The sequence below is a fragment of the Symphalangus syndactylus genome, chromosome X, assembly GCF_028878055.3.
Source record: "Symphalangus syndactylus isolate Jambi chromosome X, NHGRI_mSymSyn1-v2.1_pri, whole genome shotgun sequence".
In the NCBI taxonomy this organism is placed as follows: domain Eukaryota; kingdom Metazoa; phylum Chordata; class Mammalia; order Primates; family Hylobatidae; genus Symphalangus; species Symphalangus syndactylus.
In genome coordinates this window covers 137,288,112-137,410,007 of record NC_072447.2, presented here as the reverse complement: position 1 = coordinate 137,410,007, position 121,896 = coordinate 137,288,112, and the positions used below count along the sequence as shown (strand labels likewise).

General features: G+C 38.6%; 2 protein-coding genes and 1 long non-coding RNA gene across 12 annotated transcripts; 2 read left to right on the top strand and 1 right to left on the bottom strand.

The window, feature by feature from the left end:
* Nucleotides 1-2,771: 2,771 nt before the first annotated feature.
* Nucleotides 2,772-72,130, top strand: LOC129475480 (uncharacterized). The gene is made up of 3 exons (XR_008654802.2): nt 2,772-3,113; nt 67,523-67,620; nt 72,008-72,130. It is a non-coding gene; the product is annotated as an uncharacterized lncRNA (long non-coding RNA).
* Nucleotides 7,880-64,946, bottom strand: PHF6 (PHD finger protein 6). Of its 10 annotated transcripts, none has more exons than XM_063635026.1 (11): nt 64,736-64,935; nt 60,448-60,631; nt 60,100-60,201; nt 44,304-44,437; nt 43,990-44,033; nt 24,051-24,217; nt 23,741-23,884; nt 22,587-22,691; nt 20,416-20,549; nt 12,375-12,504; nt 7,880-8,135 (listed from the first exon to the last, which is right to left on the bottom strand). In XM_063635026.1, exons 2-10 carry the CDS (start codon nt 60,583-60,585, stop codon nt 12,375-12,377), a joined length of 1,098 nt encoding a protein of 365 aa, XP_063491096.1. In that variant the 5' UTR covers nt 60,586-60,631; nt 64,736-64,935; the 3' UTR covers nt 7,880-8,135. The 10 variants fall into 10 exon arrangements, with proteins under 10 accessions (XP_063491096.1, XP_055123525.1, XP_063491095.1 ...); XM_055267550.2 differs by having other exon boundaries at nt 24,051-24,220; nt 64,736-64,933; XM_063635025.1 differs by having other exon boundaries at nt 64,525-64,907.
* Nucleotides 72,131-109,459: 37,329 nt separating the features above from the next.
* Nucleotides 109,460-111,084, top strand: LOC129475603 (ubiquitin-like protein 7). The gene has a single exon (XM_055267761.2). The coding sequence runs from the start codon at nt 109,698-109,700 to the stop codon at nt 110,958-110,960; it is 1,263 nt and encodes a 420-aa protein (XP_055123736.1). The 5' UTR covers nt 109,460-109,697; the 3' UTR covers nt 110,961-111,084.
* The last annotated feature ends 10,812 nt before the right edge of the window (nt 111,085-121,896 follow it).

The following is a 121,896-nucleotide window of genomic DNA, read 5'->3' as shown; positions in this document are numbered from 1 at the left end:
TTCTCGACTAAGTTTTTCTTTTTTTGAGATAGGGTCTTGCTTTGTTTTCCAGGCTGGAATGCAGTGGCATGGTCTCGGCTTACTGCAGCCTCACTCCTAGGCTTAAGCAATCCTCCCACCTCAGCCTCCCGAGTAGCTGGGGCCACAGGTGCATGCCACCACGCCTTGCTAATTTTTGTATTTCTTGTAGAGACATGGTTTTGCCATGTTGCCCAGACTAATTTTTTGATTTTTTGTAGAGATGAGGCCTCACTATGTTGCCCATGTTGGTCTCAAATTCCTGGGCTCAAATGATCCTCCTGCCTCAGCCTCCCAAAGTGCTGGGATTACAGGCATAAGAAGTGATTTTTTGAACAGCAGAATTGAAGAATTGTGAAATGGGCTGAACTCTCTGTACCTAGAAATGCTGCAGTAGAAGGCAGATGTCATTGAGGGATGTGGCAGAAAGAGCTCCTGGAGAAGAAGAGCAGCACCATTTGTCAGCTGTCTGCTGCCTGACTCCATCTGGATATGGGGCTTGGAATCTTGACTAGAATTCTCCATATTTTGGTCTCACAACCTTTCATCTGGTGATTTTCACAGTTTCATAAGAAGGTATGTGTTTCAACTGTTCTTTTCTTGACTAGACAGGAATTATATATGTCTACATATGTACACAAATGCATTTTGGTTTCCCAATGCGCTTCAAGCTTTGAGTTGTCTCTGCCATGTGGCATTTTTCATAAGCAAATTAGTTAATCACCTCCATTACCCCTGGATATTATTGGCCCCCACCTCCCATTTTTCTCAATTCTCTTCTACCCTTTCACCTCCCTGTATAGTTCACCCCACCCTTCATCTAGACATTTTACCTTGGCCAAGGAAATAGCAGAATTTATGTAGATTCCTATTAAATCTCTGCGAGCAGGGAAGGGGGTGGGTAGATAATTCATGGAGGGTCCCAGCCAGTGGACTTTGAAATGTTGGTTTTATTATTAAATGTGTTACTTCTATTCTTGGGTCACCTGCAAGTGCAGATTAGCAGAGGACCAAGCAACAGCACTTGGATTGTCTGCGACATCAAGTAGAGTCAAGATGTAAGATAACTGGCTGGGCGCAGTAGCTCATGCCTGTAAACCCAGCACTTTGGGAGGCCGAGGTGAGAGGATTGCTTGAACTCAAGAGTTTGAGACCAGTCTGGGCAACATACCAGAACCTCATCTCTACAAAAATTAAAAGAAAAAAAAAAAGCAGGCTGGGTGCGGTGGCTCACGCCTGTAATCCCAGCACTTTGGGAGGCTGAGGCGGGAGGATCACAAGGTCAGGTTTTAAGACTAGCCTGGCCAATATAGTGAAACCTCGCCTCTACTAAAAATACAAAAATTAGCCAGGTGTGGTGGCATGCGCCTGTAATCCTAGCTACTCAGGAGGCTGAGGCAGGAGAATCACTTGAACCCAGGACATAGAGGTTGCAGTGAGCCAAGATCACACTATTAAACTCCAGCCTGGACGACAAGAGCGAGACTTCATCTCAAAAAAAAAAAAAAAAAAAAAAAAAAAGGCTAGGCATGGTGGTACATGCCTGTAGTCCTAGCTACTTGGGAGGCTGAATCAAGAGGATTGCTTGGGCCCAGGAAGTTGAGACTGCAGTGAGCTGTGATTGTACACTGCACTCCAGCCTGGGTGACAAGGCAAAACCCTGTCTCAAAAAAAAAAAAAAAAAAAAAAAAAAGAACTGGAAAAACACCTATTGGTTTTCGCAACAGTCATTGGTAAACTTTGCTGGGGCAGTTTTTGTGTAGTTGAGAGAAGAAGTGAAGGTAGGGAGACAGAAGCGAGTGCAGTGGGTTGATGAACAAATAATAAAAATACAGAAACGGAAATATCAAGTGGTAACTTGGCTTTCAAGAAAATTATATGAGAAGAGCAGAGAAATGGGAATTATATGAGAAGAGGAGAAAAGCTAGACTTGGGAACACAGGTACAAGGGCCAATGTATTGGGGGATGGAAGAGTCTTGGGTCTATGCTCACTCTGTTAATCCTCACAAGTCTATGAGTGAAGTATGATTTCTATCTGCATTTTATTTATTTATTTAGAGTTATTTATTTATTATTTTGAGCTCTGTCACCCAGGTTGGAGTGCAGTGGTGCAGCGTCCACCTCCCTGGTTCAAGCAATTCTCCTGCCTCTGCCTCCCGAGTAGCTGGGATAACAGGCACTCACCACCACGCCTGGCTAATTTTTGTATTTTTAGTAGAGACAGGGTTTCACCACGTTGCCCCGGCTGGTCTCAAACTCCTGACCTCAAGTGATCCGCCCACCTCAGCCTCCCAAAGTGCTGGGATTACAGGCGTGAGCCACTGCGCCTGGCCCCCTGAATTATTTTCAAGGAAATCTCAGCTATCCCACCACTTTACAGTAAGTATTTCAGTATGTATATCTAAAAGATAGACTCTTATTTCTAGTGTTTTCCTCATGATCTTTAAAATCTCTACTACATCTATAGTAATGTTGTTTTATTTTTAATATGGTTTATGCCTTCTCTTATTTCCTTTTTAAACTTTAAATTTTGATGTCAGGTCAAACTTACAGAAATGTTGCAACAATAGTACAAAGAATTCCTGAATACCCTTTGCTCAGATTCACCAGTTTTAAAAAATCTTGTCCCACTTGCTTTATCATTTGCCTTCTCGCTCTGTCTCTCCATCTGTATGTGTCTGTATATATATTTTTTCAGAACCGTTTTTAAATTGGAGCTATTGTTCTCCTTGACCTATATTTCAGTGTGTATTTTCTAACAAAGACATTCTTTTACACACCACAGTACAATCAGAAAATTTAGCCTTGATGTTACTACTCTACTCCAATCTTGACAACTGTTTCAATACCATCCTTTATAGTTACTTTTTTCACAGTCCAGGATCACACATTAAATTGTCTCCTGAATCAGGAAGAGTTCCCCAGACTTTGCCTTTCGTGACATTGGCATTTTTGACGCATATAGGCCAGTTGTTTTGTTGAATGTCCCTCAATTTGGGTTTGTCTGATGCTTCCCCATGAACAGACTCAGGTTATGCATTTTTGGAGGACTACCACAGAAATTATACTTGTTCTCAGAGCAGCATAGCAGGAGGTAAGTAGCATCATTTTTTTCCCATTATTGTTGATGCTCTTTCATTATCCATTTACAGTGGTGTCTTGCCATTGTAAAATTACTACTTTCCACTTTGTAATTAACAATTTGTGGCTTAGTTTGGGGGTATGTAAGTATCCTATTCCTCATCGAGCCTTCACCCACTACTTTTAGCACCCATTGATGACTCTTGCCCAAATCAGTTATTACTACGATTACATGTGTGAGCCACCGTGCCTTGTCTCTATCTGCATTTTAAAGATGAGATCATGGAAGTGGAGAGAGGCTTAATAAATCAAGCAAGCTTACATGGAATTTGAACCCGGGCCACCAAAATCTAGAGTCTGCAAGCTTATGTTTGTAATAGTTTCTAGGCAATATAATGGGAAAGACAAGTAGGTAAAAAAAGACAGAAGACTGATGTGGAGAACCTGAGACCAAATGCCAAATATCTGCGGCGGCATCAGTCTGCATTGTTGTGGTTTTCTTTAGCGGGTCATCTTCCCCAGATATGAGTGGGGTGAATTCTAGGCATGGGGAGGTAAAATGAGAGAAGTGGGGAAGCTGAGGTCAGTGGTATCAAGAGGTAATGGACGGCCGGGCGCGGTGGCTCACGTCTGTAATCCCAGCACTTTGGGAGGCCGAGGTGGGTGGATCACCTGAGGTCAGGAGTTTGAGACCAGCCTGGCCAACATGGTGAAACCCTGCCTCGACTAAAAATACAAAATTAGCCGAGCGTGGTGGCACATGCCTGTAATCTCAGCTACTCGGGAGGCTGAGGGAGGAGAATGGCTTGAACCTGGGAGGTGGAGGTTGCAGTGAGCTGAGATGGCACCATTGCACTGCAGCCTCGGCACCAAGAGTGAGACGCCGTCTCAAAAAAAAAAAAAAAAAAAAAAAAAAAAAAAAAAAACCGTAGAAATCACACTAGCTTATCAGCAATAAGAATGGAGAGGATGGATCCAAAAGGCAGAGTGGTAGATTTTGTGGAACTTAGCAAGTGGATGTGGAAATCCAAGTAGACCAATTGTAACCCTACTGACAACTTAGTTTGGGACTCACATTTGGGTAGCCACCAGATTGGGTAGACATGTCCAGAAGAAGTGTTGAGACTTAGCATGAAGCTGCAGTGAGTGGAGGATAATCATGTGGAACACACAGGTGGCACCTGTAAGCAGATCGTGGTGATAGGGAAGAATAATCCAAGATGGCAAAGACCAGAACCAGATGACACTTACGTTAGGGGTAGGGAGAAGAGTCAGAAAAGGAGTGGTCTTGAAGGGGTGGTACAGAAACAGGAACTAAGGAAAGAGGGTTTCCCGGAAGGCATCAAAGGAAAAAAAGAATAAAGTTGTGACTGTTTTAAGTTTTGCATCAATCTTTCTAGGAAGTGGCCTATAAACTGTAGGGTGCATTTCCAAGTTCCATGCAATGGTGTGTCCCTAGTTATTGAATGCTCCAAAGACCACAGTAAAGGCTGCCTGAAGTTTTTCTCTCCTACCCTGCCTCTTTGCTAAGCAACATATGTTTTCTTTAAAGCTTTTCTTCCCCCCGCATCCCCAGCACACTGGCTAGCTGCCCTAAGCTGTTTGGGCACATGGAATAGGTTGAAGCACTTAATAACAATTCTTCTAAGGGACGTCCAGAAAGAATGCTGTATTTAAGGATAATGCCAAAATTCCAGCTCTTTGATCTGGAACTTTCAGAAACTGCTTATCTTTTGTGCTTGCTCTCTAACCAGGAACATATGAGAACAGGGTCCAAAGAATTATTGCTTCCTGGTAATACTAAATCAATACTAAATATAGAACATAAGCCTATTGGGCTTAAGGATCAGGAACGTTTGAAAATAAGCCTTTGTGTTAAATTGTCTGGCTAGCCTCTGAAATAAAAATAACAGCAGTCTCCATGATTGCTACAGTTCTAAGTTACAAATCTTTTTCAATAAAATTGTTGTCTGGCTAATGTTATAAATACTAATTAGTGCCAAATGTGATTTTAAGAATTAGAAAAAACTAATTTTCATGTAGCATTAATTCATCCTTCACTACATTCAATTTATTCTTTATTTTAAAACTTCCATGCTGACTGACCAGCATAATTCAGTACCCATGTTATTTTTACCAATTTATTTTCAGACATGCAGGTAACTGTTGCTTGAAATTGCTAAATGACAAAAGTAATAGCTCATTTTTGGCAAATGAGCTGAAAGCATTTTGACAATTTTCCTGATTAGGCTTAGATTTTATTCACAAAAGGACAAAACAACTACTTGAAGTGAAAACTTCAGATGATTTCATCTTGTTTCATGTAACTGACCACTTGTTAGGCACAGTCATAATTTTGGGAATAAGAACCATCATATGACAGATAAAGGTCATAGGAGTTCTTCAACAAAACAGTACACAGCCCCTTCAGGTGTCCTGAACTGAGCTACATATGACTCTGGACACCGGGCAGGTCCATCAGGAAACAATAGACAGTGATGAGCAATCTGTTACTTTTCAGAAAGCAGGAAGGGAAGTGATTCACCAGCTACTGCTGTTAATACATACGAAATAAACCTTTCAATTTAGCCTTTTCACAAATGAAATGTAGTGCCCCATTTCCCAATGATGATTCATATGTCACTTTCAGATATAGTCTATATGGGTTTTACAATACAATCAAACCCCATACAATTTTCTGGAGTGTGTGTGTTTTTTTTTAAAGGCACCACACTTAAAAGCACTCTTCTGGAATGGAGAAGCGGGCAAGCTTAATCCCTGGAATGGATGGGTAATTTTTTTTTTTTTTTTTGAGGTAGAGTCTTGCTCTGTTGCCCAGGCTGGAATGCCGTGGAGCCAACACGGCTCACTGCAACTTTGACTTCCCAGGCTTAAGCGATCCTCCCACCTCAGCCTCCTGAACAGCTGGGACTATAAGCACATGCCGCCATGCATGGCTATTTTTTCTTTCTTTTTTTTTTGTAGAGATGGGGTTCTCACTATGTTGCCCAGGCTGGTCTTGAACTCCTGGGCAATCCTCTCGCCTCAGCCTCCCAAAGTGCTGGGATTACAGATGTGAGTCAAAAATGGCTGGCTGGCAATTTTTATCAAAACTTTAAATGTACATACCCTTGACTTAGCAGTTCTACTTCTGGAAGTTTATCCTAAGAAATTACTTGCATAAAGGATATATGTAAGGCTGGAGAGAACAATTCCAGTTCATCCATACACTGAAATACCAAGGAGCTACTAAAAAAAAAAAAAAAAAAATTGAGAAATCTAAATGTACTGACACCTCATAATGTTGTTCAAGTAAAAAAGACGAGGTGCAGAACTGTATGTATGATTCTATTTATGGTAAAAATATTCTATTTTTTATGCATGATTCTATTTATGTTATGCATGATTCTGTTTATGTAGAAAAGTGTTTATGTTATATATGTACAGAAGCATTTAGAAGAATATGTATCAAATACTTCTAGGGAGTAGACTTGTACAGAAGGGGGGGTTTCACATTTTGCTTTGTATACCTTTGTATTTTAATTTTGTAAAATGGCTACATAGCAATTTAAAAATTGAGATAAAATTCACATAAAATCCACTCTTGCCAGATGTGGTGGCTCACGACTGTAATCCCAGCACTTTGGGAGGCCGAGGCAGGTGGATCACTTGAGGTCGGGAGTTCGAGACCAGCCTGACCAACATGGAGAAACCCCCGTCTCTACTAAAAAAAATAGAAAATTTGGCGGGCATGTAATCTCAGCTGCCTGTAATCCCAGCTACCTGGGAGGCTGAGGTAGGAGAATCGCTTGAACCTGGGAGGCAGAGGTTGTGGTGAGCGGAGATCGGGCCATTGCACTCCAGCCTGGGCAACAAGAGCGAAACTCCATCTCAAAAAAAAAAAAAAAATTAAAAAAAAATCCACTCTTTTAAAGGGTATAATTTATGGTTTTTAGTATATTCACAAAGTCATGCAACCATCAACCAGTACCTAATTCCAGACATTTCACCACCCCCAAAAAGAAACAGTATACCCAATAAAAGTCATTTCTCATTCCCCCATGTTTGCAGTCCCTGGGAACCACTAATCTGTATTCCATCTCTATAGATTTGCCTCTCTGAACAATTCATATAAATGGAATCATACAATATGTGACCTCTGTGCCTGGCTTCGTAGCATAATGTTTTCAAGGCTCATACACACTGGCATATGTATCAGTAATTCATTCCTTTTTATGACCATATATTACTTTAATACAAAATCTGTAAACAGGTCTGATTTTTAAAATACTCAGAAACAACTTACCCTTCTGTACCAATTACTTTATAGAAACTCAACAACAACTCTAAATCCAGTCTCCATATAAAAGCGTAGTTTCTGTCTCCCAACTCCTAATACTGTCTTCAATATCTAGTCTCTCAGGTTCCATTTAAAAGGTTACCCCCTCAAACAGTACTCTTGTTTTCATTGGAATATTATCGTTTACACAGTAGAGCTAGCTAGCTCTTTGCCCAGCTACATTTTATTTTCCCTATCTCCCCACCACCAGCATAAAAACCCACTTATAGCCACTGAGAGGCATAGGCAAAGGTATAATTTGGATGTTTACGGATCTGCTGACTTTGACAAGGATGCAGGTCTGGTTGACTGACTTCAGTACACTGACCATATGTAGATCATGTCTGCTACCGTGTAACACTTTCTAAATGCCACCATTAACTTGTAGAGTAATTGGTTATTTTATAGTTTTCATCTTCTGAATAAAAATCACAAATGCATTTTTGCTTTACATCATATTTAATATTCAGTTACCTCATTATCTGAACAAGGCAGTATTATGTAACATTGGTTGATGTATAAAGCAGCATTTTGCCTACACAACTGAGGACTTAGTCTAATATATAAATATAAAAGGGATTGGGTTTTTCTCTTAAAAAGATAAACTAGCTATCTGCTGGCCATAGAATTTTCCTAAGAAATTCTTCTACCGGGTCCATCCTTTGGAGTAACCTTAGCAATTGCTGGTGACTGCAGCTGGAAAAAAAAAAAACACAAAAACCAGCTTAAATAGTTTCAATTAGCTAAAGAATAGCACACAACTCCCCATCTCCATATTTTTAGGGCAATTAAAATGAGACTTAATAATGGATTTTAAACACACACAGGCACATATGCGCCAGGCACTACTAGGTAACATTTGCAGTGAAGTACACCATCCTATGTTCCGGAGTTAATTAGAACATGCTATTTGATTTTTTCCCCCACTCTGCAGGTTAGGAATTGTGTGTATGGAATGAGCATATCCTACTAATTACAACTTTGATTTCTGCCCTGGATGTGACAAACCTCAATATATGAGCACTGTACTAGAAGCACACTGTCCATGGTAATGGGAGTACATTTAAAGATATAAGGTAAAATCCCTTTATAGGATATTAATCCTGCACCCATATTACCAATCTGATAAATTGTACTAGGAGTTTTGGTTTATTTTCAAAATAACCTTCTAACTAGGTTTCAGAGGATCTGATTTAAACCATGGGTATCTGAACCATGTAATAAAAAAACCAAGATGTAATGCAGTTCGATTGTACTTACAAGATTGCAGTTTCTCTCCATGATAAAACTTTTATATTGTGAAACTTTGAACTGAATTCAAATTCACACTTTTTTTCCTCCCATACTTGTTTAATGAAAAGTTATTAAGGCATTTTACTCTGAAATAAAGCAAGACTAAAAGGAACACAATACTATTGCTATTATCAAATAAGCTTCAGTATACGCTTTCACAAAAAAGACAAACAAATATGAAAGTCATAAGTCATTTATTGAATGAATAGTATATGCAAGAATACCAATAAAAGGAAACTAATACTACAAACTACAATTTTGAAAATAAAGCCAATATAACAGGAACAAAATATACATAACATGAGAGGAATGTTTGATTTTTGACCCATAATGCATTCCTTATCTTTACAATTAACCTAAATGTCTGTTAGAACAAAACTGTATACCTTGGTCTAACTTCAGCGCTTTTTTTAAAAAGCAACAACACTCTAGAACACTTTTTCTTTTTCTTTGAGATATTTGAGATTCACACATTTGTTCAAGTACACAGATTCTGATTCAATAGCAGATCTACAGATCTTGTTATCTCTTAATATCTTGAGTAGCATGTACTTCTGAGCAAGTACTATCTGAAATTCTAAAACTGCTGATCCTTGAAATAAAATTTACTTCAGTTGTGGGTTTTTAATAACTTGAGATGAAAGTAAAATTCACCCCCTGCCCCCCTCCCCCCAGGAACAAAGAGCTCTTATTAAAAGTATAGAAACTCAAGTCTATCTTTCTACTCTAAAGAACATTTCCTACTAACATTTCTGGTAAGGCAATAAATGCTCCAGAATAATCTTCAATATACGCTTGCAAAGATTACACTGTTTAATATCAATAACAAAAAAAACAAAACAAAAAAAGAAAGAAAAAAGACGCTTCAAAATTTCAGGCTAAAATATGCATAAAAGACAGTAACGGCAGTATTTTTTGAAATGATGTAAATGTTATATACTTATCAAATAATGTCATGCTTATTAAAACTACAGTTAAGGACTTAAGAGATGTACAGTAAATACACTGCTGAGGTCCATTTTTCTAAATATTAATACCACAATGTAATTACTACCCAGAAGATGATGATGCTACTTGGGAACATAAGTACTGTACAATTTTTACATTGTAAGGCACTTTTACTCAGCATGTGACGAAAACATGATTAGAGAATCAAAACATTGGAGGTTTACAACCAAACATCATTTTTCATGTGAATTCAATTTACATTTGAATTTTTAATGCAAGATTGTTTAGCCAATCACACCACAGTGAGAAAAACAGGTAGTCAGCCACTTATCTAGCCAACCAAAAGGTAAAGTGCTATTCTGGTTGCTAGTGGCAGAAAAAGGGCTGAAGAAACCCATACAAAGTCATACATTTTACTACATAACAAATTCATCAACTGACAGCTATAGTATTTGAACTCCTTTATATAATTATTGACTGGCCATGATTACCCCTGGCACCTTCCATTTTTCCCAAAAAAAAAAAAAATGATTACAGTAGTTGTCCAAAAATGAAGGAGCTCTGTTATCCCATGGGTAAGTCTATGGCACACAATGTAAAAAATGATCTAGACACAGTGATTTAAGGATTTTAAAATAATGATTTTCAAGCTGTTGTAAGGAAAGAAAGTACAGATCCTTTGGGAGAAGTCACATAGCTTGGTAAACAAACATCTAGATCTGTCCTTGCACTTCAAGTCATGAATTGTGAAAATCACGTACACACAAAAACCCAATGGCATAGTAAGAGCAAAAAGAGAAAACATATAGGGCAACCCACTACTAAAGCTAGTTTCCTTCTAAAAATAGTAAAAGATGGTTAAAATAAAAGCAAGCATTGAGTCCCTTGATTTAAGTAAATGTGTGAATACACACTTGACAAACGTGACCTTAAGGGACTCGCAGTTTTAAAAAAAAATCAGTCATTAAGCACAGTGTAATTTTCCACCTGTTACATTTTAAAAATGCTGCTCTATCAGCTGCACAATATCTCAATGTACAGTCAAGTTAACATGATTATTTCTTATTTAAAAATCTGCTTTATTGTGGTGGCTTAATAATTCAACTAGTCAAAATCCCTCCCCTTGGTATTGAGGTGCTATGGTAGTATCAGGCAGACCACAACTAAAGTTATTTGGTTTTGCCATAAAGAAATGCATAAATGTGCTTCAGCAGGTAAGTGGAAGAAAATATCACTACCTAGAAATGCCAGTGTGAAAATCCTTTCTAAAAAGCTGGGTTCTTAGGCTTTCAAAAACAATTCTGACAATCGATAAAACACCACCAAGCCCTACAAGAAGAAAAGTAGGGCACAAAAGCCTATTTTATAGATAACCAAAGCAATGACTGAAAACATTAAAATATTAAATAAAGTTTCTAAAATAGTGGTCACAAAAGTAAAAATAAATACTGTTTTATGCAAAGACTTTTTTTACTCCTACAGCACATGAGACCTCCTTACGTACTTTGCGCCAATATGTGAAGTGTTCCACACAACAGGGCACTTGAGAGGAACAGGTTTCGGACATGGTGTCTGAAGTCCTTAGCAAGCAGTAACCCTTTCTTTACATCTTAAAAACGTTTAATTTGCTGTTGCCAAATGTTAGTTTAAACTTGAAGGACTCAATCATTTTGCCAGAAGTCCTTTGCATAACATGGAAAGAGAGGAGGTGTGCTGTCAAGAGAATTTTGGCAAAAGCACTGGAGCTCATAGCTTATAATTACCAGTTGCCTGAGTCCATGCTGGTCAGTGAGAACAACTTTAACAGGAACCAAATGAAAAGCTTTAGCGTACTTCTTGGAAGAGATTTTTAGCATGTGCTGTCAAAGTCAAGAGAAAAAGAAGGTTCTCTTCATTTCTAGCCTCCATTGCTTGAGTATGAAAAAAAAATCCACAAATTACCATGTGCTGCCACCAGTGGCATGTTTGCATTGTAAAGGAAAATTTGCTTATGCTTTCCTTTGAGTATGGATCCACTAAACAAACTTAAATGCTCTAAACAGCAGAACTTTGTTCAGTCCAGAAATATAGCTTACTTCGTTTCGTCTGCTTTAACTGTTGACACTATACACAGGGTTAATAGTGTTTCAATTGCTTCCCGGAAACTGCAAACTATAGCTACGTAATATCAACATGTCAAACTCAGCCTTCTAGTGAAGGCTCATAAAACAAACAAGACATTTTTAGGCAGTTCAATGAAGGATCTAAGAGTTGGGCAGTAAAAAGTTACAAACCCTTTTTGATTTTAGAAAACAGTGAAAAAAGAATAGTAGTTATGGATGTCTTATTCATTCCCAGTTTTCTAACTCTGTCCCATGAACCTGTTTAAAAGATGATAAAAAAATGTAAAATACGATGCTTGAGGGGAACACAATCAATATAATGTTATTGAGGAGTGTGAATATCTTATTGATTTGACATTACAACTACACTTATTGATAAAGCAGATAGCTTGTTTTTATGGTTACAAAATCAGCTAGTTAAAAAAAAAAACAACTACTATGCAAGCCTACAAAATCCTCAGCATTTTAGTAACATGCTCTTAACTAAACATAATAGGATTAAAAAAATCTTACTGCATACCATTACTTCAACATGTATATATCAGTGTGTATTGTATCCTGACAACAGATCCCATATAATTAACTTTCATACCTAGTTTCCATTAAGTTGCTGCTGAGTTAGTTGTTGCTGATCAATTTCTACTTTTCCTCGGCTTTTACTCTCTCGTTCCTCATCTTCTTCATCTCTCTCATCATTTCCGCTATGATTTTTACAGTATAGTCTACAATGATGAAAGATAAAAAATCTCAAAATGCTTTGTCACTGTTGATGAACATTCCTGCCAACATTAGTGGATGAGGCTAGTGCCCATTTAAAACATGGGTTTCCTCATCCACACTTTAAAAAACACTCCCCAATTAGTTACAGACCCATTTTTATCTAACAGATAGGAAAACACACTATTATTGAGATAATAAAAGTTCATCTGAAACAAAATCTCTGGTTTAGGATGACAGTTATCATCAAGCAATTCCTCATTTTGCCCAATGAGATTAAAAGCAAAGTTTTGGCCAACTTAAAAATACCAACCTTCAGGTATATTGATAAAATAATCAAATTCTATAAATTTGTTTCATATATTTAATTTAAAATCACATTTCAGGAAATATATATTCTATCTATACTGCTGCCTTCTGCTCACATTTGATGAAACAATTTTACTCAAACTCTTCAAATGGTTTTTCATTATTAGCATCCTAGCCTTCACTGGAATACCTACATGAGCCATCCAACGGTTTTCCGGCACTGCATTTGGCTATGTCTCTTTTAATCTAGACTGGTCCCTCCAACTTCTTGTTTTTACACAACACTGACTTTTTAGGATGAGATCAGACCAGACAGTCTGTCAACTGTAGCAAATTCTGGACTTGTCTAATTGTGTTACTGTTTTATTTGGTTCTCTCTCGCCCTGTATTTCCTATACACTGGGAATAAGGTCTAAGGGCTTGGTTAGCTTCAGGTTCAGCTTTTCTTTTTCAGTCAAGACACTCTGTAGGTAATCCTGCATATTTCAGGAGGCATCTAATTTCAAAATGTCCTGCTACTGGGTGACACTATGTTTGATCATTTGGTTAAAGTAGTGGTGATGACCAGCTATCTCCATTGTAAAGGTAGGTTTTCCCCTTTAAATCTGGAAAGTTATCTCTGGAGTCCTAATTTGATATCATGCTTGGTTCTAACCTTTTATTTGGGTATACAGACTGTATGTTTAAAATTCATTAGGTTTTTAATAAAAATCGTAATATAGGTGATTTGGACAATCAAACAAGGGCAGGCTGATTTGAGCTCAGTTTTTTTTTTTTTTTTTTATTATACTTTAATTTCTAGGGTACATGTGCACAACGTGCAGGTTTGTTACATATGTATACATGTGCCATGTTGGTGTGCTGCACCCGTTAACTCATCATTTACATTAGGTATATCTCCTAATGCTATCCCTCCCCCCTCCCCCCATCCCATGACAGGCCCCGGTATGTGATGTTCCCCACCCTGTGTCCAAGTGTTCTCATTGTTCAATTCCCACCTATGAGTGGAAGGCGATTCCTCAGTTTTATGTCTATCATACATAAGATGACAATGGAAGAATGCTTAGAACATGTTCACTGGATGCCCTCTTGTGGTCAGCAATAGATAAAAGAAATCATCTAGGAATTCACATGTTACAAATAGATTATCTAAACTAGGTCTAATATTCAAGTAGAATAAAAGGCAGGGGTGGGGTTCAGGACACAGTGGACAACAGTAACAACTGACTTTAATCCAGTTTTGTTCATTACTTCTCTTTTTAGTCTTAAAACATTTTCAATAACTTTCAAAAAGCTGGAGAGAATTTGTACACTTCAAATACCACACATTGGGAACTACCTCTTTTTAAATTTTTAAATCATGAGGTTAAACATCAAGAGTGAGATTCCTACACAATGGCACCTACGAAGAATCTTCCCATAAAATATAACCTGAATCTAATTAAACTTCTGAACCAACTTCTAGTTTACAAGAAATAGGAGAGAGGGATAGAAACACAAGTTAAATGGCATCATGAAATGGCAGAGACAAATCTAGAATGTGGGACTTAGGACAATTTATCAAAGCTCTTCAATAAGTAAAGGGACAAGTGTGTCCGTATTTAGACTTAAGAGACATATCAAATGCAATGGATGGACCTTGCGTGTATCCAGATTTGAACAAATTAAGTCTAAAATGAGATTTTTCTATACAACTGGGCAAATGTGAAAATAGATTGGGTATAAGATGATGCTAAGAAATAATTGTTAATTTTACAAAGTGTGATAATGGAATAGTAATTATATAATGACAAGAGATCTGGGATTTTGCTTTATATATATACTTCAGGAAAACAAACAATATACTTCAGGAAAATAAACAATAGATAAAGCAACTGTGGCAACGACTTGCTAACTGCTGATATGAGGACTTGTTATACTATTCTGTTTTTGTTTACATTTGAAAATCATCTTTTTAATAGAAAGTTTCCTCTAACAGGACAAGTGCTTTGTTGTTGGAGCAACTTTTAATCATTTTACGGGATTATTTTTTACTTGCAGAATATTTCCCATAGGCCCTTATGTGGCCTTCACTAGTCTAGGTGCTAAGGTCACAGGTGTCAACTGGTCAAACAAGGTCTCTGCTGTTACAGAACTCCATTTTTTATGGTGGGAGGCTGACATTTTTAAAAAATCCATATTGAAATAGTTAAAAATACAATAAAGACAATAAGACAGGATAAACATAAATAACAATTATTATCTATCCCTCCCTCGTCTTTTGAATAGGAATACAGTCAGGACCCAGAAAGGGCTGGTAAGGAAGAAAAGCCATAGTTAGGAGACAGGGAAGCCACTTCATTCAGAAATATTCCTCCCTGCATTTCCTCTTATTTATCCCTTCTTCTCTCCCCAAACTACCCACCTATGGGCTCTCATTTGAACTCAATGGTCTCTATCTGGAATCCACATTACAAATGGATTGCAGAAACACATCTCAATGGGAGAAAAGAAAAAGAGCAATTCAAATCATTATGGATCCAAGTACAAATATTTTTGTTTTGAGATGGTCACTGAAATATGGTTGTTTAATAGCTAAAAAGCAAAAACAACCTAGATGTCTGAAAAAGGAACCAATAGAATAAACTGATATACCTATATGATGGAATAGTATGCAATCATTAAAACAGATGTAGGCTTGGCACAATGGCTCATGCTGTAATCCCAGCATTTTGGGAGGCCGGGGCGGGTGGATCGCTTGAGCCCAGGAGTTTGAGACCAGACTGGGCAACATGGTGAAATCTCGTCTGTACAAAAAAAATTAGCCGGGTATAATGGGGTGCCCCTGAGGTCCCAGCTACTTGGGAGGCTGAGGTGAGAGGATCACACGAGCCTGGGAGGTTGAGGCTGCAATGGGTTGTGATCGCACCATTGCACTCCAGTCTAGGCAACAGAGTGAGACTGTCTCAAAACAAACAAACAAACAAAAAACAAGATGTAAAATTGTTTAATGTCACACAAAAATGTCTCAGATCTAGTAAGTGGAAAAGAGATTATAAAATGGCCTAGATAAGAAAATCTTTTTTTTTTAAAGAAAGCAAACAAATAAAAGAATGGCTACCCCACAGGCAGAGCAGCAGAAAATCTTGTTTTTATAAATACACACACATAATCACATAAATGTCTAAGAGAAAACATTCCAAAAGATTTAAAATTATTACCTCTGCGTGGTAGAATTAAAGTTGACATTAATTATTTTTTCTCATCTATATTTCCATTTTTCTTCCAAAATGAAAATGGAAATATTTTCCATTTAGAACTATTATAATAAAATCATCGAAAAGTTACATTTTTAAATACAATAATTCTCCATACAATCTGATTTTGGATATTTAAAATCAGCCTGTTATTTTAAAATGTTAATGGCTACTTTAATAATAATATACTTCTCATGAAGACATTCAAACACCACAGAATCCTATCATGGAGAATATAAACTTGCCTCTTCTCCTCCATCCTTATGCAACTAATGAGAAGTAATATAACCATTAAGCTTGTTGAATATGTTTCTAGAGATTTTTCTACATATACAAAAACATACACACACATATGTGGAAGGAGACCTACACACACATATGTGGAAGGAGACCTACACACACATATGTGGAAGGAGACCTACACACACATATGTGGAAGGAGACCTTAAGGAGGGGTGAGCAGGATGGTGATGTGGGTCTTTGATGACACTGAAAAATTGCCTACCACATCTGTATTGCTTTCTTCTGCATGTCTTTTAGGTGAGAAAGCAACCCTCTATCCTGTTAAGCTCCTATTATTTTTTCTGTTATATAAGGTAAACACAACCATTAAAAGTGAAAATTATATCACATTTAGCCTTCTAAATAAAACTGCCAAAACATTTGGATTTGATCAAAATTATACTAAATTTATACGTTTGGTGAGAATAGATGTCTTTTGATGCTGAGTTTTCTATCAAGGAACATAATATATTTCACCACTCATTTCAGTCCTTTGTAAAATATAATTTTTGGCCAGGCATGGTGGCTCACAGCTGTAATCCCAGCTCTTTGGGAGGCTCAGTGGGTGGATCACTTGTGTCCAGGAGTTTGAGACCAGCCTGGACAACATGGCGAAATCTTGTCTCTACAAAAAATAGCAAAAATTAGCCAGGCATGGTCATGTGTGCCTGTAGTCCCAGCTACTTGGGAGGCTGAGGTGGGAAGATCACCTGAGCCCAGGAGGTCGAGGCTGCAGTGAGACGTGATCATGCCACTGCACTCCAGCCTGGGTGACAGAGTGAGACCCTGTCTCCCCACCCACACCCCAAAACAAAGCTTTGTGTGTGTGTGTTTTTTTTTAAATGGAAAAAATTCATCTTTAGTGTATGTGTGTTTGGCGGCGTATGGCAGGCGGTTTTCCTTTATATTTTCTAACTAGTTATTACTGGAATTGTTTTTTAAAAGTCATCTCATATTCAGCAATCTTACTGAGCTCTTACTAATTTTAATAAATTCAAAGTTGATTCCTTTGAATTTTCTTGGTAGACAATGATATAAATAACAAATATTGATCATTTCATTATACACTTTTATTTCTTTTCTTTCTTTTTTTTTTTTGAGACGGAGTTTCGCTCTGTTGCCCAAGCTGGAGTGCAGTGGGGCGATCTCAAAGCTGGTCTCAAACTCCTGACCTCGTGATCTGCCAGCCTCGGCCTCCCAAAGTGTTGGGATTATAGGCGTGAGCCACTGCACCCGGCCTTCTTTTATTTTTTAAATTGAGACAAGTTCTCACTATGTTGCCCAGGCTGGTCTCCACCTCCAGGGCTCAGGCAATCCTCCAATCTGGGCCTCCTGTATAGCTGGGGCTACAGGCGTGTGCCACTTTGCCTGGCTAATTTTTAAATGTTGTGTAGAGATGGGGTCTCATTATGTTGCCCAGGTTGGTCTCGAATTCCTGGCCTCAAGCAATCCTCTTGCTTTGGCCTGCCAAAGTGTGGGATTATAGACGTGAGCCACTGCACTAGGCCTCTTTCTTTTTGTCTTGCATCAGCTTAACCCTCTAGAAGAATGTTAAAAGTCATGCTAGTAGTTGGCATCCTTGTCTTCTTCCTAATCTGAATTAAAGTATAGTCTAATGGTTCTCAATTAGAGATGAACATAAGAATCACCTGGGGAGTCATAAAAGTGCATGGTTTGGGCCCCAACCCAGACCTACTAAATTTAAATCTCTACAGGTAGGGCTCAGGCTTCACCATTTCAAAAGAGGGCCTTATCCACCCCACAGTGATTCTGAGGCTCACTCCTGGTTAAGAACCATTGCTCCTTTACTTTAACGATAAATAAGTTATTTGCTGTTGTTTTTCTCATAAACACCTATTAAGATTCCTAGCTTACCAAGAGCACTCGCTACTTTAAAATTCAGAAATTGATGTTGAATGTTATCAAATGTCTTTTCACCATCTACAAGGAAGGTGATAAGATTATTTACTCTACTAATTCTAATATATTAATATATTTCTTAATTTTTAACAGTCTTTTTTCTTTCTATTTTTAAAATTATACAGAGACGAGAGTCTCGCTTTGTTGCCCACACTGATCTGGAACTCCTGGCCTCAAGCAATCCTCCCACCTAAGCCTCCCAAAGTGTTGAGATTCTAAGTGTGAGCCACTGTGCCCAGCCTCAACAGTCTTTCAAGTCTTAGAATACAGAGCTGGATTTGATTTACTAACATTTTATTTAGAATTTTTGTATATTTATAAAAGTGAGATTGTGGCTGGGCATGGCTCATGCCTGTAATCCTAGCACTTTGGGAGACTGAGGCAGGGAGATCGCTTGAGCCCAGGAGTTTGAGACCAGTCTGGGCAACATAACAAAACCCCTCCTCCTCAAAAAACAAAACAAAAAAAATTAGCTGGGCACGATGGCATGCACCTATAGTCCCAGCTACTCGGGAGGCTGAGGTGGGAGGATCACGTGAGGGCAGAAGGTCAAGGCTGCAGTGAGTCATGATCACACTACTGCACTCCAGCCTGGACAACAGAGTCAGATCCTGTCTCAAAGCAAAAAAAAGGGAGAATGGCCTACAGTTTTTTTGTTTTTCTTTTAACGTATCTTTGTTAGGTTTGGTACCACAGTTATGTAAGCTTTACAGAATGAACCAATAAGTTTTCCATCTCTTGCTATGTGCTGGATCTCTTAAATAACATTGGGATTATTTGTTCCTTAAAGGCTTTATAGAACTCACTTGAAAACATTTGTGCCTTTATTATTAAACAGAATTTGGCAAATTTTATTATACAGCATAGCGCCTTATGTAGGCACCCAAATGACTTGGTGACTGCTTGTGTACATTGTCTTTTACACAGAATACTAGACCCGGAAGTCATTGGTTTATTGCATTCTAGGCATGTGAGAGTAAGGAAGTGCTTTACAACTCTGGACGGCAAATAAAAACTTCGAGAGTCCCTACCAACTTATACTCCAGTCGATTAAACAAATGGAACCATTATAGATATACATTAACACCACCTAGCCCAAGGCAGCACAGGTTAAGTGGAAGACCCATAAAAAAGAGGGTGACCCCCAATCCCAAATCTTCAAACTTTACTTTTTCACCATCTTCTCAAGACAATCTTTTGCCTTCTGTCTACTGTATCCTATTCTAAGCTACCAATAATTCTCACCTGGACCACCAGCACTAGCCTAACACATCTCCCCATTTCCACCTCTGCTTCTGTCTCACTCGGGGCTCTTGCATATGCTGTTCTCTCTGCCCAGAATACCTCCCCCCACCAAGGCTCACCTTTGTCCTTAATATCTCAGCTTAAAGCTGAGCACTATTTCCTTCAGAACATTCTTAAATACTCCCCACTACAGACTAGGTTAGCTCTTCCTTCTTATATGCTCTCATAACACTTTGTAACTTCTTTAGAACACTTACGCTGCTATGTTGTAATTGCATATTTGGCCACTTAAATAATAGGTCTCTCCCAATAGACTGTAAGCTTCATGAGGGCAGTATATGTAGTGTTTTTTTTTTTTTTTTTTTTTGAGACGGAATTTCACTCTTGTTGCTCAAGCTGGAGTGCAATGGCGCAATCTTGGCTCACTGCAACCTCTGCCTCCTGGGTTCAAGCGATTCTCCTGCCTCAGCCTCCCGAGTAGCCAGGATTACAGGTGCCTGCCACCACACCTGGGTAATTTTTGTATTTTAGTAGAGATGGGGTTTCACCATGTTGGTCAGGCTGGTCTCGAACTTCTGACCTCAGGTGATTCACCCGCCTCGGCCTCCCAAAGTGCTGGCATTACAGATGTGAGCCACCGCACCCGGCCCAGTGTATGTAGTTTTGATCAGTGGCATGTGCCCAGCTTCAAGCACAATGGCTGGCACATAGGAAGCCTAACTAATATTGGATGGATGAATGCTAATCCAGGGATATGCAGTCAGAGGAAAATGCCAACTGTAGTACTCATTCCTTATATAATGTGCTCAGTATTCTATATTTAACTAAACACCACTTAAGAATAGAGATTGAGTAAACTAATGTCATCTATTTAAGGATGGTTACTAACATGTTTAGGGAAATAGACAATTGTTGTTTTCTTACTTGTAAATTCCTCGTGACATATTTTCAATGTATTTAGCTTTGTCTTGTACTCCACAGTGGTAATGGTAAGTCTTAACACAGGCTTTTATTTCACATCCAATAGTAGCACCAGGCTGACTGCAAAGTGTACATTTCTGTATAAGGAAAGAGAAATAATCGTAAGCAGTATTTCAAGAAAACAGTAGCTATTTTCTATTGAAAAAGAGTACACTGAAATTATCACATAGCATATAACTGAAATAATGCTGCAACTTAAACCATACTTTGGTAAGCCCTCTAATATTGTCATCCCCTGATGTTTCCCTTATTTAACATTTATAAACTGCCGGCTTATTAGAAAAACTACTGACCATCTCAGGTCTGACATCTAAATGTAGATAAGATTCTCCTCAATGCTGCCAAATACACAAAAAGAATGATGTTGTATATCTTAGTGGTTGGCTTCTTTTCCTCCCTAAGATCAGATCCTTTCCTATTATGATTAGGGGAAAGAATAAGAAACCAGAAAAGCAATCCCCCCACAGAGGAATCGCTACCAGTAGACAAAAGTACAGAGGGAGACTAAAGGGGCTGAAATCTTTTCAAGACTTCTCAGTGTGGCCTGAAGAGTGTTCGGAGATTAAAAGGTACCTGTTGAAAAAGAGGTTTCAAGTCAAATAAGTTTAAGAAAGGATAGGTTAAGCAGATCACTTTACTGCAGGACTTCTCACAGCCTTTTCTCCAAGGGAGAGGGCACAGAGTAAACAGTTTTCAAGTTTATTGAAATCTAGATGCCCTTTTATCTCTGGAGGGGTTGGGGGAATATCTTGATGGACTAACTTCCTTTGGAGCACATTTGGGGGAAATGCTAGGTTAGTGTTTACCCCAATCCTCAACGGTACAGAGGTAAACAGTAAGTTGGCAAGATAATTGAATTGTTATCTTAGTCACCTGTTTGGACTTTAGCTGTATTATACAACACCGCTCTGAATAATATGATAAAGAGGTTTTTCCTTTTTTCAGTACTACAGGCTCTGTTACGGAAGTTTCATTTTTAGCCGGGTGCTCACGCCTGTAATCCCAGCACTTTGGGAAGCCGAGGCGGGTGGATCACATGAGGTCAGGAGTTCATCACAAGCCTGGCCAACATAATGAAACCCTGTCTCTACTAAAAATACAAAAATTACCCAGGCATGTTGGTGCATGTCTGTAATCCCAGCTACTTTGGAAACTGAGGCACAGGAATCACTTGAACCCAGGAGGCAGAGGTTACAGTGAGCTGAGATCGTGCCACTGCACCCCAGCCTGGGCGACAGAGTGAGACTCTGTCTCAAAAAAATAAAAAAATAAAAAATAAATAAAAAAATTGTAAGGTATAATGACATTGTGGTTAGGTAAGAAAATGTCCAATTATTAAGAGATACATACTCAACTACGTGGAGGTATAGTGATACGAAGTCTGAGGTCTGCTTTAAAATACTTCAAGCAACAAGAATAAAAGGCCTGTATGAAACAAGTGCCACAAACTTAGGTAACTGATGAAGCAAAATGATGGATAGATACGTATTACTAGGCTTTCCAATTGTGGTATGTTTGAAAATTTTCCCAACAAAAAAATTTAAAAATTAACTTCTAGAGACAACCGACATAGCATTCATAAGTGTTAAAGGAGTAAACGATCAATAAAGATGCCAACATTTCTTAGAGCTACTTGTTGGTAATTCAGTATGTTTAACAACATGAGACTAAGGTGTATTTTATATTATTTTATTAAAAAAAACTTAAAGCTATGACAAACATTTTAAGAGGCAGCCCTGTGTATGTGTACTTTAAACAGAAAGCCCTGAAAAAAATTTCCTTTAAGCAAGCTTACACAATGTAACATTTTAAACTTAATAAAGTTTGTCACATTCATATCTTCATTTATTTTATTAAACGGCTTGCAAATGCCTTGAAATGTATATAAATCTTCTCAGTATAATTCTCTTAAGTAATGAAGTTACATAGAAAGAGAAATAAGTTTCAGTAACATCAGCATCCTTTATTATATTACAAATAAGTCAAATATATACTTTGCTTTAACACATGAACTACTTTAAATTTTCTGATGACTGGATAAATTTGGGATGTACTCTAAATTTAAAGCAGCAAGTCAAGTGTAATGTTGCACAACAAATATAAAAACTACAGACCATTCTTTTTCCTCGTTTAATCTCCTGAAGTACAGTTTTAATATCAAAGTCTCCAAATTCTGCTCTTGATGTTGTTGTGAGCTGGACTGTGCCAGAAGAAAACAACTAGAGAAGAAAAATGCAGGAACATTAACATTCAGAATCCTTATGAGAGAAACATTAAATGTGGTAACAAGTGTGTTATATTTAATTTCTGAAGAAAGATAATCTTTCCTTAATAATCAAGTATCTGCTCAAATATCTTTAATATATTTACATGTCTGATTAAAATATAACCAATTATGGACATTGAAATAAAATGAGGACTGCCAGTGTGGAGCCAAGATTAAATAGCCTGCTTTAAGCAATGAAAATTTCAACAATGTCACTCTATTCTCAACTATTTTACATTTCCACAAAGTTTTAAAAAATAGTTTAAATTGGCAAATTTCAACCATAGATGCAGATCACAATCACTCACGGATTTTTCTTTTCAAACTAGACATATATGAGATCTACTCCACAGGGTTCCTAGATGTACATATTTTGGAAAAAGCTCACCAGGTAAATCTGACATGCACTCTGGTTAAGAACCTCTGAAATAAATAATGTAATTTTAAAAATCTTATCAATGGGATGAGTCATTCAATACAATCTAAGTCAAAGATATTTATGTGTACTGTAAGTCAGGCATGGATCTAAGGATGTCAAGATAAAAACTTATTCTTATCTTCAAGGAATTTAAGAGTCTGTTAGGGAAGATAAGTTCATAAATGAATAATTGTAATATAGTGTGTTAAGTACAACAGAGATAATTATTAGGTTATAGTGAAAGTCTAAAATATATTTCATGACATGCTTATAAAGACAAAATTTTTATAGCTATGAAATAATTAATTACAGATTATCCCAACTACAGTAACTATAATTAGAATTACTTCAAATCCTACTAAAACATAAAGGCTACAATTTAACAACATCTAAACTTTATTAAGATCTGGGATTACAAGATATACTATTTATAACTCTAAAATACTAATGCTGGTGGGGGGAAGTTTTTTGGTTACTAGCTAACTGATTTAAAAAAAAAATCATTTGGGCTTTTAGATCACAGGGGAAACAAAGAAAAACAAACAACAAAAAAACAAAATTGGGCTTAAAAGAACCATGCTTACCATGCACTTATAATGGGCAGCTGCCTTCTTGGCATTAAATATATGCAGTTTTCCTCGTGCTTCATTTTCTTCCTCCCCTACATGGCAAAATCCACATTTAGGCCTGGTGTCACTAGGGCTGCTTCTGTGTGGAGACCTATCTCTCTGCAAATGTAAAAGAAAAAAAGAACTTAAAAAAAATCATGAAAATATGCTACCGGTATTTCAAGCTTATTTAACATTTCAAATGATGAACTTTACCTATAGATAGTTTAAATGAAATATTCATGGTGCAACAAAAAGTAAGAATCCAACAGTTTTTTTTACTTACATAGGAACTACTTTCCATTTCATCTGTTCCATGGGAGGATGTGGACCTGGTATCTTCTGACAGCCCTTTAAAATTAGTTTTTCTTGGCCTTCCTTTGCGACTTTTCTTTTTACTTTTAGGTGATGAGGGCTCCAGTTCATGTTCATTAAAACTTTCTTCTAAATCAGCTGCTTAAAAATGAACAAAAACTTTTTATAGACCAATCTCAAAATAAGTATTAGTTCATGGGTCTTAGGACATATGTTTCTCCTTAGAATGAAACTGCCTCCAGAAATGAGGAGAAATGGCCTGTGGTATGCTCAATATAGCCACCCAATGTTTCAGATAAATGCAATAAAAATCAAATACAAATAGTTTAGTAAATTAATTTTTAGAGTTTGCTTTTGCATTATTATTTTTTTTACCATAGGTTTCAAAGAGTTTGTAAAATTAGAACACTTACCTAGAAAATACACTTACTGTAACTTGGAAAACTAAATGAAAATAAAGTAGATATATCTGTGCTATTCAATGTAGTAGCCACTAGCAACATGTGGCTTTAAAAAATTTAAGTCAGTTATAATTAAATAAAATTGAAACTTCAGTTTCTTAGTCACACTGACCGCACTGCAAGAGCTTATTGGCTACATGTGGCTAGTTGCAACTGTATTAGACAGCACATATACAGGACTGTTGCCACTGTCACAGAAAAGTTCTATTGGATAACACTGGTCTAGATTGCTCTTCAAACTATCATGAAAACTAAATGAACAAATTCAACAAGGAAGTCATTTACAGCTGAACTAATGGATCAAGTAATTAAACAAATATTAAGTACAAAAAGAATTTCTAATACAAGCAGTAAAAAAAGTATGTTGCAAGTTAGTTGCATATGCTTTAATGAATTAAGCAAAACTTATGCAGAAATTTGAGAACTGCATTTCTCAGTAATCTGAAAAGAATTTCTACCATAATGAAAGGTGTTTTGTCAGTAGTTTACTATAAATATTTTATTTATTGAGGGCCTCTGTATAAGATGATGTATTAATATTTAGTGTTTAAAAGGGTAATAAAAACCAAATGTTCACTTGCCATAGGGTCAAACTGTGGAAAGTTTTAGGCACAGCTCTAATATTTTCGCCATTTTTTCCTTTACCATGTTATTGATTATAATTCTAGAGACTAATTTCTCAATGAGAAAGCATATCAACTCCTATGCTCAGATGTTAATATCTTTCCTACTACTTTGAAGGTTATTAGAAATTAAAGCACATTTATAAGGGCAATTCAGTTGGTATACTTGAATATATATAAACTAAGGGAACTACAAGTATTAGGTTGTTTGCAAAACAGTTAATAACAATTTACATGAGTGCAACTTCACATAGCTCTGGTAGGACTTGAAGGAGTTAAGGGGAAAAGGTAGAAGTTATTGGATAGTGTTTTATAGGCAACAAAATAAATTCATGTGAATAACTTCCTGTGAAGACAGAGAAGTCAATTAAAGATGTTTATTCTCTTTAACACGATAGCAAATTTCATGTCAGAATATACTACTTAATTTAAATATTCAAACTGACAATTTTTAAGACATGGAATTTCACTAAAAGCTGTTAGAATTACTTGCAGTTGGCTGGGCACGGTGGCTCACGCCTGTAATCCCAGCACTTTGGGAGGCCGAGGTGGACAGATCACGAGGTCAGGAGTTCGAGACCAGCCTGGCCAATATGGTGAAACTCCATCTCTACTAAAAATACAAAAAATTAGGCCGGGCGCGGTGGCTCACGCTTGTAATCCCAGCACTTTGGGAGGCCGAGGCGGGTGGATCACGAGGTCAGGAGATCGAGACCACAGTGAAACCCCGTCTCTACTAAAAATACAAAAAATTAGCCGGGCGTGGTGGCGGGCGCCTGTAGTCCCAGCTACTCGGAGAGGCTGAGGCAGGAGAATGGCGTGAACCCGGGAGGCGGAGCTTGCAGTGAGCCGAGATTGCGCCACTGCACTCCAGCCTGGGCGACAGAGCGAGACTCCGTCTCAAAAAAAAAAAAAAAAAAAAAAATTAGCTGGGCATGGTGGCGCGCACCTGTAGTCCCAGCTAATCGGGAGGCTGAGGCAGAAGAATCGCTTGAACCCAGGAGGTGGAGGTTGCAGAGAGCCGAGATTGTGCCACTGCACTCCAGCATGGGCAACAGAGCAAGATTCCATCTCAAAAAAGAATTACTTGCACTTGCCAAATATTAAAAATTCTCAAAATGAAAAATCATAACTGTTTCAATCATTCTAAGACATCTATGTGTATGTATATATAAAACATTCAGTTTTATACATATGTATACACATATAATATATTCAGTTATCTATTATGAAAATAAGCATCACTAACACCATACATAACACTATTAAATAACATTTAATAGTTGTTTAATAACAATAAACAAATAAGATGTTTAATAAATAACATTATTAAACATCTATAAAAATTACTTAAGAACTGATTCCATTATCAAGCCAACATGATTAGTTTCCCCCATGGCATATTTGTTCTAAATATGAAATCATTCCACAAAAATTTTTAACAACTTTAACATCAATAGTAAAAGTCACGAAAGATTCATATATTTAACTATATTAGACTTTCAAACTTCTGAAAAGTATAAATTAAAAAGTGGTAAATTTGGGCCGGGTGCGGTGGCTCACGCCTATAATCCCAGTACTTTGGGAGGCCAACGTGGGCGGATCACCTGAGGTCGGGAGTTTGAGACCAGCCTGACTAACATGGAAAAACCCCATCTCTACTAAAAATACAAAACTAGCTGGGCGTGGTGGTGCATGCCTGTAATCCCAGCTACTCAGGAAGCTGAGCAGGAGAATGGTGTGAACCCAGGAGGCGGAGCTTGCAGTAAGCCGAAATCACGCCACTGCACTCCAGCCTGGACGACAGGGCAAGACTCCATCTCAAAAAAAAAAAAAAAAAAAAAAAGTGGTAAGTTAAAAGGCAAACAATAAACTGGAAAAAGGCTGGGCATGGTGGCTGAGGTGGTTGGATCACTTGAGGTCAGGAGTTCAAGACCAGCCTGGCCAACAAGGTGAAAACCTGTCTCTACTAAAACTCCAAAAAAAATTAGCTGGGTATGGTATCGTGTGCCTGTTAACCCAGCTACTAGTGAGGCTGAGGCAGGAGAATCGCTTGAACTCGGGAGGCAGAGGTTGCAGTGAGCTGAGATCATGCCACTGTACTCCAGCCTGGGTGACACAGCAAGACTCTGTCTCAAAAATAAAATAAAATGAAATAAACTGGAAAAATATCTGCTTCTGCTGTACCTCTGACAAAGAATTAGTATCATTATGATATGATAAGCTCATATAAGATTAAGACCCAAATGGAAAAGTAGATCAAGGATATAATCAGATAATTCTCAGAATATAAGTAGTTAATAAGTATAGTTTAAAAATATTTAACTTCTCCAGAATCAAAGTGCAAATTAAGTGATATATCATTTTCACCTATCAAAACAGCAGACTTTAAATAGTTATTAAAAGCTAAAATAAAAACCACAATGAGATTCCATCTCACATCAGTCAGAATGGCTATTATTAAAGAGTCAAAAAACAATAGATGCTAGTGAGGCTGTGGAGAAAAGGGAACGTTTATATACTGTTGGTGGGAATGTAAATTAGCTCAGCCACTGTGGAAAGCAGTTTGGAAATTTCTCAAAGAACATAAAACGGAACTACTATTTGACCCATTACTGGGTATATATTCAAAAGGAAACAAATCGTTCCACCAAAAAGACACATGCACTGGTATGTTCACCGCAGCACTATTCATAATAGCAAAGACAAGGAATTAATCTAGGTGTGCATCAACGGTGGACTGGAAAAAGAAAATGTGGTTTGGTGTGGAATACCCTGCTACATGGAATACCCTGTAGCCATAAAAAAGAATGAAATCGTGTCCTTTGTGGCAATAAGGATATGGCAGGAACAGAAAACCAAATACAACATGCTCTCACTTATAAGTGGGAGCTAAACACTGGGTTCTCATGAACATGGAGATGGCAGTAATAGAAACTGGGGACTATTAGAGGGAAGAGAGAGGGAGAAGGGCAAGGGTTGAAAAACTAACTATTGGGTACTATGCCCAGTACCTGGGTAATGGCATCATTCATACTCCAAACCTCAGTATCATATCATATACTCAGGTAACAAACCTGCACGTGCACCCCCCGAATCTGAAATACAAGTTAAAAAAAAGGTACAATAAACCCAACAAAATGTGTGTTAGAAAGAAAATATAAACAAGTGCCCCTAAATGGAGAGATAGACTATGTTTCTGAATGAACACGATAGACAGAAAATCAGCTCTCACTAATCTGACTTAATGAAATGAAACTTAAAGTTGATTCTGTGGTTTTCTGGAAAACGGACAAGAACACACAAGATGAAAAAAAGAATATACAAGAGTATCCTTTTGAAAAGAAGATATCAAAATATACAAAGCAATAGCAGTTAAACCACTGGCACAAGAATAGACATATATCAGTGGAAGAGAATCTCCAAGTTTGAAAACAGACCCACGTGCACATGAAAATTGAAAATATGATAATGGTGGCATTTCAGATAAGTGGAAAAGACATAATGGCACAACTGGCTATCCATTTTTAAAAAATGGATACCTCATACTATATGAAAAAGTTAAGAGATGGATTAAAAATCTAATTGTAAACTATGAATATAATAGGAGAAAATAGAGGAGAATTTTAAAAAATAATCTTGGATCAGGACATATAAGAAGCCCTAAAGGAAAAGACTGGGAGATTTGACTAAAAATTAGTAAATTTTGTACAGCTAAAGGCACCATAAACTAAGTTAAAAGAAATAAATTGGGCCCGGTGCGGTGGCTCAGGCCTGTAATCCCAGCACTTTGGGAGGCCGAGGCGGGCAGATCACCTGAGGTCAGGAATTCGAGGCCAGCCTGGCCAACATGGCGAAATCCCGTCTCTACTAAAAATACAAAAATTAGCTGGGCATGGTGGCAGGGCGCCTGTAATCCCAGTTACTCAGGAGGCTGAGGCAGGAAAATCGCTTAACTTGGGAGGCGGAGGTTGCAATGAGCCAAGATCGCGCCTCTGCACTCCAACCTGGTGACAAGAGCAAAACTCTGTTTCAAAATAAATAAATAAATAAATAAATAAATTGGAAGATCATTTGCATATAGTGACAGAATATCTATATTATAGAGAACACCTACGTATCAATTTCAAAAAGACAAACCCCAAGAGAAAAATGCACAAAGGATAGGAAAAGGCAATTCACAAAAGAAATATAAATGACAAAAAAACATGAACAGAGGCCCAACCTCACCAGTGATAATGGAAATTAAAATTAAATGAAATAATCAGACAAAAATTAAAGACATAATACCTAGCACAGGTATGGGAATTAGACACTGTTGGTGGGAACATAAACTGGGTAAACAGTTTCAGAAGCCACGTGACAGTACTCATTCCCCATGTTAAATGCATTGACCCTTTGACTTGGCAACCCCATTTCTAAGACTTTTATCTTACAGAGTCACTTGTATAAGTACATAAGTATATTATGTATAAGGGAAATTGTTGCAGTATTATTTGTAACCATGAAAAATTTTATTAATAGATAAATCCTTAGGCCTGGACGCAGTGGCTCACGCCTGTAATCCCAGCACTTTGGGAGGCCAAGGCGGGTGGATTGTTTGAAGTCAGGAGTTCAAGACTAGCCTGACCAACATGGTGAAACCCCATCTCTACTAAAAATACAAAAATTAGCCAGGCATAGTGGTACATGCCTGTAATCCCAGCTACTCGGGAGGCTGAGGCAGGAGAATCACTTGAACCTGGGAGGCGGAGGTTACAGTGAGCCGAGATCATGCCACAGCACTCCAGCCTGGGAGACAGAGCGAGTCTCAAAATAAAAATGAAAAAAAAAGTGAAAATCTTCCTTTCACCTTCTACTTCCACCTGCTCTGTGCTCCTGGTTGGCTCCTCATTCTCCCTAACCTACCTCCCTCCCTAACCTGCTGACCTCCCACCCAGGAAAGCACTGTTAACTGCTTCTTTTCTCAACCTCAGTATATAAGAGCCTCGGTTTGAATCTTGGATCTTCCACATACTGTGTATCTTTGGACCTGAAACCTACCTCAGGGGGTTCTTAAATGAATTACATGAATTAGTGCATGTAAAGTACTTAAAACAGTGCCTGGCACAGAAGACGCTTTCAATAAATGCTATTATTTTCTCTGCATATGCACGTTTTTAAAAATGATATACACACAAATGGCATTCTAAGCTTTTAACAAAAGAATTCAGAAACAGATACAAGGGCACATCTTGCTTTTTCCGCTTCATATAGCTTGACAACTTTCCATGTCAGTATATAGGAATTTACCTCCTTCCATATAAGAGCTAATAGTAATCCATTGTATTTAACCAGCTCCCCCTATGGTTATGACTTGAAAGTTTTCAGTGTTTTTGCTGCTACAAATGTGATGAACATCTTTCTCCATTTATCTTTGCTCACTTGTACTGTATCTTAACAGCTTTCATTTGTAAATATGTGTGTATAAGTTGGAAACAGAATAGTAAGAGCTAACATTTGAGCTTTTGAGTTTTCACTATACCAGATATGCTATGTGGTTTATATGCATTATCTCATTTGAGCCTCACAATCACTCCACAAAGTTGTAACGGTCATCTTCCCAACACCCCTTCCACCCACCACCGCCCTGTTTTACAGATAAGGAAGTTTAGAAAGGTTAAGTAATTTTGCCCAAGTTCACAAAGCTAGAGAATGGCAGAGCTGGGACAAATATATATGTCAGTGAATAACTACAAGTATGCTCTTAAAATAGTAATATTCATTGTCGTGGAAATACATATTTCCATATGCTCCTGGATGTTAGAAAAAGAACAGTTATGCTTATGTATGCACATAATTGGTCTGGAATAATACACAAGAAACTCACAGATAGTAGTGTTTGCTTTTAACAAAAGAATTCAGAAACAGATACAAGGGCACAGATGACAGGAAAGCCTGATTTTTGTACAATGTTCATGTACCTATTCAAAATAAATACGATAAAAAGTAAAACTTTACACTTACATTCACAGCTGCAATTTCTAAAAATCCAGGCTGATAAGGCAGGCGACAAAATAGGGTTGTCCTCCTTCCCGAGCCACCAAACATTCCCAGCCTCTTATCAGCACAGCTTGCAGATGTCTGTGTCACGTTAGAATGGCCAGGCCCCTCTCTATTACCCTTCTGTTCTCCTCTGGTATGGCCCCTATGGGGAGGGGAATGCCCAACGTACCAGGATACCAACTCTCTTCCTAGTATTGTAAAGCCCTGTCTCTCCCTTTCCTGATTGTCTTCTCTTAGTAACCAATGTTTTCCTCATCTTACAACTTCCTGGTTTACGCTCCACCTTCCTCCTCCTAAGTTCTCAAATCAGTTAACAGTGTGAAGTAGAAAGGATATCTGGACAGAACATCTGAAATTGCCACTTACTAGGTCTTAACTTGGTTAAGTTACTTACCATTCACAAGTGTCTTCATGTGTCAAATCGACTAATGTTAATACCTTTCTTACAAGGCTGCTTTAAGAAATTACTTGTGAAAAATGCTTTGTAAACTATAAAATTCTATTTAATTGTTAGTTAATACTCCTGGCATATCTTGTGTAGACTGTAAGCTCTCTGTCCACATGGGGACTCTTTCTTAAATTCTCCAAGGTGCTCACACCTTGCTCAATAAATGTTTGTCAGAGTTAAAAAAAAAAAAAAAAAAAAAAAAGAAAGAAAGAAAGAAAAAGGACAGGCATTAAGATTGAGGCAAGCATCACCATCTCTGCTTTGAATCTTCATGGTTGCTGCAAAAGGAAAACTGGAGGACATTTGCCCTGCCTTTTCCAGTGTAAATATGATGTGCATTTACTCTGTATGTGCGGAGTCATTTGTGAACTCAGCTTCCTGCTTTTTCAGGAAAGGTATCAAGTAAATGATTTTATATATATATAACATATATAAAATCATTTACTCGATTTATATAAAATCATTTACTTGATTTACTTGAGATACATATATATACATACACATACATATATGTATACAATATATATACATACACACGCACAAACACATGCATATATACATACACATGAATATACAAATTTGTAACATACACCCAAAATATATTATTACTAAAGTGTGCTAAAATGAAATCTGATGTCTGGGATTACTTCGAAATAATCCAAATGAAGAAAGTGAGTGGGGGGTAAAGATGAAACGTTATGCTGTTATTTCTACTTTTACCTAAGTTTGAAATTTCCTATAATGAAAGTTTGTACAGTGTGCTAAATCACAGATGAGCATACACAATGCCTAACACAGTACCCCGCACATGGGTGAATCAGAAAGAATATGGAGTCGGCCGGGCGTGGTGGCTCACGCCTGTGATCCCAGTACTTTGGGAGGCTGAGGCGGGTAGATCACCTGAGGTCAGGAGTTCGAGACTAGCCTGGCCAACGTGGCAAAACCCTGTCTCTACTAAAAATACAAAACTTATCCAGGCATGGTGGCAGGTGCCTGTAATCCCAGCTACTTGGCTGAGGTGGGAGGATCGCTTGAACCCGGGAGGTGGAGGCTGCAGTGAGCCGAGATCGCACCACTGCACTCCAGTGTGGGCGACAGAATGAGACAAACAAAAAAAGAATATGGAGTCAGTTTTACATGGTGTGAAGACCACAATATGAATACACTACTAAATTTTCCAAGTTAAAGTACAAAGACTTTAAATTCCATTGTCACCTAAGGAAGAGCACAAGAAAAGACGGTGATAAAAGCAGGTGGAAGTTTAAAGGAATAATAATGATATAGAACACAGTATTTACAGACATCTTCAAGATATCGTGGGTTTGGTTCCAGACTACCACAGTAAAGCAAGTTATCGCAATAAAGCAAATCACACAAATCTCTTCATTTCCCAGTGCATTTAAAAGTTATGTTTACACTATATTGTAGTCTACTAAGTGTATAATAGCATTATGTATAAATAAAGGGTTTGTACCTTCATTAAAAATACTTTATTGCTAAAAAATGCTAACAATCATCTGGGCTTTCCAGTAAGCTGTAATCTTTTCGCTGGTGAAGGGTCTTGCCTTGATGCTGTTGGCTGCTAACTGATCAAGGTGGTGGATGGCTGAAGGATGGGGTGGCTGTGACAATTTCTTAAATTAAGACAACACTGAAGTTTGCCGCATTGATGAACTCTTTCTTTTGTGAAAGATTTCTCTATAGAATGAGATGCTGTTTGATAGCATTTTACCCACAGGAAAACTTCTTTCAAAATTAGAGTCAATCCTCTCAAACCCTGCCACTGCTTTATTAACCATGTTTACGGAATATTCTAAATCTTTTGTTGTCTATTCAACAATGTTCACAGCATCTTCACCAGAAGTACACTCTATCTCAAGAAACTACTTTCTTTGTTCATCCATAAGAAGCAACTCCTCATCTGTTAAAGTTTGAACATGAGATTGCAGCAATCCAGTCCCATCTTCAGGCTCCACTTCTAATTCTAGTTCTCTTGCTATTTCTACGACATCTGCAGTGACTTCCTCCACTGAAGTCTTGAACCTCTCAAAGTCATCCATGAGGGTTGGAATAAACTTCTTCCAAATTCCCATTAACGCCGATATGTTGACCTCTGCCCTTGAATCACAAATGTTCTCAATGGCATCCAGAATTATGAATCCTTTCCAGAAGGTTTTTAATTACCTTGCCCAGATTCATCACAGAAATCACTATGTATGGTAGCTGCAGCCTCATGAAATATATTTCTTAAATAATAAGACTTGAAAGTCCAAAGTACTCCTTGATCCATGGGCTCTATGGACTGCAGAATGAATGCTGTACTAGCATGCATGAAGACAACATTCATCTCCTTGTAGATCTCCATCAGAGCTCTTGGGTGACCAGATGTATTGTCAATAAGCAGTAATATTTTGAAAGGAATCTTTTTCTCTGAGCAGTAGGTGTCAAGAGTGGGCTTAAAATATTCAGTAAACCATGCTATAAACAGATGTGCTATCATTCATTTATAGAGCATAAACAGAGTAGATTTATCGTAATTCTTAAGGGCCCTAGGATTTTTAAAATGGTAAATGAGGATTGGCTTTAAAGTCACCAGCTGCATTAGCCCCTAACAAGACTCAGTCTGTCTTTTGAAGCTTTGAGGCCAGGCATTGACATCTCTCTAGCTATGAATGTCCTAGATAGCATCTTCTTCCAATACAAGGCTGTTTCATTGATATTAAAAATCTGTTGTTTTGTGTAGGCAACTTCATCAATGATCTTAGCTAGATCCTCTGTGTAACTCACTATAGTTTCTACATCAGCACTTGCTGCTTTCACCTTGCACCTTTATTGTATGGAGACTTCTTTCCTTAAATCTAATGAACCAACCTCTGCTAGCTTCAAATTTTTCTTCTGTAGATTCCTCACCTCTCTCAGCCTTCATAGAATTGAAGAATTAGAGGCTTGCTCTGGATTAGGCTTTGGCTTAAGGGAATGTTGTGGCTGGTTTGATCTTCTATCCAGACCACTAAAACTTTCCCCATATCAGCAATAGGGCTGTTTCACTTTCTTGTCATTTGTGTGTTCCCTGGAATAGCACTTTTAACTTCCTCCAAGAACTTTTCTTTTGCATTCACAACTTGGCTGTTTGGTACAAGAGGCCTAGCTTTTGGCCTGTCTCAGCTTTCAACATGCCTTCCTCACTAAGCTTAATAATTTCAGCTTTGGATTTAAAGTGAGAAAAGTACAACTCTTCCTTTTACTTAAACACTTAAGAGGCCATTAGAGGGTTATTAATTGGTCTAATTTCAATACTGTTATGTCTTAGAGAATAGGGAAACCCAAAAAGAGGGAGAGAGATGGAGAACGGCTGGTTGGGGAAGCAGCCAGAACACACACCACATTTATCAATTAAGTTCACTGTCTTACATGGGCACGGTTCATGATGTCCCTAAACAATTTGCAATAGTAATATCAAAGATCATTGATCACAGATCACCATAATGGATAAAAAAAGAAAAGGTTTGAAATATTGTGAGAATTGCCAAAATGTGACAGAAACAAAGTGAGCACATCCTGTCGGAAAAAATGATGCCAAAAGACTTGCTCAATGCAAGGTTGCCACAAACCTTCAATTTGTAAAAAATGCAGTTATCTGTGAAGCACAATAAACTGAAGTGCAATAAAATAAGGTATGCCTGTACTGAGCCATTGTTTAGAGTTGTACACGCATTATTTTTCATTTAATCCTTAGAATAATCCTATGAGGCAGGTTTTTAAAAAAATCCCCCAAATTTTACAGATGCAATATCTAAGGCTCTCCTGTGAGAGCGATCAAATAATTTGCCCCAGATCATGTGCCTAGGATGTGGCAGAGCTAAGATTTAAATAGACCTTATTTCGAAGCCCATACTCTTAACCAGTGTATAATACTGCCTTCCCAGTACTTCATAAGTCTATTCAATGCTACTCAAAGGTTTTTAAAGAGCTTAATATCAACATCAAAATCTCCCTATATTTCTATTTAATAAAAGTAATGCAAACTGCGGCCAGGTGCGGTGGCTCACGCCTGTAATCCCAGCACTTTGGGAGGCCAAGATGGGCAGATCACGAGGTCAGGAGATCGAGACCATCCTGGCCAACATGGTGAAACACTGTCTCTACTAAAAACACAAAAATTAGCTGGGTGTGATGGTGGCGCTTGCCTGTAATCCCAGCTACTCGGGAGGCTGAGGCAGGGGAATCACTTGAACCAGGGAGGCAGAGGTTGCAGTGAGCTGAGATCGTGCCACTGCATTCCAGCCCGGGTGACAGAATGAGACTCTGTCTCAACCAAACAAACAAACAAAAAACAACAACCAATAAGTGAATTATTAAAGCAGGTAAAGGCTTCAAATCTACATAAATTATAACATTTTTAAGATACTTTTAATATAACTACGGTGACCCTATTTCCTGAAACATAAACTGAGTTATATCATTTGACAAGCAATTTCTAATATAAAGTTTCAGAACTGTCCATTAGGGAATCCACCAGGTCCTTGAATAAAATACAGACTATAGCCTCCAAGGTTAGGCACAAAAGATTCCTTTACACCATCTCAGAAAGCATGGGATTTTGCGGTCACTGTAACTCTAACACTTATCACCACTTTATCTTTTTAAGTAATTTCAGACTTATAAAAAAAGTTGTCATAAAAATTCCTGTATACCCTTCACCCAGATTCTAAAAATAATATTTTACCACATTTGCTTTATCATTCATTCTCTCTCAATATCCATACACATTTTTTCCTAAAAGGTTTAAGAGTAAGATGAAGCCATGATGTCACCACTGTATTTTAATGTTTGTCACATATCTGTCACTTATGTCCTCCCCCACTTCCCCCAAACTAAAATTATATATGTATTAGTCTCATTTGATACACGAGGACACTTTGCCTTGTGAATAAGTTAACCAAGTTAAGACCTAGTGGGTGGCAGTTTCAGACTTTCTGTCCAGATACCCTTTCTACTTCACACTGTTAAATGATGTGAGAACTTAGGAGGAAGAAGATGGAGCATAAACTAGGAAGATGTAAGATGAGGAAAACAGTGGTTAAGAAGAGAAGACAATCAGAAAGGGGACAGACAGGGCTTTAGAATACTAGGAGGAGCGTTGGTGTACTGGTAAGTTGGGCATTACTCTCCCCAATTTACCACACTCAAAAACCTTATAATCACATAAAATGGTTCTATTTCTGACATCCCTATGTCACACTCTGGGACCACAAATGCTTGTTTTCCTAAGTACTTTCATTCTCATTGTTCTTCAACCCTATTAGGACCTTCAGTCCATTGATGCCTTCTTGTTTCTTGTTCTGCTGTCACTTCCCTCCCTATCTCGCTCAAGCTGCTCTCTTGCAAATATCCTAAACTCCCATATCCCTTTACTTCGTTAAACTCAATTGGCAAGATCCTAATTTTTATTTACCCAACTAGCCACTTTCTCTATGCACATACAGGATCCTGAATTACTGGTGGAAAAGTCACATCACTTAACTGTTGGGAACCACTACATAAACTCATGGGTACTAACCTCAACAGGGCCCTCAACCTATTCTGGAAACCTTACATTTCTCCAGGCAAACTTCCTCTCCCAGTCTTCAGAGCTATTCTTTCAAACGGTTCTCTTTCCTTCAGCTTCCAACCCTCACACCTTTTGCTACATTCTCCTTCACAGAGAAGACAGACCAGATGGGAGCCACTTATCCTCTTCGTTCCCTCTTATTACAGTGGAAATGCCCTTCTATCACAGGCCAATTGTTTTGCTTGGGTGCTGAATCCTTTTTCCTTTACCTTCAATCTCTTCCTGCCCATAGCAACCCTTCTCATAAGGGTCTATGTATCAATTAATTCTCCTCCTAAAAAAAAAAAAAAAAAAAACAAAACCGAAGGCTGGGAGGGTGGCTCAATGCTTGTAATTCCAGTACTTTAAAAGGCTGGGGTGGAGGACTACTTGAACCCAGGAGTTCGAGACCAGCCTGGGCAATGTGGCAAGACCCCGTTTCTACAAAAAAAAATGTAAAAAAAATTAGCCGGGTGTGGTGGCACATGCCTGTGGTTCTAGCTACTCAGGAGGCTGAGGTGGGAAGATCGCTTGAGCCTGGGAGGTTGAGGCTGCAGTGAGCCGTGATTGAGCCACTGGATTCCAGCCTGCGTGATAGAGTGAGACCCTGTCTTAAAATAATAAATAAAAATAAAAGGCAATTAAGTGAAAGAGGCCAATCTGAAAAAAGCTATACACTGTATGATTCCAACTACGACATTCTGGAAAAGGCAAAGCTATGGAGACAGTAAAAGTATCAGTGGTTGCCAGAGGTTGGGTAGGGAAAAGGGATGAACAGGTGGAGCACAGGGGATTTTCAGGGCAGTGAAATGAATCTGTATGATACTGTAATGGTAGGTAGATGTCATTATACACGTCAAAACCCATAGCATGTACCACACCAAGAGTGCACTAATTTAAACTATGGACTTTGGGTGATAATGATGTGCCAATATTGCTTCATCCGTTGTAACAAGCGTACCACTCTGGTGTGGGATGTTAATAGTGGATAGGGTGTGTGTGTGTGTGTGTGTATGTGTGTATGTGTGTGTGTGTGTGTGTGTGTGTGTGTGTGTGTGTGTATGTATGTATGTATGTTAGGGGTTGGGGAAGAGGAGATATACAGGGACTCTGTACTTTGTGCTCAATTTTGCTATGAACCTAAAACTGTTCCAAAAATAAAGTCTATTAATTAAGGGAAAAAAGTCACCCTTTAACTTCCTTCTAACTATTCCCTGCCCCTTTACAAGCAAACATATTAGGAGGCTTACCCGTGTTACTATTAACATCCTACACCAGAGTGGTACATTTGTTACAATGGATGAACCAACATAGGCATATCATTATCACCTGAAGTCCAAAGTTTACATTAGGGTACTCTCAGTGTGGTACATTCTATGGATTTTGACATGCATGTAACATGCCATGTCACAAATCTCCAATTTCTCACTTCCCATTTGTCGAGGTGCATATCAATATGGCTTTTGCCCCTATTACTCTACCCAAACTATTTTCTAAGGTCACCCATAGCTCTGTTGTCACTGAATCCAATGGATACTTTTTCAACAGCCCACCAAGTTGACCATTTGGTTCCTTCAGGAACTATTCTCTTCCTTCCTTTGGTTTCCAGGATGTAACACTAATCTGACTTTCCTCCTACCTCTCTAGCCATTCTTTTTCTCTCCCTTTGCAGGCCCATCCTTCTATAACCAGCCTTTAATTGTTAAAGTTCCTCAAGGCTCAGTCCTAGGCCCTTTGCTCTTCTGAACTCTCTCCTTAGGGGATTTTTCCTCCACTCACAAAGATGCAATTATCTATACTCACACTTGGCAAATTTCTATCTCTAGCCAAGATCTCTATTCTGAGAACAAGAACCATATAATCAATCCATCTGCTTCTCTGATATCCCCACTTAGCTAGCTCATAGGTACCTCAAACTTGATCTTTCAAACTTAACTCATCAACTTTCCCCATAAGCTTACTTCACCTCTCCTGTTATCTAAGCAAGTGGCACCCTCAGTCACCCATTTGCATATGCCAGAAACCTTGGAGTCATCTCCAATATCTCTTTTCCCTTATCCCTATATTGGATGCACCTAAGTCCTATCAATTCTATCTTCAAACACTCTCTCAAATTTGTCTACTTCTGCTCATCCCCGTAGTTACAACTCTAGTCCAAGCCTTCTATCATTACTAACCAGGATTCCTGCAACAAGCCACTCTCTTTGCTTAAAACCCTCAATTACCTCTTGCTGTTCTTAGGATAATATTCAAAATCCCTACCAATCTGGCCCATGTATTCCTCTCCCAACCTCATGTGCCACTCTACCTATCAGTTTTGTTTGTCTGAATAAGAGACAGGGTCTCATTCTGTTGCCTAGGCTGGAGTGGAGTGGTGTGATCGTAGCTCCCTGCAGCCTTGAGATTCTCGGATCAAGTAATCCTCCTGCCTCAGCCTTCCGAATAGCTGGGACTACTGGTGCACATCACGCTCGGCTAATTTTTAAATTTTTTGTAGAGAGGATCTCGCTATGTTGTCCAGGCTGGTCTTAAACTCCTGGCCTCAAGCCATCTCCTCACTGGAGCCTCCCAAAATGCTAGGATTACAGGCATGAACCACCATGTCTGCCTCTATCTATCTTTTACTTACATAGCTTTCTATCAATTCCTTGGAAGCATCAAGTTCCGCCCTGTCTAAGTCTTCAAAGATCCTGTTCCTTCTGCATAGAATGTGCCTCCAATCCTCTTTAGTCTTTTAAGACTTAATTTAAATGAAATTTCTTCATAGGTCCCCCCAAACATTTGCTCATGGCACTCTAATTTCTCATTCATGGCATTTATTACAATTGTAACCTATTAATTGTGCAACTATTTATTTAATGTACATCTCTCATATTAGACTTCAAGCTCTTTGGGGCAGAGACCCATCTAATTTATGCCTATATCCCCAATTACCTAACAGGCCTGGCAAATAGTAGCTGAACTATATTTACCAGCTTGTATATAATTCCAGAAGGACTCTGTCCTCAGTTAACTGTCACCATTGATAGGGGAGATATTTTTTTAACAGAAATGCTTTCTTTTTATTTTGGAGACCAAGTCTTGCTCTGTCACCCAGGCTGGAGTGCAAATGGCATAATCTCGGCTCACTGCAACCTCCGCCACCTGGGTTCAGGCAATTCTCCCACTTCAGCCTCCTGAGTAGCTGGGATTACAGATGTGTGCCACCACACCCAGCTAATTTTTGTATTTTTAGTAGAGACGGGGTTTCACCATGTTGGCCAGGCTGGTCTCGAACTCCTGGCCTCAGGTGATCCACCAGCCTTGGCCTCCCAAAGTGCTGGGATTACAGGAGTGAGCCACTGTGCCAGCCCAGAAATGCTTTCTTATATGTTTCGAATCATTTTATAGGCAACTTATCTAAGCCCATCACCACTAACAGGTAAATACATACAGTTCCTGGGACGGGCACTCTAATAACCTAGTGACATAATGATAGCTAAAAACTCCATATAGATTTTTTAAATTGCTTTTCAAATTCACAGTCCATTTTTTCCTGAAGCAAAACTGATGACATAGGTTTTAGGTATTTAATATTCAATAATATTTTATTTGTGATGGAAAAATTGAATTGCTATATTATGCAATTATTCTCAAATTTAATATTTCAAAACAGCTCATTTTATATAAAGCTAACATGGCAGATTGAATTATATATTAATAGCATTTATCATATTAAGTATTAGCAAAGTAAGTATTGAGCCACAGATGGCAAATGACCAAGACATTACCATAGATATTAATTCTTCTTTGTTCTGGAGACTAGTGCAGTACAATTCTTTTTTTTTTTTTTTTAGTGCAGTACAATTCTTAAAAGACAGTCCCTGAAATACAATCCTATAACCTCCCATCATAAACCACAATCATAAAGGAGAACATATGTTTCCCATTAGAACAATGGAATAATTGGAAGTTCTGTTTCTGACAAAGCACTCAAAATCAACTAAATTTGAGCTAGATCAATGTGATAAAAGCCAGAAATCAATAACTATAAAGCTTTAATACTTGAAATTATAAAATTATTCTTTCAAGGTCCACAATGTGAGTATAAACATACTATATATAAAAATGACACAAGCCCCCCACCCACTGTTCTGTAGACGTACACATCGAATCCCAAATTCAAATTAATTGTATCACAAATCTGAAGTTATAATAATGCTGCCAGTTACATTAAAAGAAAAGTCTTGAAAAGTATGAATTTAGATCTCTATTAAGTGTCACAGTGTCACATGGCCAAAATTATTCTACTTTATATAGTTTGCAGTGACTTCTCCCTACCACTAGATGGTACTGTCAGCTTCAGAAATCCAGGGAATAAAATGGGAGCTATCTACATAATCAGTATATATTAATCATCCTTCTTAATTATCTCAAATATCCTGTCTCAGTGTGCTCATACTTGTATTCATCAGATCATGAGTCTCAATCCTCAGCTTAACATACAGCATAACATAGTCTCAATCCTCAGCTTAACTTGAATTGTTTGAAATAGGGATGGATACCCCATTCTCCATGATGTGCTTATTTCACATTGTGGGCCTGTATCAAAATATCTCATGTACCCCATAAATACACACCTACTCTGTACTCACAAAAATTAAAACCATATAGGGCTACTACAATCTTAAAGAGAATGAAATAAATGCACTGTTAAAATCTGAAGTAATGAAAGGTGGAAAAGCATACTCAATCTTTCACAAAGGATTTTCCCATTCAATTCTAGAATTCAGTGAGGAGAAAACAGAAGAAAAGCACTACTAAGGCTTTTTCCGTCATATTTTATCACCTCAAAAAAACATCGTTATTATTTATCCAGCTTGTTTACCTTAAAGACTAGATTTTGCTAACGACTGTATTTTTAACCAACACTTTAAAGTATCTGGACTAATCTCGAGTCCAGAAGTGGAAACAATATTGTTTTGTATTATAAAAGCCAAGATCTAGAGATCAAAAAGGGCCACCAATTTTAACATGAGAATACCAATAATTAGGTAAATCTGCATAAAAGAAACAACTTCCTAAAACAACAGTGCTCAAACCATTATAATTCTAAGCAACATATTCTCAAAAGTGAACAAAAATTTTAAAGATCTCTAATCTAAATGAAGGGCTAGAACAATCGCAGATTACATCTAAGCCATTTTATACTGCTAGTAAAAGTATCAAAACCATCTGTTTGAAAAGGTTTGAAACAAGTCAGAACTCGATATCAGAGTTTTCCCATACTTTTTAAAGATCAAGTGCAACTTGGCTAACTATATATAAATATGACTAACCTGATTTTATATAAATTTAAGTAGAAACAAACTATAAAATAATTTTTTAAGTTTGTATTTTAAATTTGGTTACTTATTAACATATTGGCATTTTTTAAAGTACTACAGATGTGAATAAAAATATAACAGAAAGCCTGGTGATCACAAAATGTACTACTATTACCAAGCTCACATCATTTATAATATGACAGTATCAAGGATCCCAATTATCATCCTTAAAGAAACACGCAGCTGGCCGGGCACAGTGGCTCACACCTGTAATCCCAGCACTTTGGGAGGCTGAGGTGAGTGGATCACCTGAGGTGAGGAGTTCAAGACCAGCCTGGCCAACATGGCAAAATCCTGTCTCTACTAAAAATACAAAAATTAGCCAAGCGTAGTGGCGGGTGTCTGTAATCCCAGCTACTCAGGAGGCTGAGGCAGGAGAATTACTTGAACCCAGGAGGCAGAGGTTGCAGTGAGCTGAGATTGCGCCACTGCACTCTGGGCAACAGAGCGAGATTCCGTCTCAAAAAAAAAAGAAAAAAGATAAAAGAAACGAGGCTGGGCGCGGTGGCTCATGCCTGTAATCCCAGCACTTTGGGAGGCCAAGGCGGGCAGATCACGAGGTCAGGAGATCAAGACTATCCTGGCTAACATGGTGAAACCCCATCTCCACTAAAAATACAAAAAATTAGCCGGGCTTGGTGGCAGGCACCTGAAGTCCCAGCTACTCGGGAGGCTGAGGCAGAGAATGGTGTGAACCTGGGAGGCGGAGCTTGCAGTGAGCCGAGATTGTGCCACTGCACTCCAGCCTGGGCCACACAGCGAGACTCTGTCTCAAAAAAAAAAAAAAAAAGAAAGAAATGAAACACGCAGCCACCAGCATAATTTCTTACTAAAGATAGATTTTCAGCATATACTTTACAAGGACTTTGGGGTAAAAGTTTTCTTAAAAGTTCAGATCTTGGCCAGATGCGATGGCTCACGCCTGTAATCCCAGCACTTCAGGAGGCTGAGACAGGTGGATCACGATGTCAGGAGTTCAAGACCAGCCTGGCCAACACAGTGAAACCCCGTCTCTACTAAAAATACAAAAATTAGCTGGGCATTGTGGCGCACGTCTGTAATCCCAGCTACTCGGGAGGCTGAGGCAGGAGAATCGCTCGAACCTGGAAGGCAGAGGTTGCAGTAAGCTGTGATCACACCATTGCACTCCAGCCTGGGCGACAGAGCAAGATTTCATTTCAGGGAAAAAAAAAAAAAAAGTTCAGATCTTTTTCACTATGCACATTAGTTTATCCTAACACTTTTCTCAATTCTTCTAAATGTACTGAATGTTGAGATATGTCTTATGGTTAAAATTAATATCGTATAATTCACTAATCTATACTCAAATTTCTTCTTGAAACTGAAAAGTGGCTGAAACGTTGCTAAATGATGTACCTTCGGAGTTATGTGCAGTTTTCTTGTGTTTTCGGCAATAGACCCTATAAAAAATGAAGAAATCAAAAATTAGTAAGCAAACTAAACTCACTTTTCAAATTAAGAAAACGAACAGTACACTTCACCCCATTCACTAGCTGGGTTCAAAAAATATTATTAAACTTCCTGTACTATTTCTCTAAGTATTAAATTTCTTATCAAAAACACCCTTTATGATGCTGATGAAATGCTTTGAAATGGGAAAAATTTTTACAAAAGCCCAAAGAAAGTATGATTGTTAAAAAAAAAAACTTAAAGAGAAGTTAAATAATTACATGTAAATTCCTTGTGAAGGTTTCTCTCGTATTTGAGCTTTATCATGCAATGCACAGTGGTAGTGGTATGTCCTGTGACATGTTTTCACATCACAACCAATTGTTGCTCCAGGACAATGGCACAAAGAACACATCTACAGCAAAACGACAAAATAATATTATTAGTATGTGACTTTCTAAGGCTATATATCAGATTAGAGGCATATCAATTTCAGTCAAGGAAAACAAATTGGTTATTGAAAACTTTTGTAATTAATGCTACCTTTCTTGTTTTCCTCCTTAGAATAACCGGAATAAAATTCTTCTGGGGTATTTTTTTCCCATGTTAAACACTGACAAAATTAACAGAATGTTATTAATGTCTATTGTTTCATTATGGTCAAGAGAAAATTTGAAATACTGTAATTCAGGAATGTGAGCTGTATATAACATTATAAAAGAGATCTTTTAATGCAATCCAGATCTTCCTGGGTACAAGTAACTGGAGAAAATGTCTCATACCAGAAAAAAATGTTTTCCTTAAAATTTCCACGTAATTGCCAGGCGCAGTGGCTCATGGCTGTAATCCCAGCACTTTGGGAGGCAGAGGCAGGCGGATCACAAGGTCAGGAGTTCGAGACCAGCCTGGCCAATATGGTGAAACCCCATCTCTACTAAAAATACAAAAAAATTAGCTGGGTGTGGTGGCACATGCCTGTAATCCCAGCTACTTGGGAGGCTGAAGCATAACTGCTTGAACCCGGGAGGTGGAGGTTGCAGTGAGCCAAGATCGCGCCACTGCACTCCAGCCTGGGCAACAGAGCGAGACTCCAACTAAAAAAAAAAAAAAAAAATCCACTTAATTAATGAGACTCTGGGAAAAAAATCTCACATAACTTACTATTTGAGAACCTGGTAAAATCCATTTAAAGTGAGGGAAGGAGAGAGGATAGAAGAATTAGGTAGTTTTTTTAATATCTTGAGCTCTGAGACTATTTTGTGATGTCAAGTTGATTATATTGTGAAAATATGCACGGTACTTCAATTTAGTCTATGTCACTTACCTCTTGCATTATGAATTCAGGCACAGATACAAGAACAGATTCTTTCAATGTATTTTATTATACCCTACCTTTTGAATTTAATGGATAATTCATATTGATTAACTAGCTCATGCTCTACATTTAGGAAAAAAGTTATCTTTAAAAAGTTACATAACGATGACTTTCAGTGGTTTTGATTAACATATCATAATGTACTGTACCAAGAGAACTTTTATAATGAGGCCATTTAACTATACATGACACGCCAAAATAGATTCACAACAAGCTAAATCTAAAAAACTGTTCATTTGTTTCTTGGTTGCTGGATACCTTGTTCTAAAGTGTTCTCATCCCTCTTTTTATTAATTTGAACATAAAGAACACTTAGCATTCCTAACTTTTGGATAACTCGGCCTCTAAGCAATATTGGTGTACCAAGAGGCTAATATAAATTCCAATAAAATTTCTTACATTTCTCTTAGCAAGTCAAACACTCAAACTCTAATTCAAGCTAGCATTTAAAAAATATTCATATATGTCAGAAACAGAAACAGTCTCACTACAGCTGTTTCCCAGAAAACATGAGGGCCAGTGCCCATTATTGATACAAGAAATACCCCTTTCTTCCTTAAATAAATACAGAAACTTCAAAGTATTACTGTAAAAAGAAATACTATGCCAAATTATCAAGAAGGCAAAGCTTTTCGATGGCTTATAAATTCTTGAGGTACAGCATTTGAATTGCAGCTTAATTACAAAGTTCTATTATATTAAAGAAATTTTGGAAAACATAAAAAAGCACAAAGAAAATTTTTACATCACTCATACTCACCAAGCAGAGATGCCTTGCAGTGTTACAATGCTTATGTGAAACGTAATTCTACACGTACTATTTTGCAATCTATGTTTTTAACGCATCAAACACTATCCCACTTCACTAGGAACTTTAGGGAAAGTAGTTTATCTTGAAACTTACATCTAAAACAGGTTTAGATGGGTACATTTTGAAAAAAAATATTAAATTCAATTAGCGAGCAAAACTGAAGAGAGGTGTCATTTAAAATACTATATTGAGCTCAACATTTGACAAGATACAGTTAAGATGGGCACTCTTGTATACAGCTGGAAATTGGTACATACTCTCTAGAATGCAATTTGCCTTATTCAACAAGGTTTTTTAAAAATTTGTATTCTCTAAGCCAGTAATTTTACTCTATAAACCTAGTCTAAAAAATAATCACACTCAAGCAATTAATGCACAAGCACATTCATTGTAGAATTATTTAGAACAGTCTAAAATGTAAAACCACCTATCAACAATTGAAAAATGTTTAGGGCTGGGTATGGCAGCTCACGCCTGTAATCCCAGCACTTTGGGAGGCTGAGGTGGGCGCATCACCTGAGGTCGGGAGTCCAAGACCAGCTTGACCAACATGGAGAAACCCCATCTCAACTAAAAATACAAAACTAGCCCGGTGTGGTGGCGCATGCCTGTAATCCCAGCTACTCGGGAGGCTGAGGCAGGAGAATCACTTGAACCTGGGAGGTGAAGGTTGCGGTGAGCCGAGATTGCACCATTGCACTCCAGCCTGGGCAAAAAGAGTGAAACTCCATCTCAAAAAGAAAAAAAAAAAAAAAGAAAGAAAAAAAGAAAAGAAAAAGAAAAAAATGTTTAAATAAATTATAGTATACACATACGAGAGAATGTTCTACAGCCACTCTTTTCAAAGAAATTGGAATGGCTCAGGAAGATCTATGTGTAATGTTAAGTAAAAAAAAATGAGGCAGGATACAAAACTATGTGAATTATGAACCCAACTATGTTTATAACATAGATTCTTTAAAACAGGTAGAAGTAAAAACAGCAAAATGCTAAGTGGCTATCTCTGGGTGGCTGGTTTTCTTCATAATGCCCTGTGTTTTTATTTTTCTACAATGGGCAAAAGTACTTTTATATGCAAAAATATTATTTAAAAAACAAATTAGGAAAACTCTAGTAAATGCTTTCAATACCCATCTCTCAGTCTGGTGAAAATAAGATGGGAACCAAAAACCCAAAATATACCAAAATAGTTTTTGGCTGGTTATAAATTTAAATCTGCCCAAAGTAACTGGTTTTAAGCTGCTATGGTGAAATATATGCATTTTGCAAATAACCAGTTAACTACAGCAACTCAGGACAGATAACTTTTTTAAAGCTTACTTTATTTTTATAGTCAGTTTCACTCAAGAAAGACAAGAAAGAGGAAGACATACCAATAAAAAATATTTTCAGAGTGGAAACTTCTTTACAAGGTTAGGAGTTGGAATTTTGCTAAATTAGAATTCCTAGGACCTATTTTACGCAGCATTCACATACAAGCAGTCAAATTTCTGGCAAGGTACTAACAAAATAGCAAAAATTATCCATAATAAAGCCAAAATACAATGTTTACATTTGCTTGCTTACCTATGAATACAAAAAGGGAAAATTATCTCAGTCTACCATGCTATATTCCAACCTCTAAAATAATCCTTTTTCTTTAAACTCCTATGGGACTTAAGATATATACTGTCCATTTTGGCTCTTATCATTTTACTCCATTATATGGCTGATTATCTTTATAAATACATAAATTTTATCAATCAATTCATTCTAGACATAGTTTTTTTTTGAAGACTAACACTGTGCCTTACAAAGTAGTGCTCAGTAAGTATGTCATTGCAAACATACTCTATTATTGAAGATCTTAATCTTATGGCATATTTTTTCTCATTCATGTTTCTAATACCTGCAGATTTAACATAATTATCTTCAGCTACTTCTAAAAATATTTAAACATTCTGATCTAGGACTGGGAATGGTGAAATTGGGGAGATCAATCCAGTTGGAGGAGCACAGAATGAACTGTGGCGAGAATGTTTCAGGGAAAAGATCGGCCCCGCTAGAAACAAGGTTGAGAACTAAGATGAGATAAAAAGAAAAATTAAAGAAGCTGAGAAACCAGATAGGTGGCTAGTCCAGCTTAAAAAATGTTATAGGAAATAAAAATAAAACAAAGAGGCCTTCCCTAGAAAAAGGTGAAATAACTGGAAAATGGGGACCCCTCTACCACAAGGCACCTGGTTGGTTATACCCTAATAATGGCTCTAGTATCTCCCTTTACACAAAACATTTGCTCTCCAATTTACCACAGTCCCTACTGGGCCTTCAGAAGAATGACTGTCAGCTGCCATGTACCATCATGCTTGCACAGTATCCATGGCTCCCTCAAACGTGGGAAAATGAAAGTTAACCTGACAGAAACATGTTTTTCAAAAACAATGGAAGACCTCTCCCCCACTCCCCCCAAAAAAGGCCTGCCCTGTATATCAAATATTCTGTTGAGGGCTAATTTCCTGCCTCCAACATAGGCATACATGTTAATTCTCAGCTTATCCTGCTTGTATCCTGATTTTAAGTTCTTGATTTAGATAGAGGTGAAAACTTCTTCATTAATAATAATTTTTCTCTTACTCCCCTATTCAGTTTGCTACCTAGTCGACCTAGTAAACCTTAATAATTAATTACCAGCTTCAAATTAGGGATACTGGAAAAAGAGGTCCTGTCTTATCACAGATATTTGCATGGCGTCTCTATCATATTGTTAGAAGCTACACTAACTTAAGGTTCAATTGTGCAACATAAGCAGAGTCTCAAAGAGCTGATCCACTGATGAAAGAGGAACTAAGTCATGCATGAGAGGAGACACAAGGAACTAAATGGACTGAGACTTAGCTAATGTCGGGTAGGAGCCAGAAGCTGGGACATACGTGCTCCTCAGTCAACTTAACTAGGACAGGACTGAAATTCAGTTTGCAAAAAGAAGTCTTAAAGAGCAAAAGGAAAAATATTGCTTTCTCAGTAACTATAGGGGAGTAAAATGAAAATGAGATTGCCAACTTCTATGACAAGGCTCTTGGGGAAAAGCTGGAACCTAATGGTCAGATAGAGCCATAGGGAACTGACAGAGGAAAGGCTGTCTGCAACTTAGCTTTGTCCAGCTTCATCGTCCTATATCTAGTATGTCTGTCAGTAACTGACTACCAGTATATAGATACACATTCTCACAGCCAAGCAGTTAACTGTTCTCAAGAAACCTGCTCCCAGAAAACTGCTACAAATGCACAGACAAAGCAAAGGAGGGTACAAAAAAAGGTCACGTTCTTGAGCCTGTAGGCAAAGGAAAAAAATGCCAAAGGCTCTTGGAGGAGGGAACGCTGTACTGAGGATATTTGCACAGGAGATACGAGCCAAAAACAAAGTGAGAGCAGCTTACCTTACACAGGTGCTTGGCTTTTTGTTTTGTTTTTAGTAACACATAATACTACCTCCAATAAAAACTAGGAAGTGACAGTAGAGTTGGGTGTAAGTTTTCAGAGATGCCCCAAAAATGCTCCTTAACTCCAGCTTCATTGCTTTATTTATTTATAGTAATACCTCACATATCCAAATAACTAGACAACAGAGTGGCTCTGAATTATCTGGTTAACTGCTGTTTTATTTGTTAAATTTACATGTTAAAAATTCCTACAAAAAATTAGCCGGGTGCGGTGGCGGGTGCCTGTAGTCCCAGCTACTCGGGAGGCTGAGGCAGGAGAATGGCGTGAACCCGGGAGGCGGAGCTTGCAGTGAGCCGAGATTGCGCCACTGCACTCCAGCCTGGGGGAGAGAGCAAGACTCCGTCTCAAAAAAAAAAAAAAAAAAAAAAAAAAAAAAAAAAAAAAAAAAAAAAAAAAATTCCTAAAAAAGTGCCACTTCATGGGAGGGTGGAATATGAACTCATAACTGTTTCTGTTTGATCCTTTAGTTACTATTTTTTAAAAATACAGCATTTTGAAGGAGGTCTCATAAAAACACAAATTTAACACTACTTTTAAGGTTTAAATGGAAAGCCAGAAAACAACAGTGAAATCTGAAAGCTGTCAGTCACTGAAAAGTGGCAAGTTGCTTGAAAAACAGATTAGGACCTTAAATTCCAGGTGCTTCTAAAAAATAGGGCCACTGAAAAGTACTCATTAAATTTTTACTAGATTTAACAGACTAAATCTAAGTAGTTACTGAATAGATCATTTCAGATGTCTTAGAAATTGGAGGGAAATGAACTAAGCCTTAACCTCATCTCCTGACCTTGCTCAGAATATCACACACTCCAACTCTATCCAACTTTCTGCATCATGATTGATGAGGAATATAAATTATCTTATTGGAGTTTCCGAAGTTTCTTTTTGTGTATCTGAAAGATTCAGACAGACATTTTCTGAGCTCAGATTTTTATGTCCAACCTTTTCTCGGGTATGGGTTTTTCCAGCTGAGGGTACTCTAAACTGCTATGCCGCTTGCTATATTTAGTTTGTGAAGAACACCTCGTCCACACCTATGCTCAAATAAGTACCAAGACAGCCCCTAACACCAAAAATACATTTTGTTTATTTTATTGGTTTTGGATCTCCTCCATTAGCAAAAATAAATGAGGATTTTATAATGAAATTAATTGACAGTATTCCCAATTGCCAAAAAGTATTAAATGGAGGCAAATAAAAAAATTATGCATTAAAAAAATGTATTCAGTAATAGCCAAAGACCCAATTTTCTCCATCATTACACTTCCAAGTTTCTCTTTGACCTTACATTCATTCTCCTTTATCACCTCAAAAGTAAAGTTCATTTTAATATAAATAACTGGTAAAATATCTGCATACATTAAAATTAATCTGCATGCCATAACTGGAGCTTTTAAAAAAATTCACATTTATATGAATACATTCACAATGCATGTACACTTAGCTACACAGATGACAATGAGGCCACTGAATAAATCTTCAGGAAGAAAATTTACCTCTTTTCCTCCCTACAGAAGGCATCCTGTGGGCCTAATCCACAGGATTTACAAACTTTGTTTTATTTACAAAAAAACTTTGTTTTTGTAAATAAAAAGTTTAATTAAAACACAGCCATGCTCATTTCTTTGTGTATTGTCTGTGATTTCAACTGAGACCACATAGCTTACAAAACCTTAAATATTGTCTGGTCCTTTACAGAAAGTTTGCCAACCCCGACCCAAGGCAATGGTCCATAATCAGGGTTGTTCATCAAAAATCACCTGGGAGGCCAGGCACGGTGGCTCACGCCTGTAATCCCAGCACTTTGGGAGGCTGAGGCGGGCGGATCATGAGGTCAGGAGATCGAGACCATCCTGGCCAACATGGTGAAACCCCCAACCCCATCTCTACTAAAAATACAAAAATTAGCTGGGCGTGGTGGCGTGTGCCTGTAATCCCAGCTACTCGGGAGACTGAGGCAGGAGAATCGCTTGAACCAGGGAGACGGAGGTTGCAGTGACCCAAGATCACACAACTGCACTCCAGCCTGGCAACAGAGTTGAGACTCCGTCTAAAAAAAAAAAAAAAATCATCTGGGAACCTTTTTCAAACGATTATGTCTGCAACACAACCCCCACCCCTGCCCCTTTTCTGATTTAGTAGAGTTGGTTAGGTACCACTGCTCTAACAATTTAGTAGCACCAATAGTCATCTAGAATCTTCAGCTTCTGTGACTGCAGAAAGCAAAGTGGCAGCATTCTATACAATATGGGTATTCCATTTTGCCCCTACTGAATGCTAAGTAAGTCACACAATCTACTATAAGTAGCACTGGCATTTAATACTTATTTAATATTTTTTGACCACTTCTTCCTCCTTGAAACTGTTTGTCTTTGACTTCCATAGCATCACTCTCCTGGTGAAACACATTTCAACTCTCGTTTTCTATGGAGCCTTCTGACTTCTCATAATTAATTGCGATCCTCTTTCCCAGCTCTCCTGTGCCATTCTTTACATACTTCTAAGGCTAAACCATATTTATTCATGTTTACATTCAAAGTACCTAGCATTGTGCTGGTAGAAAGTGGGCACTCAAGTATTTGATAAACAGATAGGTGGATTCTAAACTCTATACTATATGGGGCCTTGACAAATATAATACCTAAGGAAACAACAAACACAAAACCATACTGAGGGAGTGAAGGCTGGAGAAACATGAAAACTCTCATGTTTGAGGCATACACAGCTCTCCATTCTCTGGAAAAAAATAACCAACCTCATTTTTCCCTCTAAATTACTCTCCTCTCTTTTCAAACTGCTCAAGTTGTAAACAACACTAAAATACTAATTAACCAAAAGAGAGGAATTTTGTGCTACGCCATGACTTCCCTGGTCAATTTATACCTAGCCTGTTATTAAGGCTTCACACTATTACCCAGCTGAAGCCCTTTCCATCTTCAAAGTCCACCAACAATGAGCGCCCACTTATTTATTAGAACACTTGAGCACAAAGAAGACATCAAGCACCATATTAAGAGTTTTCTATGCATTATCCCCACGTCATGCTAGGCTGGGCAAAGAGAATACAGTCTTACTCTCCCAGAGTCAACAATACAGTGGAGAAGAAAGGCTTGCACATGTGTATCAAATACAGTACATATTGTGTTATGCTATATGACAGAAATGAAGTGTGAAGTTTGAGCTGGAGCTCAAAAACAGACAGAACTTTTGAGAGGCAGCTAGGAGGAAAAAAGAGCCGCAAGCAGAGGTGAACATCAGTACATGCACCGCAGTGGGGACAGAGACAGGATGCTTGGAAAACCTAGAGGAGAGAGAATGAGATAAGGATGGAAAAAGTGGGTTAAGACAAGACTTCTGAATGGCAGGCTGAGGCCTCTGGACATTATATTGCATGCAGTAAGAAATCATGAAAGATTTCCAGTTAGGGAGTGGCATTAGCTTTTAAAAGCAGAGATCAAGTTAACTACCAGTAGTATGTTGGAAGGGTGGGAGGAGCAAGACTGGACATAGGGTAGCATTAAGAAAGAAAAGGCAGGCTGGGCGCAGCGGCTCACGCCTGTAATCCCAGCACTTTGGGAGGCCGAGGTGGGCAAATCACGAGGTCAGGAGATCAAGACCATCCTGGCTAACACGGTGAAACCCTGTCTCTACTAAAAATACAAAAAATTAGCCGAGCGTGGTGGTAGGTGCCTGTAGTCCCAGCTACTCGGGAGGCTGAGGCAGGAGAATGGTATGAACCCAGGAGGCAGAGCTTGCAGTGAGCCGAGATCGCGCCACTGCACTCCAGCCTGGGCGACAGAGTGAGGCTCCATCTCAAAAAAAAAAAAAAAAAAAAAAAGAAAGAAAGGAAAGGAAAAGAAAGAAAGAAAGAAAAGGCAGAGACATCCCACAAACAGAACTGATGTGACTGATATGGAAGAAGGAAGTGTTGATGGTAAAGGATTCAGAAGGAGAATCAGGTTTCAGGGAGTGGGCATGGTGGGGGGTGGTGGTGATGGATACTGGTTCAGACAGGTTGAGTTTAAGATGCCTGCAGGACATCTATGTAGAGTAGACAAATATGCTGCCATTATTATACTTCATTCTCCAGTGACTACTGTATATCACCTGTCTCCTGAAAAATCCTGCTTTTACCCTTCCCCATCCCTTCCTATCTGAGTTGAAATTCTTCTCTAATGTTGGAAGACCCTGCAATCATCCCACATTACTCAACTGGAATGGGTCTCAAAGACCCATTCTGGTATGGCTAACCTATTAATATTTCCTAGACTCATTCCATTTTTTTAACCTTACCAGCTCTAGGAAGCAGTCTGAACTATCTCAATAGGTAAGACTCCTCCCAGACAGAAGACACCCTGTTTCTTTAAAATGCTAAGTACTCCACTGGTACTGAGTAAATAACAAAGTGAAGACTATGTGGAAACGGTCTTTTTATTTTCAGAGGCCACAAAAATATCTGGCGGGTAATAATCACAATATTCTTACATAGGATGTATATAGGGTTTTTGTCCTAAAAATTAACAAGATATTACTATTTAACAGAACATATTAATAGGAGTCTGATTATGTCCTAAATTCAGTACTATTTCCATCTTTATTAGAAAACTGCTAAGCTGTAATCCTTATGTTTCTTTAAATGTGATTTTGGAGTGGGTAGCTTAAAAGATAGTCTAGCGTAACCTGGTGATTAGGAGTTCTGGCTTGGGAGTCAACTGACCCTGGATTCAAATCCCCGCTCTGCCACTTACTAGCTATAGTCAGGTTACTTAACTCACCTGAGCCTCAATTTCCTCACCTGTAAGATGAGAATACTTCCCTATATCACAACATGATTATCAGCATTAAACAGGATCATGTAATTAAAAAACTTAGCATAGTCCCTAGCACATGTTAAGTGTCTAACAAATGTTAGCTATTTCTACTACTAGAAAAAGCAGGAAAACTGTTCAGAGGATTTCATAAGACACGAGTAAAATTTAGTTGGAAAAAAGGGAACGTTTAGGAGTGACCTGAGGACAGTCATCAAGTATATGAAGAGTTTTTTAATAAGAAAAAAAAAACCTCAAATATTTATTTAATGGAAGGAGACAGATCTAAAATGGCTTTAAATTAAGAGAAATACTTAATTTATACAGAAGGATGAATTTCTCAACTCTGAAGAGTGTTATATATTACTGGTCTTGTTTCAGGTTACTTAGGTAGAATCACAATTTCTTGATATATTTAAGAACGGCAAAATTTTTTTTTTTTTTTTTTTTGAGACGGGACCTCACTCTATCACCCAGGCTAGATGGATACAGTGGCAAAATCATAGCTCACCACAGCCTCGAACTCCTGAGCTTACGCAATCCTCCCACCTCAGCCTCTTGAGTAGCTAGGTCTACAGGAACACGCCACATTTTAAAATTTTTAAACTTTTGTAGAGATAGGGGTCTCACTTTGTTGTCCAGGCTGGTCTTCAACTCCTGGCCTCAAGCAATCCTCCCAGTCGGCCTCCCAAAGCACTGGGATTATATGTGTCAGCCAATCCTCAGGCCAAAAATCTTATCTTGAGTGGCTTGTAGGAAATCTTGCCTAGGGGTAAGACAGGTGAACTAAATGGCCTTCTGAACTCTTTCTCTTCTTGTAATCTGTGATATATTCTGACACCGGTACCAATTAGAATAATAGCTATCTGCAGAGGCAGGCGGATCACCTGAGGTCAGGAGTTTGAGACCAGCCTGGCCAACATGGTGAAACCCTGTCTCTACTAAAAATACAAAAAATTAGCTAGGCGTGGTGGTGGGCACCTATAATCGCAGCCACTGGGGAGGCTGAGGCAGGGGAATTGCTTGAACCTGGGAGGCGGAGTTGCAGTGAGCCGAGATCATGTCACTGCATTCCAGCCTGGGCAACAAGAGCGAAACTCCATCTGAAAAAAAAAAAAAAAAAAAAAAAGAATAATAGCTATCCAATGTAGATAGTAGATACCCTTAGTAATCTCACCAGCTAGCTTCATCCAGAAACAGTAAATTCTTCAAATATCCTTCTCTCAAGTATCTCCTTAAACAAATTCAAAAAAGCAGTGATAACTCATAATTTTACTTGGAAATTTGCATTTCTTGGCTAGATGACTGGAGTTAAGTAAGAATAGATGGTACAGATGTGGTATCTCCATATGGCTTCAGTAGAAACTGGAAATCATACTGGAAAAATATATATCTGTCTAAACTGCAAAAACAGGGCACCAAATCATAAAAGCCTCAGTACTCTGGCAAATTTTTCCTGGTCCATCTTGGTGCTATATAATTAAAGACCGTGTAAAGGAGATGAAAATGTTCATGCAGAGTGGCTTTCCTCCTTTGATCCTTGTGGCTGACATGAACCTTGGAAAATTGCCTGTGGCAGCAAGAACATAAAAACCACTCACACCTCCTGCTCTACTGAGCCCTCTCATCCTCAACTCTGACCCACCTGGCTGTTGATACATACACTTTCACCTCAAGCCCTAGCCTCCTTATCTCTCTGTTCTTTTCTTTGGGGCAAGCGAGCAACTTTGGAGTCAACACCAGGTACAGATTGAAATTTGACTTGAAAGCACTAAGGGTTCAGTACTCCAGTTTTCGATGATTTTGAATGAGTGTTCATGACCTACTTTTCACCTAGAAATCCAGATGAACAGGAGCCAGAGCAAACAGGTTCACGGGATAAAATGCCTTAAAAAGTCAATTAGGGGCCAGGCATGGTGGCGCACGCCTGTAATCCCAGCACTTTGGGAGGCCGAGGCGGGTAGATCACCTGAGGTCAGGAGTTCGTGACCAGCCTGACTAACATGGTGAAACCCCGTACTAAATACAAAAAAATTAGCTGGGCATGGTGGCGCATGCCTGTAATCTGAGCTACTTAGGAGGCTGAGACAGGAGAATCGCTTGTACCTAGGAAGCAGAGGCTGCAGTGAGCCGAGATCGCGCCATTGCACTCCAGCCTGGGCAACAAGAACGAAACTCCATCTCAAAAAAAAAAAAAGTCAATTAGGGAAGCTGATTACCTAGTTTATATGCAGTTTATCTAGTTACATAAAGCTCTTCACTCTTTCTTCCCCCCTCCTATTTGATTCATAGCCCTTTTATTGCTTAGACAAATTGACACAGGGAATAGTAGAAAATCAAACTTAAATATAGAATTTTGGTTACCTGATAGCACATCATGTAAAAATGATATAATGAAAGAAGCAAAACTGAAAGCTAAAAGGAGTTTCAAAAATTATTTCAAACCTAAACGTATAAATGTTACACTCCTATCCCCTATATAAGTTGTTTAAACTGTGACATTCTAAGGGAAGGAAACAGAGCAAAAGTTCTTCCCTTCTGCCACTATTCCTCAGTGCTCACGCCTGGAATCCCAGCACTTTGGGAGGCCGAGGCGGACAGATGGTCTGAAGTGAGGAGTTCAAGACCAGCTTGGCCAACGTGGCAAAACCCTGTCTCTACTAAAAATAAAAAATAAAAATAAAAATTAGCCAGGCATGGTGGCACACACCTGTAGTCCCAGCTACTCGGGAAGCTGAGGCAGAATTGCTTGAACCCAGTGGAGGCTGCAGTGAGCCGAGATCACACCACTGCATTCCAGCCTGGGCAACAGAGCAAGACTCCATCTCAAAAACAAAAACAAACAAAAACAATAAGTGGCGGCTACTATTTGTCAAGTCCTAACCATGTGCCCAGCACCACCTTAAATCCTATATACTTCCTCTTTTAATTCTGGCAATAATTCTGGGAGGCAAGTACTGTCATTATCTATCCCCTTTTGCAGGTGAGGAAAACATGGCCTGGAGAAGTAAATAACTTACTCAGGATCACCTAACTAGTAAATGACAGAGCTGGGATTCAAACTCAAGTCTGTTACTAAAGCTTGTGTTCTCATTTCCCAGTATCGTTCCATTCCCTAGATCAAGGAACAAGTTTCGTTATTTATAACACACTACACTTGGGGAAAAAATTATCTCCCTACACTATAACACTAAAAATTAATCAAAACAATTTATAATAGTAAAACTCATACAAAGTTCTGATGCTTTAACAAATAGGTCCAAGGCCGGACGTGGTGGCTCATGCCTGTAATCCCAGCACTTTGGGAGGCCGAGGCGGGCAGATCACGAGGTCAGGAGATCAAGACCATCCTGGCTAACACAGTGAAACCCCATCTCTACTAAAAATGCAAAAAATTAGCCAGATGCAGTGGCGGGCGCCTGTAGCCCCAGCTACTTGGGAGGCTGAGGCAGGAGAATGGTGTGAACCCGGGAGGTGGAGCTTGCAGTGAGCCAAGATGGCGCCACTGCACTCCAGCCTGGGCGACAGAGCGAGACTCTGTCAAAAAAAAAAAAAAAAAGCCCCAAATAAATTAAATCTCCACTGAACTTGGCTACACTGACAGATGTATGCTGTCGCTTCACATAGTGTAACACTAGGCATTGCATTTGTTAATAATGTTTCAACATTAGGGACCAAAACTGCTTTTGTTCTGACTATACGAGCTGTGTCAAGTGACAAAATGCTAACAAGTCAGGATACAGAAATATTTTCCAGGGATATTCATAATGTCAAGCAATAAATAAAGGGGTAATAAGGTTTACAGCACAATCACTTTCAAGTAAGTATCATTCTTTTTTATATCTGCATTTATTTTAAGGACTAGGAAATAAAAACATAGTGCTATGGTTCTCAGAAATCAGCACAGTAACGTGAAGAAACCTAAAACCACCAAGTAAAATTCACATTTAAAAAACAGGACTTTCTAGGCTGGGCGTGGTGGCTCACACCTATAATCCTAGTACTTTGGGAGGCCAAAGTGGGCAAATCACCTGAGGTCTGGAGTTCAAGACCAGCCTGACCAACATGGTGAAACACCGTCTCTACTAAAAACACAAAATTCGCCAGACATGGTGGTGCATGCCTGTAATCCCAGTTACTTGGGAGGCTGAGGCAGGAGAATCACTTGAACCCAGGAGACAGGTTACTGTGAGCCGAGACTGTGCCACTGCACTCCAGCCTGGGCAACGAGAGTGAAACTCTGTCTCAAAAAAAAAAAAAAAAAAAAAAAAGAAAAAAGAAAAGAAAAAGGAAAAGGAAAAAAAAAACCCCAGAGCTTTCTATTACTATCTATAGTTTTTGGGATGGGGAAGATAAACATTTTCACACTTAAGGTCTCACTACAACAGAAATGGTTTGACCTCTGAATTCTCATTTGTACTAATACTGATATTAGGATTTGAGACTATCCTAAAGCAAATCCCAAATGTCATTTTTGAACCCATATTTCTTCATATTGCTTTTTATGTAAAACGATTAATAGAAGACTACTTTTCAAAACATATTATTCCTGCTCATCAAAATGATAGCCCCCCCCTTCCCATTACCATTTCATCCAAAAACTACCATCTCAGAGTCTCTGTGAAATAAGAGTTTATTTAGTAACCACAAACACAGTTATATGTTTGGCAAAACCCATCTTTTAAAAAGTGAAACTGGATAGCAAAGCTATTAAAGGTGCATTTATGGATGTAATTTTAATAAAGTGTTCAAATGAGAAAAATAAAAATAAATCTTCCCATTAATTGTTTCAAAGTACCCGGGCACGGTGGCTCACGCCTATAATCCCAGCTCTCAGGGAGGCAGAGGCGGGAGGACAGCTTGTGCCCAGGAGTTCAAGACCTGCCTGGGCAATATAGCGAGAGCCCGTTCTCCACAAAAAGGAAGGAAACAAAAAAGACAAAAAAAAATTGTCTCAAAGTAAACCATAATGTGTCATAAGTACCAACTGAGATGACACTACTATTCCAGCAGAGCAACGTAATATCTTACTAATATGGTTATTGGTAGTGAAGACAACTACAGGAACATTACTGTAATGCAGCTTCAGAAAAGCTCCTGTGAAATTCACTGAAAGTTATCTAAAGTCATAAATGTTGTGTTATACAGCTGAACTACAGTAAAATACTTTGTTCAGCAAGTATTAACATTTTCCTGTTGAGAGGCTACTGTCACGTTCATTTGTAATGACCATAACTTTATGATGGAGATGAAAACATACAGAATTATGAAAAATAAACTTGAATGAAGACTTTAACACAATATATACTCAAATTAACCAAACTGTTTTCTAAGTAAACAGCCTCCAAAAAGATTTTAATTCTCTTTGAAAAGCAAAAAAAATTGAATAGTATAAATATTGACTCATTCCTTTTTTTGTTGAGTGGTAAATAAGATAAACCCGGCCTTGGATTTTGCTGGCTCAGACAAAAAAAAAAAAAAAAAAAAAAGCCTGCAATTTAAAATTATACTCAGTTAATAATGCAATACACTCTAAAATAAGCAATTTCCTCTTTAATGAGTTTAAATAATTTTTATTCTCAAGAGGCAGAAATACCAACTTACCAGCTTCGTGCCTCTTTTAATTTCCTTTTGGACATCTTCAATAGAAAATCCACCAAGACTTTCATTATCAGAGTGTGATGATACCAAAGCAGATGAAAAGAGCTATAAATTACATTTAAAAAAAATTAAGGTTCATATATAAATTAATTACAGTAAAACAGTAAATAAGAGGTTAAATTTAAATGGTAATTTTCTACTAAAAATGGCATAGCATTAGTGATAAACCATTTCTTAAAATTTAACTGAGTTTTTTTTGGTTTTTGGTTTTTTTAATATTCAGGAACATTCATGTGTTATTAAGAGTCTCATGAATCGTTTCAAGGTCTCTGTTGCTGCCGGTATACTTACCATGCACTTATGGTGCGCTGCCACCTTCTGGTTTTCAGATATTAGTAACTGTCCACATTCCTTGTCTCTATTTGACTTACAAAAGCCACATTTGCGCTGTCTTGTAGGCCCTTTTTTCTGTTCAACTGAGCTTGACATGATTTTTAAATTGCCTTTAGAATGCCACTTTAAGCCTCAAGAAATGCTACGGAGAATAAGAAGGGTGACAATGTTAATTTTATTTTAAAATCAGTTTATACATATTCATGAAAGTTGTTAAAAATTTGACCTAGGTTTTAATATACACATTTTTAAATGTTTATTTAGTATAGACAAATTAAGCCACTCTAAGCCCCAAGAAATGCTACAGAGAATAAGAAAGGTAACAAAGTTCATTTTGTTTTAAAATCAGTTTATACATATTCATGTAAGTTGTTTAATGTTTGACATAAGTTTTAATACATACATTTTTAAATGGTTATTTAGTACACATAAATTAACATTAAAACCTAAGATGCCTCTGTAATAAATACAGATAGACAGATAGACAGATAACAGACAGCTAAATGAAGTTTAGAGTAATTGAGAAAAATCAAACTGCTCCCAAATTGGAGGATATATGAATTAACTGACACTATTTCTGTGTGGATAAAAATGTACAATGTATAATATTAAATTATCCCCTGCTGGCATAATTAATGTAAAATATTTTCATGTGTAGCTAGGTGTCCTTTCAAGGCGATAAAGAATTATACCTCTTAAGAACAGGGTAAAAGCTACTAAGGAAACTTTAGAATACTCCGTGGGAACAGAATTCTGTAATTGAACAATTTCTTAAAGTTCACATATTGATAAAACAATAAAAGTAAAATGAATTTAACTAACTATGACTTTGGTGCACTTTAAAAATTATTTCTGAGTTTAAAAAAATCAGGAATATGTCTTTAATAAATTAATTTTTGCTATTCTATTCCATTTTCAAGTAAATAAAAAGGCTTCTGACAGTCTATTTAAAAATGCAGACTTTAAGACCCAATTATTTATAAAACCACCATATCATATGACTAAGATTTACTCCAAGCCTGCTTATCAATTAAAGTCACAGACTGATAGTGGTCTTCTAAATGTAGTAACTTCCATACTTAAATTAGTAATATTGTGTAAAGGAAGAAATTTTTTTCTGAATGAGCCTTAAATTTGGTCACATTTTAATTATAGGTAGTACGGTATAGTCAAAAAAAAGGGAAGGAAAACTCTAACATGAAAGGTTTCAGATTTAGATAATCAATCTTAATATGGATTCTTCAGAAGAAATTTAAAACCAGTTACTTGATTTGTATAGTTTTCCCAAATCAACAGGACTAAGCAGTTCAAGATCCAGGTTGCCACAACACACGTCACAATCAAGAAAAATCTCAAACTTTTGTCTTAAAATTAATTTACTAAATTCTTTCAATTTGTCTATACATTTGAACAGCTTCATAATACTATGTTGAAAAAAAATTGTCTAACACTATATTGCAGCTGAGAAGCACTCGTTCACCAACAAGAACAGTAGCAGCTGTATGCTAGGAAGGTAATATCTACAAACTATTCAGTGCTTTTCAATATAAAATTCAGATACTTAATCAAAATTTAACCTGAAGCCACAAAGAAAACATGTCTTCTCATCCATTTATGTCTAGAATTTTCTTTTTAACACAACTTCAAAGGCCCTGACAGTCTCTGCTTTGATAGGTTTAATAAACTCTTAATGCTATCTATAATTTTAAATATCTCGGTCTTCCAAATGGCAACGGATACTTTACCATAGTATTGTATTCACAGCACTGGCTATAAACCGTGAAACTGATTGAAAACAGGCAGCAAATACTTTTAGGATTAAAGAAAAAAAAAAGGACATAACAGAGAAACAAAAGAAACAAAAGGGAAGTGTGTTTGCATTTGCTCAGGCAAGTATGTGTTCGGTTGCTTTATCAAGAGTATACCTGCCCAAATTTTTAGAATTAACTATGCAAAATACCAAAATCCATAAATAGCATCAGAATTTGCTATTATATTTGAATTCTAAATTAGTTTCTTTACTACTATGCAATGAATAGTAGGCACTCTGAAATCACCATAATAATTTATTCAGCATTACTCCCGGTCATCCTGACCAGTTGAAAGGATGGCACAGTATAAATCAAATCCCGTACAGACATCTTTAATGTGTAATTTCCATACAATCCTAGCACTGGCTATAAAGCTGGCTTAAGATAAAGAAAATTTCTAGAATGGAAAAAATCACTTCATATTCTTAAAATTAATTCCGAAATGGCATCCCCAAAATTCTATCTATATTTAATTCTGCCTCTTCCAATTTATAAACAGGCTAATTTCTCATCCTAATTTTGAGAGCCTGCTTTTCTAGATATCAAAGACCCCAAAATCTAAAAGAGAAAAAAGGTACACTTTATTTTGCATTCAAAAATATTCTAGTATTTTTTCTGTAATCAGCTTAAATTTAATTTGTAAAGTAAGAAGAGCCACAAAAAAAGTGCACCAAACCAATTAAAAACTTTCCCCAATGTGCAATGACTAAATGGATTTTTCCACTAAAATTCAAATAATACATCTGCGCATATCTTGGTAATTTTTTTAGTCTCCTTGTAAAACATGAAGTGGAGAACATCATGGAAACAATGACTCCTAGCAAAAATGTCTTTATCATAAAAGTACAGATTTTTATCTAATGTTGTCACATTTGTGGTCTCTACTTAAGTAGAATAAGGGCATTCCAAGGACCAATACTAAGGGGTTCATAATGATCCACAGCCATATGGCATTTTAATTTTAGTCTAAAAGGTTTTTCAGGCCATGCGGAGATCAAAGTTTGATGCTTTCACACAACAATGAAGCCTTTTCTTTAAAAGAAACATCGCATTATGGAAAATACTACAAAGCAGAAATAAAGAGTCAACAATAACAGCGTGAAATACATAATTTAAATGCCTGGAAAAAAAATAAAAGCTAGATTAGTTAAGCTGAAGCAATCAATGCATTTCTGATTTTCCAAGATGCTGCGAAGCACCAAGGTAGAAATAACCTGAAACATCAGAGAGAGCATTCAAGAACCAACTCCAGAGCTCATCAATGCCTGGTATTTGAAAAAGCATTTTCACAGAAAAACAAACAAAACAACAAAAACTGCAGTTCCGGAAGATTAAAACATTCCACGCGAAAGCAAGCTGAAATATACAAATCAAAATAGATAACAAACGTGATTCCCCAAAGAAGCAGTATTTCTAACAGGAAAGTTACAGTGGACAGAAATAAACGAATAAGATGTACCGGAAGGGCACCTGAATTTGGTTGCACGATATTATTACATGCTTCGCACTGCTTTTTGCGGTTATTCAAAAGGAAACTAAAGGAATTTTCCAGTTGTTTCAAACCCAAGGGTAGAGAAAGAATTTGAACAGTATAAATAAGACATGACATTACGTAGTAAGGCGATGAAAATAAAAGATTTTCTAAAAACAAACGATTTTTTAACTTCCACGCAGAATATCAAAACGAATGGAAATTGGAAAAGAATACCGTGGTGTTCATCCATATAATGAAAGACGGTACACATAAAGTACCGGATCCTCTCCGTTATTTATTCCCCCAATACACACTAGACTCCAAGATCTCCCTCTAATCAAGCGCTAAAGTCACAAAACTATCTTCCTCTAAAACACTTCAGCAGGTTCCTTTCCGTCGTAAAGTCAGGGCCCCCTAATCGTCCTTTTCCAATCCTCCCGAATCCAGGAAAATATCATCCTACCACTTTCTTTATGCCCCCTCCCCCAAGAGTTAGCTCTCTCACAGTCTTCGTTGTAAGCTTCCCCTTATACCTCAGTTTCACCCCTAATTCCCCCCACCCCGGAGTTTTTCCTCATTCCGTAAGGCTCTCTCTCGCCATCCGAACAATTCTTCCTCTTACTCTTCCCAAACTGGGAGTCTCCCTCCTTCCCAAATATGTTCTAAGCAATGGCAAAAACTAAAAATTCCCAGTTTTTTCCCTCCTCAAATGTTGCGCCCCCTCCCCCGAAGTCTAGGCGTAAGCCTAACCTCTCCTTCTGCACCTCCAAAGCACTTTCTCAGCAGCCTCTCCGCCAAGCGCCTACAGTGAGCGGCGCTTCTGGGGTCCCTGACAATAAAGCGAGACCACCAAGAGTCCCCTTTAACAACGGGCAGGGGCGGCGGCCTGGCCACCGCCATCCTCCTTGTCTTCTCCCGCCGGGCAGAGAATGGGGGGCCCCAAGGTTCCGTGGGGACTCACCGGCAGGGCCCAGAGGCGGACTGCAGGAGAGAAGCGCCAATGAGGGTAAAGAGAAAGAAGTCGGTCTCGGTTCTCCAGCAGTGCCTGAGAGCGGGGCTCTGTCGCCGGAGGTTGTTTCCTTTCATTCGAGGAGAGACGGGCTCGCGGAGCGCCCTTACGTCGCCCCCCTCGCACGCACGCGACCCACAGAGCGTTTATACGTCCCGAGCGCGCCGCGGGCCCTGATTGGCCGCAGAGAGGGGGCAGTTGAAGCCGCAGAGCCACAGCGCATGTGCAGAAACCACCCCCTGTACGGCTGAAGGCGGCAGGCCCCGCCTCCTGTTCGCGCGCGGACCTTCTATTCTCCGCTCCGCCGCTCCGCCGCTCCGCCGCTCCGCCGAGCGTTTGGGGGCAGGATCCGAGGAGATAGAGAAAGAGATTCAAAGATATAGCTGTGGGCTGGGCGGAGAAGGGGCAGGATTGGGACGGAAACCGTTGGACAGGGGCCCTGGGTAACCAGTTCACAACAGTGATTCACGCAGACAGGCCTTATCCCTTGCACTTGTTCGCCGAGGCCTTTTCACATCCATTATTTCATTGTACTCTCGTGGCATCTCTTTGAGGTCCTCCGTTCGTTTTATTGCCAGGAATGACTGAGAAGCTTGTAGTGGAGTCAGCCTGCCTGCATTTCAATCCTTGGGCAAATCGTTTTAACCTCTATACTTTTTTTTTTTTTTTGGTCTTTAAAATGGGGATAAAAATAGTGCCTCACGGGTTTGTGGTAAGGAAGAAATGAAATAATGCAACTAAAGCGTGTTATTAGCGTCCCTGGCATAAAACAGACTCTCCATAAATGCTGGGATTATCACAATCAGAAAAGATAAGGTGATTTTCTTTATAATCTACACATGTAAACCAGACACCTAGACGAGTGCTTTCCTCTTTGGTGTATTGGAGCCATGCTTGGGTTTGAATTCCAGCTCCGCCACTTCTAGCTGTATGACCTTGATCGCTTTGTATTACCTCTCAGTCCCTCAGTTTCATCCTGTCCAAAATGGAGATCATAATAGTATTCATCTCAAAAGGTAGTTGTGAGAAATGAGATAATATATGTAAATCACACAGAATAATGCCTAGGCACATAGTATGCCCTATGTAAGTGTTAGCTTTTGTTATTTTCTATGGGCTTCACAGACTTTAACAACAACAACAAAAAGCCTTAAACAGTGAAAATTTAAAGATGCTCTTCAAGAGCCATTTTTCCTGTAGTGGCGGTGGATTTCCACTGTCTTGATCCAATGCTGTTTCTATACTGTTTCGTCAATCTTTTTACTTTTCTCTGCAATGTCAACTTTAAAGTGTAATTTCCCAAGCAAACAGTGACCATGGTGGTGTGACGTTGAACTCTTCAAATAGGTACCTAATAAGGGTGGACAAATCAGCCATTTAGCTGCAAGGAACCCTTAGCCCTTTAACCCAAGGCCCTATGCTGTGAAAGGGAGTGGCTAAAGATTTGCATAAGAAGATCCAGAATGTGTATTCCAAACATTTATGGTGTATATGAAGATAGGTTCCCCAGAATCATTTTTTACCAGCTTTACACACTTACTGATGCCAGGATGAGACAGATGATTGTGTAACTGACAAAATGCAATGCCTATGCAGTATGCCATCTTTTTAAGTTTCCCTCTAAATCCCCACATTTTGCTATCTTTTATTCATTATTTCATCTATGCATTCATTTCAACAAACTTTGATTCAATAAACACTTGCAAAACTACTAAGTTCCAAACACAATGGAGACCTAGATCAATACAACTCAATCCCTGCCCTTGAGCTCATGGTCAAAAAGAAGAGACAGCAAGCAAACATATACAGTATGATGTGATAAATGCTGTATTACAGACTGTGGCTGGTACAGACATCTTCTGCCTATTATGTACAAAGCACTATGCTGAGGTACAACACAACAGTAACTAAGACACAGCCCTTGCCTTCAGTTGTTTACAGTCTACCAAGAAAAAGATAAATCGTTACAATAGGAGATAAACTGCACTGAGTGCCTTAAAAGTTGGAAAGGAAGTGCAGAGAGAGTTCAGGAGAGGGAGATATCAGTGGCTCCAGTTACTTCCAGGCCCCAAGTCTGGTAGCCAGTCCCAATTAGCATGGCTGATAGATGCAGCCTGTTATTTCAAGGCCTACAGAAAGGAATCGGATTGTGATAACATGCCCTTAATGCCTGGGGATATAGCATGAGATCTACTCATCTCTTACTGATTCACCAATACACTCTCGCCAACACTCTTCCAGTTTTTTTCTTCAGGCTCCAGATCTCACTTTTTCCACCTCATTCTCAGCAAAGGCATTAACTTTATGACTTATTTAGCAAAGGGCCATCTGAGGTAAGCTACTTTATCTTATACACCTACCCTCTCATGCTGCCTTCAAGACTCACTAAGAGCTGTCCCTCTTGCTTTCTAAAGCTTTTCAAAGCTGTGCTTTTAATTACATCTTTTCCATGCTCTGGAGGATCTGATTCCCTGCTTATTACCTGCTCCAGCAGCATCTACTTCCCTGCTCTCATTTGCCTTCAAACTATGGGATTCATTTACTTTCACTGCCAGACTGCAGTTGCTCCTTTGCCTCCAATTGCTCTCCAATCATTCATTCAGCAGGCATTTACAGACATCTTCTGTATGCCAGGTATTATGCCAGACCCTGGAGATTTGTAAAGGAACAAGATATGGCTTCTTATCAAAACACCAAATTGTATACATTAAATATGTACAATTCTTATTTGTCCATTAGATCTCAATAAAGCTGGTCGGAGGTGGAGAAAGAGATGAAAAAAAAAGGCACAGCTTCTGCCTTCAATAAATTCTCAGTCTAATCAGGAAGAAAAACAGGTGAGCAGAATTTTAGTATAATAGGTGAACTGCTATAATAGAATTATCTACCACAGGGATTGGTGGACTCAGTCCAAGAAATATATCACTGGGAGGCAATGTTTTTAGTTGAGTCTTGAAGGACAGGTCAGGGCCCAGAAAAATCTGTATTTTATCATTTACAAAAAATATACTCCAAGGCCACAGTTGATCTTTTTGCCAAATTCAACAGCTTTTCTCTATCTTCACTTTTTTTTTTTAATTGAGACAAGGTCTCGCTCTGTAGGTTGGAATGCAGTGGCATAATCACAGCTCACTGAAGCTTTGACCTCCTGAGCTCAGGTGATCCTCCCACCTCAGCCTCCTGAATAGCTGGGACTAAGGGGCGCAACACCACGCCCAGCTAAGTTTTGTACTTTTTTTTTTGTAGAGATGGGGTTTCGCCATGTTGCCTAGGCTGGTCTGTCTTCATTCTTGAAATCTCTGTTACATTTGACATTTTTGGCCATCTACTTGTTCTTAAACTTTCACCTCCCTTGACTCATAACAACAATGCCCTGACTCTGGCTCTCTGGCTGCTCTTTTTTTCTTTCATAGGTTTCTCTTCTTCTTACTTTATAATATTAATATAAGGCTGACTCTTCCCCCAGATACAGTCTTAGACCTTCCAGGCCCAGTAGTTCTTAAACTTTGGAAGTGAGAATTACCTGGAGAGCTTGTTATACGTGCAGAATTTTTGGCACTGCCCCCGCCCTTTTTTTTTTTTTTTTTTTTGGAATTCAGACAGCCCCTTGACTTTCACCACCCTGTAAACCAATGCTTAGCAACTGCATCTGCTCTGCTTAGATCAGCCCTGCTCTTGACTTCAAATCACCAACTCCAGTACATGCAAATCATTCTCTTCAGCAACTAGGAAGTGACTCCTTTGCCCCTTTTCAGTGTTTCCGTATAAGATACCGCTAGCATTTCTGCTCCTGCTTAAACCAACAACTAAATTCACCTACATGTGGCCTCCTGGCTATAATCAACACCAGTAGATCACTCATGTATTCATTAAATACATACTGATCACCTACTATGTGTTAGATAAAAATTGATATGATTCATTTTGGTGTAGTAGGGGAGATGGGCCTGAATCATATAATAACATAAACAAATGTAAACTTGCAAACATGACAAATACAAAAAGAAAATGAAGTATGTATTTGCATTTTGTATATGGAATACATTTTGTATTTTTTATTCTTTATTTTTCAAGTGGATGGATTAAGCATTTTAAATGTTTCTGTGGGGGAAAAAAAGCTATTTATTTGTATGAAATGCTGCATAAGATTCAGATGTCCTGAGTGTTAATCACTGGCCTGCCACTAACTAGCAGAGGTTACTTGGGCGATTTATTTGCTGCACTTAGCTTTAATTTACACATCAATTAAATGAGAATTGCAAGGTTGTTATGAGACACAAGAGAGATAATGATGATTGTGAATGTTCTTGTCCCAACAAATACGAAGGATGGTTTTTTAAAATATATCCCTTAACTGTCATATCATCTGATTGATCTACCTACTAGTGTGTTGGTTCCCAGCGTCTACTTAGTTTTTGTTTATTTTTTAATTTTCACTTACTGTATTGGTGAGGCTTTATAACATTCTTTTTTTTTTTTTTTTCTTTTTTGAGACGGAGTTTCGCTCTTGTTGCCCAGGCTGGAGTGCAATGGCACGATCTCGGCTCACTGCAACTTCTGCCTCCCAGGTTCAAGCCATTCTCCTCTCTCAGCCTCCTGAGTAGCTGAGATTACAGGTGCCCGCCACCATGCCTGGCTAATTTTTGTATTTTTAGTAGAGACGGGGTTTCACCACGTTGGCCAGGGTGGTCTCGAACTCCTGACCTCAGGTGATCCACCCGCCTCGGGCTCCCAAAGTGCTGGTATTACAGGCATGAGCCACTGTGCCCGGTCAACATTCTTAATTCTATCCAGCCTATGGAACTACTCAGCTACCTAATTGAGGAGCTGAGGACTCTGATGGACTTTGTTATTGATACCTCTTCCTTGTTTAGCAATTTGAGGCTGGGTATGGTATAGGCATAGCTCAGGAAACTAGCAACTGTGGCAGGGGAAATGCTTTAGAGACACAGGAGCATCTCTAAAACATTGTTTATTGAGTGCTGAATAAACACAGAAGCTGAACTTAATTTAATATGTTGATGACAATATTGCAGAAGTAACTAAACTTCACAGTACTAGTGCAATCATGAGTCATTTCAAAAGGAGTTAACCCTGACTGCAGACAATGTATCAGGCACTGCACTCAGTGCTTTATGTATATGATCTTATTAGATCCTTACAACAGCACTGAGAAGCAGAGAATATTATTAGTCCCATTTCACAGAGGAAGAAAGTGTTGAGCAATTAAGTAACTTGCTCAAAGTCAAACAACCAGGAAGAGGAAGGACCATGTTTCAGGGCTACATTTGTTTTAGCTCCAGAGCACAAGCTCTTAATCACTGTGCCCTACTGCCTTTTATTTACTTGTTCATGTGTTTATTATCTGTCTCTTGACTAGAATGAAGCTCTATCGGAGCAGGAGCTTTGTTTTGTCGTGTCCACTGCTCTATCCTCAGCCCATAGAACTCTGTGCCTGGTTCATAGTAGGCACTTTGTAAATATCTACTGAAGTGAGGCCCTGGAGAGAGAAGGAGAATCTAATGAAGAATGAGGAGAAGTGGAACTGAAATGGAATGAAATCATTTCACGAATTTGTTTATAATTTAGCAGCCCAATTCCTACCCCAGCAACTCTGGCATATGTGTGAAATGGGGCCCAGCAACTATATATTTAAAACAAGCTCCCCAGGTGAGATCGTGATATACACAAATATATGAGAACCGCTGACCTGCAGCCATCAAAGTGAAAACAGAAAAAAAAATAACATGGCTGTCTCATCAGTTACATTGGAATGTCCAAGAGACTTCATTCTGATTAGTATCATTTTTAGGCATATATTTTAGTGAGGACACACAGGAATAACTAGCTTTGCCACTGGGTCTCCAGTGACCTTGAGAACCTTTGTTCCTTTAACCAACAGCCCTATTTTGGTTGTTGAGTAACATGATCAGACAGATCTACACTACTCCCAAATATTATAATAATAAATCTAAAAGGTAGAGTAATTCCATATGGATAAGATTTGTGGGAAGCTAATATTCACAATAGGACATAATCCTGACAGGGAGGCAAAGAACCAAATGGCCTGGACACAAATCCTGGTTTCGGGTTAATTTCTCAGTGTCTTCATTGTCTCATATGTAAACTAAGGATGCTAGGAGTACCTTTCTCAAGGATTTCTATGAGGATTGTGTGAAAAACTTAGCACAATTTCTGGCTCATAGAGCTCAATAAAAGTTAGCTACAAGAGCTAGTTTATAATTAGTGATACCGAGTGGTTTTTATCTTATTTCACTTAGGAATAGCTAAGTTAATTGTCTCGTTTTCCTGATAAGGGGAATAGGAAACAAAAGGTCTTTGTTTCTTTTCGGGGTTTTTTTTGTTGTTGTTGTTGTTTGTTTGTTTTGAGATGGAGTCTCGCCCTGATGTCCAGGCTGGAGTGCAATGGCTCAATCTCGGCTCACTGCAACCTCTGCCTCCCAGGTTCAAGTGATTCTCCTGCCTCAGCCTCCCGAGTAGCTGGGATTACAGGCGCCTGCCACCACGCCCAGATAATTTTTGTATTTTTTAGTAAAGACAGGGTTTCACCATGTTGGTCAGGCTGGTCTCGAACTCCTGACCTCGTAATCCACCCACCTCAGCCTCCCAAAGTTCTGGGATTACAGGCTTGAGCCACCGCGCCCGGCCTAGGTCTTTGTTTTTTATTCATGTTGTTCTTGCTTCCTAGAACTCCTCTTGGCAACTTTCTTGGATTAGCTGAGACCTAGTGGCCTTGAAGATTCAGTTCACATGTCAGTGTCCAAAAAGCCTTGACCTTATCTTTTGATTAGGTGAAGCTACCCTCCTCTTTGCTTCCATAGCACTCTGGCCAGACCTCTATTTCATCATTTACTGTATTATATTTAAATTAAAAGTATTTCATCTGTCTCTCCCACTAGATCTTTGGGAGAAGGGACCATGTCTTATTCTTTTTATATCCCTAGGCACCTAGCACAGTGCCTGCCCAATAAATATTTGCTGAGCTTTCTCAGATGAACATGTGAGAGATCCGATGGTTACTACTGTTGGAAGATTTTGTCCTATCTAAGATAGTTGTCCATACTCTGAGCCTTGGCTCCTGTTCCTCCCTGTTGCACTTACAGTCATGCCATGCAATTTAGCACTTAATTATATATTGTATAACATATATTATTCTCTAATTGCTTCATATGTTAATCCACCACTTATTTCCTCTTCCTTCAGGCACTAAGAAGTGATTATAAATTGAAAGTGGATGATCCAGCTGTAAGCCACACCCAGCTGTCACTCAACTCTGCTTACCGAATGCCCCAGCACTATGAATACAACTATTAGTCACCAGAGGTGAATGCAGATGAAAAAGTAGCATGATTTAAAACTACTGCCTGCAGCAGTACATTCACACAGTAGGCACTCAAGAAATATTTGTTGAATGAATAAATGATTTCATAAAAAGAGCAGTGCACTTAGTTAGGCTAGAGATCGGGAGCCCTGGCTTCTAATCAGATTTCTATCACTTCATTTTGAACTTGGAAAGTCACTTCTTGTTTCTGGGACATGCTTTTATATTCTGTAAAATATGAAGGAAGACCAGAAGATCTTTAAAGTCTCTTTCAAGTATATTTTCTATTTTTATTTTTATTTTATTTTATTTTTTGAGACAGAGTTTCACTCTTGTTGCCCAGGCTAGAGTGCAATGGCGCGATCTCATCTCACTGCAACCTCCGCCTCCCAGATTCAAGCAATTCTCCTGCCTCAGCCTCCCAAGTAGCTGGGATTACAGGCGCCTGCCACCACACCCAGCTAATTTTTTGTATTTTTAGTAGAGATGGGGTTTCACCTTGTTGGCCAGGCTGGTCTTGAACTCCTGACTTTAGGTGATCCACCAGCCTTGGCCTCCCAAAGTGCTGGGATTCCAGGCGTGAGCAACCGTGCCCGGCACTCTTTCAAGTTTAATATACAATTCTTCCTCCAAATAGTAAGCACAGATATATGTCTTATGTACATCTTCATAGCACCTAGCATGGTGCTGTGCACACAAGAGGATTTGATAAATACCTAAAAAGGTAGAACTATCACGCTCAATAGTCACCTATAACCAACATAAAAATGAAACAAAATAATCAACGGACACTAAACTGTACCGTGAAACATACCTTATCTCTAAAAATGAGCCCTAAGAGAAAAATAGGAGAAAACCTGAAAATCTCTTCTAATTGTTGCATTTCAAAATCTTTAAGATATTTGTGATTTAAAATCCTAATTTAGGTTCCAGTTTACAATCAAGTTATTTCATTAATCCAAGTAAAAATTGGGTGCATACAGAGTAACAATTGCAGCTTAATCTTAGGCCCTCTCTTCTCTCTTCTTGGTAATCATTCACACTCATCACATTTTTTTTTTTTTTTTTTTTGATACGGAGTCTTTCTCTGTCTCCCAGGCTGGAGTGCAGTGGCGCGATCTCGGCTCACTGCAAGCTCCGCCTCCCGGGTTCACGCCATTATCCTGCCTCAGCCTCCTGAGTAGCTGGGACTACAGGCGCCCGCCAACACGCCCGGCTAATTTTTTGTATTTTTTAGTAGAGACGGGGTTTCACTGTGTTAGCCAGGATGGTCTCGATCTCCTGACCTCGTGATCCGCCTGCCTCGGCCTCCCAAAGTGCTGGGATTACAGGCTTGAGCCACCACGCCCGGCCTACCCATCACATTATTTACCATGTTCATTATCACTGGGACTGATGACACACTCGTTTATCTCTCCAGCCAATATCTCTCTAGCCAACATTTCTCCCCTAAATGCTGGCATCATATATCCAACTGCTTATTTGAAATTGCTTAGTTATCTCAAATGCATCTCAAACTCAATATGTCTAAAAGACAACTCATGATCTTCTCCCTGGTACTGGCCCACTGTTTCCTAACTCAGTGAGTACACCTCTATCCACCCAGTTCTGCAGGCCAAAGACCAAGGAGTTATTCTTGACACTGCCCTCTACTTCACTCCCCACATTCATCTCCACTTCATCATTAATCACGGCAATTTTGCTTTTTTTTTTTTTTTTTTTTTTTTTTTTGTGATGGAGTTTCGCTCTTGTCTCCCAGGCTGGAGTGCAATGGTGCTATCTCAGCTTACTGCAGCCTCTGCCTCCCGAGTTCAAGCGATTCTCCCGCCTCAGCCTCCCGAGTAGCTGGAGTTACAGGCGCCTGCTACTATGCCTAGCTAATTTTTGTGTGTGTGTATTTTTAGTAGAGGGGTTTCGTCATGCTGGCCAGGTTGGTCTCAAACTCCTGGCCTCTGGTGATCTGCCCGCCTTGGCCTCCCAAAGTGCTGGGATTACAGGCTGAGCCACTGCGCCCAGCCTGCAATTTTGCTTCTTAACTACCTCTTGAGTCAGTGTATTTTTCATTATCTCCAGCATCTCTACCATCTCTAATCTGGACCATTCTATTAGCTTACTAACTAGTTTATCCTAGTTTGATTATTCTCTCCTCCAATCTATTCTCCACATTCCTTCAAACGTCATTAATTCATTTAGTCATCAAAAAATATTTATTTAGTGCCTACTGTGTATCAAGTACATGGAATACAGCAGTGAACAAAACAGACAAAAATCTCTATTTTCATCAGGTTTACATTTTAATGAGTCAGACACACACTAAAAATAATATGTAAAATACGTAATAGTGTCAGAGATTCACTTCCAGCATGATGAATTAAGGAAGTTAACAGAGCTCCAAAAGCAACTATTATAAAGCTGGACAAAAATGTCAAAAACAATTCTTTCAGTGCTCTGGAAAGCTACCAAAGGCATAATAGGGTGACCAGTCATCCTGATTTCCTTGGTACTATCCCAGGTTTAGTGCTAAAACCCCTGTATTCCAGGAAAGCCCTCCCCAGGATGCAAAAAAGTCTCATTTTTCAGCAATGGTTGCTCAAGTTTTAGGGCAAAGGTACCAAACCCATACCCTGTCTCCCAAAATAAGGGTTGAAAGCAACACTGTTTTTAGTGTCAGGTGGATATGGCATAGATACCCATAGTCACAGTCACTGTTTTTGTTTTGTTTTGTTGTTTTCAGATGCAGTCTCACTCTGTTGCCCAGGCTGGAGTGCAGTGGTGTGATCTCGTCTCACTGCAACCTCCGGCACCCTGGTTCAAGCGATTCTCCTGCCTCAGCCTCCTGAGTAGCTGAGATGACAGGTGTGCACCACCATGCCCGGCTAATTTTTGTATTTTTACTAGACATGGGGTTTCACCATGTTGACTAGGCTGGTCTCGACCTCCTGACCTCAGATGATCCGCCTTCCTCAGCCTCCCAAAGTGCTGGGATTACAGGCATAAGCCACTGTGCCAGGCCCTGTTACTGTTTTTAACCCTGACCACTCATGATGGCAACCATGATTTGCAGTTCACAATAATGGATTATCCATTGTTGCATTGCTCCAAGGGATGCAACTTAAGTGTGCAATTTCTGGGCATTGCAGTCGTGAACAGTTAACATTGTATCTTTGACTTTGGATTACCTGGTGTGATTTGTATGGAGATAGGGCTACTTTGATTTTTAACATTATAAATATGCTAAACATGTGTTCTAAGTGTTCAGATAAAAAGAGAATTATTACAATACTAACCCCAGCTTGACCCAGAAATTACCAAAAAATAAGGCTAAGTGACCATGTTGTTTTAATAATAGATAGAAGGACACATACAACTTGCATTAGGGAGGTAAACAACCAAAACAGAGCATACTGGGCAATAAGCAGAAAACAAGTTGGGACTAGGCATGACAGAGACAGGGATATGAAAGCACATACGGATACTGAATCTCACAGTCCAGGGTGAGACAGATAAGTACTATAAACCAATGAAAAGCTTTTGATCTTCCCCAAAGACACTAATGTTAACTCGAAATTGATGGCCACTGATTTAGCCTAAATATGCCACATGCAGAAACATGTATCATTGTATCATTCATACATGAAACTGAATAAAATTACATTTCCTGTTTAAGAGGTTGCAACTTAAATGTCCTGTGGGTGAACGAAAGAGTAAATTTAGGTACGAGATGTGTTTGCCTCATACAGTGTAGCTCTGATTTTGTCAGATTTTACCAGAAATCATGCTTCGTACAGTAGTATATCAAGCGACTTGTCAAATCACTGTTTCTCCTACCTTTTATGTACTTTGATTTGAAAAATAGAATTTCAAATCACCTTCTTGATTTCTATGATGATCAAAATGAAACTGCAGAAAATATAAAACAAAAAAGATTGTTGATATCTTGTCTAAAAACAAACTAAACTTTGCTCATCTATTTGCATATTCAGCAGACAGTACAAATGTAAATTTTGGAAATCAGACAGCTTTAGAACACCAAATAAAATGTCACCAGAAAAGGACAGTCAAATTAAATAGGACTTTCTCAGTTTCCTTACTAAACCACTAACTTATTTGGAATTCAATTTTGATTTCACAATTACAAGTTATTTCTGTACTTTAAAGCCATTTTCTCTAAGAAAGAAAGAAAGGATTAACTTATGATGGCATCCAATGTGGTTTGCAGTGTTTAAAAATGACGGACATTCCAGACATGAATAAACCTATATGATTAATTTATAGATGCTGAGAACCTGATTGACAAACAGCTGGTCTACCAAAAGCAGCCTGACGCTATAAAGTGAATGAATATTTTTCAAGAGCTGGGAACTAATTCCTAAAAGTCTAAAAACCTGATGTTTTTGCTTAATAAAATATATATATTCCATGTTCAAAAACTTTTGAGAGGATATTTTAGCTTTTACATTTAAGCGTTTGATAAATTTGTGTTAATTTTTGTATATACTGGGAGGTAGGGGTTCAATTTTATTCTTTTGCATGTGGATACCTAGTTGTCCTTGCACCATTTGTTGAAAACACCATTCTTTCCCCTGTTGAATTGTCTTGGCACCCTTGTTGAAATCAGTTGACCATAAATGTGAGAGTTTATTTCTGGACTCTCAATACTATTCTATTGATTGATATCTTTAACCTCATGCCAGTACCACACTATCTTCATTACTATAGTTGTGTAGTTAGTATTGAAATAAGAAAGTGTGAATCCTCCAACTTTGTTCTTTTTCAAGATTGTTTTGGCTATTCTGGGTCCTTTGAATTTACAGATAAATTTTAGGATCAGCATATCAAAATCTGCAACAAAGCAAGCTGGGATTTTTATAATAGATGGCATTGAATCTGTAGATCAATTTGGGGAGTATTGCCATCTTAACAATAATAAGTCTTCTGATCCATGATGGTATGCTTTTCCATTTTTTAGGTCTTTGATTTCTTTTTTGTTTTTTTGAGACAGGGTCTCACTCTGTCACCCAGTCTGGAATGTAGTAAAAGAGGTATGTGCCACAACACTCAGCTAATTAATTTTTTTTTTTTTTGAGACAGTGTTGCTCTGTCACCCAGGCTAGAGTGCAGTGGTATGATCTTGGCTCACAGCAACCTCCACCTCTGGGGTCCAAGCGATTCTCATGCCTCAGCCTCCTGAGTAGCTGGGATTACAGGCATGTGCCACCATGTCCAGCTAGTTTTTGTATTTTTAGTAGAGACGGGGTTTCACCATGTTGGCCAGGCTGATCTCAAACGCCTGACCTCAAGTGATCCACCCATTTCGGCCTCCCAAAGGATTACAGGCATGAGCCACCACGCCTGGCTTAAAATTTTTTATAAAGACGAGGTCTCACTATGTTGCCCAGGCTGGTCTCAAACTTCTGAGCTCAAGTGATCCTCCCACTTGGGCCTTTCAAAGTGCTAGGATTACAGGTGTGAACCGCTGCATCTGGCCTTAATTTCTTTTGATGTAGTTTTCAGTGTACAAGTCTGCTCTTCTTTTGTTAAATTTACTCCTATGTATTTTATTCTTCTTGATGCTATTGTAAATTGAATAATTTTAAAATTTTTATTTTCAATTTGTTCATGACTAGTATGTAGAAATCCTATTGAGTTTTGTATGTTGGTCTTGTATCCCCGACCTCACTGAACTCACTTAAAAGTTCTAGCATTTGTAGTATATTCCTCAAGATTTTCTATATACTAGATTATGTTATCTGCAAATAGAGACAGATTTACTTCTTCATTTCCAATCCGGATGCCTTTTTCTCCTTTGCCAAAGCTCTCATTAAAACCTCTAATATAATGTTGAATAAAAGTGTTGAGATGAGACAAGCATGTTTTGTTCCTCATCTTAGGTGGAAAGTTTTCGATCTTTCACCATTAAGAGTCATATTACAATAGCTATGGGTTTTTCACAGTTGTCCTTTATGAGGTTGAGAAAGTTTCTTTAATTCTTTGTTTAGTTCTTTTATCATTGAGGTGGTGAATTTTGTCAAATACTTTGTCTACATCTATTGAGATGATCATGTGGTTTTTGTCCTTTATTCTGTTGATATGGTGTATTACATTAATTGATTTTGGGTATTAAAACAGTCTTGTAATCCTGGGATGAATCCCACTTGGTCATGGTGTATAATCCTTTCTAAATGTTGCTGGATTACTTTCCTAGTATTTTGTTGAGGATTTTTGTTTCTATTTTCATAAGGAATTTTTGGTCTTTAGTTTCCTTTACTTGCTATGACTTTGTCTGGCTTTGGTGTCAGAGTAATATTGCCTTATAAAATCAGTTAGGAAGTATTCCCTCCCCTTTTATTTTTTGGAAGAATTTGTGAAGGACTGCTGTTCATTCTTTAAGTATTTGGTAGAATTTACCTGTGCAGCCTTTTTTTTTTTTTTTTTTTTTTTTTTTGTTGAGACGAGTTTCACTCTTGTTGCCCAGGCTGGAGTGCAATGGTACAATCTCGGCTCACTGCAACTCCTCCTTCCAGGTTCAAGCGATTCTCCTGCCTCAGCCTCCTGAGTAGCTGGAATTACAGGTGTGCACCACCATGCCTGGCTAATTTTGTATTTTTAGTAGAGATGGGGTTTCTCCATGTTGGTCAGGCTGGTCTCAAACTCCCGACCTCAGGTGATCTGCCTGCCTCGGCCTCCCAAAGTGCTGGGATTACAGGCGTGAGCCACTGCACTTGACCCAGTGCAGCCTTTTTTTGTGAATACTTTTGAAATTGCTAATTTAATCTGTTTACTAATTACAGGTCTATTCAGATTTTCTCTTACATCAGTTACAGTTTGTGTCTTCTTAGTAATTTGTCCATTTCATCTAAGTTGTCTAATTTGTTGTCATACAGTTGTTCATAGTACTCCCTTATAATCCTTTTTATATTGGAAAGTTGGTAGTAATGTCCTCTCTTTCATTCTTGTTTTTAGTGAATTGACTTTTCTTTCTTTTTTCCCCCCCTTGGCCAGTCTAGCTAAATGTTTTCAATATTCTTACTCTTTTCAAAGAACTGATTTTTTTGCTTCATTGACTTTCTCTATTCTTTTTCTATTCTCTATTTCGTTCATTTCTATCCTAATCTTTATTATTTTCTTCTACTTGCTTTGAGTTTAGTTTACTCTTCTTTTCTAGTTTCTTACAGTGGAAGATTAGGCTATTGATCTGAATCTTCTTTTTTAATGTAGGTGGTTATAGCTACAAATAATGTGTTAGCTGCATTCCATAAATTTCAATATGTTGTATCTACATTTTTATTTACCTCAAAGTATTTTGTAATTTTCTTTGTGATTTCTTCTTTGGCTCATTATTTAGGAATGTGTGGTTTAATTCCCACAAATTTGTGAATTTCCCAATTTCTTTATGTTGTTAAAGTCTACTAATTTTACTCCATATTGATCAGAAAACATACTTTGTGTGGTTTCAATATTTTAAAATGTATTAAGGCTTGTTTTATTGCCTAACATCCTGGAAAATGATCCATGTGCACTTGAAAAAAGTGTGTGTGCTTTTGTTGTTTGGTGTGTTCTCTCCATATACATCTGTTAGTTCTAGTTGGTTTATAGCATTTTCCAAGACTTTTGTTTTCTTCTGATCTTTTGCCTAATTTTTCTATCCATTATTATCATTATTATTTTTTGAGATGGAGTCTTGCTCTGTCACCCAGGCTGGAGTGCAGTGGCACGATCTCAGCTCACTGCAACCTCCGCCTCCTGCGTTCAGACGATTCTCATGCCTCAACCTCCTGAGTATCTGGGACTACAGGTGTGTGCCACAACACCTTTATTTTGTAAAAATACAAGAAAAATACTTTTTGTATTTTTAATAGAGACAGAGTTTCACCACGTTGGCGAGGCTGGTCTCGAAATCCTGATCTCAAGTGATCTGCCCACTTCGGCCTCCCGAAGTGCTGGGATTACCAGCAGTGAGCCACCTCGCCAGGCCGACTATCTATTATTGAAAGTGGGGTACCGAAGTCTCCAATTATTATTGTTGATTTATTTAATTTCTCCCTTTACTTCTTGTTTTTGCTTCTTGTATTATTTTGGGGCTCTGTTGTAAGTGCATATAAGTTTATACTTGGTGTATGTTTTTGGTGGGTCAACTCTTTTATTTATATAAATATTCTTCTTTGTCAATAGTAATGATTTTTGTCTGACATTAGTATACCCCCTCTAGCTTTCTTACCGTTGCTGTTTGCATGATATATCTCTGTTCATCCTTTGACTTTTAACCTATTTGTATCTTTGAATCTAAAGTGTGTCTCCTCCAGTAGACAGCATATAGTTGGATCTTGTTTTATTTTGTCCAGTCTGACATTCTCTGCCTTTAGATTAGATTGTTTAGTCCATCTATTTTAAATTTTATTATTGATATAGTTGAATTTACATTGCAATTTCACATTTTGTTTTCTATATATCCCATGTCCTTTATATCCCTGTATTCCTTCTTTACTGTTTTCTTTTGCACAACATGAATATTTTCTAGCTTAACGATTTCATTCCTTTGATGATCTTTTTCACTGTATTTTTTGAGATTTTTATTTTTATTTTTATTTTTAGTGGTTGCTCTAGGGCTTCTTGTGTGCATCTCAACTTAATCAGAATTTACTTCACATTTATACTGGCTTAATTCCAGTGACATATATAATAAGCATTACTCCTATGTAGCTCTATTCTCACTTCCCCCTTTTTGCTGTTGTTATACATATTGCATGTATGTGTGTTCCAAACCCAAACATACATTGTTATAGTTGTTAGAATATGTAATTTTGGCCGAGAGTGGTGGCTCATGCCTGTAATCCCAGCACTTTGGGAGGCTGAGGCGGGTGGATCACCTGAGGTCAGGAGTTTGAGACCAGCCTGGCCAACATGGCGAAACCTGTTTTTACTAAAAATACAAAAATTAGCTGGGTGTGGTGGCAGCGCGCCTGTAATCCCAGTTACTCAGGAGGCTGAGGTAGGAGAATGGCTTGAACCCAGGAGACGGAGGTTGTAGTGAGTCAAGATCGTGCCACTGCATTCCAGCCTGGGAGACAGAGCGAGATTCCATCTCAAAAAAAAAAAAATATATATATATATATATATACAATTTTATGTCTACTAATGAAGCTGAGAAAAGAAAACAGGTATATATTTATGGAGTTTACTTTCTTATTTACCATTTCTGGTTCTCTCCATTGAATTCTGTGGATTTGAGTTACCACTTAGCATCATTTTTTTACTCCAATACAACTTGCTCCCACCCATCTGTGTTGTGCTCTTATTGTCAAATATATGCCATTTTTTGTTATAGGTACAACAATATAATTATACACATATTGTTTAATAAAATGATTTTTAAATTAATTAAGAGAAAAAACGAGATGAAATATATATTGATACTGTCTCTTATAATTACATATTTATAAAATTACCTTTATTGGTGCTCTTTGTTTTTTCAAGTAGATTCAAATTACCATCTGGGGTCACTTACATTCAGCCTGAATAACTTCCTTTAGTATTTCTTGTAAAGTAAGCCTGCTAGACCATATCTTGGGTCAAAAAACAAAACACATTTGGTAGAATTGAGATTTTCTTTGACTGTAATAAAGAACTAAAGTAGAAATCAATTCCAGAAAGATACGAACAAACCCAAAAGACTCTCCAAGCTCTTAAAAATTCAGCAGCAGATTTCTATACAATCGATGAACCAAAGTGGAAATTTGAAAGTAAATTTGAAATTATTTTGAATGAATTAAAAGGAAAAGACAACATATCAAACTCTGTGGGATGTAGCTAAAAGGGAAATGCCTGTTTAGGTTGTTTGCCCATTTTTCTACACGATTGCCCTATTCTTAATTATCTGCAGGAATTCTTTTTTTAAAATTTTATTTATTTATTTATTTATGTATTTATGTATGTATGTATGTATGTATGTATTTATTTATTTATTTATTTTAGAGACAGGGTCTTACTCTGTCACCAAGGCTGGAGTGCAGTAGTGTGATCGTAATTCACTGCAGCCTCAAACTGGGCTCAGGGGATCCTCCTGCCTTTCAAGTAGCTGGGACTATAGGTGCACGCCACCACGCCAAGTTAATTTTTCAAATTTTTTTTGTAGAGATAGGATCTCAGTATGTTGCCCAGGCTGGTCTCGAACTTCTGGCCTCAAACAATCTTCCTGCCCCAGGCTGCCAAAGTGCTGGAATTACAGGCATGAGCCACCGCACCCAGCCAATTTACAGAAATTCCATATATATTTTGAATAGAAGTAAGCCCTTTGTCAGCTAATTTACAAATATAGTTTCCCACTCTGTGCCTTGCTTTTTATTATCTTAATAGTATCCTGTAATAAAAATAATGTATTAAATTTAATTTAGTCCAGTTTATCAGCTCTTCTTTTATGGTTAGTGCCTTGTTTTGGTTTGGTTTGTGTTTGTGTTTTTTTTTTTTTTTTTGAGACGGAATCTCCCTCTGTCACCCAGGCTGGAGTGCAGTGGTGCAATCTTGGCTCACTGCAACCTCCGCTTCCCAGGTTCAAGCAATTCTCCTGCCTCAGCCTTGCAAGTAGCTGGGATTACAGGCGTCCACCACTACGCTCAGCTAATTTTTGTATTTTTAGTAGAGACAGGGTTTCACCATCTTGGCCATGCTGGTCTCCAACTACTGACCTCAGGTGATCCGCCCACCTTGGCTTTCCAAAGTGCTGGGATTACAGGCATGAGCCACCATGACCAGCTGGTTAGTGCCTTTTGATCCTTTTATTTATTTATTTATTTAGTTTTTCTTTTGGTCCATTTAAATAAATTATTGCTTTTGCTAAGGTCATAAAGACATTCTCCTTTGCTTTCTTGTAGAAGTTTTATTGATTTACCATTTTCATTTAGATCCACAATACATCTGAAATTTATATGTATTACATATATATGTGTATCTATATATGGTGTGAAGTAAAAGATCAAGATTTATTAATTAATGTATATAGGAATACCCAATATATTTAACCCCATTTACTAAAAAGATCATTTTGCCCCATTTTATTTATTATCATCTTTATCATAAATCAGACGGCTATATATATGTGAATGTGTTTCTGGCCATTTTCTGTTCCATTAATCTATTTGTCTTTTTATGTGCAAATACCGCACTGTTTTAGTTACTACAGGTTTACAATAGGTCTTGATGTGTTACAGTATAAGTCCTTCAGCATTGTTCTTCAAGATCATCCTGGCTATTTGGCTGTTTGCATTTCCACATAAATATTAGAATCAATGTGTCAATTCTTAATGGAATCAAAACAACCTGTTGAGATTCCAATTGCCATTGCACTGAGTTTATAGATCCATTTGAGAAGAATTGACATCTTCATCTTATTGATTCTTATACTCCATCAACATGGTATATCCCTCTGTTTTTAAAGTCATTTTTGAAAAAGATACTTGCATATATATATGATGGATATATATATATCCATATATACATGATGGATATATATATATCCATATATACATGATGGATATATATATATCCATATATACATGATGGATATATATATATCCATATATACATGATGGATATATATATATCCATATATACATGATGGATATATATATATCCATATATACATGATGGATATATATATATCCATATATACATGATGGATATATATATATCCATATATACATGATGGATATATATATATCCATATATACATGATGGATATATATATATCCATATATACATGATGGATATATATATATCCATATATACATGATGGATATATATATATCCATATATACATGATGGATATATATATCCATATATATATGATGGATATATATATATCCATATATATATGATGGAATACTATGCAGCCATAAAAAGGAATGAATTAACAGCATTTGGAATGACCTGGATGAGATTAGAGACTATTATTCTAAGTGAAGTAACTCAATAATGGAAAACCAAACATTGCATGTTCTTACTGATATGTGGGAGCTAAACTGTGAGGACACAAAGGCAAAGGCATAAGAATGATACAATGGACTTTGGGGACTTGGGGGGAAGAGGGGAAGGGGGGTGAGTGAGGGATAAAAGACAACAAATATGGTGCAGTGTATACTGCTTGGGTGATGGATGCACCAGGTTCTCACAAATCTCCACTAAAGAACTTACTCATGTAACCAAATACCACCTATACCCCAATAACTTATGGAAAAATAAAATTAAAAAATAAAATACTTTTTAAATGAAATTTTAATGAATTTTCTCAATGTTTTGTTTTTAGTATAAAGCTCTTGGATACCCTTTGTTATATTTTTTCCCCTAATTATTTGATTTTTTGATACTATTGTAAATGATATCTTAAAAATTTCAGCTGGGTGCGGTGGCTCACGCCTGTAATTCCAGCACTTTGGGAGGCTGAGGTGGGTGGATTACCTGAGGTCAGGAGTTCAAGACCAGCCTGGCCAACATGGCGAAACCCTGTCTCTACTAAAAATACAAAAATTAGCTGGGCGTGGTGGCAGGTGCCTGTAATCTCAGCTACTTGGGAGGCTGAGGCAGGGAGAATTGCTTGAACCCGGGAGGCGGAGGTTGCAATGAGCCAAGATTGTGCCACTGTACTCCAGCCTGGGTGACAGAGCGAGACTCCATCTCAAAAAAATTTTTTTTCATTTTATATTTATTTAATGCTGACATATGGAAGTATACTTGATCCTTTTAAAAAAGATAAACCTATCTAGCAGCCTTGCTAAATTTGCTCATTAATTTTAATAGATTTTCTGTAGATTCTTCTGGATTTTCTTTGTGTACAATCATGTCATCTACAAATACTAGTTTTATTTCTTTCCTATCATGTACTCTTTATTTATTGCTTTTTCCGGTCTTATTGCACTGGTTAGGACACCAAGTGTAATGTTGATCAGAAGTGGTAATAACACTTTCCCATTCCAGATCTCAGGAAACAATGTTTGAATAATTCATCATTAAAGAAGATGTGGTACATCCAAACCATGGGATACTATGCAGCCATAAAAAAGAATGAGATCATGTATTTTGCAGGAACATGGATGGAGCTGGAGGCCATTATCCTTAGCAAACTAATACAGAAACAGAAAATCAAATACTGCATGTTCTCACTTAAAGTGGGAGCTAAATGATAAGAACTTATGAACACAAAGAAGGAAACAACAGACACTGGGGTCTACTTGAGGAGGGAGGGTGGGAGGAGGGAGGTGAGAAGTAAAGATAACTATTGGGTACTGGGCTTAATACCTGGGTGATTAAATAATATGTACAATAAACCTCCATGACACACATTTACCTGTGTAACAAACCTTCACATGTACCCCCAAACCTAAAATATAAGTTAAAAAAATTAAAAAATAAATAAAAATTCGTCCTTAAGTGATGTTTAATGTTGATCATTTGTAGATATACTTTATAAGATTAAAAGCATTCCTATTACTAATTTGCTATGAGTATTTTTTCTAATCATGAATGAATGTTGTATTTAAAATTTGTTTGGCATCTATCAAGATGGTCATAAGATTTATTCCTCTTTCTGTTTGTATTGTAAATATATTTGTTCATTTTAAAATGTTAACTTTTACCTTCCCAGAATAAATTCATCTTGTTTCTGATGTATTATTCTTTGTATGTAGCTCTTGGTTTCTTTGATAATATTGTATTTAGGAATTTTGAATCTATGCTCATGAGATAATTTTCTGTAATTTCCTTTTCTTATAATCCTTGTCAGGTTTTGAGGAAAATGTCATTTTGGCCTCATAAAAATAATTTAGATGTGTTCATTTTTTCTATTTTCTGAAAGTGTTTGTGAAGGTTAACTTTCTTTTTTTTCCTTAGATTTCTAGAAGCATTCACTTGTACAGCCATCTAGGTTCTGGGGTTTTCTTTGGGAAGGTGCTTAATAAGGTGGTTCAATTTCTGTAATGGATAACTAGATTTCCTATTTTTTCTTGTGTCAATATCTTAGTTCATTCCTGCTGCTATAACAAAATACCTTAGACTGGATAATTTATAAACAACAGAAACTTATTTTTCACAGTTCTGGAAGATGGGAAGTCCAAGATCAAGGCACCAGCAAATTTTTTTATTCTTTCTTGTTTTTTCATTTTTATATATTTATTTTCACAGACATCACCCATTAGAGCAGATTTGACATCTGGTGAAGGCTTGCTCTCTGCTTCCTAGATGGCAAGATCTTGTTGCTGTGTCCTCACATGGTGGAAGAGATGAAAGGGCTAGACAGCTCACTGAAGCCTCTTTTATATAATCATTAATCTCATTAATGTGGGCTCTGCCCTCGTGTGTTAATCATATCCTAAAGGCCCCATCTCTTAATACTATCACATTGGCAATTGTTTCAACATATGAATTTTGGGGGACACATTCCGATTATAGCAGTCACTTGTGGTAAGTTGTGTCACTTTTTATTTTTTATATGAGGTCTTGCTATGTTGCCCAGGTTGAACTTAAACTCTTGTACTCAGCAATCCTCCCTCCTCAACCTCCTGAGTAGCTGGGACTACAGGTGTGCACCACCATGCCCAGCTTTAAGTTGTGTTTCTTGAGCAATTCATTATGCCATACAAATTGTCAAGTTTATTGGCCTTAAATTTTGTTCATTATATTCTGATATTATTTTTTCATGTTTATAGGACCTATAGTGATGCAAGCTTTTTTATTCTCATATTGGTGATTGGTGTTTTTTCTCTCTTTTTCTTTGATTAATCTTTTTTTTTTTTTGAGGCGGAGTCTTGCTCTGTTGCCCAGTCTGGAGTGCAGTGGTTTGATCTCGGCTCACTGCAAGCTCCGCCTCCCAGGTTCACGCCATTCTCCTACCTCAGCCTCCCGAGTAGCTTGGACTGCAGGTGCCTGCCACCATGCCTGGCTAATTTTTTGTATTTTTAGTAGAGACGGGGTTTCACCGTGTTAGCCAGGATGGTCTCTATCTCCTGACCTTGTGATCTGCCCGCCTCGGCCTCCCAAAGTCCTGGGATTACAGGTTTGAGCCACCGCGCCTGGCCCTTTGATTAATCTTTCTAGAGGGGTATAAAATTTATTATCATTTTCAGAAAACCAATTTTGTCTTTATTGACTTTTTTCGATTGTATGTTCATTTTTTAGTTAATTATTTTTCTTATTTTTATCATTTCATTCTTTCTTCTTTTTTGGTATCTGATTGCCATTCTTTTTCTAGCTTCTTGAGATGGAAGACTAGATTACTGGTTTTCAGCTTTTCTTCTTTTCTAATGTATGCATTTGAGGCTATAAATATCCTTTTAAGCATTGCTTGATTCTGGAAGTTTTGAAATGTTGTATGCTCATAATCATTCAGTTAAAATGGTCTCAAATTTCCATTGTGATTTACTGCCTGACCCATTCGTTATTTAGACATATGTTGCTTACTTTCCACATAGTTGAGAATCTTCCTTCCTTCAGTCTTTCCTTCCTTCTTCTTTTCTTTTTTTTTTTTTTTTTTTTTTTTTTTTTTTTTTTTGAGACAGGATCTCACACTGTCTCTCAGGCTGGAGTGCAGTGGCGTGATTTCTGCTCACTGCAACCTCTCCCTCCTGGGCTCAAGTGACCCTCCCACCTCAGCCTCCCGAGTAGCTGGCACTACAGATGTGCACCACCACACCCAGCTGATTTTTGTATTTTGGGTAGAGGTGGGATTTTGCCATGTTGCCCAGGCTGGTCTTGAACTCCTGAGCTCAAGCGATCTGCCTGCCTTGCCCTCCCAAAGTGCTGGGATTACAGGTGTGAGCCAATGTGCCCAGTCAATAATTTCCTAGTCACCTTTGTATTATGGATTTCTGGCTTACTTTTATTGTGGTGAGAGAACATACTCTGAATAATTTGAATCCTTTGAAATGTGTTGATACTCACTTTAGGACCTAGTGTATGGTCAACTTTGGTAAATGTTACATTTGCATTTGAAAATAATGCATATTCTGTTGTTGGGTAGACTGTGTGTGTGTGTGTGTGTGTTGTGTGTGTGTGTATAACAAAATTAACAAACCTCCCTCTCTGTCTCTCATTCCATATACAGTCATGTGCTATTAGGTGATTTTGTCATTGTGTGAAAATTATAGAGTATACTTACACAAACCTAGATGGTATAGCCTACTATATACCTAGGCTACAGGATATAAATTATTGCTCCTAGGCTACAAATCTGTACAGCATTTTACTGTACTGAATACTGTAGGCAATTGTAACACAGTGGTGAGTATCTGTACATCTAAACATAGAAAAGGTACAGAAAAAAAAAACAGTTTAGGCCAGGCGCAGAGGCTTACGCCTGTAATCCCAGCACTCTGGGAGGCCGAGGTAGGCAGATCACCTGAGGTCGGCAGTTTGAGACCAGCCTGACCAACATGGAGAAACCCCGTCTCTACTAAAAATACAAAATTAGCTGGGCATGGTGGCACATGCCTATAATCCCAGCTACTCAGGAGGCTGAGGCAGGAGAATCGCTTAAACCCAGGAGGCGGAGGTCGCGGTGAGCCTAGATTGCACCATTGCACTCCAGCCTGGGCGACAAGAGCAAAACTCCATCTCAAAAAAAAAAAAGTTTAAAAGATAAAAAACGATACAACATCCATGGCACTTATCATGGATGGAGTCTGCAGGATTGGAAGTTGCTCTGGGTGATTCAGTGAGTGGTGGGCAAATGTGAAGGTCAAGGACATTACCGTACACTACTGTAGGCTTTATAAACACTATACATTGAGGCTACACTAAATTTATTTTATTTTATTTTATTTATTGAGATGGAGTTTGCCCAGGCTGGAGTGCAATGGCGCGATCTCGGCTAACTGCAACTTCCGGCTCCTGGGTTCAAGCGTTTCTCCAGCCTCAGCCTCCCGGGTAGCTGGGATTATAGGCGTGTGCCACCACGTCCGGCTAATCTTGTATTTTTAGTAGAGACGGGGTTTAATCATATTGATCAGGCTGGTCTTGAACTCCTGACCTCAGGTGATCCGCCCACCTCAGCCTTCCAAAGTGTTGGGCTTACAGGCGTGAGCCACCATGCCTGGCCTCACTAAATTTATTTTTAAAAAGTAATTGTGCTGTGATGTTATGATGGCTATGCTGTCACTAGACAACAGGAATTTTTCAGCTAGTTCCGTGATAACCTCATGGGATCACCATCATATATGTGGTTCATTGTTGACCAAAATGTTGTCATGTGGCACAGGGCTGTCTCTATATATACTTATAATATATATAAAACGAGGGAGAAAGAGAGAGAGAAGATGGTTAATTTTGTTATTTAAATCTTTTATCTTTTTTTTTTTTTTTTGAGATGGAGTCTCGCTCTGTCGCCCAGACTGGAGTGCAGTGGCACAATCTTGGCTCACTGCAAGCTCCGCCTCCCGGGTTCACGCCATTCTCCTGCCTCAGCCTCCAGAGCAGCTGGGACTACAGGCGCCCACGACCACGCCTGGCTAATTTTTGGTATATTTGGTAGAGATGGGGTTTCACCGTGTTAGCCAAGATGGTCTCGATCTCCTGATCTCGTGATCTCCCCACCTCGGCCTCCCAAAGTGCTGGGATTACAGGCGTGAGCCATCCCGCCCGACCTTATCTTCTTAATAATTTTTTGTTTCCTTGTTCTGTCATCTACTAGAAAGCATCTGTTGAAACTTTCTATGATGGTTGTGGATTTGTCTATTTCTCCTTTTAGTTCCATTAATTTTTACTTTATGTCTGTTATGGGTGCATGTAGCTTTAAAATGTGTTGTATTTCCCTGGCGGATTGATTCTTTTATCATCATAAAATATTATTCTTTATTTCTAGTCATGTTTTGTCTGATATTATAAATAGTACAGCAGTATCAGCTTTCTTGTGGTTAGTACTTGCAGGATATATCTTTCTCCATTCTTTTACTTTCAACCTTATATTTAAGGTGTATCTTCTGTAAGCTGTATGTAGTTGGGTTTTATCTTTATTCAGTCTAATAATTTTGATTGTTTGGTATATTTAATCCATTCACTTAAAATTAGTTTTATTTTTTATTTTTATTTTTTTTGAGACAGATTCTCTTTCTGTCACCCATGTTGGGTGACACAGTGGTGCGAACACAGCTCACTGCAGCTTCGACCTCCTATGCTCAAGCAATGCTCTCACCTCAGCCTTCTGAGTAGCTGAGACCACAGGCACATGTCACCATGCCTGGTTACGCTTTTTTTTTTTTTTTTTTTTGTAGAGACATGGTCTCACCGTGTTGCCCAGGCTGTTCTTGAACCGCTAGGCTTAAGTGATCCTCCCGCTTCAGCCTCCCAAAGTGCTGAGATTACAGGCATGAGCCTCCGCATCTGGCCTTTTGTTTTTCATTTTTTAGAAACGGTCTTACTCTGTTGCCCATGCTGGAGTGCAATGGTGCCATCACTGGTCACTGTAACCTCGAACTCCTAGGATCAAGTGATCCTCTTGCCTCAGTCTCCCAAGTAGCTGGGACTACAGGTGTGCACCACCACCCTTGACTAATTTTTTAGTTGTTGTTGTTGCTGTTGTTGTTGTGTGTGTGTGTGTGTGTGTGTGTGTGTGTGTGTAGAAACAGGGTCTCACTATGTTGCCCAGGCTGGTCTTGAACTCCTGACTTCAAGTGATCCTCCCACCTCAACCTCCCAAAGCCCTGGGTTTATAGGTGTGAGCCACCACACCTGGCCCTCATTAACTTTTAAAACAGCTTTATTGAGATACAATTCATATGCCACTCAACTCACCCATTTAAAGTGTATAATTCAATGACTTTTAGTATAGTCACTGAGTTATGCAAGCATCACCACAATCAATTTTATAACATTTTCATCACCAGTCCATTTACTTTTAATTAGCAATATATTTGGGGTTTTTAACTCCCACGTATTTTTCTTTTTTTCTTTTTTTTTTTTTTTGAGACGGAGTCTCGCTCTGTCGCCCAGGCTGGAGTGCAGTAGTGTGATCTCGGCTCACTGCAACCTCCGCCTCCCGAGTTCACACCATTCTCCAGCCTCAGCCTCCCGAGTAGCTGGGACTACAGGCAGCCGCCACCAAGCCTGGTTAATTTTTTTGTATTTTTAGTAGAGACGGGGTTTCACCTTGTTAGCCAGGATGGTCTCGATCCCCTGACCTCGTGATCCACCTGCCTCGGCCTCCCAAAGTGCTGGGATTACAGGCGTGAGCCACCTCGCCCAGCCAACTCCCACATATTTTTCTATTTCATCATACTGTTTTATGTTTCCTTCACTTTTCTTTTTCATTTTCTTTTAGATTAATCTTTTATTGTTGTTATTCAAGTTTTCTCTTCTATTAGCTTGGTTGGTTGTACATTTTTTTTTGACTCTTTAGTGGTTACCTTAGAGATTACACATGCATCTTTGACTTATTAGGGCCTAATACAAATTACTTTTTCCCACTTTCCCAATAATGTCATATTTTCCCACTTTCCCAATAATGTTATAATCCAAAAGCTCTTTAACTTCATTTACACCCTCATTTTCCATTATTGTGTTCACTGTTAAAAAAGAAAGAAGTTGACACATACACACAGATTTCAGAGGTAGGACTAGGTTCAGATATGGCTGGATCAAGGAGCTTAAATCCAATATCAATCTCTCTCCAGCTATCATCTCTGCTTTCTTCTGTTCTGGATTCATTTCAGATAAGCCATCTCACTGTTACATTCAGATGGCCCTTGGAATCTCAAGGCTTACATCCTGCTGTTTAGCAACCTCAATGAAAAAAGAATGCTTACATCACGATACTTTTGATTAGTTTTAGGGCTGGTACTTGCTGGTTCTTATGGCTTCATCTTTGGTCATATACCCCTCACTTAACCAGTCATCATGGTATTTTATTGGCCAGGTCAGTATTGTATGCCCAACCCTGAAATGAGGGATTGGGATGAACCTGGTCCAAACTCCATGGTGTTGTCATGCATTTTAATTCTATGAAAGTTTACTGTTATTGCTTTCTACAATCAAATTGATTTCTGTTTACCTACATATTTATCTGTCCATTGCTCCTCATTCTTTCCTGCATTTTTTATTGTTTACCTGGGATTAGTTCCCTTTTGCTTGAAGAACTCCATTCAGTTCAGGCCAGCTAACTATAAATTCATTCAGATTTTGTTTGCCTGAAATGTCTTTATGGTACTTTTATTTTTTAAGAGTATTTTCTCTGGTTATGGACTTGTGATTTTGCAGTCATTTTTTCACATTATAACAATGCCATTACTTTGTGTTTCCTCTACCATTGTTTCTGTTGAGAAATCATGTTTTAAAACTAATGTTTTGGCCAGGCATGGTGGGTCACGCCTGTAATCCCAGCACTTTGGGAGGCTGAGGTGGGCGAATCACCTGAGGTCAGGAGTTCGAGACCAGCCTGGCCAACATGGTGAAACCCCGACTCTACTAGAAATACAAAAATTAGCTGGGCGTGGTGGCGGGCGCCTGTAATCCCAGCTACTCAGGAGGCTGAGGTGGGAGAATAGCGTGAACCTGGGAGGCAGAGGTTGCAGTGAGCCGAGATTGCACCATTGCACTCTAGCCTGGGCAACAAGAGTGAAACTCCATCTCAAAAACAATAAAATAAATAAATAAATAAATAAATAAATAAATAAATAAATAAAAAGTTTTATTTGCAAAACACGTGATTAAGATGGCATGGTGCTTACGCTTTTTTATGTATCACCACTTTAGAGCTGACACTTTTCACTCCAAATGTGTTATTAGTTACAAATGCACTCAACATTTAATATCCATATTTTTTAAAAAAGTCTTATATAGTACATTGCTTTGGCATTCTGTGGCAATACGCTTCTATTTATAGAAATTTGAATTTACAAATCCACTTTTTCAAGTTCTTCAAAGTGAAACTCTTTAAGTATATATCTTTATATGCACTATTGTATGTGTGTGTGTTTGTGCGTGTGTGTGTGTGCATTACTGAGGCTTTTTAGAGACATCTTCTTTTGACCTCGGTCTTAACTTACCCAAAAGCAACATTATCTAGCATTTTGTTCTCAACTTTCTACACCATAACTGTTCCAATCATCCAGGATTAAAACTTTGAAATTATTTTGGAATTCTTCTTTTTCTCCATCTATTTATTTTGATTTTGATTTTGATTTTTTTGAGTCAGGGCCTTGCTCTGTCACCCAGGTTGAAGTACAGTGGCGCAATCTCGGCTCTCTGCAACCTCCATTTCCCGAGCTCAAGTAATTCTCCCACCTCAGCCTCCCGAGTGAGTGGGAATACAGGCATGCACCACCACACTTGGCTAATTTTTAGAAAATATAGTGAGACCGCCAGTTAGAATGGTGATCATTAAAAAGTCAGGAAACAACAGATGCTGGAGAGGGTGTGGATAAATAGGAATGCTTTTACACTGTTGGTGGGAGTGTAAATTAGTTCAACCATTGTGGAAGACAGAGTGGCGATTCCTCAAGGATCTAGAACAAGAAATACCATTTGACCCAGCAACCCCATTACTGGGTATATACCCAAAGGATTATAAATCATTCTACTATAAAGACACATGCACACATATGCTTATTGTGGCACTGTTCACAATAGCAAAGATTTGGAATGAACCCAAATGCCCATCAGTGATAGACTGGATACAGAAAATGTGGCACATATACACTGTGGAATACTATGCAGCCATAAAAAGGATGAGTTCATGTCCTTTGCAGGGACACAGATGAGACTGGAAACTATCATTCTCAGCAAACTAACACAAGAACAGAAAACCAAACACCACATGTTCTCACTCATAAGTGGGAGTTGAAAAATGAAAACACATGGACACACGGAGGGGAAGATCACACACCGGGGCCTGTTGGGAGGTAGGGGAGTAGGGGAGGGATAGCACTGGAAGAGATACCTAATGTAGATGACGGGCTGATTGGTGCAGCAAACTACCATGGCCCGTGTATACCTATGCAACAAACCTGCACGTTCTGCACATGTACCCCAGAACTTAAAGTATAATAATAATAATAAAAATATAGTGAGACAAAGTCTCACTATATTGCCAAGTCTGGTGTCAAACTCCTGGGCTCAAACAATTCTCCCACCTCAGCCTCCCAAAGGGCCGGGATTATAGGGGTGAGTCATCATGCCCAGCCCCTCTATCTCTTTATATTGTATCAAAGAATAAAGGGAACAGGCAACAGAATTGGATCAGGAGAGATGCTTATGTTTCAACTATTTATATTGAAGTGTATAGAATAAGACTGCATAGTAAAGCAAACTAGACATAAAATGTGAATGTAAATCCATATTTCTAATAGTCTTCTTGATAATTAGACTTTTGTGCCAGGCACGGTGGCTCACGCCTGTAATCCCAGGACTTTGGGAGGCTGAGGCAGGAGGATTGCTTGAGGCCAGACCAGCCTGGCCAACATGGCGAAGCCTCGTCTCTACTAAAAATTAAAAAAATTAACCAGGCGTGGTGGCGCCTGCCTGTAATCCTAACTACTTGAGAGGCTGAGGCAGGAGAATTACTTGAACCTGGGAGGTGCGGGTTGCAGTGAGCCTATATCATGCCACTGTACTCCAGCCTGGGGAACAGAGCAAGACTCTTGTCTCAAAAAAAAAAAAAAAAGAAAAAAGAAAAAAAAAACCCAAAACTTTTAGCTGACTTTTTCATATCTAAGTACCGTGTTTCAGTCTTCACCATGAAATAGAGATGAAGAAGCGCTTATACCGGGAGAATGAGAAACATTTGCTTTGCCATTTTCTCGTTTGTTTGTGCTTACATTATTGGCATTCATTTCAATTCATGGGCTCTTTGTTTTGAGATGGAGTCTCACCTCTGTTGCCCAGGCTGGAGTGCAGTGGTGCGATCTCAGCTCACTGCAACTTCTTCCTCCTGGGTTCAAGTGATTCTCCTGCCCCAGCCTCCAGAGTAGCTGGGACTACAGGCCCACACCATCATGCCTGGCTTATTTTTGTATTTTTAGTAGAGAAAGGGTTTCGCCATGTTGGCCAGGCTGGTCTCAAACTCCTGACCTTAAGTGATCAGCCCAACTTGGCCTCCCAAAGTGCTGGGATTACAGGCATGAGCCACTGCACCCACCCTCCATGGGTTCTTTTTAAAGGTCTGTTCAAATCATTTTTACATTATATTAGGATTGATTTAGCTAAAATTAGATAATATGCATGAATACATTTAACCCTTGTATTTGTCTGTTCACAGTTCTTGAGTCTGGGACTCCTAGATCAACGTATGGGCAGGTTCAGTGTCTGTTAAAGAACTGATCTGCATTTCCAAGGTGGTGCCTTGTTGTTGCATCCTCTGGAGGTGAAGAACTGTGTGTCCTCTCATGGTGGAAGGTGGAAGGGCAAAAGAATGCTCCCTTCAAAGTCAAGCCCTTTCATAAGGGTGCTACTCCCATTCATAAGGTCAGAGCCTCGTGACTTAATCACTTCCCAAAGGCCACACCTCTTACTATTGTTGCATTGAGAATTAAGTTTCAACATGAATTTTGGAGGTGAAGCCATCATTCAAACCATAGCAATCCTCCACAGGTAAATTGTAAAACCAAGGTGTGTGGTAGAGTACTACTGGCAAGCCGTTTGCTTTGTGGAACTCTCCCTCTTATTCAAGAATCCTCTAGGCCTTATGTGTGATCATCTGATATGTGGATTCGGGGAAGTTTCTGATGTCAATATGCACATTAAACATTAGTAAAGCTGACTTTTACAATTTTATTTGAATTAGAAGAATTGTAGGTAGAAGTTCTAATATTTTCTTACAGCACAAACGGAACATTTTGTATCTCCTCTGGGTGTATTACACATTTTGAGGATCATTACTATCCACTCTGCTGTAATGATGACTCATAAATAGGGGAGTGGAATCTCACCACGGACGGTCAGACAAAATGACAGTCTGCTTTCCGCTCACTTTTTCCTATCCCAACTCTAAAGTCCTTGGTGCAGAGAAGAGGGCGGAGAGAGCAAGAGAGAAGGAAACTCCCTACTCTGGTCTAGACTCCTGTTGGAAACTCTTTCCTGCCCTACGACAAGAGTGCTTTCAATGGAATCAAAGAGTGAGGCTTAGAAATCGGCATGATTGAATCTTAATTACTAAACTGAAACAATGCTGCTTACTAAAGGAGACTGAAAACTTGTGGGAAAGGACTGAGATGCCATTGAGACAAGTGCAAAGTGGAGAAGAAAGGAAAAGTTCAAAATACAGTGGAATGGTAACTACATTAAAAGACAAAATCACAGGGAAATATCATAGTTTGGGACTCCAGAAGCATTCATATGCAAGTACAAAGATCAGAGTGAAGAAACCATGGAGTAAACTGAGCCAAGCTAATGGAAGGAGGCATGGAAGTGGTGCCACTGTGGGGTATAACACAGATCTTTCATGTGGACTGTGTGAACAGACTTGCCAAGGGCCATGGCCAGCCTGGCATAGGCAAGCGGTGGGGGTCATCTAACAATCTAAGCACAAACGTCAAGGTCAGGTACCTATTGGATTGGATCTTGGCTCTGCCACTCTAAGCATGTCGCTTAACTTCTTTAAGCCTCAGTTTCCCCAGTTGTAGAGTGGAAATGATAATAGTTCTTGTTTTATAGGGCTGCTGTTCAGGGTAAATAAAGGTAAATTGGCACATAGTGACTGCTCTAATAAATGGTAGTTAGAGTCATCATGATCACCATCATACTCTTCATCATCAGATGGTGGAAATTGCTTCTCTTTCTGCAGAAAGTGAAGCATCTGGTAAACTGTTTACTTACTCTGCTGAAAATTTTACATCTTAAAAGAAGATATTGGGAGGCGGTGCATGTGTGGGGGCAGGGGATATATGGGAAATCTCTCTACCTTCCCCTCAATTTTGCTGTGAATCTAAAACTGCTCTTAAAAAATAGTCTGGCTGGGCGGAGTGGCTCACTCCTGTAATCCCAGCACTTTGGGAGGCCGAGGTGGGTGGATCACCTTAGGTCAGGAGTTCAAGACCAGCCTGGCCAATATGGTGAAATCCTGTCTGTACTAAAACTACAAAAAAAATATCAGCCGGGCGTGGTGGCTCATGCCTGTAATCCCAGCTACTCGGGAGGCTGAGGCAGGAGAATTGCTTGAACCCTGGAGGCGGAGGTTGCAGTGAGCTGAGACTGCACCATTGCACTCCAGCCTGGGCAACAAGAACCAAACTCCGTCTCAAAAAAAAAAAAGTCCTTAAAAAAGAACAAAAAAGAAGATATTGGCTGCCTTCATAGACCTTTTATATCATAGTGGCTACTGTGCTAAAAGTATTTCTTACATAATTGCCACGCTAACACTAACAGGTGGATTCTGTCTACATTTTACAGATGACAAGCATCACCGAGGTTTAGAGAAGATAACCAACTTGCTCAAGGTCACACAGCTCATTAGAGGCAGAACCATGCTGTTTCTGTCATACTGCAATGCCTCCCACTGAGTATGCGCCTCACTCTGAAGAACCTGTTGATAATATGGAAGTGTTGATAGCATTGAAAGAAAGCGACTGTGTTGACAGTAAGTTGGAGTTGTAATGAGAAGAACTAAAGGCATAATCATAAATGTATCCCTGATTTTAAGTGAGTCGATTTTAAAATGCTCAAAGGTGGAATGGAGAAGTCAGTTTTAAAACTTATTTTGCTTTTTTGAAGGTAATTTGTTCTTTTTCTTTTGGCCGCTTTTAAGATTTTGTCTTTGCTCTTCAACAGTTTTATGATGACCTGCCTATATGTATCTTTTTGTATGTGTGTATTTATTCTGTATGTGGTTCACAGAATTTCTTGGACATCTTTACTCAGTTTAGAAAAATGTTCATCATTTTCTCTTCAAAATTACTTCTGCCCCATTTGTTCTTTTTCCTCTCCTTCTGGGCCTTAAATTACATGTATATTAGACATTTACAATGTGTCCCACATGTTTGTTCTTTTCTAAATATTTTATTCTTTTTTCTCTCTGTGCTTTGCTTTGACTTGGGCGCTATGCATTTAACTGTCTTCCAGGTCACCAATTCTGTCTTCTCCCAGGTGTATGCTGTTGTTAAATGCCTATGTTTAGTTCTCAATTTCAAATACTGGTTTTCAGTTCTAAAATTTTATTTTATTTTATTTTATTATTTTTTTGAGACAGAGTTTCACTCTTGTTGCCCAGGCTGGAGTGCAATGGCACGATCTTGGCTCACTGCAACCTCTGCCTCCTGGGTTCAAGCGATTCTCCTGCCTCAGCCTCCCGAGTAGCTGGGATTACAGGCACGCACCACCATGCCCAACTAATTTTTTTCGTATTTTTAGTAGAGACGGGGTTTCTCCATGTTGGTCAGACTGGTCTTGACCTCCTGACCTCAGGTGATCTGCCCACCTTGGCCTCCCAAAGTGCTGGGACTACAGGCGTGAGCCACCGTGCCTGGCTATTTGATTTTTTTTTTTTATAGATTCCAATTCTGTGGTGAAATTCTCCATCTTACTATCTATTTTATCAATTTTCTCTGTTTTCTTCAACACATCAATCATCTTTATTTTAAAGTTTTTGTTAACTCAAATTTCTGGATTCCCTATGGATCCATTTCTATAGTTTTGTTTCTTGTGGCATACCTAGTAATTTTTAATTAAATGCTGGACGTTGTATCTAAACATTGTAGAGACTCTGACTCTTGATTGTCTTCTTTTCCTTCAGAAAGTGTTCATCCTTTTCTTAGGGCTTTTCTCTGCTAGCCAGATAGAATGAGTGATCAATCATCTTATCCCAGTCTGATTGAAGAATTGTGGAGAAAAGAAATGTCTTGCAGGAGTGGAAGAAGGCAAAGGAGCCTGGAGGAATATATTAGGTTGGTGCAAAAGTAACTGAGGTTTTTGCCATTTAAAAGTAATGACAAAAACTGCAATAACTTTTTTCACCAATCTAATATAAAGTCATTGGAAGTAGACAACATTGTGATGAATCCTTGCTCTGGTGCTCAATCAGCTTATCCTAGTCAAGGGCTTAGCTAGTTAAGGTTGGTTGCAGTTTGGTAATGCTTGGGTTGGTTTGCTTCTCACTTGTTCCCAGAGCAGACCCCTCCAGGGCCTGCAATACTTACCAGGGCTCTCCCCTTGGAGAGTCCTTAATGCTGCTCTTTGCCTCCTCAGCAACAGGAGACTAGAAAACCTTGCTTTGATTTTCAGAGATTTTTCTCTTAAGTTTTTAGCCTCCTACCCCATATAGCATCTTCTTTGCTGGTCTTGACACTTCCATTCTTCATACCCCCACCCAATTCATTCTCCACTCTGCTTTCAGATTGACTAGAAAATAAGACATTCATCTCATGCTACTTCCCTGCTTCAAATCAAACACTTCCTATAACTTTCAGGATAAAGTCCAATCACCTTAGCATAGTTTATGTATAGTTTACGAGGTTTTGCATGATTGTGATCTACATTACTTTTTCCATCTCCAACAAATGTACTCCTCTGCTTTCATCCTATATTTCAGCCACACCGCATTATTCATACTCCCCGAAGTCATCCGACTCTCTTTTACTTCTTGGCCTTTGAACATTTTGGCCCTTCTAGTGTGAATCGCTTGCCCTGACCTCTCCTCCAAGCCTGAAAATAATCCTTTAAAATTCACTTCACATGTCATTTCCTGGAAAATTTCTATGGTCCTGCCTTACCTCCCTTCACTTATCCTACCATGCACCTTTAATAGGGTTAAGATTAGGTTTCCCTCCTCTAAGCTTTCACAGAACTCAGTGGTTTACCCTTATCATAGCACTTTTTCCATTGTAATACAAGTGTCTTCTCAACTGTTTTTCTCACTAGATATAAACTCCATGAGGACAGGAACGGTGTTCATCATGCTAAACACCATACTCTCAGTGCCTAACCCATATGGTACTCGGTTAACATTTGCTGACTGAAAAAAAAATGACTGAATGAAAACAAAAAGGGAAGGACATATAAGCAAAAACAAATACATAAAGGGTGGCATAACTAATTTTGAATAGTTATAAGGAGCTCTAAAAGATCTGAAACTTGCAATAAATGCTGTAAACTTAAAAAGACTCTTAGGAAATTTATATTCAGAGCAGCAGGAGGAGGAATATTAGGAAAGATATATACCTAGTGCTTTGAGCTGATGATGCGGTTTGATAGATGACATAGAGAAGGACCTAACTCTTCCGCTCTTATTGTGTTCCTTTCTTCTCTGATTGAAGAATTGTGGAGAAAAGAAATACCTTACAGGAGTAGAAGTAGGCAAAAGAACTTCGAGGAATATATAAAGTCATTGGAAGTGGACAACAATGTGATTAATCCTGGCTCTGACTCTTACTACTATGTGACTTTGGTTAAGTCACATAAATAATTCTCAGTTTTTCCCACGTGTAAAATGAGGATATACCTAACATGCAAGATAATGATTTGAATGATGAATGCTAGGTGCTTGATACTTAATATACTACAGAGTATTTTCACCCAAAGACATGTTTGATGTTGACACAAGTAAGATTCTAGCAAGCATTATTTAAAATGTTTTTGAGTACTTGGATAGAGAAGGGACCAATTTGAATTTTATATATATATAATTTCATTTCTTTCTTTGGCAGGGTAATTTAGGCAGATTTGACTGGATTACCAAACTGCTTGATCATATAATATAGGTATAGTGCTCTGGACTTCAGCAAGGCATTTAACAAGGGCTGTTTGACAAGTGAACAAATATGGATTGACTGGCTTTTAAAAAATGTTAAAATACACGAAACATGAGATTTTCCATTTTAACACATACAATTCAGTGGCATTAAGTACAGCCACAATTTTGTGAAACCATCACCAGTCTTCATTTCCAGAACTTTTTCATCAATCCAAACAGAAAATCTGTGCCCATTAAACAATAACTTATTATTTCCTCCTTCCCCTGGCTCCCGGTAACTCTATTCTACATTCTGTCTCTATGAATTTGACTAACCTAGGTATGTCATATAAGTGGAATCATACAATATGTGTCTTTTTGTGATTGGCTTATTTCATGTGGCATGTTTTCATGGTTCATTCATATTATATCATGTATCAGAATTTCATATATTTTCTAAGACCGAATTTTTTGTATGCATATATCACATTTTGCTTATCCATTCATCTGTTGATGGATACTTGGGTGGCTTCTACTTTTCAGCTATTGTGAATAATGCTGCTATGAATGGGCTGACTGTTTAACCAATCTTGTGAATTGGCAACTGGCTGAATGATTGTGCTCAAAGGGTGCTGATGAAAGTGAAAGTGAAATGACGGCACCCTTGAAGGAAGTTTCCAGTGGTTTGCCACAGGGGTTTTCCTGTAGACTTTTTCTGCCCATCGATTTTCTCAAGAAGATATAGAAAGTATGATTAGCTAATTTGTTTTGCAGTCGACACAAACATGGAGGAATGATAACTATATTAATTAGCAAGATTCAAACTCAAAGAGATTGATGAGTTAGAGAGACTGACTGAATATCAAGAAACAAGAATTTCACAGGGGAAAAATACAAGTTCATATACTTGAGTTAAAAAAACCAACGGCATGAGTATAGTTTGAGAATGCTGCCCCTTTAAAAGAGTAAGCTGAATGTGTGCCAATAGTGTTTAAGTGTCCCTTCAAACATTAAACTGATGTTAGGTTATGTTAGTGGAAATGTAATATTGAAAATGGAGGTGCTGGTCATACTTTACTCTGTTCCACACTTGAGGTGTTGGTGTTCATTTTCGAGTTACACCTTTAAAAACAGAGAATAGTGTAATATGAGCTTTATTGACATTACACTGCCATATGTCAAATTCCAGTTTCATTATCTTTTTTTTTTTTTGAGACGGAATCTTGCTCTGTCCCCCAGGCTAGAATGCAGTGGTGCGATCTTGGCTCACTGCAACCTCCACCTCCCGGGTTCAAGCAATTCTCCTGCCTCAGCCTCCCGAGTAGCTGGGATTATAGGTGCCTGCCACCGTGCCTGGCTAATTTTTGTATTTTTAGTAGAGACAGGGTTTCACCATCTTGGCCAGGCTGGTCTCAAACTCCTGACCTCGTGATCCACCTGCCTCAGACTCTCAAAGTGCTGAGATTACAGGTGTGAGCCACCATGCCTGGCCCAGTTTCATTATTTCTAAATCTATGACTTTAGGCATGTGACTTAACCTCTTGATGTCTCAGTTTCCTCTTGTAAAATAAAGATAATAATAGGGTTGCTGTGAAGATTAAACGAAGTAACACATAGTAAGTACTTCATAAATATTAGTTTTTGAAATTATGTAGACAAGCTGAAATATATTCAAAGAAGAGTAACCACTTATTTATTCATTCTGCAAATATTTATTAAGCACCACCACTGTCGTAGGAGGAACACGTGAAGAAACTAAGGGTGTTCAGCCTAGTGATGCCATGTTGTGGAGGATATGAAAGCTGTCTTCAAATATTTGAGGAAGAGGCATTAATCTCTTTCTGGATGAGCTCATAAAATAGAACTAGAATTAGTTGGTGGAAGCCACAAGATTTGAATCGATGTAAGAAAACTGGAATTGGCTTTATTAACTGTTGTTGCAGGTGTCTAAGCAGAGGCTAGACAAATAGTTTGTGATGGTGTTATAAAGGATATTTTAGCATCAGATGGGTGATTTGAGTAGATAATCTTTAAGGTTCCTTAATTATTCCAGACCTGAAAAGTCTATAATGATATGAAAATGCTTTCCCTCTTTCCTACCCTAGAGACTGTATAAGGTCTATTCACCTTCTACCTTCCAATTTCTTCACCAAACCTCATTTGGACCTAAACGAATGCAGGTTGACCTAGGAAACTTTAGTTTCTTTTTCAGCTATTTAGTTTACAAGTGACTCTTTTGTAATCACATCAGAGACCCCAGCCTCTACTCTAATTCCTTTGTATTGTTACAGAGAAAAACAGTGGGCTGGATTTCCTGGATACAGAAGGCTGAGGAAAGTCTGATGAATAATACAACAAAATTTTGAAATGTTCCTAAGTGCTTCTTAAGGCAAATATCATTTCAGGGAGAAAAGTAAACTCAAAATTTTAATCTTAGATTCAGGAGTGACATCTGAGAACAAAATGTAAAGTTTGGTTGAATTTTTAATGGAGTTCACAATGAATAATAAAGCTTTGTACTTTCATAGACTTTTATTGACTAGTGCTTAGGAATTCACAGACTGTAACTGCTATAATGAGAAAGCTTGAGTCAGGGAAGTTTGACTCAGGAAATGTCCTAAACATCCTCATTTTTTTGATCATTTTAAATAAAATGTGAAACAGAATGAACCAGAAAAGAAAGTTTCATAGAAAAATGTATCATACTTTATTTTTTATTACTTCCTTAAAAAGTAAGGCTACCTGCTATTGTTTAAATATGGCTTGTTCCCACCAAAATTCATATTAAGGCTTGGTCCCAGTGTGGCAATGTTGGCAAGTGGGACCTTTAAGAGGTGGGGTCTAACGGGAGGTATTTAGCTCATGGGGACTCTACCCTTATGGGTGAATTTGTGCCCTTCTAGTGAATGAGTTCTCATTCTCACGGGACAGAATCAGTTCTTGTGGGACTGGGTTAGTTTTTGTGAGAGTAGATTGTTATAAAGCAGGTCAGCTTCTTTTGTTCCCTCTCCCTTTTGCATGCCCTCTTCTCCTTCAGCTTCTCTGACATGTTATAATACAGAACAAGGGTCTCATAGAAGCCACCAGATACAGCCTCCCAATCTTGGACTTCCTAGCCTGCAGAACCACGAGCTAAATAAACCTTTTTTCTTTATAAATTACCCAGGCTCAGATATTCTGTTATAGCAATGGAAAATAGACCAAGACAATGCTCTAGATAACAAAGGCACTATGCAAACTACTATGTAAATGAATAAATTGTGACTTGACTACATCCTTTAAGTGGGGCAGCTAGGCTACAGTCATATACTGTATAATAACGTTTTGGTCAATGATGGACCACATATACAATGGTGGTCCCATAAGATTATAACGAAGCTAAAAATTTCCTATCACTTAGTGATGTTGTAGTTGTCATAACTTCATAGCTCATTACATTATTTACGTGTTTGTGGTGATGCTAGTGTAAATAAACCTACTGCGCTGCCAGTTGTATAAAAGCCCAGCACGTAACAATTATGTATGGTACATAATACTTGATCATGATAATAAATGACTATTTACTGGTTTATATATTTACTATACTTTTATGGCTAATCAATTAATCTATGTTCTTTTATTGGAGCAAGATTCCTGGTCGGTATACAGTGATACAGTTGCTAAACAGAGACATGTGCAGAAATTATATACTATCCATCTAGACAGGTTTTTGTTACACTTTGTGTATTGATGGAATAGTTCCATTTATCAAGTTTTATTCATCAAAAGCTTTGAATTTGACCAGACTGTCCATTAATTCACCTCTGAAAAAGTAGCACTTAATTTCAGCAATTATGTTATATAGCAACAAAAAGCTTATCCATTAGGGTGCTTCTCTGCACAATGGCATTGAGCAGATAGAACTGAGTTCATCATCCCCTCCAGATTCACACAGTCACATTTGAGAGAGCCTTATACCAGAGTTCTAGGGCAAAGTTAATCCGAACCAACATGGACTTCTTACTCTGAGAACCTACTTTTGTAGCCACATTTTATAGTGCCAATGAAGACATGCCAGCAAGTTTCTCATGTACGACTGGCATTAGAGCACCAGGTCAATTTGATGGTGGTGGCAGGCACTATTGTTTTATATCCAGGTAAAAGGCCAATTAGAAAAACTGCCACTGGGGATAAAAATCAAAGACACAACATATCAGAACTGAGTTTTGAGCAACCTGGTATTCCAAAATATGTGAATATTTTCAGAAACCGATGTTAAATTTTTCCCATGTTTCCTAGCTATGGAGATATTTAATACATTTATTCAAATCCCACTACTCAATCCACATAGTGCTTGAGTGCATATCAAAAATATGAAGTTATTTTGGCACGGTAATTTAGGCAGATTGGCCATCCTGCAAAGTGCATATCAAAAAATATGAAGTTAGGGTGATATAGATGAGTATAGATGACAACGATGTTACGCAAGTCAAACTTGGAAGGTCATAGTAAGCATATCTATTCTGAGATAACTTATTGTTATTTTAGAGTGTATTCATTCTACTTATAGAAAAAGTTGACTGTAAAACAGCCTCAGGCAAGTCCTTCTGGAGATATTCCAGAAAAAGGCATTGTTATCCTAGGAGATGACAGCTTCTTGCACGTTATTGCCCCTGAAGACCTCCCAGTGAGACAAAATATGGAGGCAGAAGACCGTGATATTAATACTGACTCTGTATCGGCCTAGGCTGATATATGTGTTTGTGTCTTAGTTTTTAACGAACAGTTTAAAAAGTGAAAAAAAAATTTTAAAATGTAAAAAAGCTTATAGAGCAAGAATATAAAGAAAGAAAATATTTTGTACACTTGTACAATGGGCTTGTGTTTTAAGCTGTGTTAATACAAAAGAGTTCAAAAGTTAAAAAATTTAAAGTTTATAAAGTAAGCTTTATAAACATTCACAGTAAGCTAAGGTTAATTTATTAGAAAAGCAAGAACATTTAAAAAATAACTGTAGGGTAGTCTAAGTGTATAGTGTTTATAAAGTCTACAGTAGTGTACAGCAATGTTCTAGGCCTTCACATTCACTCATCAATTACTGACTCACTCAGAACAACTTCTAGTCCTATAAGCTTCATTTATGGTAAGTGCTCTATATAGATGCACCATTTTTTATTTTTTATACCATATATAAATATATTTTGAGACAGGGTCTCATTCTGTTGCCCAGGTTGGAGTGCAGTGGCATGATCTTGGCTCACTGCAATCTCGAACTCCTGGGCTCAAGCTATCCTCCCACCTCAGCCTCCTGAGTAGCTGGGACTACATGTGCATGACACCATGCCTGGCTAATTTCTGTATTTTTTTTGTAGAGAGAGGTTTTCATCATGTTGCCCAGGCTGGTCTTGAACTCCTGAACTCTAATGATCCGCCCACCTCAGCCTTCCAAAGTGCTGCGATTGCAAGTGTGCACCACCTGCCGCAGCCATATTCTTACTGTTTAGAAATGTTTTTCTATGTTTAGATATGCTTAGATATATACATACTTACTATTGTGTTACAATTTTCTATAGTATTCAGTACAGTAACATGCTGTACAGGTTTGTAGCCTAGGAGCAATAGGCTATACCATACAGCCTAGATGTGTAGTGGGCTATACTATTTAGGCTTGTGTAAGTATACTATGATGTTCTCACAATGACAAAATTGCCTAATGACACATTTTTCAGAATGTATCCCATTGTTAAGTAATGCATGATTGTATAGGCACAAAATATATAAATAACTAGGTTATTTAAATGAATCTATGACATAGATTAATCTTACACACATGAAAAAGAGGTCGAGTGGTAATGAACTTGCTTAGCTTTTGTTTGGTATTTATCTCTTCATTTTTGAAGGACAGTTTTTCTTAATCCTTCCAAAAAATCGAAGAGGAGGGAGCAGTTTCGAACTCAATTTATAAGGCCAGACTTACCCTGATATCAAAGCCAGAAAAAGATACTGCAAGAATGGAAAATTACATGCCAATATCTCAGATGAACATAAATGCAAAAATCTTCAACAAAATGCTAGCAAATTGGGAGGCCAAGGTGGGCAGATTGCTTGAGCTCAGAAATTCGAGACCAGCCTGGGTAACACTGTGAAACCCTGTCTTTACAAAAAATACAAAAAATTAGCTGGCATGGTGGCATGCACCTGTAGTTCCAGCTACTTGGGGGCTGAGGTGGGAGGATTGCTTGAGTCAGGAGGTCGAAGCTGCAGTGAGGGGAGATCTCATTGCTGCACTCCAGCCTAGGTGACAAAGTGACACTCTGTCTCAAAAAACAAACAAACAAACAAACAAAACACAAAAAAACCCTAGCTAATTGAATTAAACAGCACATTAAAGGATTATACACCATGGCCAGGTGAGATTTATCCCTGGAAAGCAAGGCTAGATCAACATATGAAAATCAATAAATAAATGTGATGTCACATTAACAAAATGAAAGACAAAAACCATATGATCATCTCAATAGATGCAGAAAAAGCGTTTGACAAAATTCAACATCCTTTCATGATAAAAATTCTCAACAAATTAGATATAGAATGTACCTGAACACAATAAAGGTCACATATGATAAACCCACCAGTAACACTACATTCAATGTTAAAAAACTGGAAGCTTTTCCTCTAAAATCAGGAGCAAGACAAGGATGTCTCCTTTTACTACTCTATTCTCTCTCTCTTTTTTTTTTTTTAAGATGGAGTTTCACTCTTGCTGTCCAGGCTGGATTGCAATGGCGCAATCTCAGCTCACTGCAACCTCCGCCTCCCAGGTTCAAGCGATTCTCTGGCCTCAGCCTCCCGAGTAGCTGGGATTACAGGCATGCATCACCACACCCAGCTAACTTTTTTATATTTTAGTAGAGACAGGGTTTCTCCATGTTGGTCAGGCTGGTCTCGAACTCCTGACCTCAGGTGATCCGCCCGCCTCGGCCTCCCAAAGTGCTGGGATTACAGGCATGAACCACCACGCCCGGCTTACTACTCTATTCTCTATAGTACTGGAAGTCCTAGCAAGAGCAATTAGGCCAGAAAAAAACACATCTGAATTGAAAAGAAAGAGATTAAATTGTTTCTGCTTATAGACAACAGAGTGATATATACAGAAAACCATAAAGACTCCACCAAAAAAACATTTGAACTAATAAACAAATTCAGTAAAGTTGCAGCATACAAAATCAGCATGCAAAAATCAGTATGATTTTGCATGATTTTGACTAATGAGGAACTATCCAAAAAAGAAATCAAGAAAACAATCCCATTTACAATAGCTACCAAAAAATAAAATACTTAGGAATAAATTTAATTATAGAGAAGAAAGACCTGTATTCTGAATACTATGAAACATTGATGAAAATGTTGAAGACCCAAAAAAAATGTGAAAAGGTGTTTGTGGATTGAAGAATTAATATTGTCAAAATGTTCATTCTAGCCAACATGATCTATAGATTCAATGCAATCCCTATCAAAATTCCAATGACATTTTTCACAGAAATAGAAAAACAATCCTAAAATTCATATGAAACCACAAAAAACCCAGAGTAGCCAAAGCAATCTTGAGCAAAAAGACTAAAACTGGTGACATCACATTACCTGACTTCAGAATACGCTACAAAGTGATAGTAATCAAAATAGCATGGTACTGACATAAAACAGACACATTGACCAGTGGAACAGAATAGAGAGCCCAAAAATAAACCCACACATTTACAGTCAATTGATTTTTTTTTTTTTTTTTTTGAGACAGAGTCTCGCTGTTGCCCAGGCTGGAGTGCAGTGGCACGATCTCGGCTCACTGCAGGCTCCGCCCCCCGGGGTTCACACCATTCTCCTGCCTCAGCCTCCCGAGTAGCTGGGACTACAGGCACCCGCCATCTCGCCCGGCTAATTTTTTGTATTTTTAGTAGAGACGGGGTTTCACTGTGTTAGCCAGGATGGTCTCGATTTCCTGACCTCATGATCCGCCCGCCTTGGCCTCCCAGAGTGCTGGGATTACAGGCGTGAGCCACCGCACCCGGCCTTGATTTTTTTTTATTACATTTTAAGTTCTAGGGTACATGTGCACAACGTGCAGGTTTGTTACATATGTATCCATGTGCCATGTTGGTGTGCTGCACCCATTAACTCATCATTTACATTAGGTATGTCTCCTAATGCTATCCCTCCCCACTCTCCCCACCCCATGACAGGCCCCAGTGTGTGATGTTCCCCTTCCTGTGTCCATGTGTTCTCATTGTTCAATTCCCACCTATGAGTGAGAATATGTGGAGTTTGGTTTTGTGTCCTTGTGATAGTTTGCTCAGAATGACGGTTTCCAGCTTCATCCATGTCCCTACAAAGGACGTGAACTCATCCTTTTTTATGGCTACATAGTATTCCATGGTGTATATATGCCACATTTCCTTAATCCAGTCTATCATTGATGGACATTTGGGTTGGTTCCAAGTCTTTGCTATTGTGAATAGTGCCACAATAAACATGTGTGCATGTGTCTTTATAGCAGCGTGATTTATAATCCTTTGAGTATATACCCAGTAATGGGATGGCTGGGTCAAATGGTATTTCTAGTTCTAGATCCTTGAGGAATTGCCACAGTGTCTTCCACAATGGTTGAACTAGTTTACAGTCCCACCAACAGTGTAAAAGTGTTCCTATTTCTCTTCCGCGGGACGGGTGAGGGCGCTGGGCCCCTGGGCAGCACGGGCTAGATGTGTGTCAGCTAATTAGCTGGTCCCACTGGAGCGGTGAGGTCGCCACCGGATAGTGTCCCTGCCCCATTACTAGCGATCTGTGACCTTGGGCCAGTGACTTTACTGAGTCTTGGTTCCCTCATCCATAAAATGTGGCTAATGCCTGCCTTAGGGAACCGTTGTGAGGATTAAGTGAGACATGAGGTCTCTTTGAAAGCAATAATGATGACTATAACAAGAACTTATCTTGCTTTGCAAGATTCTTCTGCCGTCAGAGTTTCTGATTTATTTTCTGGGGTTCCATGTATGCCAGGGAGAAAGAGAGAGTGCGAAAGAGAGAGGATGTCTCTCTCAGACAGGCACCTGGCGGTGAAGCTGGCTGACCAGCCACTTGCTCCAAAGTCTATTCTTCAGTTGCCAGAGACAGAACTGGGAGAATACTCTCTAGGGGGCTATAGTATTTCATTTCTGAAGCAGCTTATTGCTGGCAAACTGCAGGAGTCTGTTCCAGACCTTGAGCTGATTGATCTCATCTACTGTGGTTGGAAGCTAAAAGATGACCAGACACTTGACTTCTATGGCATTCAATCTGGGTCCACCGTCCATGTTCTGCAAAAGTCCTGGCCCGAACCTGATCAGAAACCGGAACCTGTGGACAAAGTGGCTGCCATGAGAGAGTTCCGGGTGTTGCACACTGCACTGCACAGCAGCTCCTCTTACAGGGAGGCGGTCTTTAAGATGCCCAGCAATAAGGAATCTCTGGATCAGCTCATTGTGGCCACCCCAGGCCTCAGCAGTGACCTTATTGCTTTTGGGGTTCTCCAGGACAAGGACCTCTTCTCTGTCTTCGCTGATCCCAATATGCTTGATACATTGGTGCCTGCTCACCCAGCCCTCGTCAATGCCATTGTCCTGGTTCTGCACTCCATAGCAGGCAGTGCCCCGATGACTGGGACTGACTTCTCTTCCCGGAGCATGCCCTCCAGCTCATACTGGGATATGCGAGGTGGCTTCCTGTTTGAAGGGCTCTCAGATGATAAAGACGACTTTCACCCAAACACCAGGTCCACACCCTGTAGCAGTACCCCCAGCTCCTGCCCAGCCTTCCTGGGGTACAGTGGAGCTGCTGGGCCCTGGCCCATCACCCAGAGTGAGCTGGCCACCGCCTTAGCCCTGGCTAGCACTCCGGAGAGCAGCTCTCACACACCGACCCCTGGTACCCAGGGCCATTCCTCAGGGACCTCACCAGTGTCCTCTGGTGTCAAGTCAGGTACGCCCATCACCAGTGATCTCCTCAGCCAAGTCCTACAGCATGCCCTTCAGGCCTCTGGGCAGCCCAGCCTTCAGAGCCAGTGGCAGCCCCAGCTGCAGCAGCTATGTGACATGGGCATCCAGGACGATGAGCTGAGCCTGTGGGCCCTGCAGGCCACTGGTGGGGACATCCAAGTGGCCCTGGAGCTCATCTTTGCTGGAGGAGCCCCATGAACTCCCTGCTTCTCCTGAACCCCCAGCAAGTTGCAGAGGCTGCTGCCTTTGGGAGGCACTCATGAAGGTGCCTCCATCTCTCCCTTCCCCAATATACCTGATGGTCAACTCTCAAAAAAAAAAAGTGTTCCTATTTCTCCACATCCTCTCCAGCATCTGTTGTTTCCTTACTTTTTCATGATCACCATTCTAACTGGTGTGAGATGGTATCACGTTGTGGTTTTGATTTGCATTTCTCTGATGGCCAGTGATGATGAGCATTTTCTCATGTGTCTGTTAGCCGCATAAATGTCTTCTTTTGAAAAGTGTCTGTTCATATCCTTTGCCCACTTTTTGATGGGATTGTTTGATTTTTTTCTTGTAAATTTGTTTAAGTTCTTTGTAGATTCTGGATATTAGCCTTTTGTCAGATGGGTAGATAGCAAAAATTTTCACCCATTCTATAGGTTGCCTGTTCACTCTGATGGTAGTTTCTTTTGCTGTGCAGAAGCTCTTTAGTTTAATTAGATCCCATTTGTCAATTTTGGCTTTTGTTGCCATTGCTTTTGGTGTTTTAGTCATGAAGTCCTTGCCCATGCCTATGGCCTGAATTGTATTGCCTAGGTTTCCTTCTAGGGTTTTTATGGTTTTAGGTCTAACATTTAAGTCTTTAATCCATCTTGAATTAATTTTTGTATAAGGTGTAAGGAAGGGATCCAGTTTCAGTTTTCTACATATGGCTAGCCAGTTTTCCCAGCACCATTTATTAAATAGGGAATCCTTTCCCTACTTTTTGTTTTTGTCAGTTTTGTCAAAGATCAGATAGTTGTAGATATGTGGTATTATTTCTGAGGGCTCTGTTCTGTTCCATTGGTCTATATCTCTGTTTTGGTACCAGTACCATGCTGTTTTGGTTACTGTAGCCTTGTAGTATAGTTTGAAGTCAGGTAGCATGATGCCTCCAGCTTTGTTCTTTTGGCTTAGGATTGTCTTGGAAATGTGGGCTCCTTTTTTGGTTCCATATGAACTTTAAAGTAGTTTTTTCCAATTCTGTGAAGAAAGTCATGGTAGCTTGATGGGGATGGCATTGAATCTATAAATTACCTTGGGCAGTATGGCCATTTTCACAATGTTAATTCTTCCTATCCATGAGCATGGAATATTCTTCCATTTGTTTGTGTCCTCTTTTATTTCGTTGAGCAGTGGTTTGTAGTTCTTCTTGAAGAGGTCCTTCACATCCCTTGTAAGTTGGATTCCTAGGAATTTTATTCTTTTGAAGCAATTGTGAATGGGAGTTCACTCATTATTTGGCTCTCTGTTTGTCTGTTATTGGTGTATAGGAATGCTTGTGATTTTTGCACATTGATTTTGTATCCTGAGACTTTGCTGAAGTTGCTTATCAGCTTAAGGAGATTTTGGGCCGAAATGATGGGGTTTTCTAAATATACAATCATGTCATCTGCAAACAGGGACAATTTGAGTTCCTCTTTTCCTAATTGAACACCCTTTATTTCTTTCTCTTACCTGATTGCCCTGGCCAGAACTTCCAACACTATGTTGAACAGGAGTGGTGAGAGAGGGCATCCCTGTCTTGTGCCAGTTTTCAAAGGGAATGCTTCCAGTTTTTGCCCATTCAGTATGATATTGGCTGTGTGTTTGTCATAAATAGCTCTTATTATTTTGAGATACTTCCCCTCAACACCTAGTTTATTGAGAGTTTTTAGCATGAAGTGCTGTTGAATTTTGTCAAAGGTCTTCTCTGCATCTATTGAGATAATCATGTGGTTTTTGTCTTTGGTTCTGTTTATATGATGGATTATGTTTACTGATCTGCATATGTTGAACCAGCCTTGCATCCCAGGGATGAAGCCCACTTGATCTTGGTGGATAAGCTTTTTGATGTGCTGCTGGATTCGGTTTGCCAGTATTTTATTGAGGATTTTTGCATTGATGTTCATCAGGGCTATTGGTCTAAAATTCTCTTTTTTTGTTGTGTCTCTGCCAGGCCTCGGTATGAGGATGATGCTGGCCTCATAAAATGAGTTAGGGAGGATTCCCTCTTTTTCTATTGATTGGAATAGTTTCAGAAGGAATGGTACCAGCTCCTCCTTGTACCTCTGGTAGAATTTGGCTGTGAATCCATCTGGTCCTGGACTTTTTTTGGTTGGTAAGCTATTGATTATTGCCTCAATTTCAGAACCTGTTATTGGTATATTCAGGGATTCAACTTCTTCCTGGTTTAGTCTTGGGAGGGTGTGTGTGTCCAGGAATTTATCCATTTCTTCTAGATTGTCTAGTTTATTTGCATAGAGGTGTTTATAATATTCTCTGATGGTAGTTTGTATTTCTGTGGGATCAGTGGTGGTATCCCCTTTATCATTTTTTATTGTATCTATTTGATTCTTCTCTCTTTTCTTCTTTATTAGTCTTGCTAGCGTTCTATCAATTTTGTTGATCTTTTCAAAAAACCAGCTCCTGGATTCACGAACTTTTTGAAGGTTTTTTTGTGTCTGTATCTCCTTCAGTTCTGCTCTGATCTTAGTTATTTCTTGCCTTCTGCTAGCTTCTGAATATGTTTGCTCTTGCTTCTCTAGTTCTTTTAATTGTGATGTTAGGGTGTCAATTTTAGATCTCTCCTGCTTTCTTTTGTGGGCATTTAGTGTGATAAATTTCCCTCTACACACTGCTTTAAATGTGTCCCAGAGATTCTGGTATGTTGTGTCTTTGTTCTCATTGGTTTCAAAGAACATCTTTATTTCTGCCTTCATTTCGTTATGTACCCAGTAGTCATTCAGGAGCAGGTTGTTCAGTTTCCATGTAGTTGAGCGGTTTTGAGTGAGTTTCTTAATCCTGAGTTCTAGTTTGATGGCACTGTGGTCTGAGAGACAGTTTGTTATAATTTCTGTTCTTTTACATTTGCTGAGGAGTGCTTTACTTCCAACTATGTGGTCAATTTTGGAATAAGTGCAGTGTGGTGCTGAGAAGAATGTATAATCTGTTGTTTTGGGGTGGAGAGTTCTGTAGATGTCTATTAGGTCCGCTTGGTGCAGAGCTGAGTTCAATTATTGGATATCCTTGTTAACTTTCTGTCTTGTTGATCTGTCTATTGTTGACAGTGGGGTGGTAAAGACTCCCATTATTATTGTGTGGGAGTCTCAATCTCTTTGTGGGTCTCTAAGGACTTGCTTTATGAATCTAGATGCTCCTGTATTGGGTGCATATATATTTAGGATAGTTAGCTCTTCTTGTTGAATTGATCCCTTTACCATTATGTAATGGCCTTCTTTGTCTCTTTTGATCTTTGTTGGTTTAAAGTCTGTTGTATCAGAGACTAGAATTGCAACCTCTGCTTTTTTTTTTTTCCATTTGCTTGGTAGATCTTCCTCCATCCCTTTATTTTGAGCCTATGTGTGTCTCTGCATGTGAGATGGGTCTCCTGAATACAGCACACTGATGGGTCTTGACTCTTTATCCAATTTGCCAGTCTGTGTCTTTTAATTGGAGCATTTAGCCCATTTACATTTAAGGTTAATATTGTTATGTGTGAATTTGATCCTGTCACTATGATGTTAGCTGGTTATTTTGCTCATTAGTTGGTGCAGTTTCTTCCTAGCCTCGATGGTCTTTACAATTTGGCATGTTTTTGCAGTGGCTGGTACCAGTTGTTCCTTTCCATGTTTAGTGCTTCCTTCAGGAGCTCTTGTAAGGCAGGCCTGGTGGTTACAAAATCTCTCAGCATTTGCCTGTCTGTAAAGGATTTTATTTCCCCTTCACTTATGAAGCTTAGTTTGGCTGGATATGAAATTCTGGGCTGAAAATTCTTTTCTTTAAGAATGTTGAATATTGGCCCCCACTCTCTTCTGGCTTGTAGAGTTTCTGCTGAGAGATCCGCTGTTAGTCTGATGGGCTTCCCTTTGTGGGTAACCCGACCTTTCTCTCTGGCTGCCCTTAACATTTTTTCCTTCATTTCAACTTTGGTGAATCTGACAATTATGTGTCTTGGAGTTGCTCTTCTCGAGGAGTATCTTTGTGGCATTCTCTGTATTTCCTGAATTTGAATGTTGGCCTGCCTTGCTAGGTTGGGGAAGTTCTCCTGGATAATATCCTGAAGAGTGTTTTCCAACTTGGTTCCATTCTCCCCGTCACTTTTAGGTACACCAATCAGACGTAGATTTCATCTTTTCACATAATCCCATATTTCTGGGAGGCTTTGTTCATTTCTTTTTACTATTTTTTCTCTAAACTTCTCTTCCTGCTTCATTTCATTCATTAGATCTTCAATCACTGATACCCTTTCTTCCACTTGATCAAATCGGCTACTGAAGCTTGTGTATGCATCACGTAGTTCTCGTGCCATGGTTTTCAGCTCCATCAGGTTATTTAAGGTCTTCTCTATGCTGTTTATTCTAGTTAGCCATTCGTTTTAATCTTTTTTCAAGGTTTTTAGCTTCTTTGCGATGGGTTCAAACATCCTCCTTTAGCTTGGAGAAGTTTGTTATTACTGATCGTCTAAAGCCTTCTTCTCTCACTCGTCAAAGTCATTCTCTGTCCAGCTTTGTTCCATTGCTGGTGAGGAGCTGCATTCCTTTGCAGGAGAAGACACTCTGATTTTTAGAATTTCTAGCTTTTCTGCTCTGGTTTCTCCCCATCTTTGTGGTTTTATCTACCTTTGGTCTTTGATGATGGTGACGTACAGATGGGGTTTTGGTGTGGATGTCCTTTCTGTTTGTTAGTTTTCCTTCTAACAGTCAGGATCCTCAGCTGCAGGTCTGTTGGAGTTTGCTGGAGGTCCACTCTGGACACTATTTGCCTGGGTATCACCAGCAGAGGCTGCAGAACAGCAAATATTGCAGAATGGCAAATGTTGCTGCCTGATCCTTCCTCTGGAAGCTTCGTCTCAGAGGGGCAACTGGCTGTATGAGGTGTCAGTCAGCGCCTACTGGGAGGTGTCTCCCAGTTAGGCTACTTAGGGGTCAGGGACCCACTTCAGGAGGCATTCTGTCTGTTCTCAGATCTCAAACTCCATGCTGGGAGAACCACTACTCTCTTCAAAGCTGTTAGACAGGGACGTTTAAGTCTGCAGCAGTTTCTGCTGCCTTTTGTTCAGCTATATCCTGCCCCCAGAGGTGGAGTCTACAGAGGCAGGCAGGCCTCCTTGAGCTGCGGTGGGCTCCACCTAGTTCGAGGTTCCAGGCTGCTTTGTTTACCTACTCAAGCCTCAGCAATGGTGGGCGCCCCTCCCCCAGCCTCACTGCCACCTTGCAGTTCGATCTCAGACTGCTGTGCTAGCAGTGAGTGAGGCTCCGTGAGCGTGGGACCCTCCGAGCCAGGTGTGGGATATAATCTCCTGGCGTGCCGTTTGCTAAGACCATTGGAAAAGCACAGTATTAGGGTGGGAGTCTCCTGATTTTCCAGGTACTGTCTGTCACGGCTTCCCTTGGCTAGGAAATGGAATTCCCCGACCCCTTGTGCTTCCTGGGTGAGGCAATGCCCCGCCCTGCTTCAGCTCACACTCAGTGGGTTGCACCCACTGTCTGACAAGCCCCAGTGAGATGAATCCAGTACCTCAGTTGGGAAGTCAGAAATCACCCATCTTCTGTGTCACTCATGCTGGGACCTGTAGACTGGAGCTGTTCCTATTCAGCCATCTGGTAACCTGTCCCTCACCAATTGATCTTTTACAAAGATGCCAAGAACCCACAGTGAAAAAAATGTCTCTTTAATAAATGGTGTTAGGGAAACTGGATATCCACATGCCAAAGAATGAACTTGGACACTTATCTCACACCATACACAAAATCAACTTAAAATGGATTAAAGACTTAAACATAAGACTTGAAACTATAAAACTCATAAGAGAAAACTTAGGGGAAAAGCTACGACACTGGTCTAGACAATGACTTTTGGATATGACCCCAAAAGCACAGGAAACAAAAGCAAAACTGGACAAATGGAATTACATCAAACTAAAAGGCTTCTTCACAGCAAATAAAATAATCAACAGAGTGAACAGACAACTTATGAAAATATTTTGCAACTACATAGAGGCATGATTGCACAACACTGTGAATGTAATAAATGCCACTAAATCATACACTTTAAAATGGCTAATTTTAGATTGTATGAATTTTACCTCACTGAAAAAGAATGAACAAGAAGAAAAAATAATAATAAAACGGAAGACAGAAGCCCTAACTCATTAGTCTTTATTAAATGTAAATATAAGTACATCTATTGAAAGTCAGAGATTGGCAGAGTGGATAAATTAACAGGGTTCAATTGTATGCTCTCTATAAAAACTCACTTCAAATGTACTGATATAAGGAGATTCAAAGCAAAAGAATAGAAAAGATATATCATGCAAACATCAATCAAAATAAAACAGGAGTGGCTATATTAAATCAGATATGGTAGACAGACCTCAGAATCAATGTTACCAGATATAAAAGGGACATTGCATAATGACAAAAGGTTCAATACACTAAGAAGACACCATGCTCCTAAATGTGTAACTCAAAGAGCAGAGCTTTAAAATACATGAAGCAAAAACTGATAGACCTGAAAGAAAAAACAGATAAATCCATAATTATAGTTGGGGATGTTAATAACCCCTCTCTCAGCAATAGATAGAACTATTAGATAGTAAATCAGCATGTATACAGAAGAATAGAAGGACACCATTGTGATAGGCAGAATAATATCTCCCCTAAAGTTATCCATGTTTTAATCCCCAGAACCTGTATGTATCTTACATTACATGGCAAAGGAAAATTAATGTAGCTGATGAAATTAAGGTTGCTTGTCAATTGGCTTTAAAATAGAGAGTTAGTTCTTGATTACCTAAGCAGTCTAAATGTAATCACAGTGATCCTTAAATGTGGAGGAGGGAGGCAGAAGTGGAAGTCAGAGTGATATAAAGTGAAAAAACTCAACCCACAACAGGCTTTGAAGATGGAATACAAGAATCATGAGCCGAGAAATGTGGGTAGCCTCTCAAATCTGGAAAGGACAGGGTAATGGACTGTCCCCTAGAGTTTCCAGAAAGGAAAGCAGCCCTGCTGACAAACTGTTGTTTTGCCCAGTGAGACCCATTTTAGACTTCTGAATGACAGAACTGTAAAATAATGGATTTGTGTTGTTTTCAGCTATTAAGCCAGTAATAATTAGTTACAGCAGCCATAGAAAACTAATACAACCATTAATCAACTGAATCTAACACTCTGCCTAACAATAGCAAAACGTACATACTTTCCAAAAGTACATGGCATGTTGACCAAAATAGACCATATCCTGGGCCATAAAACACACCTCTAAAAATTTAAATGAATGGAAATCATGTGTAGATTGTTTTCTGACCATAATGTTTTCACACTAGAAATTGGTAACAGAGAAATAAAAGGAAAATCTCCAAACACTGGCAATTAGACAGCACACATGCAAATAATCTAATGGCTCAAATAAGTCTCAAAGAACATCAAAACTACATTGAACTGAATGAAAATGAAAATCCAATATATTAACATTTGTGGGATGCAGCTAAGGCAGTTCTGAGACAGAAATTTGCAGCATTACATGCTTAGGAAAAAAAAGAAAGCTCTAGAAGCAACAGCCTAAGCTGTTGCCTCAAGAACCTGGAAAAGTAGAGCAAAATAAACCCAAAGCAAGCAGAAAGCAGAACATAGTAAAGATAAGAGCAGGCCAGGCATGGTGGCTCACGCCTGTAATCCCAGCACTTTGGGAGGCTGAAGCGGGCAGATCACGAGGTCAGAAGATCGAGACCATCATGGCCAACATGGTGAAACCCCATCTCTACTAAAAACACAAAAATTAGCTGGGTGTGGTGGCACGTGCCTGTAATCGCAGCTATTCGGTAGGCTGAGGCAGGAGAATCACTTGAACCTGGGAGGCGGAGGTTACAGCGAGCTGAGATGGCACCACTGCACTCCAGCCTGGCAATAGAGCAAGACTCCTTCTCAAAGAAAAAAAAAATAAGAGCAGAAATCCTCAACTAAATATTAGCAAATCGAATCCAGCAACATGTAAAAAGAATTATATACTACGACCAAGTGGGGTTCATTCCAGAAATGGAAATACAATACTTGTTCAATATTCAAAAATCAGTGTAATCTACCATATTAACAGGCTAGAGAAAAAAAAACACGATTATATTAACTAATTCAGAAAAAGCATTTGACAAAATTCAGTACTCATTCCTGATAAAAACTCTCGTCTAACTAAGAATAGAGGAGAATATATCCTCAACTTGATAAAAAAACATTTATAGAAAACCTACAGCTAACATCTTACTTAATGGTGAAATATTGAATGCTATTCCCCTAGAACAAGAACATGGCAAGGATGTCCACTCTCACCACTTATTCATCATATACCAGAAGTCCTAGACAGTACAAGAAGGCAAGAAAAAGAAATAAAATACATACAAATTAGAAAAGAGGAAATAGGCCGGGCGCGGTGGCTCACCCTTGTAATCCCAGCACTTTGAGAGGCTGAGGCAGGCAGATCACGGAGTCAGGAGATCAACACCATCCTGGCTAAGCGGTGAAATCCTGTCTCTACTAAAAATACAAAAAATTAGCCTGGCATGGTGGCACGCAACTGTAGTCCCAGCTACTTGGGAGGCTGAGGCAGGAGAATTGCTTGAACCTGGGAGGTGGAGGTTGCAGTGAGCCGAGATCACGCCACTGCATTCCAGCCTGGGCAACAGAGTGAGACTGTCAAAAAAAAAAAAAAAAAAAAAAAGGAAATTTTCCCTTATTTGCAAATGTTTTATTGTCTAAATATAAAATTCTAATGAATTTACCACAAAGCACTGAGATCTTACATGCAAAGCACTTCACATGTACAAGATCACTAGACACATGATAAACACATAAATATCAATTGAATTTTTGTATTCTAGCAATGAACAAGTGGAAGCAGAATTGAAAATACAATACCATTTGCAATCATCAAATAAAATAAAATACTTAGGTATAATTCTAACAAAACACATACAAGATCTGTGTGCTGAAAACGATGAATAAGCAAATAAGCACATGAAAAGATGTTCAACATCATTATCCACTAGAGAAATGCAAATTAAAACCACAATTAAATATTATCACATATATATCAGAATGGCTAAAATAAAAAATACTGACATTAGCAAATGCTGGTGAAGATGTAGAGAAACTGGATCTCTCATATATTGCTGCTGAGAATCTAAAATGGTGCAGTCACTTTGGAAAATAGTTGGACAGTTTCTTATAAAATTAAATGTACACTTGACATACAACTTAGCAATTACATTCCTGGGCATTTACCCCAGAGAAGTGAAAATTTATGTTCACGTAAGTGAACATGAGAGAGGTTTTTGGTTCAAGATGCTTGACTAGAGACATCAGACACTTGCCCTCTCCAGAAAGAAGAACCAAAATTACAAATAATCACACCTTGAATAGAACATCTTGGAGAGAACAGTAGAATCCAATAGAAAAGTCATGAGAAATACCTGAGGCACAGAAGGAAGCTTTGTTCTCTTTGCTTAGAATTGCCTTGGATATTCAGGCTCTTTTTTTGTTCCATATGAATTTTTAAGTAGTTTTTTTCTGGCTCTTTGAAGAATGTCAATGGTAGTTCAATAGGAATAACACTGAATCTATAAGTTGCTTTGGGCAGTATGGTCATTTAAATGATACTGATTTTTCCTATACATGAGTGTGGAATGTTTTTCCATTTGTTTGTGTCATCTCTGATTTCTTTAGCAGTGTTTTATAGTTTTCCTTGTAGAGATCTTTCACTCCTTGTTTAGCTGTATTCCTAGGTAATTTATTCTTTTTTTGTGGTTATAGGGAATTGGATTGCATCGTTGATTTGGCTCTCAGCTTGCATGTTGTTGGTGTGTAGGAATGCTTCAGATTTTTGTACATTGATTTTGTATCCTGAAACTTTGCTGAAGTTGTTTATCAAATCAAGGAGCTTTTGGGCTGAGCATATGGAGTTTTCTAGATATAGGATCATGTCGTCTGCAAACAGGGATAGTTTGACTTCCTCTCTTCCTATTTGGATGCCCTTTATTTTTTTCTCTTGCCTGATTGCCCTGGCCAGGACATCCAATACTACATTGAATAGGAGTGGTGAGAGAGAGCATCCTTGTCTTGTGCCTGTTTTCAAGTGGAATGCTTCCAGCTTTTGCTGAGGATGAATGGGTTTTTTAAATGATCCAACTATGTGCTGCCTACAAGAAATGCACTTTACCTGTAAATACATACATATAGATGGAAGGTAAAGGGATGGGAAAAGATATTCCATGGAAACAGAAACCAAAAGCAATCAGGAGCAGCTATACTTATATCAGATAAAACAGACTTTAAGTAAAAAACAGTAAAACAAAAGATACAAAGAAGGTCATTCTATAATAATAAAGTGATCAATCCAGCAAGAGAATATAACAATTCTAAAATATATTCACCCAACACTGAGCACTGAGATTCCTAAGGCAAATATTACTGGATCTGAAGAAAGGAATAAACTTCAACACAAGAATAGTGGGGGACTTCAACATTCCACTCTTAGCATTAGACAGATGATCTAGACAGAAAATCAAAAGAGAAACATTGGATTTAAACTGGACTTTAGACCAAATGGACATAACAGACATTTATAGAACATTTTATCAAACAGCTATAGAATACATATTCTTCTCATCAGCATATGGAACGTTCTCCAGGACTGATCATGTGTTTGATCACAAAGAAGTCTCAAAAATTTTTAAGAAGTTGAAATCATATCAAGTGTCTTTTCAGACCACAGGGGAATCAAACTAGAAATCAATACCAAGAGGAACCTTGAAACTATACAAACACATGGAAATTAAACAACATGCTTCTGAGTAATTATTCAGTCAATAAAGAAATTAAGAGATAAATCAGAAAATTTCTTAAAACAAATGAAAATG

Excerpts from the sequence above, each read along its gene's own strand:
- PHF6 (XM_055267550.2), bottom strand. The coding sequence starts at position 60,585 with ATGTCAAGCTCAGTTGAACAGAAAAAAGGGCCTACAAGACAGCGCAAA. Across the intron at positions 44,034-44,303 it reads CCTTCACAAGGAATTTACAT|GGTCTATTGCCGAAAACACA; the intron begins GTAATTATTTAA and ends CATTTTTTATAG. Across the intron at positions 20,550-22,586 it reads TTAAACGAGGAAAAAGAATG|AAATGTACACTTTGCAGTCA; the intron begins GTCTGTAGTTTT and ends TTCCTTATACAG.
- LOC129475603 (XM_055267761.2), top strand. The coding sequence starts at position 109,698 with ATGATGACTATAACAAGAACTTATCTTGCTTTGCAAGATTCTTCTGCC.